The 132272-nt window shown below is 38.5% G+C and overlaps 3 protein-coding genes across 4 annotated transcripts; all 3 read left to right on the forward strand.

Annotated features, from left to right (window-relative positions):
• The first annotated feature begins 43885 nt into the window (after positions 1–43885).
• On the forward strand, positions 43886–68557 carry LOC113534115 (lysophosphatidylcholine acyltransferase 1). 2 transcript variants are annotated; one of them, XM_053236889.1, is made up of 15 exons: positions 43886–44275; positions 51837–51976; positions 52876–53090; positions 53565–53677; positions 53834–53894; positions 55048–55106; positions 55414–55448; positions 55771–55825; positions 55948–56030; positions 57692–57817; positions 58691–58838; positions 61053–61151; positions 61324–61465; positions 62272–62471; positions 65918–68557. In XM_053236889.1, exons 1-14 carry the CDS (start codon positions 44150–44152, stop codon positions 62430–62432), a joined length of 1563 nt encoding a protein of 520 aa, XP_053092864.1. In that variant the 5' UTR covers positions 43886–44149; the 3' UTR covers positions 62433–62471; positions 65918–68557. The 2 variants fall into 2 exon arrangements, with proteins under 2 accessions (XP_053092864.1, XP_034162960.1); XM_034307069.2 differs by lacking the exon at positions 65918–68557 and having other exon boundaries at positions 62272–62561.
• A 5444-nt stretch (positions 68558–74001) lies between these two features.
• On the forward strand, positions 74002–82041 carry LOC113534103 (mannan-binding lectin serine protease 2). The gene is made up of 11 exons (XM_026926702.3): positions 74002–74132; positions 74405–74603; positions 75022–75202; positions 75400–75522; positions 77033–77217; positions 77779–77926; positions 78040–78155; positions 79563–79629; positions 79731–79856; positions 80344–80427; positions 81083–82041. Exons 1-11 carry the CDS (start codon positions 74092–74094, stop codon positions 81817–81819), a joined length of 2007 nt encoding a protein of 668 aa, XP_026782503.2. The 5' UTR covers positions 74002–74091; the 3' UTR covers positions 81820–82041.
• A 13274-nt stretch (positions 82042–95315) lies between these two features.
• On the forward strand, positions 95316–114936 carry slc6a3 (solute carrier family 6 member 3). The gene is made up of 15 exons (XM_026925963.3): positions 95316–95581; positions 96361–96658; positions 97870–98001; positions 101863–102076; positions 102796–102934; positions 103056–103190; positions 103568–103671; positions 107067–107191; positions 108797–108909; positions 109273–109401; positions 109595–109694; positions 111143–111243; positions 112307–112474; positions 112789–112860; positions 113669–114936. The coding sequence occupies exons 2-15, from the start codon at positions 96370–96372 to the stop codon at positions 113690–113692; spliced, it is 1845 nt and encodes a 614-aa protein (XP_026781764.1). The 5' UTR covers positions 95316–95581; positions 96361–96369; the 3' UTR covers positions 113693–114936.
• Positions 114937–132272: the final 17336 nt, after the last annotated feature.

The following is a 132272-nucleotide window of genomic DNA, read 5'->3' on the forward strand; positions in this document are numbered from 1 at the left end:
GAGCAAATAAAAGTGTAATCAGCGGCGCGTTACTTTTCATTAAGCCGCTCTGACAGCAGCATATTCGGGCCGGACGAAAAATAAAACCCGAGAGAAAATAAAAAGCGGGTCGGCGCGGGTCCGCCAGATAATTCCTAAAGCTCCATTAATGACGCTTAGCCTGCAGGAAATAGGCTCTGAACACCAAATCTAAGAGCTTTATCGACCTGAGGGTTTCTTTTCTTTTATTATTTCTTTTCTCTTGAACATGGAGACACCGGTGTACAGGAAAGACTTCGATGAGAAACGTAAAACTGAGAGGACGAGTAAAAAAGGTTTTTTTAATGTATACACCTGAAAATATATTTATATTATTAATTATACTACAGAAATTTATAAGCATAGGTCTATAAAATGCCTCGTTGTCTATAAAAATGAATATGATGCACCAATTTCCATATAAAATGAGCATCTCATGTATATAATATAATGCTCCAGTATACATTATTAGCTCATAGAAATGGCTATTAAATACTGATCATTCATAAATGTATCAGTTTAACAACATAAAAATGACTATGTGTTAACAAATGCCTAAATATTTAAAGCTATAGAAATAAATCCTAGGTCTTTCTATCAGTTCAGTAATATGAATACAGTCCACAAGTGCACACGTGCACAACTTTGAAGTTTGTTAAAGAAGTAAATAATATTACTTTGGAGAACCTTAATATATAATTTTTTAAATAAAATTATATATATATATATATATATATATATATATATATATGTATATATATATATGTAGTCCAAGTGTGAAAACACACCAACACATACACACACAGTGTTCTCACAATCGTGTGCACAAACATCAAATATATATATATAGTCCAAGTGTGAAAACACACCCCCACACACACAGTGTTCTCACAATCGTGTGCACAAATATAAAATATATATGTATATATATATACATATTTGATGTTTGTGCAGACGATTGAGAGAACACTGTGTGTGGGTGTGTTTTCACGCTTGGACTCACAGCAGCATTTCATCTGTAATTAATCTGAAAAAAAAAAAAATTATTAAAAAGCAATTACCTCCGAGCAAGAAACGCTGACTCAGCAATTTCCTCCATCATTATCATCATCATCATCATCATCAACATCAGTTAATGACAACACAACACACACACACTCTCTTTCTCTGTGTTTGCGTCCAAACTAAGAGTAAACAAGTACGTAAGCAATAAATGTTACATGCTCTAGAATGTTGTGTGGTTAGCTAGCTAAGATATTTACAGACATTTACACAGTTATTTAGTGAATTAATGGCTAGTCAGTTAGTTAGCTAGTTCTGTTTTCTAAAAGTAAACAAGTATTTAAACAAGTAAATGTTATCTATACTAGAATGTTTAACATTTAACTAGTTGTTTAGTGAATTGCTGGCTAGTCAGGACATTTGCTAGCTATGTTTGCATCCAAACTAAGAGTCAACAAGCAGATCAGTCACATGGACGGTGCACATATCTTTTTAAAACACAATATTGTGATATCATAATAGCATGGACAGTTATCGTGATATAAAACTTTAATATTGACACACACCTCCCACACAGGTAGCGATATCAGCTGCCGTTAAAATAATTCTCTCTGTGACATTTTCAGTAGGTCAGAATGTAAATAAGTTGCTAACATGCTAATGCATCTATATGAAACCCAGAGTGTGACCCTTTTCCCTCAGTATCACAGCACTTTCAGTAACACATATATACATAAGAGCAAAGTAAATGATGTGTTTATGTCGAGGCGCCGCCGCTGTGCCAGTCGATAATAATAATCACAAAGCAAATGACATGCAAAAAGCCACTCGTGTTCCAGCGACGGCTGCAAAATTGCATTTAAATGCCATTAAAGTTCAGCGGATCTGCGAGCGTAATGCAAAGCAGCGAGGTCAGCATGACATCATCGGCCTGCTCCAGAGGAATGAAGGAGAGATACGGGATATAAGAGAGTACTTTAAACACACTTCCTAGTGCTAAAGTGCACACTTTAAAGTGGCCTAAGATCATGGTAGGGTGTCAAAAAGCTCAAGATGTCAGCACCAAGCAAATGGGTGAAGAGCATGGAACTGTGTGTGAGATAAATGAGACAGAGCCGCATTTCACCCTCCTGAGTTCACTCACTCAGAAAAGGCGGCGTGGCCACAGTGGCTGTCCAGTGAAGAACTCAGTGCAGATCTGTGCAGATATCAGTTTCAGTGAAGGAGGCGTGGCCTTTGTGTATATCAGTTACAGTGAAGGAGGTGTGGCCTGTGTGTATCAGTTACAGTGAAGGAGGCATGGCCTGTGTGTATCAGTTACAGTGAAGGAGGTGTGGCCTTTGTGTATATCAGTTACAGTGAAGGAGGTGTGGCCTGTGTGTATCAGTTACAGTGAAGACTGCGTGGCCTGTGTGTATCACTTAAAGTGAAGAAGGCACGGCCTGTGTGTATCAGTTACAGTGAAGAAGGCGTGGCCTGTGTGTATCAGTTACAGTGAAGAAGGCGTGGCCTGTGTGTATCAGTTACAGTGAAGGAGGCACGGCCTGTGTGTATCAGTTACAGTGAAGGAGGCATGGCCTGTGTGTATCAGTTACAGTGAAGGAGGCGCGGCATGTGTGTATCAGTTACAGTGAAGGAGGCGTGGCCTGTGTGTATCAGTTACAGTGAAGGAGGCGTGGCTGTGTGTATATCAGTTACAGTGAAGGAGGCGCAGCCTGTGTGTATCAGTTACAGTGAAGGAGGCGTGGCTGTGTGTATCAGTTACAGTGAAGGAGGCGTGGCTGTGTGTATATCAGTTACAGTGAAGGAGGCATGGCCTGTGTGTCTATCAGTTACAGTGAAGGAGGCACAGCCTGTGTGTATCAGTTACAGTGAAGGAGGCGTGGCTGTGTGTATCAGTTACAGTGAAGGAGGCGTGGCTGTGTGTATATCAGTTACAGTGAAGGAGGCGTGGCCTGTGTGTATCAGTTTCAGTGAAGGAGGTGTGGCTGTGTGTATCAGTTACAGTGAAGGAGGTGTGGCTGTGTGGCTGTGTGTATCAGTTACAGCGAAGGAGGTGTGGCTGTGTGTATCAGTTACAGTGAAGGAGGCACAGCCTGTGTGTATCAGTTACAGTGAAGGAGGCGTGGCTGTGTGTATCAGTTACAGTGAAGGAGGCGTGGCTGTGTGTATATCAGTTACAGTGAAGGAGGCGTGGCCTGTGTGTATATCAGTTTCAGTGAAGGAGGTGTGGCTGTGTGTATATCAGTTTCAGTGAAGGAGGTGTGGCTGTGTGTATCAGTTACAGTGAAGATTGCGTGGCCTGTGTGTATCAGTTACAGTGAAGGAGGCACAGCCTGTGTGTATCAGTTACAGTGAAGGAGGCGTGGCCTGTGTGTATCAGTTACAGTGAAGGAGGCATGGCCTGTGTGTATCAGTTACAGTGAAGGAGGCGCAGCCCGTGTGTATCAGTTACAGTGAAGGAGGTGTGGCTGTGTGTATATCAGTTACAGTGAAGGAGGCATGGCCTGTGTGTATCAGTTACAGTGAAGGAGGTTTGGCTGTGTGTATCAGTTACAGTGAAGGAGGCATGGCCTGTGTGTATCAGTTACAGTGAAGGAGGCGCAGCCCGTGTGTATATCAGTTACAGTGAAGGAGGCACGGCCTGTGTGTATCAGTTACAGTGAAGGAGGTGTGGCTGTGTGTATATCAGTTACAGTGAAGGAGGCGCAGCCCATGTGTATAACAGTTACAGTGAAGGAGGCGTGGCCTGTGTGTATCAGTTACAGTGAAGGAGGCGTGGCCTGTGTGTATCAGTTACAGTGAAGAAGGCGTAGCCTGTGTGTATCAGTTACAGTGAAGGGGGTGTGGCTGTGTGTATATCAGTTACAGTGAAGGAGGCGCAGCCTGTGTGTATATCAGTTACAGTGAAGGAGGCATGGCCTGTGTGTATATCAGTTACAGTGAAGGAGGCACAGCCTGTGTGTATCAGTTACAGTGAAGGAGGCACAGCCTGTGTGTATCAGTTACAGTGAAGGAGGTGTGGCTGTGTGTATCAGTTACAGTGAAGGAGGCGCAGCCTGTGTGTATCAGTTACAGTGAAGGAGGTGTGGCTGTGTGTATATCAGTTACAGTGAAGGAGGCATGGCCTGTGTGTGTCAGTTACAGTGAAGGAGACGCAGCCTGTGTGTCTATCAGTTACAGTGAAGGAGGCGTGGCCTGTGTGTATCAGTTTCAGTGAAGGAGGCATGGCCTGTGTGTATCAGTTACAGTGAAGGAGGTGTGGCTGTGTGTATATCAGTTACAGTGAAGGAGGCGCAGCCTGTGTGTATATCAGTTACAGTGAAGGAGGCGTGGCCTGTGTGTATCAGTTACAGTGAAGGAGGCGCAGCCTGTGTGTATCAATTACAGTGAAGGAGGCACAGCCTGTGTGTATCAGTTACAGTGAAGGAGGTGTGGCTGTGTGTATCAGTTACAGTGGAGGAGGCACGGCCTGTGTGTATCAGTTACAGTGAAGGAGGCGCAGCCTGTGTGTATATCAGTTACAGTGAAGGAGGCGCAGCCTGTGTGTATCAATTACAGTGAAGGAGGCACGGCCTGTGTGTATCAGTTACAGTGAAGGAGGCATGGCCTGTGTGTATCAGTTACAGTGAAGGAGGTGTGGCTGTGTGTATCAGTTACAGTGGAGGAGGCATGGCCTGTGTGTATCAGTTACAGTGAAGGAGGCGCAGCCTGTGTGTATATCAGTTACAGTGAAGGAGGCGCAGCCTGTGTGTATCAATTACAGTGAAGGAGGCACGGCCTGTGTGTATCAGTTACAGTGAAGGAGGCATGGCCTGTGTGTATATCAGTTACAGTGAAGGAGGCGCAGCCTGTGTGTATCAGTTACAGTGAAGGAGGCGCAGCCTGTGTGTATATCAGTTACAGTGAAGGAGGCACGGCCTGTGTGTATCAGTTACAGTGGAGGAGGCATGGCCTGTGTGTATCAGTTACAGTGAAGGAGGCATGGCCTGTGTGTATCAGTTACAGTGAAGGAGGCGCAGCCTGTGTGTATATCAGTTACAGTGAAGGAGGCACAGCCTGTGTGTATCAGTTACAGTGAAGGAGGCATGGCCTGTGTGTATATCAGTTACAGTGAAGGAGGCGCAGCCTGTGTGTATCAGTTACAGTGAAGGAGGCATGGCCTGTGTGTATATCAGTTACAGTGAAGGAGGCACGGCCTGTGTGTATCAGTTACAGTGAAGGAGGCATGGCCTGTGTGTATCAGTTACAGTGAAGGAGGCACAGCCTGTGTGTATCAGTTACAGTGAAGGAGGCATGGCCTGTGTGTATATCAGTTACAGTGAAGGAGGTGTGGCTGTGTGTATCAGTTACAGTGAAGGAGGCACGGCCTGTGTGTATCAGTTACAGTGAAGGAGGCGCAGCCTGTGTGTCTATCAGTTACAGTGAAGGAGGCGCAGCCTGTGTGTATATTGGTTACAGTGAATCCCAGGTGACTTACAGAAATGCTTTGAAGACTCTATCTATAAATACTGTACATGCATACACATGCTGGTTCACTAGGTCAGGAACTAAGACTACCATCAGTCTAAAAACCCTGTTGGGGAGGTTAATATAGTATGAAAAACACACAAGTCAACACAAGAATTTATTTTATTTTTTAATAACAAAGTGCTAATTTAAGTGACTGGTGAAGAGTTCTGTCTTCAGATGTCCTTTGAAGATGTCCAGCTACAAGAAGCCATGGGGAGGTTGGGGAGAACTTAGGAAGGTTGAAAACAAGTCAGGCAGCTGCCTTGTGGATCAGTTTCAGGGATCAAATAGTGTATACAGGTACACATGCCAGGAGCAGTCTAGTCTCAAAATGACAAGGGACTGAACAAGCACCTGAGTGGCCTGTGTGGATAGAAATGGACGAATCCTTCTAATGTTGTAAAGGAGAAATCAGCATGTGCGTGACAGATTAGCAATGTGAGGAGAGAAGGACAGTTGATTGTCCATGGTTACCCCAAGGTTCTGTGCAGTGACTAAAGGTGAGATCTGAGAGTTGTCCAGGGAGATCACAAGATCCTGACATGGGGTGAATCACCTGGGATGAACAGAAGTTTTGCTGGGAGTAAGTTTCAGCTGCCATCCATGATGAGATTCATTTCTGCCAGACATGCTGAGATCTGAGCAGAAACATGTGTGTCTCGGGGAGAAAAGGTGAGGATAATTTGAGTGTATAGCAGTGGTTTGAAAACCCATGTGAGGATATGACCTCACTAAGAGATCGAGTATGGAGAGAGAACAGAAGAGAACCAAGTACTGAGCATTGTGGGACACCAGTGCAGAGACTGCGTGGAGCAGATGTGGATCCCCTCCATGTCACCTGATATGACCGACCTTCCAGCCATTCAGTGAAGGTGTGGTCTGTGTATATCAATTAAAATGAAGGAGACATGACCTCTGTGTATATCAGTTTACAGTGAATGAGGTGTGGCCTCTGTTTACTAGTTTGAGTGAAGGGGGCGTCCAGGGAAGAAGGTGTGGTATCCCGTATATCGGTTACATTGAAGGAGGCACGGCCACTGTGTCTCTTCAGGGTGTGGTCTCCCTGTACATCATTTACATTGAAGGAGACGTGGCCTCTGTGTCTCTTCAGGGAAGAAGGTGTGGTCTCCTTGTATATCAGTTACATTGAAGGGGGCACGGCCTCTGTGTGGCCACTGAGTCTGTCTGTTAAGTGATGTAGGCGTGACCTCTGTGTCAGTCCATCTCAGTGAAGTAGGTGGGGCCTCAGTGTCTGTCTGTTACCCATGGCATGACTTCTGTGTCTGTAAGTTAAGAGAAGAAGCATGGTTTCTGTGTTTGTTCAGTGAAATGGGCGTGGCCTCTGTGTCTTTTCAGTGGGGTGGGCATGGCATCTAAAGATACTGCTTTAAATGTATCTTTTATATATCAGATTATTGAGCATGCATCAACATGGAGAACATTGAGAACATAGAAAAATCAAGAACATTGAGTATACTGAGAACATAGAAAAATCAAGAACATTGAGTACACTGAGAACATTGAGATAGAGTTTGTATCCTATCAACACACACCTCTAACACAAACACGATTTTCCCCTTTGAATGGTGTCAGTTGTGTGTCAGGGATATCAAAGCAAATTAACATGAACGGGGCCTGTCACAGGGGTGTCGACTTCACACACACACACACACATACACACACACACTAATCCACAGCTGAACCCATGCCTCTTTACACACACACCCTGTCTTCCCCATCTTGCCCTCACTATTCTCCAGAACATGCAATCAGCGCCCGAGCGAAAGGTCACATTTGCAATGCAGGTGACTGTACAGCAGGAAAAACGCAGGTAATTGGCTCTAATACCTTTCGGCGTGATACTGTGATGGATGTGGAGCGTTTTTGGAGGGCAATTAAACATTTCCGAGGTCTGAGAAAGTCGGCACACGCCGACCTGACAGCCGCCACCTTATTATCCGATCTGGAGGAAAAAAACCCAGCCGAATCAAAACGCTTTTCATCAAAGTCGGGCTTGTTTGGCTTTTTCTTCAGGATTTTCCTGTTCACTGAGATGAGATGCTAATTAAAGCACGTCAGTGTTTCCTTCACTGGATCCAAACCACGAGCGCAGTGTACCATCTCACGCTAGCTCATTCAGTGTCAAACCCACAACGCAGTATGAGTAGCTTCCTCGAAATCCTCACACAAGCTCTCTCACAGCAAAAGTTTTCCTTGACTAACAAATTTTCCCCTATCGTTTAAGTTAGCACCTTCACTTTAAACACTTCAGCCAGCTAGCTAACTTGGCTAACTAACACAAAAATAAACACCAATGAAATCTGTAGAACATTACTTACATTACACTTATAACATTACTTGATTAAAGTGAACATTCCTACATTTGATAATAAAAAAAAGATGTCATTTGTCATTTAACTGTAGTGTTCACAATATTTCCCAGAATACAGCAAAATGGTCATTTCCAGACAAAATGTCCAGGGTTTTCGCCTCACATCACGCAAATTATTTAACGCTGAACACTTGTGGGTGTGTACTGTCTTTGGTTTAGTGTTGTAGCACTAGGTGCAAGGTCCACACTAACTAGCTACAGAATATATATAAAACCACATGTTTGACTCACAAGTCAGTTGTCTTCTTATTGAAAATGAAATGTGTGTAAATAAGGTGTGTGAGTGTAAAATAATGTTTCACTTTTTAACTTATGGTGCGAGTAGGAACACATACATTGTCTTTTTCACAGAAACAAACAAACATGCCCCTCAATGCTATATGGAGTCAGCTTATCTGCTTTGCTTCCCTTTTGCATAAAATGAAATTTAGCTCAACTTTGTTGTGTCCCTTGTCCCGCCCACTCTGTGGCGCTATTGGTTACTTTGTCACCTGGCACCAGAAAGTCAGTCTGAGACTCCGTTTCATCACACCACTTCGCCGTTGATTGTTTTCCTATAACCGCACTACACAGAGGGTTTTATTTCTTATACACTAATCACATTTTACCTTGCTAGCCATGTTAATGCATAGAAATCATTTTCTTCTCAACTGCGTGCACTCTAAACGGCGAGTTTTAGTTAATCTTAAAGGATAAATCAGAAATCAGTGTGATTTTGTTTTCTGTGTGTCTCTGCTGTCCTCTCCAGCCCTCCATGTCCTCCATTGTTCCCCTTCGGTTCCTACATTAATAATAGAAGAGGCCTGCATTCTATGCAGCCATTTTTTCCCCCTTTTTTTCACGCTCAGTTTCACAAAAAAATGGAGCCGCAACTAGCAGCAGGTTCAGCAGCTGGCTCGGACGCCTTAAAGCCAACAATCCCCCACTCCAATACAATTTGCTTTCGGTGAATGCTATTGATCTTTTCTTCCCTCCTTTCAATTACAGCCGGTGAAGTCAAGCACACGAGTGTTTGTAGTCATTAGAGTGGCTCTTTGTTGTGTCACCGCTAGCAATTATGTCAGGCCGATGGGACTCTTTCCTGAAAACCTCCATGTGGAACCATTAGAATTACTTTGGAGAACCGGAGGCCCGGCTGTGTTCCTGCTTGGACGACTCCGCCACTGTGGAGCGTGCTACTTTGTAAAACAAAAAAGAGAGAGAGAGAGGAGCTTTCAAAACGTCCTTCAGTTTGCATTAGATTTATTACCAGTAGGACCAAAATGCACAGATGCACACTAGAGACATGATCAAATATTACTTAACAGTATCACTGTGGACCCTGAAAGTTCACCAGAATTTACATTTTTATAAAAAGTACCCTTAACGACCGTATCCGAGTTACAGTGAAAGGCTAGCTCTTAAAGTTTCCGTAGTAAAGAATTCCTTTTTTAAAGGATCATAGCACACGTTACAGATCCGTTTTTAAATAAAATCCACATTACGTCATGTTTGTTCACTCGGGCTATTAATATGTAACTCACAGTCCAACACCAAAATTATTGGCACCCTTCAGCAGGTTTAGTAAAAATGATTGCATGACGTAAACAGTGGCCATTATTCATTAGAATCTGATTGTAAAAAATAAAAGCCCGTACGCAAATTCCACAGACAGTTTCCTGATTCAGCAGTGTTGTGTCTTCCGTGTCCGTATGATCGCACTCATATCTAGTCAGAGTGTGTAATTTAGAGCGTAATATTTACAACAAATTTTTGGAACCAGGCCATTTTAACTGTAAAATAAATTCCACAGAAATTCCCCTCGTACAGACTTATTTTACGAACATAATCCAACTACTGAAATATTAAATATTTGCTGAAGTTTTTTGTTATTCCTGAATTTACCGCTCACAAAAAACATTAGGTCCATGTTGACATTATTTATAGACATATTTTTGAGGGATTTTTTTGAGGTTTGAATTAAATTGAACTGAATTCAAGATGCCAGTCAAACAGGCAAATAGAACTCATTACATACAATAATTTGATAATAGAGGATTGTGTTTCTACCGCTGCAACAAAATAAAAATGAAAAAAAAAAAATCCCAGACCCCATAGCTCTGCTAAAAAAACCTTTGGGAGAAGTAATTCCAATAAATATAAATAAAAATGTTTTCTTTTTTTTGGAAACTTGAAAAATGAGGACATGGATTTGAATCAGTTATACTTTGGGTCTGTTTTGAGGCTCTTAGGAGGACTGATAGTATTTTGAATTCTGATTGCAGGATATTTCACACAAAACTTGGTTGCCTCTGCCAGGAGGTTAAGCCTTGACCATAGATAGCGCTTTCAACAAGATGATCATCCAAACATTCTTCCAAATCAACACGTTTTACATCTCAGTGACTAACTATCTCAGTGTCTGGAATTGAATGCTACTGAAAAATTGCACTGTTTATTAAAACGATCTAAAATGTGTGATATTACAATGCAATATTAGACCGCATGGTCTCTGCAAACCACACGAGTGATTTATATATTCTGTATACGTTTAACTATGAAAAATGATTTTGAATATGATAAAGCTTCATGACATTCCATGTAACAAAACTGAGAAAAAGTTCATAACAGCATCCGTATCCGTGTCCACGCCGTCCATCGCTTGTGTCCACAGCTCTGTTTGTTCATCCTCACCACAGAAATGACTTTCATATTGACTGAACAGATTTGAACACTGGCGTCTGAGCGAATTTGTTTTCTTTTTCTTTTTTTCCCCTGCGTTCAGGATTGTGGCAGCAGTTCAGAAAAACACCAAACAGCACTGGCTGTGGTTTTAATCCTCACTGTGATCTGCTCTCATAATAACATTTCATTATTAGTGTTTGAACGCATGTATTCATAAGGAATACAAAAAAAAAAAAAAAAACATGCCAGATCTAATTTAATTTATTTTAATTTTCAGTAGATTCACAAATCACAACTATCACAACTCACAACTATCACACACAAGTCATGATACCTAATACCAAGATATATACACTAGAATAGGATAAAATGTGACATTATTTTAAATTTGAGAGAATTTATCATGTCTGGACATAACATGAAGTGAGCCAGTTGACAGCGGGATTGACTTTATTCTTTAAAGAAAGCAGGTTTGAGCCAGACTCTATTGCATTAATTAGCATTAACAAGGGTTAATTTAGCATTAACAAACTCTTATTAACACGTTTATTAGACTAACTTGACATTTGTTGAAAGAAAATACACCAGCATTACCTGGTTTCAATCCACAACTAGAAAGAAGTTCACAAAAATTGTGAATTTGAAAAGAATTGTGGAATTCATTTTACTCAGTGATGAGATGAACACTGGTTAATGCAGGTTAATCTGTCTTATTCAAAAAAATTTTAACTTATTATTAAGAAACATCAATTAATACAAGTGCTAATATTATTGTTATTGACAGAGTATTAAAGCTTAAGTTCACGTGTTAAATAATATCAGTTACAGGAACCATAATGGAACCCATTATTGTCCCTTAAAGAACCTTTAAAGAACCCTTAAAGAACCCTTCTTTCCACACCAAATATTCCTGGGATAGGCTTCGCATCCACTGCCACATTGACCAGGATAAAGCGCTTACTGATGATGAATGAATGAATGAATGAATAATTGAAATTAAAACTGAAAATCGGTCAACTCGGACAGTCAAGTTGTTGAATCAGACACTCCAAAAGAGTCGACTCAGTAAAGTGAATCTTGAGAAGATTTAATCTTGAAACATGAGAAATAATGAAACAAAACACAGTCAATAAATAGATAAATAAGTAAATAAAATAGTAAAAAGTCAGATAATAATAATGCATTAAATAATAGCAGCAACATAAAGAATTACATAAATTAATTATATAAATTTAAAAAATACAAAAGTGTGTAGACATAGAATAAAAGTACAATAGTTCATGTAAAAGTAAGGCAAATAATAAAATCTAGTTAAGAGCTAAAGTGAAAAATACACATTTTTAGCTGTTTTTAATTAGATAGCTGGAGCTTGATGAATGTTTGTGGTGCCTAAAAACAAAAGGCTGCTTTCCTATGTGGAATATGGAGAAGGCTAACACTAGATGATCTGAAGGCATGATTTGGCAAGTTAGCAGTGACGTAGCTATGGTTTGTTGTTAATTTGAGTCGAATCTTTATGAGTAAACACGCCAATACACTATCAGGTTCCACATGAAGAAAGTCAAGAACTTTACTTGGAATACAGTCCCCAAACTTTCAAACTGTAATACCAATAACTCCCACATACAGCTCCCGAAATCTTCTGTCCTAAACTACAACTCCCTAGCCTAAGCTTACAGCCCCAAAACTCCTGAGCAGAGTCCCAAACTCTCAAACACAGGCAGGAGCTAATAGTTTAGTAACATAACAGCAAAAAAAAAAAAGTTGTGATACAGTCTGAGGTGTGATCTGGAGAGTCAGGGATTTTTCTTAATAATGACATGAGCTCTGTGTGTGGGTGACAAAGTGAGCGAGTGCGACTCGAGTACTTCACTCTCCCATCTATCAAGCCGTGTTCTTTTAGTAATTACACGCCAAAATGAGTTAAAACCCTCGGCGCGAGCTACACGCCGGCGCAGGAGCTTTAATGACACGCCACTTTCACCTCCAGGAGTTCCACACGTCCTGTAGCAACTAATTACAACCTCTCATAAACCCCGCCATCTCCCCCATACACACACACACACACAAAACCTCAACTCCTTTATTCGAACCAAACAAGTTTTCATGCAAGAACGAGAGAAACAGAGAAAGTGCGAGAACATTCATCCACCATTCAACTCTGACGATAATTAGCTTTAGCGCTAGTGAGACGCCACATTCACCACAAGGTCCATGCTGTTTGTGTTGTGCTTTTGAGTTTAAGAGTTTTGAAATGTCCTTGTTGGTAAAAAAAAATAAGAAGAAGAAGAATTTAAGTGTTCAGTCTTTGGCTTCATTATGGAGTGGAAATGCAGTGTTAAGAAAGGCTGCTTTGAAAATCAAAAAATCAGTCTCAAGTAAATCAAGTAAAAATCAAGTAAAAAACCTCAAAAGACACAGTTTACCTCAGTAATATGATTTATACATAAACACTTTCATTAACTAGATGAATTATTTTATCATCCAAACCACGTAGCTGCTAAGTGAAGACAGGAACTAACTCCGTTTCACAACGTGAAGTGTAAACAGATTAAAGTATGAATGATGTGTCATTCTTTAATAAATAAAACATTGTTTTATTAACTGGTGAATTGCTGTGGAGCAAGAAGAATAAATTACTTTATTTTGTTTATATTCAGACATATCGCCATTTTAAGTTTTTTTTAAATAGTTCTACATCTGAGAAGTAAACTGCTGTGTTCCCTTGAGGTCAGGTGCTGTGATTAGCTCTCTGACCCTAATTACCCTGCTGAAAAAACACTAGAACCACTCATAGAATTTGTAATGGTTTTAATGGTTATAATGGGAATTGTGTTGGTTTTAATGGTTATAATGGTCCCTGTGGGTCTCTACTGGTAATTTGTTACCTTCGATTGGTGGGATGTTTTGTCTAGTGGATACCATTAAGGACCAGTAATGGTAATGGTTTTAAACAGTTGATGGTATTTGTAGTGGAAACCATTAGAATTTATGTGATGGTTTATGTTGTTTTTTTTTTTTTCAGCAGGGTAAAAGCAAAACTTTGGCAAGCTGCTCATTGAAACTCATTAGTGTGAATATTATACCACTTCTTCTTTCAGGTGAGCGAGTTATTTTGAAGTTATTTTCTTTTAGATGAAATACAGTATTCTGATAAATCCCTGCTTTTCACCATGTTGTGCTTTATGCTAGCGATGGGGAAAACTAGCCGGCTTTTGAAGAACTTCACAGCTGTTTGTGTAAACTTTGCAAATGTGCTGTTAGTAAATACTCTCATTAATAAATCTATATTATATGTTTGTCGTAAGATCTAATTTGACCATTATGCTTAACAATTGTAATGTTACTAGTGTGTAAAGCTTTGCGTATTTTTTTGGAGTAGCGTCAAGAGGGAGAACTCTCCTGAGAACTGCAATGAAGCCGTGTGTGTGTGTGTGTGTGTGTGTGTGTGGTGCTGTTATAGGAAAATAATCAACGACGAGGTAGTGTGATGAAGTGTCCTCACTGTTACCACTCCAAAGCTGATTATTTTCCTATAAATAAATGGAATTAATTGTTACTATACAAACAATATCATATTATTATTAGAAATGATAATATATTCTTGTGAGGTTCATGTAAATTTCAGCGAATTGTGATCCAACTCTTGTTGAAGCTTTAAAACAAAAAAACAATAATAATAATAATAATAATGATAATAATAATAATAATAATAATAATAATAATAATATCCATTAAAAAGTTACTGCTGCTTCTCAGTGTGTATTTTGGGTGAGGTGAGTAAGCCACTGTGTACCCATCCTTTTTTTTTTTTTTTTTTTCTTCGAACCTAGGACACCGCCTAATTTCATGGTTAGTGATCCTAGACACTGTAGATTAATTTTCAATTTAAACTGTTTTGGGCTTAAACAGTCATCTACTAAACACTGCTAGTTGATACCGACTATTTCTTTATGTAGAAGTACAGAACAAACTGCACACAGTACAATTAAAAATAAAAACGAGCATAATACTCCTAAAAGCCAATGAATAAAAAATTATTCTTTTAAAAGTGCTTATAATTTTGTTACTAATTTTATAACAGACACAGAGACAGCACCAGAATCCTGCACTTCTTCTTTACTAAATCAACAGTGACCTCTTTCTTTAAACGTAGGAACAGCAGTAGTGACTCTTTTCAGTGAGTCAAATCATTTGACTCGACTCACCACTAAAAGTCGACTCAAACGATTCACTCCCATATTTGTTCTAAAATCAGACAGAGTTTGTGATATTTTGTGGCTTGAGTTGCTTCATGAAATGATGCTCTACTTTGTCATAAATAGAATTACATTGAATTGCATTTTACAAAATATATTTAAATCATTCTTTTGAAGCAAGTGAACATCTCACAATTCACGCTAACAAACAGTTTCAGTGGTGAACAATGATTTAAAACATGGAAACATTTTTGGTTAAATTAAACTAGCAGAATAGTGGAATTGTCTGTATCTATATCTACAAAAAAAAAAGAAAAAAAATTTTCTATGGGAGTCGACTCTCAAAAAGAGTCGACTCAAAGAGTCGACTCATTCACAAAAGACACAGAAAGACTATTAACTTACACTACTCCCTTCATAAAAGTGAGAGCAGCTCTGGCAAATCAAAATGTCATTTAAAAAAAATCGCACACAGGACATTATAGGAGCGCTCAAATAAATAAATAAATAAATAAATAAATAAATAAATAAATAAATAAGCAAGCATGTTGTCCTAATGTGATGTTGCACACTGCACTGCAACACGCAAGAATGATGCAACGTGACTAATATGGAGAAAATTCCACAACAACAAAATGCCAGCAAAACAGGATAAGATTGATAAAAAGCTCAAGGAAAATGTTTGTACTGTTTATTTTTTACAGTTACATAAAATAAATTATTTGACCAGGAACAAAGTAAACACAGAAAAAATAACATGTCCAAAGCATCCCATATCACAAAAATTCTGAATATTTGTACTGTTAAAAAATTCATATACATGTTGAAATTACATGATCAACACATGATTTAAAAAAAAAAAAAATCAGTATTTCCCACATGCATTCCATGACTTAATTTTTTTGTCTAAATAAAGTAGCATAAAGTCATGTTTATTATTATACAACTATACAGTTTTCCTCAATATTAACTGATAACATTGTTTAATTATCAAATGTTAGCTAGCATGGTTACACAATTAATATTTTCATAACTATTAGCTACAGCAAACTAATTTACCTTAGACTAGCTAGCTAGTCAACTTTAGCTAGCTTCTGTGAGTTCTTAAGTACACAATAAAAAGGTATTTATAAGTATAATGCATTGTATTGCATTAGCTAAATGACTTAAGTCAAAAAATTGAATCGCGACATCACCAATTTATCTTCATGCAGCGCTTAGCATAACAATACTAGTTATAATCACACTACATAGTTACCTTTAGTTTGTTAGTAAACCTGGCTATTAATTTTAATTACACAATAAAATATTCTACATAAAATTAGCTTGTTCATTAGCTAGCTATGTGAGCAATATTTGACCATGTGACATTATGACTAGATTCACTTATTTGAGTTGATGTGCTACTTAGCATCATGAAACTGGCTTTAAAAAACTAGCGCAATAACATATTTTAGTGATATCAGCTAATAAACAAAATAATGGCTAATGTAATGTTAGAGCTAAAAGTTGAAGATGAATGTTAAGATTAGAGTTATGTTAATCCAACCACTTCATTCTCTCTTGTTGTATTTTTATATGTTTTACAAATATCTAATCATGTCAGGTTGTGTCAACTTAAATGACAAAGTATTGACACTCCCACTTTACTAAACTAGCCAGTTTGTTAGTTTTAATGGTGAAAATATCTCATGTTAACCTCACATTAGCTAGTTATATAATGTTCGACAGGTAACGTTAACAAGCTAAATAAGTCAACTTGGCTAGCTCTGGTAATGTTTCTAATCTATTATACTGTGTAATTAAAATCTGGTTTTTTTTGCTAGTCATGTGTTGTTTATAGCACTAATTTGTTCTCAGGATCATTCCAGGATTGAAATTTTCAGCAAAACAGAATACAAGAAGGCAGAATGAAGGAGCATGTTAGCATGTTCATGCTAGGTCTCTGCACCCCTCAGGCCTACAAGCTACGCTAACACTACTTTTTTTTTTTACTATATTTTTTTATGTTATTTCTTTTGCTAATCTAAATAACATAAGATTAAAAAAAAAGTTTTTAGTGGGCACAGACGTGCCAACCTCTACAAAATCATTTCTGATTTTTGACCTCTTGCTACGAGGCTACGGGAGCTGAAGCAGCTAAATTGGTGGGAAAAGGAGGCAGCATGTGCGTAGCTTCGTTGACTAAAACAAAATACAGAGGCGGTGCTAATTATTAAGTTGCGTCACACTAATCTTTCACCTCGCTGTTTTCTTTTCTTATTGTTGCATCTGAAAAAAAATTAGCCATCTTGTAGGGGTGTTTGATATGACAAAAATATCACATGACGATTATCAAAAACGTTTCTATGATACATGATATGTTTCCCAGTAAGTTAACGTTTGCTAACAAATTGCTAGCAAAACTGTTGTGTCGCATTAAAAAAAACAAAAAAAAAACAGACCCATGATGCTTTTACGTAATTTTACGTCAAGAAAAATAAATTAATTTTTATTTTTAATATTCATTTTTGTATGTTTAAAAATAATATTTATACACAGGAAAAAAAAACTTTAACACATAAAAAAACATAAAAATCTGTATAAATGTTATATAAAAAGATTAAAATCTGCAAAAAAAGAAATTTAACATTTATTTTACAATTAGCAATTAGCTGCTAATTGCAATACATTTAACAATTAGTTGCTTCTAGTTTTAATTATTTAAAAAAATAAAATGTAACAAATTAAAAACAAAATCATGATATCTCAGAAAAGTGTATTGTGACTTAATTTATCATGATATGGATGTGATATCGTCATATCGCCCAGCGCTAATCTCTCGTCCACCGAGGTAGACTCAGCTTTTCGTACCTGCATTCTAAATTTCAGGAAGGCAAAATGAAGAAGTGTGTTCATGCTAGTTACCCAGAGGAGCGTCCGGCACCCCTCAGGCCGCCGAGTGTGACCGGTCCGGCCGAGTGAACGACTGAAGCCTCCTGATGGGACCTGAGCTACAAGCTACAAGCAAGCGTGTTGTAGAGCGCGGGCACCCTGGCATGACGGCTCGGCTCGGCCTGGCACGGAAACGGCAGGATGGAGCAGCTTCCTGTCAGCATTCATCATCTCGCTCCCTACTGAGGGGGAAAAAGTTTTTGGGGCTGTGAGAGAACGAGCTCCTGACAGCATGTCACGGACTCCAGTTACATGGCACCGCGATACGTGTTTATATTTGTTGCTGTTGTTGTTGTTTTTTTTCCGTCCTCCTGAAAAAATCAGGAGGTACGTCAGGAAACCGGTGTCGGGGATCTCGGACATGCGAGGAAAACAAAAGCGAGAGGAGAAAAGACAAAGTGAAGACAGCTGTGTTTTCAGCGTTTAAGACTCCAGATAAAAGCAGCGATGAGGAAAAGTGGGCAAAGAAAACCACTGCTGTGGATTCACAGCATGTCATGTAACATTAGATAGCCCTGTCCATAAAGTCTCACACACACACACACACATACACTCACACACATGCTGTGCAACAAATAAATAATTTGTGTCACTTTTTAAAGGAATAGCTTGGTTAAGAAAAATATCAGAATCTAATTAAAATTTTTTAGTTCCAAGCTAACAGTAGTGCTATTTATTACATGGACTGGCAAACTACCATAACTCCTAGAGTAGCAGGGCTACCGTAAATACACTCACAAACACACATATTGCAATTAGGTTATAAATAAAAAGTTATAAATTATATGTATGTATGAAACAATATTTGATACACAATACTGAGCAGGCAAACACCGGTTTTCACTGACAGGGAAAGGACGCGGGACACGAAAGACGCATTTGCACTTAGTTTTGCTTTGTGAAGTTTTTTTGTCTAAGTGAACCTTGACCTGTGAATTCATGAGCCTTGGTCTTAAGAGCCAATAGAAAACAAGATGGTGGGACTGTGGCCTCTTACCGTATGTTTACTGACATACACTAGGAATTTTTGTGGTAAAATTCAGGTTTTTTTTTTTCTTGTTAGCGATGTTGGCACCTCGGCAGTCAGTAACCTCCCCAAGTCACAGTAGACAAAAATCAACAAAAAAAAATTACATAATTTATTGAGCGTGTTTACAAAGAAGATAAAAGTTAGGAAGGTTAAGTTGTTAAGAGGTGAGGTTAGCGTTCGTACTCGAGTTACTTCTTTTGTATGAAATCGCACAAAATCCAACAACACTGCCCTCTCTCATTTATTTTCTTTTTCTTTTTTTTTTTACAAATGTCTCTCTATAAGGTTGTTTACTTAATTTAAAAACTAGCAACACTCTCGCTTTGCTACTGGAAAACATAGTTAGATAAACTAAATACAAAGCTATACTCCTGATTCTAATATAACCACAGGTAGCTTGACTAAACACTTGGTGTTGAAAAAAATCCAATTTTTCTGCTTTATCTAAAAGATTTTCGCTGTATTATGTTAGCGCCAAACTAACGGATGTGTTAATAACCACATGGAATAGCCAAACACCCTAATTCCTGGAGTAGCAGAGCTCCTGTAAAGACTCTAACAACTGCACATATTAAAATTAGGCCAAATAGTGATAAATACTATTTACATCTGAAAGAATACTTAGTATGCAATTTTGTGCAGGCTACTTTAAAAAAATAGTTAGCTATAGCTAGCTAGGTACACTAAAAGCTGAAGTTGTTTTATGTCAGTTCTTGTGAAAAAGCTGCTCTCGTCATCACAATTTCCTTACAGTGGTGTCCAAAAAATCCTAATGAGAGATCTAAACCTTAGGTACTCCTCTTATTCGGATTCCTGGACACTTATGAATGGGAAAAGGGTGTTAATCATAAAAGTTTGGAGGACAAAATCATCTTTTTGCATCGTCACGTCTGATAAACCTCTGGGAGTCTGGGAGATTAGCATTAAGTGATGACGAACTTTGAGAGATTCTGGAGAATTCCGATTCACAGTGTCCAAAAGTGCTCTGTTTGTGGATTTGCAGCCTGATTATTGTCACTTTTGGAAAAATAATCTGGATCTGATCATGAGGGGAAAGTCAGCTAGCATGGCCATCTTTGTTAGCTCAATGTCCCCTGATTGGTTTTTATTGTTCCGTCTAGCTTTGTGCTCAAATAATAGAGCCAATTTTCTAAATTCCATCAGTGGGAACGTGTTGTGTAGCCTGGATTCACACACACAAACACACACACACATTTCCACATGGCCCACGTCACCGTGTTAAGCTGTTTATGTTCCACATCCAGCATGTAAACACAGCAGCCGCTTTTTAATTGCGCTGATGAATTAACACTCTCTCTACAGATTATCGCTGGATCGGCTTAAACTTTGCTCAGCGAGCGTGGCGGCATGCGATAACGCTCTGGCTGTGTGTTTGGCTGTGTGTGGACTGACTTCCTCAGCCTGGCACAGAGGAACAGAGGAACGGAGCCCGTTAAGGTCATGTGATCACAACGATTTCAGTTTGATTCTGATGGAAGTAGGTTTGGGATAAAACGGTTCCCTCAGCTGGAAGAGAAAGATTCTGGAAGTGATTAAGATGAAGATTAGATTAAGGCTAGAGTTTTGTGGAAGTGGATTTGGGATTAAACTTGTTTCTTAAAGGAATAGATCGATTTTGGAAGTAGATTTTAATAAAAGTAGACTTTATTTCCTGATTAGATACATGACAGACGTTAGATAATAAACTTCTTCCTAGTGGAAGAGACAGATGATGAAAGTGGAGCTTTCAGGAATTGAAATTTGATGGGAGTTAGATTTTGTAGGAAGTGAATTCCGATTAAGGGAATGGATGTTGACGACGGTAAAACTTGCAGGAAGAGAATTCCGATTGAAGTAGATTTTACTTGAAGTGGAGTGTAACTGAAATAGATTTAGCAGGAATTGAATTCTGATAAATGGCAAATTTGCAGGAAGTAGTTTTAGTTTCAAGATAAAATTAGCAGGAAGTAGATTCTGAGAGAAGTAAAATTTTGCAGGAAGTAGATTTTTAATGGGATTTGATTTTGCAGGAAATGGATATGAAAAGAAATAAGCTTTGCAGGAAGTGGAATTTAATGGAAGTGGATTTTCCTGGAAGTGGATTTCAGTTAAGTTAAATTTGCAGGAAGGGACTCTGATAAAATTAGATTTTGACTGAAGTCAGTTTTTCCAGAAGTGGATTTGGATTTGCTTTGAGGAACGCAAATGCACAAAATAGTTTCCTTTTCAGAAAAGGTTGCATGTAAAACACTTTTAGAAAGTTAGGACTGTTAACCATTCTGAAGAACTATTAATCTTTTTTCTCCACCGAAGTTTGCCGTGTGTGTGTGTGCATAGTGTATTTTATATTTCTTTTCTGTTTTTCTTCTTTTCTGTTTTTTTTTTTGCTTTTTTGCAGTGTCTTATTTCCTCATAACTGAGATCTCACTCGGCCAGCTGAACCGATTTTGAGCCGTTCCTCCCCTCTCTTAACCCTTCACCGCCCAGCTGCGGCTCCTGACATTCAAATCCAGCCTCATTATGTCACGCCTAACAGCTGTTCCCTTCCTTTTGAATATCGCGATGGGGCAATTAAACGTCCGTCTCCTTCACTTCCTGTCACTTCCTAAACACTCAGCAGGGTTAATGAGAGCCTGCTCGGGCCATTTTCACTCCCTCCTCCTCCTCCTCCTCAAGCCTTCAGCTTCACCGTCCTCGGATCCTCCGGGCCGGGACGCTCCGTATGCTTATGTCATGTTGTCGTATCCCTGAACGCATGGAGAAAGGCCATTACAATATTCATGAGAAGTCTCCTTATTCCTCCTTCTCTCTCACTCTCGTTACACTCGCAGCACGAATGCCAAAGGTCGCGACCTCTCGCTTGTCGGTTTTGGCAGGCCTCGACTCGGAGAAAAGGGTATCTGCACTATTAAAGGCCTCTGAGAAGAACAGAAGAGGAAAAAGGATGCTTTTGTGCTTGTTTAAATTTTTAAATCACCAGTGTCCAAACCAATTAAAGACCAGCTGAGCGATCTGCGTTAAATATGCATAAGGGTTCTTAGGAACTTTCTTTTAATCAGTGGCATCCAACTAGCATATTCATGAAGTATTGTGGATTTTAATCAAAGTAGATTTAGCAGGAAGTAGATTTTACAGGAAATTAATTGTGCAGGAAATGGATTTTAATGGAAGTAGATTTTGCAGGAAGTAGATTTAACAGTATTTAGATTTTGCAGGAAATGAATTGTACATTGGAAGTGGATTTTAATCAAAGTAGATTTATTTTTAGGAAGTGGATTTTAATGAAAGTAGTTTTTTAGGAAGTGGATTTTAGTGGAAGTAGATTTTCTGTAGGAAGTACATGTTAATGACAATAGACTATGCAGGAAGTGGGTTTTATTGGAAATAAATTGTGCAGGAAGTGGCTTTTTATTGAGTTAAATTTTCAGGAAGGGACTCTGATGAAAGTAGATTTTTCATCAGATTGGCTTTGTTGATTAGAATCTGGAAGTAGATTTGGTGCAAATTGTAGTTTGTCTCTTGTGGCTATCGAGAATTAATAAAAGAGTTATGAGTGATAAATGTAACATTCATAACTTCTGAACAGCTGAAAAGCCCCGTGTGGAAACTGTTTTCACTTCCTGTGTTTTACACAATACAGAAGGTGATGGTAACATAAAATTAAAATCACACTAATTTTATACATAATTAATATTCTAATGTATTCAAATACTGGGAGCTGTTTTTTGTGAGTCTTGCTAGCACCTGGCGAAGTTGCCGGTGTTTTCCGTGAGCGCTAGCGGCTAAAACAAGCCACAGTTATTTTCACATTGATTTACTCCAATTAATCCATCATGGCTGAGGAGCGAGTTTTCACTCTCAACCTCATAAAAGCAGATTCACCTTCTCAAAGACTTCACGATTTGACACGTTGACATTTTTTTTCCTCCTGTGATATCTCCGTGCTGGAGAAGCCTAAAGGTTGCTGTCTGTAAGAATGGCGAGATTAGCCATGCTCCTCTTGTCAGGTGTGTATGACGAGCCGTGCCGTAGCTGTTGAACCGTGAGATGCTCTGGTGTGATGTGGAACTCTCTGCAGTGTTCTAGTGGAGATAAAGCAGCTGTATTTCAAGAACTCTCAGAGATAGACCAGGTTAGCCAGCTGAGATTGCACTGTGCTAGCGATTGATGCCTAGCATGCTGTTGGACGACGTCTTTGTCGTGTTGCTAAATTGCTTTGTTTCATTTGTTTAATATTTCACTGAAGTGTGTGTATTTTTTTAAAATAAACATGACAAATTGACATGGTCGTGGCCAACTGGAGACTTATAGCTGCTTGCAATGTGGCTAGTTTGCATGTTTTCATAAAAACAAGGAACTGCAAATCCTCTTTCCTCTCCATTAATAGAACATATATTTGAATTGGGTTTTATGGAACTTCATTACGCTAGCTAATTAGCATGCTAGTTATTAGGGTGCATTAGTATTGGCACCCCAATTGCATTAGCACAAAAGAAAGCAAATAGCCTCTGGGAAAAAAAAAACACGTAAATAAAATAATCCCAATTTTTTTGCGGGGAATGGAATTACATCATATTGTTCGTGAAAGCCAGCAGAAAGTCGTCTCTGCACGGAGTATGCCGAGGCACACTTTTGACGTATCACTTTTTTCTAAACAGTTGATTGGTGATTAAAAATCTAGAAGTCCAAAACAGCTCTAGGTAACATAATTTAAAATAAAGTAAAAAAAAAAAAAAAAAACACAAATCCAGGAAGTAACAAATGATTGGTTTCCACATGAGTTTCTCAAATTCAGAGTGAAACAAAACCATCAATTATTTTTGGAGAATCTTTACTTTTTCCTCAGACTGAGCTGAGATTCCTGAAGCATGTCCATGACTTTGACAATAAAAGTCAGATTTCGAAAAAAAAAATTCCCCTCAGAGGGGGAAAAAAAACACGACGAGGTGATGAAACCGAATGCAAATGGAGTAGGCGAGGTGAGGAAAAGGGAAAAGTAGACTCTCTCTGTCTCTCTCTCGCTGTCTTCGTTCAAAACTCGGCGAAAAAACCTGCAGCTCTTGTGACAAGCCGCTGTCACAGAGACAGGAGAGCGCCGGCAAATTAGACGGCCATGGATCCGGAGAGAGCGAGAGAGGGGGAAAAAGTTGGCGCTAATGCGAATAATTCTCACTTTTCAGACACAGCGACGGTACGGACCGAAGACAAACACCTGACAGACTGCTTGTCAGCGTGTTGGGTAACTAAAGGAGGATAAAATCAACTTGACAGCCACAAACCCTGAGTGCGTGCGCCCACCGTGGACAGACACGCAACATTTTACAGTAAGACAGTCCCAGGCTGAGTGACACCCTCCCTAACCTTCCAGGTTACACTAACACACATCAAGGCAACCAATCAAGAAAGAAAGAAAAAAACGGGGAGAAATTTCCGCTCGGCCGTTTTCGACTGACAACCACTTTAAAAAGACCTGTCAGTCCAACACGAGGCGCAACGTGACCTCCGGGGGCCTAGTCGTGGAAATTCCCCCCTCCAAAAAAAAAAAAAAATTAATGTAAATGTACACGGAGTCATTCTCCTGTGAAGCCTCGGCCCTTCCAAAAATGAAATATTCATTTCAGTAAGAGTTAATATCCGAGAAGTGGAAAGAGGTACATGCATGCCGGCTTGTGTTTTGAATTTTTTTTTTTATCCCGAATATATTTCATCCTTTCCTGATCTACTTAAAAAAAATCAATGAATTATTCAAATGGTATTTAAAAAAGATCTGGTCTTTAATCGCAGAGAGAGAGGATAATAGGTCACGAGGGGACGTGCCGGGGCATGACGGTGTGATGTTCACGCGCTGGTTTTGGTTTATTATCAAAAATAGCATGGTTCATGAGAGCAGCCTAAGCAGAGCGCTGATCTGGGACCTATGTTTTAGATCTTTATAACTGGATGAATAAAAATAATGTTAAAAAATCGTCTCTTTGCTCCTCCAACTGAACTAATCAGCGAGCGAATCTGAATGAATCATTTAAATGTACAGATTCAAATGACTTGTCACTCAAAAGAGTCAAAAATTTCTCTTGTGTTCCAATTATGGAGGTGTGGCCTTTGTGCTTGTCACAGCAAAGAAGGTGTGGCCTTTGTGCCTGTCACAGTGAAGGAGGCGTGGCCTTTGCGCCTTAGTCACAGTGAAGGAGGCGTGGCCTTTGTGCCTTAGTCACAGTGAAGAAGGCGTGGCCTTTGTGCCTTAGTCACAGTGAAGAAAGCATGGCCTTTGTGCCTGTCACAGTGAAGGAGGCGTGGCCTTTGTGCCTTAGTCACAGTGAAGGAGGTGTGGCCTTTGTGCCTGTCACAATGAAGAAGGCGTGGCCTTTGTGCCTGTCACAGTGAGGAAGATGTGGCCTTTGTGACTGTCACAGTGAAGGAGGTGTGGCCTTTGTGCCTGTTACAATGAAGGAGGTGCTGTCTTTGTTCTTTAGTGTCAGTGAAGGTGGCATGGCATCTTTGGATCAGTGAAGGGGGCGTGGCCACTGTACCTGTCCGTCACAGTGAAGGAGATGTCTCACTGTGTTATTTAGCATTAGGTCCTGCTTTTTATTACCTAGTGTAACAGTTTAGTAACATTATTGAAGTTAGCCCGCTTCCTGTTTATCGCTCACACAAACCCGAGGCAGATCTCGCCTAAATCCACAGGCTCCAGCATCCTGCCGTTTCCAACTTCTCAGGATGAATAAAACAAGAAATGAATGAATTTTGGATGAATGCGTCACACAGCGAGTCGGCACGCTTCATTAAGAGCTTTATTGTTGATCACAGGAAACCTCATCGCTAAAACTCTTCAGAAAAATGCTAATTACTTGTAGGACAGTGACATGTTGGTGCTGCTAAACGAGCAGATTTTAAACCAATCAGCTTGGCCGGCTGACGCCGAAATGAATAACATTAATATGCAGAACACTTGTCTGGCCTGATTAATGCTCAACGATGTTTCAATGTGAAAGGTCATGCAAAATACAACAGGAAGCAAGACGGAGCCAGGAGTGTTTCAGGAGTTAGTTGGTTTTAAAGGTTCATAGGACCTCATACAATTACACCAAGAATAACGAGAATATTAACAAGAATAATTAAAAGTAGAAAACTTATGATGGTTAAATAAAACTTATAATATTCAAAAGTTCTATTTTCAATAGAGGAGGGGTGGCCTTTGTGTCTTAGCCACAATGAAGGAGACATTGCCTTTTTGTCAGTGACAATTAAGAAGGTGTGGCCTTTGTGTCTTAAACATATCGAAGGAGTTGTAGCCTTAGTCACAGTGATGTAGGCGGTGTGGCCTTTCTGTCTTAGTCACAATGGAGTAGGCGTGGCTTTTGTGTCTTAATCATTGAAGGAGTTGTGGCCTTTGTGTCTTAGTCACAGTGGAGGAGGTGTGGCCTTTGTATCTTAATCACAATGGAGGAGGCGTGGTCTTTGTGTCTTAATTACAATGGTGGAGGCATGGCCTTTGTGTCTTAATCACAGTGAAGGAGGTGTGGCCTCTGTGTCTTAGTCACAATGAAGAAGGTGTGGCCTCTGTGTCTTAGTCAAAATTGAGGAGGCGTGGCCTTTGTGCCTTAGTCACAATAGAGGAGGCGTGGCTTTTGTGTCTTAGTCACAATGTAGGAGGCGTGGCCTTTGTTTCTTAATCATTGAAAGAGGTGTGGCCTTTGTTCCTTAATCATTGAAAGAGGCATGACCTTTGTGTCTTAATCATTGTGTATCATTAATCATTTGTGTATGTCTTGACTGGGTAAGTGTGCGGTACTCCAGATTATTGGTCATTTTCTCCTTGGACACCGAACTTGGAAACTTCTTGAACTTGGAAACTGGTGGTCTTAGAAAAAGGGTTCTTTAAGTGTTCTTTAGATAATTAAGGGTTCTTAGCCTCCATCAGATTAACATATTTATCCCAAGTGAATTACAGATCAGACCCAAAGTGGAATAAGATTCATAGCAGCTTTACACCAGCTTAATTATCTGAAGAACCCTAGAAGATTCCTAATACTGTAATTAATATTAAACATACAAGTTATTATCCAATAAACCCTTAAAGAACACCAAAGTATCAGTCCTTATTTTCTTTTTAATACCTAGATCCTGTCAGGCTTTTAACAGTTTGCTAAACTGTCTTGGCACATGGTTCTTTACAGGTTCTTTAGGGTTCCTTGGGTTCTTAGATTCCAAAAAAGAGTTCTACTTGGAATCCTCTCTAAAAGGGAAGCATGCCGTTGTAGTGTTAGACGTAGAATCTTTTAGGGTTCCAACCAACGTTCTAAGTTCACAAGTAAAAACAGAAACATAGCATGAAAATGTAGGAAAATTAACCCGAGCTCTTTTTGTCGTTAGCTGGTTCTCCGTTCTTTTGGACACATGATCCAGCATTTCAGAAGCACCTTCAACATCTTTCCACGTTGTTTTCTTCCAGATGCCTGTTTTGTTTTCCTGCGGAACAGCTTGCCATGAAAGATTTAGCAGACACCGAGCAGCTAATGCGTTTTCTCCGTCTCGGATAAAAGCGATGAAAAATTAACAATGGAAATAATTAACTCTGATCGGTATCGTCTTTAATCATTTATTCATGTGCATGCAGATGCATCCACAATCACGCTGTTGTATAAATTCTGTAAGACTTTGAACTTATGTTCCAGTGTGTAGTGATTAAAGCATGCTAAAACTTTCATCGTTTTTATTCAGAGAAGTTCTTCTGGTGTGTTTTATACGTCTGTATGTGAAGATGAACAAACTCTACTAACAGAGAGTCACTTTGTAGCTATTAATCCTGACTTTTCTCCACATTTTTGGTGACTTTTATTTACTCAAACCTCCTCACAGGAGAGAAGAGAAAGGAGGTGAAGATTAGCCGCTAGTTCTGCTAGCTAGTTCTCCAAACATTTTATCGCTAATCCTGATGCTAAATATTTATAAAAATTCTGAAAATTCTGAGAAATGAAGGAAACCATTTCTCACAGAAAGCGCATAAATTAGGAATGCGACTAACTTGCTAGCAGATAAAAATCTTAGCTAGTGAGTGAATTAAATTAATATTTAGATTTTCTTACTTTAGCATAAAAATAATTTGCTTTTTCTGTAAAATAAACAACAAAAAATAAACACAAATTATTCTCTGGTACACTATGAGGTAACATTATACAAGTGCTACCATGCTAACAAAGTTATCAAATATGCTAACGGTAATGCTGAAAAACAGCTAGCAAGGTTCAATTAACATTATGGTAATTAAATATAATAGCATTATAGCTAATATTGTACTATTGAATGAATGTTAGTAAGCTAGTCCTGCTGTATATTATTTAATTAGTTATCATCAAAATAGTGGTTGGAAAGCCATTTTTCTACAGCACTGAGGTAAAAAAAAAAAAAAAAAAAAACGTGCTGGATTGTTGAGCTCGGCAATGTCCGAGAATCAGAGCGTTTTCTGATAGAAGCAGATTCCTGCTGCAGTTTTGCGCTGATAACCTCCAGCACGGCCTCACTCGGGAACGAGCAGCATTCTCCAGCCCGGGCCCAATCTGATCCTTGTCAAATGATGAAAGAGGCTGTAAGAGGTCCTGACAGCGTGTGTGTGAGTGTGTGAGCGTGTGTGAGTGTGTGAGAGACTGAACGTGTGCTACAGAAGAGGAGCGACGTGATAAACGTTAGCCGTAGCATCGCCCTGCTTTCACTCCTGTCTGTCAGGGTCAGGGTCGATTTGTGTTTAAGTTGGGGGCTGTGTGTGTATGTGTGTGCGTGTGTGAGACAGTCCTGAGGAGTGTGTGACTGACAGCACCTACTGTATTTGAGCACACACACTGCTTGGCCTCTATAAAATGGGGTCAGTCTCAGGTCTCACAGCGAACAAAATTTTAACTGAGGTAAAATATATATATATATATATATTTTTTTAAAAAGGCACTTTAAGCTATCACTTTTCTGGACAGAAGAAATCCTAACCAGAAAACTTTTCTGTTCTCAATGATAAATTTAAATACAACTTTCGACTTCTCTTTTTGTGCTATCAAAGCTAACACAGTAATATTGTACATAAGGGCTAGTTAGCATCACTCAAGCAGTATTGTGTTAACTGGTTTCCACTCACATTTATTTACTGTTGTTAGCATTAAATAACCGAACATTGATGCTAACATGATAGTAAGGACAAGCCAAACAAGTTCCTGTGAATGAGCTGTTGCTATAGAAATGATAACGAAGGAGCATGTGAATATAAATCTGTGATGGTGAACTATCAGGAAATTAATCAACACCTTCTGACCAATCAGAACTCAAATGGCAAGTCATATAGCAGTAGACATGTAGGACAATTGTCTCTCTCTCTCTCTCTCTCTCTCTCTCTTGTACTCCATTTGTTTTGTACAAAGACATCCATGTTTTCGAATGCCACACTTTTCTACCTGTTTTTTTTTTTCTTTAAATTGATGCATGATCCATACACACACACACATACACACACACACTTTTTAAAGATGGCGTCCCTGGTGGACGAGATGTCACCGCCTCACTGAGCATCACATTGCTGTTGAATAAAATATAATAAGGGAGGAAGATAATTACACTGGCAGCGTCGGATGAAATGTATTTTCTCTGTCCTCTTCGTTTCAGTTTACTTTCCTCGGTGAGGAACAACGGCGTCCCAGCAGAGCCCAACACAAAGGCCCGTTACAAACACCGATTTATATTTCATACACACCGAAATGTTTGGCGCTAGCTACAAATGGAGGCCTGTTGAAGTATTTATGCTTTAGTTTAAATAGAAAACCATCAAAGTTTTTAGATTATTTAAAAAAAAAATATTTGGCTTTCGTCATATTGATGAGTAGAGTTGGGCGATATGGCAAAAATATTATATCATGATACTTTTAAGACGTTTCTACAATACACAATGTGTGTCACAATATATGGTTTGCTATGTATTTATTTGTTTGTTTGTTTATTAGTAGTTTTATTTATTAGCACATTTTGGTGCCCTGTGCGAGGAACAGCACCTGAGGCGCATATTTATGCTTACTATTGCAAGTTGTAAACAGTTATGTATGTTGGTATGCATTTGGAGCATAGCTATAAATAATGGCCAGTTGTCATGGCAACTGAAGGTTACAGTGATAGTACAGTGATACAGTAGTCAGGGCACTGATCAGATAGTTGGCCATCTTTAGGGCTGTCTCAATCACAAAATCCTTCCAGTGCATTGGAACTTTCACTCCCTAAAAAAAAATCCCACAACGCACCGTTAAAAAACAGGGAGTATCAATATGCTCAGTATGTTCCCTTACTGGAAATGACGTCATATTAAACGCAAATGAAGTCTCAGACACCTACTTCTACAAACAGAAGTAGCTTGTTATCATTATGGTAGCTTTCAAATGATTACTTACGTTAGAGATTTTTAACTTTATTTGACATTCTATATACGGTTTGTTTGACTCTAACAACTTTTAAGTGTTTAATGATTTTTAAAAAAATCCACTAGCTACCTACGATCCTGCTTGTGTGATTAAGCTAACAAATTTATACGACATATCAGAAAGATATTGGTCCTGCCTGTTGGTGATAAATGCCAGTGGTGACGTTTTTCAACTCGAGTACGTAGTCATGATGCTGGAAATTGAGTCATCGGTGTCCCAGTGCGTAGTGATCCAGGGTCTTTACCAGCGCCCAAACTCACGTACACGATATACTGATTCACCAACTAGAGACTCACCCACGGAGATGCTGGATATTGTCCCATTAAGACATACGTTGCGTGTAGTATGTGATTTGGGACGTGACTGTACCTGCTTAAGGTGTCGAGTCATGATGTAAAGTCAAGGAAGGCTAATAACACACATTAGTTGTACTATTGGTCACGTGACTCGGCCCAACCAATAAGAATACATGGAGTAGAAAGTTTGAGTTGGTGCTCAGATGAACAGTTTTGGGAACAAATGTTTCAACAAGACACTGAACAACTCCACAAAGCTAGTTGAGGAGACATCACATGCTAAACTGGAGGCTATAAATATACCTTATTTGTTAGCTACATTAGCATTGCAGCTTCTACGTTTGGGGTAAAGAGGGATTTTTTGTTTTTTGTACAACTGAAATAACATCATCAAAGTTAGCTTTATTTTACAGATTGTACATTATTAATGAGGTGAACGAGGTCGTTCTTTTTTACTCCTGTCCGGCTGATTTATGCTGCTGTGATGTTATGAAACATTAGATCCATGAGGAGAAGCTTGTGAGGGACAGTGCCACGTTCACTTAAAGACAGATGTGTTGCTAATGGCCGAGGAGCCGCAGCGGAAGTGGCACTGCTGAAAGGTTAATGCGTCTGAGAGGGAATATTATATGGCAGCGATGGCAATCTCTTCATAACACACTCATCACTGAGAGAGACTTAATCACTTTACACACCCGCTGTGACGGTCGACTTTAGTCCGGTTCGTTGAGCTTTAATCGTGTTTGATGAGTTAATCGCCTGATAGCATGTTAATTGAGGGAACTGAAGCAGCCTGAGTGCACAGACGGACGGAAAGGCATTAAAAATGAAGCAATCTTGCTTGAAAGAGGCAATTTATAGACTGTTAGGGCAATAATGACGAATTTTTCATTTGGCCTGCTTTAATAATAAAAATAATAATAATATTACTACTACTAACAATAATAATAATAACATTACTACTACTACTACTACTAATAATAATAATATTACTATTATAATAATAATAATTATGTTGTCATGTTGATTGTCATGTTAGCGAGAAACCGCAAACAAGCGTAAACTCCTCTGTCCTGAAGATGTCGGAAAACGTAAAGTTACAGCTTTACCTCTGTTACAAAGCGCTGACACTGGAGACTCCTTCCATGAATGTTACATAAACATCTTACAGAAAACCTCACGGTATCAATGATTCTTTTTTTAAAAAATCTTTTGCTTTTTTGGCTCTCTTAGACAAATATGCAACTGGAAGATTTTTGTTATTTATTGTCTCCAGGGATACGATTCAATGAATGCAGATTTAGACTCAGTCAGTTGGAGGCTGTAATAACGGCTATCCATTAAACAGAGCTTGTAGCTAACGAGGTTCGCGCCTTTATGCAAAACACAGTTACAATCCGATAGTGAAATGGAAACGGATGTTTTTTTTTTTTCCCCTCCATCTGCATTCTGTACGGTAATTAACTATGCACAGGTGAGAGGCTCTGATACAGACGCTCTTCCTGAACAAATCCAATAGCCAGGCATGATAGCGATCTTCTCTTTCTTCCCGTTTTCACTCGCCCGTGTCCTGTGGTTATCAAATAATCAACAAAATTTGTCCAAGAAACCAGGAGGAAGACGTTAATTACACCTCGTCCCGTGGCAGGTCATTAATAAACCCTAGTTATCTTCAGTCCAGAGATGAGGGAAGCCCCTTTTTTCTTCTTATCCTCTTCATCTTTTTTTTTTTTTTTAAATTTAAGAGGAAATTCCATGAAAATAATTCAAGATCATATCAGTGCAGTGTGAAGTGGTGATGATATTCACGGTACGTGTGTGTGTGTGTGTGTGTGTGTTCTACAAGGTCCTGCTTCGAGAACATTGATGGATCTTACCAACCTGCGAATGCAGATAAGGAGCTAAATGTTTATTTAAAGGGCCTTAGGTTACATATGCATTACGTATCACTTCGTACACATGCATCAATGCCAAAGCGGAGAAAAATGAACATTGGTACAGTGTATCATACATGGAACAGGGTGTAGTGTCTTCGTTTTCCTCGCTTGTGACCCTAAACAGAGATACGCAGACTGGTCCTGTAGCGTGTCACCGCGCCGGACACAAAAACATCCAAATTACACCGAGTTTACGAGTAGTGCACTGACTCACACGCACAATTGGCGGGATTGTTGGGGATTAGTGCTAGCGTCATGTTAGTGTTGTGATGTCATCATTTCACACAGGATTTTACTCCAATCAGGGTGCCACGTTGTTACAATTCTCTTGAATAAGTAAAGACGCAAGCAGTAGGGTGACATTTTGGATGAGTTCAAAAATCGAATTGAATCTAAATCTTTGGATCTGATCAGAGTTTAAATAATCTCTAATAATTATATTATTTATTCTCTAACTTTTTAATTATTTAATTTATAAAATATTTAAATGTAACAAACTCAAAGAGGACAAAACGGCTAGAGTTTGTTTTATTCAGTTTGGTTAAATTCAAATTCAGATTTTGAATTTCTCTAATAATTTAATAATTGAAACGCTAATGTTTTAATGATTTCATTTCAAATGTATTATTAAAAATTATTTAAAATTTAATACATTCAAACAGGACAAAACTCAAGGCTTGAGGGGTTTTTTTTGTTTTAATTTAGCTTGATTAAAGGTGTAGTCAGCGATTGTGACAGAACTTAGCCCCTCCCTTCAGTGTTCCCTCCAAAGCCATGCCTCCAACACCCCCCCCCATGTTAAACAAAAACACACTGCATATAATTTATAAATAAGACACAGTTTTTCATTTCTTTTTGTAGTGGTGCTCATTTTTGCAATATTTTAGACTTTTTTAAGTCTCCTAAGAAGATGATAATAAAAATACTTTTTCTCATACGTTTAAATGAAAATCAATATTTAAGTGATTAAGCTTCACATTTTGAAACGATGCAGCGCTACGCACTGTTGGTGGCTCTGATTTGTAATTTGTCGTCTGTCTAGAAACAAATAACAGCTGTTGCTGAGCACCCTGGTTTCAGCAACAAATACGGAAATTCATGGTACAGTCATGTAAGATATTTTGTTACAAGTTTTAGTCTTAGTGAACTGTTTTCCATTCATTAGCTATTAAAATGTAAACCTGTTGCTTATTAGCATCCTACAAATTCACCACATATTCACGACATAATTCATTAGCGTAGCTCACGTTTGACTAGCATGTTTCCTGTGTTTACATAAACCTTGGGAGATTTTGAAGTTACGTCCATCTGGTGTCTTTTATCTGGCTAGCTGTCGTTCTTTCAGCACAGGAAGACATGGAGAGGAGAGAGAAGAGAGAGTCTCTATCCGTTCACTCAAAGGACATTCATTCTCGCGGCTCTCTGAAACTCTGGCGCTCTCGGCTTGGCTGGAAATCAAAGAACCAGATACGGAATATTCGACTGGATATCAGGTATAAAAGCCATCGTTTGCTGAAAACGTCCTTTCATAAGCGTGACGCGAGGCTCTGAGGAGGAGCAGGTGTTCAGGGTTGAGTGGAGCTGCAACCTGAAGCCCTTCGTGATAAGCAGAACCAGGTGGTGTCCGTGACAGATGATTAGCCGCTGTTGCTAGCTTTGGCGATACGTCGGCCATGTTGGAAAAGAACAGATTTGGATGTATGACAGTCTAAAGAGAGATGCAGCTCTAACGTGATAAAATCAGCTGTAACTCATGTTACAGTCATCCGATTTGAACAAAACACACTTTGTCACAGACATCATCGAATTCTGCTCGTAAATTCACATACATGCAGCTCTACGGGATAAAAATACCAGTCTACTGACGCTTATTAAATATGTACGGAATAAAAGGCTCCGCTTCATGCTTTCCTGAACGTGCTGTAAAATGTAACGTTACTGCGCTGACACTGGAGACTCCTTCCTTTAATATACGTTTAAATAAACGGTGCTGATCAAGAAAAAAATATTTCGGATCAGAGACGCTCCCGTTATATATTTTTTATATTTGTGTTCCTAAACATCGTGATTATACGTTTTACAACGAATTAAAACAAACAAGTGAACCTGTGATGTGTCACAGTTAAACACCCAGCCTCGTTTATTTCTTCTTGTATCAAAACAGCTACAGAAAATAGATCAGACTCTGAGATCAGAATGCTCACAGAAAAAAGACTGCTCTCTCTCTCTCTCTCATTTTCTGTCTCCATCTCGCTGTCTCTCTCTTTCTGCCAGTGAAGTTTTATTTAAAGCCAAGTCTCTGTCTCTCTTTCTCTCTTATTGTCTCCTTCTGTCTCTCTCTCTCTCTCTCTCTCATTGTCTCCTTCTGTCTCCCTCTCTTGCTCTCTTTCCTTCTCTATCTGTCCTTCTCTCTCTCTCTCTCTCTCTCTCTCTCTCCAGCTGAATGAACATCACTAGAGCTCCCCCAGCTGGATGTTGGTGGAACTGAACCTCCCTCAGAGGTGAAAAAAATTACTTTTTTCAATCATATTTTTACATGATATAATTTCTTGTAGAAAAAAAGAAATGAAAGAACCCTAACAAATGTCCATAAGCGATTTTTCAGACTTCGTGTATCTTACACATATTTACATTGTGAATATTTTCTACGTTATTATTATAACTTGTCGTAACAGTGGGAAACGCCCACAGTGTCACTATAACCCTGGCTGATTGTTTATGATGCTTACACCAAGCTCACGAAGTTTCAGACGGGCATCATACCCACGCGCTGGATTAAAATTAATTTTCAATTGTAAAAATAAAGAGTAAAAGCTAGACTAGCTAGTGTTACAACGAGCAGCTGTCATTGGACCATTAGCTAAATGTTTATTCACTCATCTTTGTTAGCTAACCATTAATTATCTAATAGTGCTATAAATAGATGAATATAAATAGCTGAAAGGGCTCATGAGATATACTTTTTAATTAAAGTATGAAATAAAATAAAGTACTAAGTTAAAATTGTGTTGAGGATCTTTTGTACAGTCACTGAACATTCACTACAGAGTTAGCTTAACACTGATAAGTTTCTAACAGCTAACACACACTGACAGTGAGTTACTAGCCAGCTGGCGTTAGCATGTTTCAGCCATGTTGAACCTGTGTGTGTGTGTGTGTGTGTGACATTTTGCCCTGATGCTTTTCAGGCTGGAAAGACACTTGTTCACACTCGAGCTCTGACTAACAGGAGCGTTTTTGTTCTTCTCGTCAGTCAGAAACCCGAGCTGATATAGTTTTTTTCCTCCTCACTTTGATTCGGCCGTCATCAGCGCAGATGCTCGGCCAAATTCTGTCCTGCTTCGAGCGTCTCCACGTGCTGCTGTCCGTTTGTCACAGCGCTGAAAGACATGGCAGGCTAGAGGACGAGGTGAAGGTCACTGTGTTAGTGTGTACGTCCTGTATTACACCGGTCCGGGGTTAGCATGTTGTAGCTGTGCTAATGTACGCTTCTGGTTTGGAGAGTTCTTTTCGCTAAATGGCTAATATCTATAAATAAATAAGTAAAGTTGTAAATTAAATACAAATAAATAAGAAAATTTAAAAAAAAAGAAAAAGAAAGAAAAAAAATACACATTATAAATAAATGTAAGAAAATTAAAAATAAAAAATGTTTGCAAATAAACAAATAAATAAATAATAGCTCTTCATAAATAAATATGTACTATAAAATAATAAAGGGATCATTGTGATCTTTAAAAAAAAAACTCTTCGATAAGCTGAGTAACTGAGGGCTTGGGTTTGGATTATCTTTCTTTCTTTCAAAATCATTCACTTCACAAATTATTCACTGCACTTCCTGGAGTGAATTAGGGCATTAACTCTGCTCTGCCATTTATTTATTTATTCATTCATTCATTTATAATTCACTTTGTTTTGCTAGCTGAATTTCTTCGGCTACGTTGGACACTGATAACTGTAAAATTACTGTTAGTGAGTAAGAAGGAAAGATTTATTAGGAAATAAAATATATAATTATGCTCCGTACTCGTCACAGTGTGTGCGCTAACACACTAATATGCTAGTTAGCTAATGTTGCAAACACAGATTAGCGTGAATCCCTCAACAGTTCGTGTCTGTGGAAAAAAGTCGACAAAATAATTGAATAAAGAGAAGAATATCATAGAAAGAAAGAAAGAAAGAAAATAAATCTGCTCCTGAGGTGGATTGTGACACTGAGGACACTTCAGCTAGCAAAAGAAATGGCGATGTCAAGAATTAGCAAAACATCTATCAAATGCTATTTGTTTTATTTCCCATACTTTTTTTTAACGCAGTCATAAATTTCTCCTAATAAATGCTAAGTAAAAACACATTTTTTATTCATACCATGACTAGAGTTTACGTAAAGCTAACAGAGGTAATGGCTGTGTCTCAAATGCTAATCTTTGTGAGTAATAGCTTGTTGAGAAAAAAGTGGTTTTGTTCGACATTCACAGATATTACATCACAAAGCATTTAATAGAAAGCTAGCTAAAAGTCTGCTAGCCAGTGCGTTAATTGTTGATTAGCACATCTTGAGATTAGCGCTGTACATAAATTAGCACACTCTAGCTGTAGATCACTTAGGTGCTTTTTTATGAATGCACTGTGCTGCTCACAGTGCATTGTGGGTAATCTGGACGCTACCCCAGTATGAAAAAAAAAGCTCACAAATCACTATAAAGTGAAGCGCTTTCTTGTTTTGTTTTTTTTTTCAAATGGTCATTAGCTAGCCAGATGAATGCTCGAGTGTGTGAGGTGAACGTAGATGAACATGCCGCAGTTTTCGTCCCCGCTCGAGTCGGATAACCTTAAATTAAGAAATGAGGCAGAGGTCAAGGACGCTGTGGCTCTTATCTCTACTCGCTCACAGGAGAAAATCAGCTCCCACTCAGCGAACACTCAGGTCTGTCGATACCGGATGAGTGTAAGATGTTTCCTCTTCCTCCACATCCTCCACTCGCATTCCATACTCATGAACCAATGAGATAAAAAAAATCTCAGCTTCAGTGTTGGGAATGAGGCCCACAATGAATTCTGGGATGTAGGAATGTCACGGGAGAAGCGTGGTGTAAATAAAATATTTCATATAAATGATGAGCGTCGCATTATCGCTGTTTGTTCTGGCGCTCTTTGATGACATCATCATGTCCCTCCATAAGAGCAGTTACAACTGTTTACATTTGCTCTCATTTCTATGAAGCATTTTTTTGTACAATATAAACTTTTTTTTGTAATACTTCAATATTAATTATTAATATAAATACTTTTACATCATTTATTTTTTATATACACCAACAGCTAATCTTTTAATACTTTTATCACAATTCCATTAATTACACAAAGCATACATACACAAATTGGTATTTTTAAATCTCTTCATACTGAGTAATGTATTTTAGTCAAAATGTATAAACTAAAACAAAATGTATAAAGTATAAACATTTACTCAGATAACATAATTATTTGTGCTGAAAGATTCACTGTTTCCTGTTGGTTATTAACATTCTGTATATTTATTTACATGTTTATTTGTTTATTTATTTATATATTTTACTTTCTTCCTTTTTTTCAGCTTCTACCTTAACCTACTAATTTTTTTAAAATATTTTTTAGCAAGTAAAATATTTTTTAATGCCTTAAAGCCATGTTTTCATTAATTTTTTTATAACATTATTTTAAAGCCATATTTTTTATTATTTATTTTTGTATATTTTAAAGGCATATTCTTGTTGTTTATTTTCTCAATACATTGTAAAGCCAATTTTTTAAAATTCATATATTCACTTTTTTAAAATATTGTCAATAATAACCATAATTTGCCAAACTGTTAGATGAGGATACTTTATTTATTTATTTTAATCATATTTGTGAGTGTGATGTCACAAAACAAGCATCACAGCTTTGGACCACTCACGTCTAAGATTAGAGACTGACAGAGTGGCACCTGGAAACTTTTAGCTGTGTGCTACGCTAGGTTAGATAGCATTAACAATAAGTAGGTGGTGGTTGTCATGGTAACAATATATTTTGGCTATTATATTATAACATTAAAAGTTCTGGACTACTTTAGTAACCGCAATATAATCATTGGGCTCTCAGTGTCTAGATTAGCATTCATAATGTGATAGAAACTTTTTTTAGCATAAGGTTATATATTTTGGCTATTATATTATAACATTAAAAGTTCTGGACTACTTTAGTAGACGCTAGCGTTGGCTAGGTAAATAAGCTACTGTTAGTGATGTCAGGCTGTTAGGGATGGCAGGAGGACGTGGGGGCGTTTCCTAATTTGCATATTCATGTATATTCATATTAATGCATTTTTAATGAGGTAAAGGTGTAAAGATGTTCATTAGATATTACTTGATATTTTTGTTTATTTTTAACATTTCTAGTTCATATTCTTTTTATTTTTATGCTAAAATTTTTATTTTTATGTTAACCTTATGCTAAAAAAAGTTTCTATCACATTATGAATGCTAATCTAGACACTGAGAGCCCAATGATTATATTGCGGTTTTGCGTCTTGTGATTATAAAACGCTGCATCATGGGAAGCTGCCTGTACTTCCTGTGTGTACTTCCTGTGTGTGTACACTTGCTGTAAACTCTTGCTCTGGTTTATTGATGTGGAAAAACATGTGCCTATATTGAGTTATAATATCATACATCCTCTCATACAACTCCGTGGTCACACTCCTGTGCCTCCGCCTGATTGGACGCCATTTTGAGGAAGGAAAGTGTCGCTCTCCGAGTTTCCTGAGTGCGCCTCAGGTCGTGCCATTTGCATACACCGAGGCTGCTGGGAAAAAAATAGAGGGAGGAAAGACAGAAAAAAAACGGGATTGTGTGGAAATTAAAGCGGAAGAAATGCAATTTAAAGACATGAAGTAAACAACGTGTTCTCGGCACCGATACAATTTCTCAGGCCGTGTTCAATTTGGGAGCGTAGCCCGAGGGCCGGCGGCGGCTTTACACGCCGTTCTACACCGATGATTAGAATTGTAATTCAGCTGTAAAAATCAATCCCGATGACATTTGGCGAGAATGAGACGTGGCGGTTTATACACACACCGTTTCCCTACGGAGAGGAAAAGAGAGAAGTGTGGAAAAGACGAGTGGTTTACTGTGAGAGCACCGTGGACATGTGGACGTGTCCCAGACCACACACCCTGTTCACTATATAGGCCACATAAACACCATTATCAGTCCAATGTCGACATGTCCCAAACCACATGTTTTATTCACCATATATAGGCCACATAAACACCATCATCTGTACACTGTGGATGTGTCCCAAACCACACACCCTTTTCACTATATCGGTCACGTAAACACCATCATCTGTCCACTGTGGACGTGTCCCAAACCACACACCCTTTTCACTATATAGGTCACATAAACACCATCATCTGTACACTGTGGACATGTCCCAAACCACACACCCTTTTCACTATATAGGTCACATAAACACCATCATCTGTACACTGTGGACGTGTCCCAAACTCACCCTTTTCACTATATAGGTCACATAAACACCATCATCTGTCCACTGTGGACACGTCCCAAACTACACACCCTTTTCACTATATAGGTCACATAAACACCATCATCTGTCCACTGTGGACGTGTCCCAAACTACATACCCTAGTCTCTAGTATACAAGCCACATAAACACCATCATCTGTCCACTGTGGACATGTCCCAAACCACACACCCTGTTCACTATATAGGCCACATAAACACCATCATCTATCTACTGTGGATGTGTCCCAAACCACATGTTTTATTCACAATATATAGGCCACATAAACACCATCAGCTGTCCACTGTGGATGTATCCCAAACCACACACCCTGTCCACAATATAGGTCACATAAACACCATCATCTGTCCACTGTGGACGTGTCCCAAACCACACACCCTAGTCACTTTATAGGCCACGTAAACACCATCATCTGTACACTGTGGACGTTTCCCAAACCACACACCCTAGTCTCTAGTATATAGGTCAAATAAACACCATAATCCGTCCACTGTGGACGTGTCCCAAACCACACACAGTGTTCACTATATAGGCCACATAAACACCATCGTAGGTCCACTGTGGACGTTTCCCAAACCACACACAGTGTTCACTGTATAGGCCACATAAACACCATCATCTGTCCACTGTGGACGTGTCCCAAACCACACACAGTGTTCACTATATAGGCCACATAAACACCATCATCTGTCCACTGTGGACGTGTCCCAAACCACACACAGTGTTCACTATATAGGCCACATAAACACCATCATCTGTCCACTGTGGACGTGTCCCAAACCACACACAGTGTTCACTATATAGGCCACATAAACACCATCGTAGGTCCACTGTGGACGTTTCCCAAACCACACACAGTGTTCACTGTATAGGCCACATAAACACCATCATCTGTCCACTGTGGACGTGTCCCAAACCACACACAGTGTTCACTATATAGGCAACATAAACACCATCATCTGTCCACTGTGGACGTGTCCCAAACCACACACAGTGTTCACTATATAGGCCACATAAACACCATCGTAGGTCCACTGTGGACGTTTCCCAAACCACACACAGTGTTCACTGTATAGGCCACATAGACACCATCATCTGTCCACTGTGGACGTTTCCCAAACCACACACAGTGTTCACTATATAGGCCACATAAACACCATCGTAGGTCCACTGTGGACGTTTCCCAAACCACACACAGTGTTCACTGTATAGGCCACATAAACACCATCATCTGTCCACTGTGGACGTGTCCCAAACCACACACAGTGTTCACTGTATAGGCCACATAAACACCATCATCTGTCCACTGTGGACGTTTCCCAAACCACACACAGTGTTCACTATATAGGCCACATAAACACCATCGTAGGTCCACTGTGGACATGTCCCAAACCAGATGCCCTATTCACTACATAGGGCCGCATAATGATGATCTTTATGTGGCCTGTGTAGTGAATAGGACCTGTGGTTTGGGACACGTCCAGAGTGGGGGTTTATGTGCTCTGTAACTCTGCTGCATCACCGGGTGATGGTGATGTGTCGTTCAGTGAATCGACTCTTTGATCTGACTCTATTAGCTGATATCGAGAGTCGACACTCATATATATTTTTATTAGATTTAGGTAATATTGTAACTCTTGCATTTGTATTTATCTGTTCAAAATGATTCTATGGAAATGTTTTTTTAAACATCTGAGCTGTTTCTGTGACTTTTTCATCCTGGTCAGAGTCGCGGTGATTGAATCATTTCTGTGTCCCCTTCGGCCATTTTTATGTTTAGATATAACAATTAATCATGGGACTCACTCCTTATTTCATGACCTATTCGGAATATCCATTCAAACTGAAGACGAACAAACAAAAAGAAGAAGAAACTAAAGAAAAAACGCAAAAATGTGTCCATTTAACCTCAAATCGCGATGAGCCGTTTGCGTGCCGAAAGAGTCGGCTCTTTTCGGTGAGCTGAGTCAAATGATCCGACTCACTAGTAGATGCCAGTTCAGCTATTCGCCACTAGAGGGCAGAAAATCTAAATCACCCCCCTAATTCAACCCCCCCCCCCCCCCCCCCACAATTGCGTGTAAATGTGTTTATCCACCACCAGATGGCAGCACAGGCACATGCTCTCACACGCACAAGCTCAATCAACAAGATGTGCATATTTAAAAGCGCAAATCAGTGTTTATTTAACGTTTAAACATATATAGAAAAAGGTTAATCTCGTCATTGAAGTATATAAATAAATAAATATGAATGATACCTTAAAAACCTTTTTCTGAGCTGAAGTACTACACTGTTTAACACTCCTGTAAAACTTTACTCATTTTCAGCTAGGAGCCATTTTTGAAAATAAAAGGTTTGTACCTGAAATTTACAGCTAATGTTCCATATCCATACCTGTGGAATCCAGACCCATGCCATTGGAAATTTTAATTTAAATGCAAAAATCTGAATTAGAATGAATGTTATTTTTCCTGAAATTGTATCTGAAGTTGAAATTCATGGTTTGCAAAAGAAAAAAAAAATCTACAATCTGAAACTGAAATCTGAAATTTCACGCTTAAGCGTGTGACTGAAAGTTTGAAAATTCGTATTTTTAGATTTGATTATAAAATAAAATCTGAGTAACTTGCAAGCAAGTCGAGTAAAGATCACACTGTTTAAAGCCAGCTTAATACTCCCGTGAAATGTCTTTAGAACCGCGGTTTGATTCCGTATGTTGACGTACTTCCTTTTGAAACAGGAAGTCAGTGTGACGCGTGTCAATGTGACTAATTTACACAACAGCCAATAGCATTCAAGATGAGCCACACCCCTACCCGATCTAAACAAACCTGACAGTAGTTTAGTGAACTAGCTAAATACAGAGAAGAGTTTATAACTAGAGTTTTTTTTCAGCTTTGGAGGATTTCTCACCGCCGCCTTCACCCAGACCTGCCCGCTTTAACCAGGACAATGTCCATGATTTTGAGATCCTCTGTGTGTCTGAGTGGTGTACATAACGATATAATAGACTCTTGCTGATAGAGACGGCATATAAAGGCAGAATTGTCCATCATCACTCAGGAAGCACAAACACCTCTCTCTTCCAAATGAATAAACGCCAAACATTTATTTCCAGCTAAGCCATGGTCGGAAAAGGGAACAGTGTGCAGGAAGGCACAGAGCCAAAAACACACCAACAAACCATGATTATTGCAAAGGAGTTGCTACTGTAGAGTAAGACACGCCCCCTGGGGGTGGGACATGTACAATCTACAGAGAATTTAATTGGATGTAAATAACAACTAGTACAGGATGAGTCATCCTTTATTTTCTTCTACCATATTGATATCCATAAAAGCTAAAGTCCTTTTCATGCTTGGCCCGAATTCTTGAGGACTCACACCCATTCTGGGATCATAAATTATTTTTTCATATATTATTACATGTGGAGGGGGCCATGGTGGCTTAGCGGTTTGCACGTTTGTCTCGCACCTCCGGCATTGGGGGTTTGAACCCTGCCTCCACCCTGTGTGTGAGGAGTTTGCATGTTCTTGGGGGTTTCCTCCAGGAACTCTGGTTTCCTCCCCCAGTCCAAAGACATGTGTTGTAGGCTGATTGGCATTTCCAAATTGTGAGAGTGTGTGTGTGATTGCGCCCTGCGATGGGTTGGTACCTCGTCCAGGATGTCCTGACCGCTACTCTGTGTAGGATAAGCAGTACAGAGGATGGATGGATGGATGGATGGATGGATTACATGCAGATCGTAGCGGAGTTTTGCGGACGTGAACACCAAAGGAGCAGGAATCACAAAAAGTTTAGAAGCACCAACTTTAAGATGGTGGCAGGGCAAAAGGTAAGGGCAAGTCCACAAGGGCGCGTTAAAAACAGTGTCACAAAATGGCTTCGATTTGAGACGCACCCAGAAGATGCCGGCGCATGCGCAGTAGAGTTGCTTTCCCCCAGGCCAGAGCCTGTGCGCGTCTGTGTGTCTGATAATCCAGCGGGATTTTAGTGACTGTTGCGCACAAGAAACACATGATCCGATTAAGATCAGACTCTCCCTCACCTGCAAGGCCACTCAGATAAACCCCCGGCGCGGAAAAGACGCTCATTTCACGAATCCCGGTGTAATTTGGGCTGTTTGTGTTGTTCTGCTGTGTGAAGATGAGGCTGCCGGACTGCAGAAAGCGATGCGGGATGGATGGAGAGGATGGAGAAAAGGAGCTGGCTCTCCCTTTCAAAAACCCTTTTGTACACGAGTTGAGGTTTACACCGCTTCAGAAACTCAAGGTGAGCACTTCATGCTGTTTGTTGAGCTCTTCTGATCATGCATTTTCATGCAAAAGATGTGCAAAGCTGTGCATGCTGCTACATCACATCCATATTAGCCTGCAATACTACCTCATGCACGTGCACACAGCAACCTCTCTCTCTCTCTCTCTCTCTCTCTCTCTCTAGATAAAAAAAAATACATATTATAAATGTATCTTTTTAAAACTAGTGTTTTGTTTGCTTCACTTTCATTTATGTATTTGTTAAACTCCATACGCATTGGCACTGGTTTGCAATGTACACTTTTAATTCATGCGTTTTTATTTCTAGGTACGAAAAAAAAAATCAAGATTTTAGATTAAATAACGTTTACAACTAAAATAAAAAAGATGAGTTGCATTTGAGTTTATATAGCTACCTGAACGCTACAGGCACCGTTAAACAGGAGTTATAATAAGTTAATACTCTGTAAAAATGCTCCACGTTAATTTAGATGTGTATTTACATAAATGCAGTATATTGTTTAAAGCCAATATAAAATTATCCCATTATAACTAGATAAACTAGTTGCGTTTTAAACGCAACAGGTTTTTATTTTTATTGCTCTTCAGCTCTTTAGACTCGATGCTAACATCCACATTCTGGCTAATCTTAAGCTAAATGAAGTTAGCCAGTGTTCGCGAGTTCTTCCTTATAATCTCATTTTAATACATATCTGGTTTTTTTTAAGCGTTAAATCCTGCTTTAATGTCGTTGTAGAAAGTTTTTTACTGATTATATATTGTGTATTCCCCCCTCCCCCTCAGCTTTTTATTTCTGGTTACCGGTTTGACTCGGGGCCTTTTCTCACCGCCTCGGTTAGCTTACTGCTCTGCTAGCTAACGTTTGACTCTCTTTAAGCTCTTTAAGAGGATTTAACAGATAAAAAAATTCTGACTTCTTGCCAAAACAGGAACTTAAGGAAACGGGAAATGGAATTGTAGTCGGTTTGTTGTTCTGCTTTTAGGCTGAGGTTTTTGTTTGAGAAGGCGGGGATGGTGTTAGCTTTGCACAAATAACTAGCATCTCTGTGGATGTTGGGATGTTGGACTTCAAACATAACTAGAAAGACTGAATGGATGGAGAAACGGATGCTTTGTGGATGGAGAGACCGGTGGATGGCTTTGAAGTTGAAGAGATGGGCAGATGGAAGACCGAGGATGGAGAGATTGGTGGATAGATAGATTTGAGGATAGAGGGACGGGTAGGTAAGTGACGTTGAGGATGGAGAGATGGGCAGATGGATAGATTTGAGGATGGAGAGATCGGTGGATAGATTTGAGGATGGAGAGATTGGCGGATGGATAGCTGGGTGGATGGAGAGATTGGCGGATAGATTTGAGGATGGGATGGAGAGATTGGTGGATAGATTTGAGGATGGAGAGATTGGTGGATAGATTTGAGGATGGATAGCTGGGTGGATGGAGAGATTGGCGGATAGATTTGAGGATGGAGAGATTGGCGGATAGATTTGAGGATGGAGAGATTGGCGGATAGATTTGAGGATGGAGAGATTGGTGGATAGATTTGAGGATGGATAGCTGGGTGGATGGAGAGATTGGTGGATAGATTTGAGGATGGATAGATTGGCGGATGGATAGCTGGGTGGATGGAGAGATTGGTGGATAGATTTGAGGATGGAGAGATTGGTGGATAGATTTGAGGATGGATAGCTGGGTGGATGGAGAGATTGGCGGATAGATTTGAGGATGGAGAGATTGGCGGATAGATTTGAGGATGGAGAGATTGGTGGATAGATTTGAGGATGGATAGCTGGTTGGATGGAGAGATTGGTGGATAGATTTGAGGATGGATAGCTGGGTGGATGGAGAGATTGGTGGATAGCTTTGAGGATGGGTGGATAAGTGGCTTTGAGGATGGAGAGATTTGACGATGGAGAGATGAGCAGATGGATGATTTAGCTTTGAGGATGGTTAGTGTGACAGTTTTCTTCTTTCCTTCAATCTTTTCAGCTTTTTATTCTCCCCATCCTTCGTGCCACGTAAAGCCGTGTTTCATGTGGTGACGCAACGCAGCTTTTCATTCACGTCTCGCACATTACAGCAAACACAAAAGATCGAGGGCAGAGACAAAGCGAGGGATCAGCTTTCTAGGAACCTTTAATATTTCCGTCATGGGAAAGAAAGACGAGCTATTCATTTTAAAAAAAAAAAACAAAAAAAAAACAAGACTTCTGAAGCTTCACAGGAAAGTGTAAATACTCGTCTAAACACGCAGTGACGAAGAGTTAATTGCGAACGCTGGAGTCGGCTGAGTGGGGTGGAGCGATATGACAGAAATATCACGTCTCGATACGATACATGATGTATCACGATACATATACCTAGGTTTATTAACTAACTAAATAAATGAAATTTAAAAAAACTATGAAAAACTTTAATTTCTACAAAAATAAATTAAACAATTTTTAAATTGAAATTTTTAATAAATGCTAAAATATGTTAAAAAAAATTGCAACTTTTTATCAAACGATCTGCTTCAAATCAGAGTTTTTCGTTGCTATTAAAAAAAAGTTTGAGAAAGATTTTGCGATACCTGCGACATCTCAAAAGTGTATCGTGACGTAAATTATCACGTTGTTGTATCGTCATGCTGTCCAGCGCTGCAGCTGAATTCTGATTGGTCGGAAGGTTGTTGATTCATTTTCTAGAACAGCAGCTCTGAGAGTAGTACAGCTGCAAATCACAGATTGATCTTAACACGTTATCGTTTCTATAGCAACAGCTCATTCACAGGGACTCGTATGCATTTAAAGGATCGTTGATGTGGTGACGTTTTCTATGAAGAGATGTTTACTTAACGTTTATGGAAGGAGTCTCCAGTGTCAGCAAACAAGCTGTGTTTTTCTTATCATCTTATTAACTTGAAAAGGCTGGTGAGGGATAGCTGATTATAGCTGCGATAAGAAATTAAAACATTAAGCGTAACTATAAATGGGTAAAAATGCAACACTACTGTTTTGTTGGGAATTTATTAGCAAACCCAGGCTATATATTGTTTATAAGTTTTGTGATGTAATGTTTTTGAAGTATTGCCAACCCCTATTGTATATCCAGTGATGCGTTGTGATAGTGATCATACAACATTATGCAACACCGTCTGTAGCTTCAGGAGGAGTTTTTGTCCGTTTAGTGTTGCCAGATAGACAGAATCACTTTCACGAAAAGGTGATTCTGCTCACCGGAAATGGAGACATGTGAAAATCACCATGTCTCTTTGATGGAGGAGTCATTATTAAAGAAGTTATTGTGATTATATTGTGCTTTTAATATGGATTTGTGTCTGAAACCTGCCTCTGTCCACTCTGGAGCTGTGATTAGCTCTTAACAGACGGCTATCAGTAAGCTAGCAGCGTTATCTCCCAGATAAACATTGACTCAAGATAACGGCATGCCTTTAATGGTGCTTTAGTGATAAGCGTTTTAAATAAACACAGAGCTGTATTTAATAGAGAGACAAGCGTTTAGATTGGACTTGACTTTATTTTCCTATGTTCATTTTCTTTTCTTTTTTTTTTTTTGATTTTTAGTAAATTCTAAAAAAAGTTGTTTTTTTTTTTAATAATAACATTTTGTGGAAATTTTCCATCACTAGTGTGTTGTCGTTTCTCTGCTTTTCTTTTTTATTCTTTCCTTTTTTCTTTCATCCTCTCTTTTTTAAACAAATAATCATTATTATATATATATATCTTCTTTTCCTTGCTTTTCTTTTATGCTTCCTTCTTGTTCATCTTCTTTTACTTTTCGTTCTTTTTTTTAAATTTACTTATTCCTTATTTAATTATTCTTCTTTGCCATGGTTTTCTTTTCTTTTTTTTTTTTTTTTGCCAGTACTCTTTTTCTTCCCCTCTTTTTGTTTCATTCTTATAATGTATTTTATCATCTTTTCCCTGCTTTTCTTTTTTTGTTTTCTGTTCCTTTTGTTTTACTTTTTTCCTTTACCTTTTATTAAATTTTTACGTACTGTATTTGTATCTTTTCCATATGTTTTTTCTTATACATTTCTCTCTTTTTGTGTTCCATTAAATTACTTTTATAATCTATTCTGTATCTACTCTTTTCTTTTTTCTCTTTTCTTCTTTTCTTCCACCATTATTGTGTGAAAAGTGGGGAAATCTTTGCTCCTTATTTGCGTACGCTAGCTATTGGTTTAATATTTTGAGAAAAATCAGCTGAGTAATAATTTAACAAAACACTGAAGGACTTTCAGTCTGAAATGTTTCCTCAATTTTTTAGTTTTTCTACTGGCATTTTTTTTTTTTTAAAAAAGCAAACCTATATATTGTGGTGATATTTCCTAGAAATGTCTTTGAGAGTCATCATATTTATGTCGTTTTAAGACCTTAAGCATTCGCTTATTCACGCTTCAGCAGTAAGCTTGCCGAAGACCCACCTACTTCCTCAGCAAAGTGCAGTTTGGCAGTCACGTCACATGACCCGCCACAGACTTTTTCCTGCAGCCTTAAAGGTCTTGAAGACTGTGGCCAGAAAAGTGTCCAAAGGATATCTGATGCTTTGGGGCCTGGGGGCGGAGCCTCAGTGTCAGGAGACAGCCAGTAATAGTATTTCTGTTCATTTGTGATGCGTTTGTGCATCATTTGGGAGGTTTCGGGGGGGTTTTGAGATGTTTTGATGGGATTTTGAGATTTTTTGCTGTGATTTAGGGATTTGGGGACTTGGCTGTCTTTTGGGGCTTGGTGAATTTTGATATGTAGGTGAATCCACCTCAAATCAACAGATTTTAAAGAATGTTCCAGACTGACCATCACAGATTTTCTTCATACTTTTTGGAAATAATGTCACTATTCACAATAAATAGTGTGCCCAAAAAAAGCTTTAAAAAAGGGGTGTGGCCCTAATTTACTGTAAAAACAAGTGCCATAGAGAAAGATCTGTAACATTTATGCTCAATAATAGAAATTTTCAGGGATTGTTGTCTAGTGTAAGATGTTTTACCTTATAAAACAGAAGGCCCAGTGCTGCATATTTGCCAAATGTATGACCTGCTCAGGAAAAAAATACCACATTTCCCTGATTTGGCCCTCTACATCTCCAAACTAAAACCATCAGATCTTTCACATTTTTATATCTAGTACTCATGTTAGGGGTGTTTCTTTTTTTTTTTTTTTTTTTTTTTTTTTTTTTTTTTAAGGTGTATGTCTGAAAGAAATCAAACTTTCTGGATCACTCACACACATATTTTAAATGTATTGCTCGTGTATGACAAAATCTACCGTTCTTTAAACTTTTTCTAAAAATGTATTTGCAAAGTTGGTTTTAGTCGCAAATGCACAAAATATGAAGTTGGTACCTATATATAAATAATGTATAAATAATGAATTCAAAAGTAGTGTGTTGTACACTTTTATTTTAAAAGTACTGCTATATGAACAAAAGTGCATTAACATTTGGTTTGCAAACACTTTAAACAGATAAGATGCTTTTTACAGCAGTATTCTCTTTACATAGTAGCAGTTAAAAATTTGAATTTAAAATATTTCTTGTAAATCTCAACTTAAACATTAATGTAATCAAATTAAATATAAAACCAAAGCTATCTGCCACTGCCAGGGCATTAACATTTAGTCTAACGTTAAGAAAAACAAGTTACACTCAGAGCCCAGAGCCCCAATCATAACATTATAACACCTTCAGAGCAACAGCAAGTTAACATTTATAAATGAACATGTTCTGAACATGTCAGGGAAGAGATTTAAACTGAAAATGTCCATGTAAAAGTTCAGTACCTTTCTCCATTTTTCTGTTCCGGTTTTCCTGGTTCATGTGCGCGCTTCAGCAGTCTTAGGCCCACCCCAAATGCTCTCATTGGTTGAGATGCGTGATGACGCCCATCCCAAGCCAGTACTGATCAACATCCCACCCCTCTTGTGACCCATTGTTTGTCTGTATGTGTATTCAGAGCCAGTGAGCAACGGACTTTCGAAATAAAGTAGTAATTTAAAAAACTGCGTTAATGCACAATAAAATAATTGTCGGCGTTAATTAATTAGTGCGTTAACGCAATAATAACGCGTTAACTTGCCCAGCCCTTTATATATATATATATATATATATATATATATATATATATATATACACACTATATTACCAAAAGTATTCGGTCACCTGCCTTGACTCACATATGAACTTAAGTGCCATCCCATTCCTAACCCATAGGGTTCAATATGATGTCGGTCCACCTTTTGCAGCTATTACAGCTTCAACTCTTCTGGGAAGGCTGTCCACAAGGTTGAGGAGTGTGTTTTTATAGGAATTTTTGACCATTCTTCCAAAAGCGCATTGGTGAGGTCTCACACCGATGTTGGTCGAGAAGGCCTGGCTCTCAGTCTCCGCTCTAATTCATCCCAAAGGTGTTCTATCGGGTTCTGGTCAGGACTCTGTGCAGGTCAGTCAAGTTCCTCCACACCAGACTCTGTCATCCATGTCTTTATGGACCTTGCTTTGTGCACTGGTGCACAGTCATGTTGGAAGAGGAAGGGCCCGCCCCAAACTGTTCCCACAAGGTTGGGAGCATGGAATTGTCCAAATTGTTTTGGTATCCTGAAGCATTCAAAGTTCCTTTCACTGGAACTAAGGGGCCAAGCCCAACTCCTGAAAAACAACCCCACACCATAATTCCTCCTCCACCAAATTTCACACTCGGCACAATGCAGTCCGAAATGTACCGTTCTCCTGGCAACCTCCAAACCCAGACTCGTCCATCAGATTGCCAGATGGAAAAGCGTGATTCATCACTCCAGAGAACGCGTCTCCACTGCTCTAGAGTCCAGTGGCGGCGTGCTTTACACCACTGCATCCGACGCTTTGCATTGCACTTGGTGATGTGTGGCTTGGATGCAGCTGCTCGGCCACGGAAACCCATTCCATGAAGCTCTCTGCGTACTGTACTTGGGCTAATCTGAAGGTCACATGAAGTTTCGAGCTCTGTAGCAATTGACTGTGAAGAAAGTCGACGACCTCTTTGCACTATGCGCTTCAGCATCCGCTGACCCCTCTCCGTCAGTTTACGTGGCCTACCACTTCGTGGCTGAGTTGCTGTTGTTCCCAAACTCTTCCATTTTGTTATGATAAAGCTGACAGTTGACTGTGGAATATTTAGGAGCGAGGAAATTTCACGACTGGATTTGTTGCACAGGTGGCATCCTATGACAGTTCCACGCTGGAATTCACTAAGCTCCTGAGAGCGGCCCATTCTTTCACAAATGTTTGTAAAAACAGTCTGCATGCCTAAGTGCTTGATTTTATACACCTGTGGCCAGGCCAAGTGATTAGGACACCTGATTCTGATCATTTGGATGGGTGACCGAATACTTTTGGTAATATAGTGTATATATATATATATATATATATATATATATGAAAACATATATGAGCGTGTGTGTGTATATATATATGTATAGCAATTTCGGATGACTTAATGAGCCTACACACATTCATTACATGCCCAACTGATTGTGAATATTGGTGTGATGTAATAACGTGTGTGTATGTGTATACAGCTGGGCGTGATGACGTTGACCCTGTTCCCAGTGCGCCTCTTCTTCGCTGCGTTCATGATGCTGTTGGCGTGGCCCTTCGCCTTCATCGCCACCGTAGGACGCAATGAGACCAGCGTAGAGCATCAGTGCTTCTGGAGGAGGTGAACACACACACATGCGCGTGTATACAGTAACACGTACACGTACACATTGATTTCTACACCCATACACCCATACATCCATGACAATGACATCATACTCATTAAACATCAACATCTAAGACCTTTTTTCTTTTTATCACTTTATCTCGATTATTCTCTGGAATTCTCTGCTGCTGCTTTCACACTAGTTTTCTCTTTTTCCCCCCCTCCTTTTTCTGTTCTTTATTTTTTTTCTTATCAATTTTTCTTCCATCTTTATTCTGTGGATATCTGTTGCTGTGGTTATGCAATTTATTTATTTATTTTCCAGCCCCTTTTCTATGTTTTTGCTTTTAGTTTTTTTTTTTTTTTTTTTTTTTTTTTTTTTTTTTTTTTTTAAAACTTCCCCTTTTTCATTTTTTCTTTTTCAATCATCGTTCTGCCTACTGCTCTTGTCACACTAGCTTTCCTTCTTTCCTTTTTTCTTTTTGTTTCCTTTCATTGTCTTTTCTTTTTTGCCAGTTCCATTTTTTTTCTGTGTACACCTGGAGAGCAGGCGAGGGAACTGAACGAACATGAACATCCAGAGTAATTTGCATAAATGAAGTTAAAATTGTAGCCTAGAGCTGGACTTCATAACATTTTTTGACTTGCTGCGTATGTGTTAAGCGTGCTTTAGAAGTGTGTGTGGTTCATTGTTAAAGATTTAGATCTGCTGAACTTGCACTGAATTTGCATTTTGCACATGTGCACGTAGACACACACACACACACACACACACACACACACACACAGCATACTCATTAGCATTAGAGTCCCTCACGCATCTACAATAAGAATGCTCATCTCCATCCATGTTGTCTAGGCTCCATGCAGGTCACATGACACACACTCGTGTGACAGTTTTTTGTCCTCCTCAGGTTGGTGGATGTTGTCCTGCGCCTCATCATGCGGGCCATGTGGTTCGCAGGCGGCTTCCACTGGATCAGGGTCAAAGGTCGCCGTGCACTGCCCGCCCAGGCGCCCATCCTCACCCTCGCCCCACACTCGTCCTATTTCGACGCCATGCCTGTTACCATGACGATGGCCTCCATAGTCATGAAGGCTGAGAGCAAGGACATACCGCTGTGGGGGAGTGAGTATACACACACACACACACACACACACGTTGTAGTAAGAAGTATGTGAGACTCCTCTCTTCTATATAACCTGATGTAGATATGAGCTCACCTTATGATGTCACTAAATGCTTGAACCAATCACGTCTGATATGCAAATTAGAGGATGACAGAGTGTTAGATGGAAAGTTTTAGCCACAGAATCTGCGAACTTGGCTAATGTTATTGATGATCAGGTGGTTGTCATGGTTACGCTATATATGTGTTTCAGCAGCTTTGGTTGCTGTTATAAATAAATCAGTGAGAACATTTCTAATTTGCATATTCGTGTATATTCATATTATTGCATTTTAATGAGGGTGATGGTGTAGAGATGTTGCTCTGCTGTTTTTAGTCAGTTTTTGAGTCTCAAAAGGTGTGTATGATGTAACTGTGTGATTTAATTTTTTATTTTATCTTTTTCCCTCATTCTGTTTTGTTGTTTCCTTCAGCTCTGATTAAATACATCCGGCCAGTGTTCGTGTCGAGGTCGGATCAGGACTCGCGCCGCAAAACCGTAGAGGAGATCAAACGCAGGGCTCAGTCCGGAGGGGTGTGGCCTCAGGTAGAGTGACAGGTCTTTCACCCAGCCCACTTAAAGCATTAAATGTTCTTTTGCACACAGGCAGGATTTGTTAAATGTGATGGAGTATGAATTAAAAAAAAAAAAAGTAAATTGGTGTTTAATCTTCATTTTTGATTTTCTGATGGTCTTATGCAGATAATGATCTTTCCTGAGGGGACATGCACCAACAGGTCCTGTCTGATCACATTTAAACCAGGTGCGTGTGTGTGTGTGTGTGTGTGTGTGTGTGTGTGTGTGTGTGTGTGTGTGTTCATGTGTGTGCGTGCGTGTTTGCACTTCAGCTCATATACAACACATGCACACTTCCTTCCTCCTTTAACTGTAGGCTCTCCATTGACTTTCAAAACAAGCCACAAACACTGTTCACATAATGAAGATCAGCTTTTTTTTTTTTTTTTTTTTAAAGCAAGTGTCTGAGAATAGTGTACAATAGTACAATGTACAATAGTGTATATTAAGCTTAGTTTGGTGCTAACATATAAATACTGAGTGTTTGGCTGAAGTATGGTGACAAGGCAAAAGAAGAGAAATAAAAACTACAAAAACAAGTCATCGGGATGCCTCTGCCACCAACAAGTCTAGTCCTTCGTTTTCTTACTAATTGGTATGCCAGAAATACCCTTAAAATACACTTCAGACATAAAGGAAGCCATTGAGGAAAAGCTGTCTGATGACCTTGCTGTGACCTTGACCCTGTTTGGAGCGATTCCAAAATCAGGTCACTTCATCTGCTGGTTATGATCATGATTCCTTATAAATCCTACAAACATTCAACCACTTGTTCATGAGATATTGTGCTAATGAGAATCTCAGAGGGATGGCTGTACGGACAGAGGGACAACCAGAAACATAATTAAAATTGCTGACATAATTGCTTTGTTGGTGTGAGTTGGTTTAATTATAAGTTAGATGCGTAACACATTGTAGAAAAAAATATTGCTTTAAAGGATGGAATAAAGACTATACAGTGTCAACAAAAAAAAAAATATTTAGCTTCGCATTGATGAGCTGTTGGAGTATGTGAACAAAACAAATAGCTAACTAGCTTTAACATCAGGTAATAGACGTCACTGTCTGGCTTGTTTTGCACCAACAAAATTGTCATTGATATAAGCAAATTAGTAGCTTAATATTAAGCTAGCTTGGTATATGCAGTTACTTAGCTATTACAATATAAAGTAAATTATTAAATGTAATATTAAATAGTATTAATAGTAACGCACTGAAAACTACAGCAACGCTACAGGGACAATGTGTAAAATAGAAATAGCTGTTATTTTACTGTGGAGTATACACATATTGATGTTTTTATCGATATATATTTTTTTTGTTTTTCTTTTCTTCCACAGGTGCTTTTATTCCAGCAGTGCCTGTACAGCCGGTTGTTATTCGCTACCCCAATCCACTGGTAAAAAAAAAAAAACATTTTTAAAGCTATCACTTCTGCTGAGAACTTTGTGTTTTTTGTGACCTTTAGGGGTCCAATCACCAAAATAAATATAGATTAGAAATCAGAGAGCTGGAAAATTTTTTTTTTTTTAAACTGTATACTTATGTACTATTTGCTCAATTTTTTTTTAAATTCTTAAATTCAATGTACTGTACTTACATACTATTTTTCTTGAATGTACCTTGTACATACTATGTATGCTTCATACCCTGTTAGTACACACTCTTGCTTTGTTGATGAGAATTATGGATGTTTATCTCTTCAGGACACAATCACTTGGACTTGGCAAGGTCCCGGAGCGTGAGTACTGACTTTGTTTTATATATTAGCTGTTTAAAAATCGCTCCTGAACTCTAGTGTGTTTGTTTACTTGTTGCACGCTAATTCCAATTATATAGATTTGGGTGTTTGGGTCAAATTTTGTTCTCACACTGCAAAAGTCACATCTTTTCATTTAAAGTAAATATTTCTTACTGTGTCTATTTAAGACTGATTTTGGTGGGTGGGCATGGCTACGTGTGAGATGTAGCTGAGATCGTAGACGTCTACATGTTGGGCTCTTGAACACTAATCATTCTGCCGTGTTTCTTCTGCTTCTTCTTTTTTTTTTTTTTAATCTCAGGTTTACGATCCTGTGGCTCACCCTGTGCCAGCTCCATAATGATTTTGAGATTGAGGTGAGGATATACACACACACACACACACACACACACAGATGTTCTGATACTGCATAGTGTATGTGCGTTTTATCTGTTGAAAATTTGTGAATGTCGATCATGCTGTGGTGGTGGTGTTTCAGTTCCTCCCGATCTACACCCCCAGCGAGGAGGAGACGAGGAACCCACAGCTGTTTGCTCAGAATGTGCGCCGCATCATGGCCAAGTAAGACTTCCTGTGAGTGTATGAGTGTGTGAATGTGTGAGAGAGACAGATAAACAGTTCTACTAAATATAGTCACATGTGCAGGGCTCACATGGTTCTGTGTGTGTACTCAGAGTCTTGGAAGTATTTTTAGGTTCATTGACACTTTTTCCGTCCTCAGTGTGTGAGAGGTGAAGTGTGTTTTGTGTACTCTAAAAGGAAGTGTGCCTGACTGTGTTTGTATGTAAAGCTTGCGAGACACAATCTGGCAACCCCTGTAGGAATGCAGCGCAGTGGAGCGTGTACTGGTGCAGCACGCCACAGTTATAACCTTCAGAAAACACAAAGCAAACATGTACACTAAGATCTGTAGATTTACTTTAATAATGTAAAAAATGCAGGCATGATACCAAAGGTTAACTAGAAACATGTTTGTTCCTGTTCTTAGTTACGTTTTAACAGTTGTTCCCTCACTAGACTCTCTCTTTTCCCATCTATCTTGAAGTGAATAAGTTACCGAGAAACCTCAGTGTTAATTCCTCTGTCCTCAAGATGTCAGAAAACTTAGTTTTGTTTTTGTGCAGCAACATTTTTGACTATTCTCAATATAGAAATTCAGTCTGTGGTAGATTCTAAGTATACTGGGGTGTAAATGTAATGTGTGTGTGAACACATCTGAGGGAAATATTTATATTCCCTATTATTCTGTCTTATTTCCACGTTCTCCATATAAAAGCCCTAATGACTGCTAGCTAAAATGTTAGCTTCAGTGATTTTTTATTTTTTTTTTGGATGTTTCATAATGTCCCTGAACCCGTAACCCATGAATGTTAGGTTAGGAAGTGATGCTAAGCATATTTTTCAATCATACAGAGTATTTTCTTATTATTTTACCCACTCATCTGAGGTAAATGTTGTCTCGTTTCCACTGTCACTGTAGCCTTATATTGACCGCTGCTGTGATAAGATCAGCTCTAACTAGCTAAATTGTTAGCTTCAGTCATTAGCTAGCTCATCCTACTTGCCTAGCAACAGTGTCCTCACAGCCTAAGTGGGTGATTTTTTTTAATGTCAGAACATGTGACAGTTAGCAGTCGATGCTAAGTGTAATTACAGTGTAGAGTCTTATTTTAATAATTTGTCAACACATCTGAGGTAAATGTTCATGATTTTATCAAACACCTAACAACTCTTGATGTACATAGCTAAATCATTATGGTTAGTCTTTTTGCTAGCTTTAGCTTGACTTATTTTTCCACTTGTGACACAGTGTTTGGTAAGCGTTCATGCTAAATCTGTTTTCTTATCATTTTACCGACAAACCAGAGGTAAATGTTTAAGTTCTGGATGGTTCTGTGTTATTTGTAGCATTACTGTGCCTTCAGGTTATCTGTATATCTGAGTGCAAGCTAGCTACATTATGGCTTTATTAGTGAGTGATCAACACAATGTTGAAGTTCTGGATGGTTCTGTGTCTTTTTTTTTTTTTTTTTTTTTTTTTTTTTTTTAAACTGTTAATCTGCCTTCACATTGCATTAGATTTGATAGCTAACTAAATTATTAGCCTCAGTCATTTCCTGGGGGTGTTGCCTTCTTTTTTTTTTTTTTGCTACTTGTATGCTGTGTGTTTGAATTCCTGTGTGTGTGTGTGTGTGTGTGTGTGTGTGTGTGTGTGTTTGTAGGGCGCTGCAGGTCCCCGTGACTGATTACTCATTTGAGGATTGTCAGTTGGCCATGGCGGAGGGACAGCTCAGACTGCCAGTGGACACAAGTCTGCTCGAGTTTGCCCGACTCGTCCGGAGACTGGGGTGAGACACACACTCATTCTCACTCTCTCTCTCTCACAGACACACACACACACACACACACACACACACACACACACACCATCATCATCATCATCACTGACTCATGAGTCCAATTTGTTTAGGGAATTAAACACTCGGTGTTGTGGAAGTTCATATGACTGAGTGGTGTAATGAAGCAGAGTTAATTTACAACCCAATAACCCAATGTCCCGAAGTGTTGTATTCCTCTTATACCACCCCATTTTGCCACACAACGTACATGTTCATCCGTATATTGTTGCAGTTTATGTTGTGGAAAATCCATGAAACAAGTTAGTTCCTTTTGTGTGCTTGCATTATAGCAACTATAAACAGTCGTTCCCTCACCAGCCTCTTTTTTTCCCCCTCTCAAAAAGAAAACAAAAAGCACAAACTTGTCCTTTTGTTCCGGAGAAACCCCAAAGCGTAAACTCCTCTCTCCTGAAGATGTCGGAAAACTGAGTCACAGCTTTACCTGTAACTCTTTCCATAGATGTTAAATAAACATTGTCTCACAGAAAACCTTACCGTACCAACGATTTTTGTAATGCGTTAATGTGGGGCGTCTGCCATACACGTCCCTGTGAAGGAGCTGTTGCTATAGAAACGATAACGTATCAGAATGAGCGCATTAATATAAACATCAGATAGAGTACACTATAAAGGGTAGAATTTATGTAGTAAACTATATTCTTACAGAAAATTCTAATAAGTTACTGTTAATTCATGCTTTTTAATGTTTATTTAAAATTTTGGTACATAATGTTTAAAAAACATGGGAAGTTAAATAATTTGGAGTAAGTCTCCAAAACACTGCTCTACCTGGTACACTGATCCGTGTGTGTGTGTGTTCAGGCTGAAGCGGGAGAACGGTGAGATTGAGGATTATAGTCGGAGGGCGAGGGAGCTGCAGGGAATAAAGCAGAACGCAGAGCAGTTCGCTCACTTCCTGGCTCAGCCGCTGTCCGATGTGCTGCAGGACATGTTCGCCCTGTTCGACGAGGTGGGGACCTTCATTATTCACTCTTTTCATCTGCATTTAGTCATCTGTGTGTTATAATAGCGTTCATTTCAGCGACGTCTCAGTCGTCTGCTGTCACTGGGTGAACAGCAATCTAGTTCAGATCTGTTCAAGACAAAATGGCGTCGAGATGTTCATGCATCGGTAAATGCTAATCTTTCTGTCGTTTTGTTTATATAACAAAAAGTGCTACTTATTTTTATTTCAACAAACGTGCGATTTATTTTACTTATATAAAAAGCAATTCTCTATTTGTATTTATATTATATTCATTTAAATAAAACATGCTTTAAATTTCATTACATTAAACAAAAGTGCTATTTTTTAATTTACACAAATAAAAACACTTTATTTCTGTCTACAAATACAAGCTTTTTCTTGTATACAAACATGCTGTTTTATTTTGTTTGTATACAAATAACACACCTTTTGTTATTAATGCAAGTAACATGAGATTTTATAAAACTTTTATACAAATAGGATGTGCTATATATGTGTATATATGTGTGTATCTATAATCACTTTATTTTATTAAAATAAATTTAAGCTGTACTTATTTAATTTATCCAAATAAAAGGCAGTATTCATTTTTATTAATGCAAATAAAAAATGCTGAACAAGAAATCACGCAAAACATTTATGTAAACAAATAAAAAAAGGACTTTATTTTGTTTACAAATACATTTTTAGATAGATAGATAGATAGATATACTTTATTGATCCCATGAGGGAAATTCTTGTGTTACAGCAGCATGGTCAGTAGCAAGATACAACACATACACACACAAAATATAATATATAAAATACAACAAGTTAAATTAAATATAGTAGTGCAGATATGGAACACCGTTGTAGATTTAACCAGATTTACATCAGTATTTACATAAGTACACTTGTGAAAACTGGTAGTGAATAATGATGAATCTGAAGAACCTTGAGAATGTAGAATATAATGACAGCTTTCTAAATGATAGCTTTCTTGTAGTAGTGTAATGTGGAAGTGTTATCATCTGTCACACACAGGTGAGCTGTTGTACAATGTTATCGCGAATGGTAAGAATGAACTCCTGTAACGTTCTCTGTGACAACGAATTTGAATGAGTCTTTTGGAGAATGAGCTCCGCTGACTCTGTAGTGTGTTGTAGAGTGGATGAGACGGATTGTCCATGATGGAGAGCAGTTTGTTCAGTGACCTCCTGTTCCTCACTGACTCAGATGTCTCCAGTTTGTGTCCAATGATAGATCCAGCCTTGCGAATAAGCTTGTTAATCCTGCTGGTATCCCTGGCACTGATGCTGCCCCCCCAGCAGAAAATGGCACTCGCCACCACAGACTGGTAGAAGATCTCCAGCATCTTGTTGCATACATTGAAATCAGAAAATAGTGACTGCTCATTCCCTTCTTGTACACAGCATCAGTGTTGGTCCTCCAGTCCAGTCTGTCATTTAAGTGTACACCCAAATACTTGTAGTTAACAATTCTAACATCCTCACCCATGATGGTTAAGGGCTTAGTCAAAGTTTTAGTCCTCCTAAAGTCCACCACCATCTCCTTGGTCTTTAATTTGCATTTTATTATGTATACAAACATGCATGCGTGCATTTTTTTTATTTATACAAAAAACATGCAAAGTGTATCATATACATATAAGTGCAGTTTATTTTTTAATGCAAATTAAAACACTGTTTATTTATACGACTAAAAAGCAGTAATTGTTTTTAACACAAAAAAAGTGCTATACAAATGAACCATGTTTGTATTCATACAGTGTTTGTTATGAATTATATAAATTAAATGCACAAATATTTCTAATCACTAATGATGTAGTGAGAAATAGTAGACTTTTAGTAGACTTCCTGTCAGATCTCCATCCTACTAACCTTTAAATAAAATAAAATGAATTTCATAACAGTGCATTTGGTAACGTTTTTGCCGTCGCTCCCCCTCTTTGGATTTATTAAACAGACATGAGGGCTGTTTTTTTCTCCCAGCTCTCAGAATAAGATCAAAGTGATGGACAGTATTGTTTTCTGCTTTTGCCTCATTGCATATAAAAGAGAGTTTTCAAGCATGTTCATTTATTTTCAGAGACCGTTTTGAAAATAACCAGGCAGTGTATTTTGGTGCGCTGTTTGCACAGTGTAATTTTCCATGTGTTTCTTTGTTGATTTTTAACGTCATGTTTTTGTCTCGCAGCATGATGAGGGTTTGATGGATGTGCGCGAGTTTGTCATTGCCTTCTCCGTAGTGTGCAGGCCCGCCAAAACGCTGGAGACTATCAAGCTTGCCTTCACGGTGTGTTAGGTTTTCCTGCTACATTTTCTCAACATGCAGTTGATAACAATAGTAGCATTGTGATTATAAAGAAATTGTATAGTCAACTGTATACACATTTTGGCCAGACAGGCCATGCCCACTAGAGACAAAATATAGTGACATCATTTCCCCTTGTTGATTTCGGGCCCAGATGTTCCAGACGGAGCAGGAGGGAGGAGTAACGGAGGAAGAGCTGGAGTGTATCCTGCACACCGCTCTGGGTGTGACGGAGCTCCGGGTGTCGCGACTCTTCCGCGCCATCGACGTGGCAAACAGAGGAAAAGTGACGTTCGGTAAGAAAACAGGAGGCGTCATGGCTTCAGTTTCAGCCGTGTGTATTGCCTGTAATGTGAGATGTGTATTTTTGCAGGGGCTGTAACTTTGCAAGTTAGTGCCAAATCTAAGTGGGCAGAGCTAAAATGTCCTAATTGAGAGTTTATACAGATTCGTGCCAATTTGCTAGCTAGCGTGCTGAATAGCTAGGTTTATATAGTAATGAAATTGAGTCAGCCATCAAATAGAAATGAAAGAAATGCTACAAAAAACAATTAAATTGCGATAACGTGGTTATTTTGTAGCTGTGCTACTCCTGGTATTACAGTCAAGTTTTAAGACGGTACACAATCATAACTATTATAAAACCTTTGGGTGGAAATTAGCATTAAATGCTAATTTAGAAATAAATGCTGTTTGGAGTCTTGAAGATTCTCAGTATACATGCAGCTATAATATTTGATCAACGTTAATTCAAGTTGTAGTAAAATAACATTGTTTTTCTTTTTTTCACATAAATGAAGATCAACGAACTTTTGGATTAATTATAGCATGTGTCTTGTGTTTTTGCCAGTGATAATTATATAAATAGAAAAATGCATAACCTACCAAATGTTGAACCATGTTTTTCTTTTAAATGCAGCGCTTATTAGCATAAAATAGCTGGAAAAAAAAGTTTTTCCTTTTGCCAAATTGTGCTCTATTACCCCTTATAACCAACCATACCTTTACAAATAAAGCTCTAAACAGTAGAACGGTTACTTAAAAACATTTAGAAGTATAATATTTGCGATTTTTTTTTTTTTCCCCGTTAAAACTTTGACAGAGATGTTCAGGAGTTTTGCCGAGCAGCAGCCTGATTTCGCTGAGGAGTTTCTGTACGCCGAGAACACGGGCTTCTTCAGCAACTTCCTGTCCTCTGGCGTCGTCTCGAACGGCTTCTGCCCCGACTTCTCCCCCAGCGAGCGCCAGAAGAAGGTCAACTGAAGAATGTCGGGTCCTGGACAGAAAGACGAAAAAGAGCCAGTGCGTGAAAACACAACGTTTACTCATGACACTTACATTCTTTTATTACTAATTCTTCCTGATTCCTTTCCACCCCCCCCCCCCCCCCCCCCCCCCAATTCTCCCCTTTTTCACTTATCCAAACCTCTTCTGATGGAAGGATTACGATTTTTTTATGTCAGACAACCAATGAAAAGGTTGAGGCGGGATTTGAGACAACAAGTTCTCTTAAGAATTAAAACGTGTTGAAATTTAGAAAAGATCCAGGAACAGAGAAATATCAAAAATTAAATATATTCATTTTTTAGCCAGTAGCTAAAATTTTTGTAGTAAACGCATTTTGATGTTAATTATCACAATTATGTATTGTTAAATTTTTTTGAGAACTTTTGTAGCTAGCATTTTAGCTAGTTCTTGCAAGCAACAAATCCAAATCCTTTCTGCCTTGAGAAGAGCTTTGGTTTTTTTTTATTTGTTTGTTTATTAAAACTCTTCCATGAGCTTCTCTTTCCTCTTTTTTTTTTTTTGTTTTGATCTGTTTGTTTGTTTTAAAGCAAAAGGGACCGTGTTTCTGAGAGCCGAGCGATGCTGATTTCCAATCACAATTTACTTGAAATCCAAGCACTTGTTTAGTTTTCACGTTTGAAATGCTGGAACTGAGAATAGAACAAAAAATTCTAGGTAGAAAAGTCAAATCACACATTTTTAAAAAATATATATGGAACTGTAGATGCCTTTCTTTAGTGTGCATGAGTTTAATGCTTGCTGTCACAGTATTATCACAGACTGTTTTTTTTTCTCTCGGGTCTGAAAGCACCGGTGATTAAAATCTGATTTTTATCAGATCTGAGGTGCAAAATGATCCGACTGGTCTGATTTCAAATGAGCCTGTCTGATTTTTACTGTTATTTCTAGATTAAATTTGTTTTTGAAGCTCAGGGTTTTGGTCCGAGGTTCAGATTTGTGGGCGTGTCCCTTGCACATCTCCAAATGACGAATTTTTGACTATGAACTTGTGTGAACATTAGTTTCATATCACGATGATATCTAATATTGTCACGATGTTGTACTAAAAACAGATGCATGTTCTCATTGTCACTGTTTTCTCAGTTGAGTACAGAATAGCGGTAATATTAATAAGCGTCTAATCACATATCAGCACATACCTACCTAAGAACTATTGAAAATAACCCACAACCAATAATAACCAACAAATACCAAAAAAAGCTATCTAGGTTATCAGCTCTTTTTACAAATTAATGGTGAAAAAGTGTAAAACTATAATATAGCGCCTCAAAAGTTTACTGTATTAAATTTCCCGATGATTCGATAATTTTAGCCTCTTTTGTTTTTGTTTAAGCGATGTTCAATTTTCACCTGTCTTTTATTTTTATTGTATGTTGTATATAAAAAAATAAACAGATGAATATTAGAATATTACGTAAATTTAGTAAATGAATAAATGTATACATTAGCTAGCCTGTTTTTCAAGGCTTTTTTTACTTACTATATTTTTGGCTATGTAAAGACGCTGACAGCCATGAGACAAACATCTGCATAGGTTTCCTTTAATTCTCCTAGTTTATATATATATATATATATATATATATATATATATATATATATATATATATATATATTACACACACACATATATTGACTGAAAATGTCGTAACGGGAGAGTTTATCACGATACGCAGCAGCATGAGCTGTACCAGTATTGTAGCCTTTAAATACAAGATCGTGATAATATCATGAAACCGTGATAAATTATCGTGATAGGAAAGTAAAATATTGGCACACATCTTCATGTTGCAGTGTGTGTGAGTGGGACCGGAAAAACGTACACAAATCGTAATTTGTTTTTGTTGTAATGTCAGAGTCCACTGTTCAACCTTTTTGTGGTAAAGTTGGAGACCAAAAAACATTTCACATTAGGTGTTTTTATTTTTATTTTGTTTATTTATTTATTTTTTGACTTTGTGGAAAGCAAATTTAACCCAGAAATGCTGCGTGCCTCTGGAACAATATTCAGAAGTTTTGATTTATGATTTGAAACACAGGGGCTACTAGCAAATTGAGCTAAAGCTAATGCTTAAACTCCCTTTCAGAGCTAACTTTCTTTTAATCATGCTTTATTATAACAATAATAATAATAATAATAATAATAATAATAATAATAATAATAATAATAATAATTACAATATCATCTCAAGAATTCACGTAAAGATTCCTCCCCGCCCAATAAAAACACTAACTTGAAAACATTTAATTAAGAAATAAACAATCTATGACACAATTATCATTACAGAATTATTATTTTATTTAATTTTTTTTTATTAAAGATAAATTGTCCATGATTATCTGAGTGTGAGTTTAGTTTTCATTCACAGCTGCTACATTTTTGGTCTTTTTACTGCTAATTTTTGGTGCTTTAAAAAAAAAATTAGAAAGTGATGAACAATGTGAATTTTAATCCTGAGCAGCATAACTGCCCAAAAATCACCACGTTCTCTCTCTCTGTCCATTTCTGCTCAGTTTTTTGCTTCCCCCTTTTTTTTATTTTTTTTTTATTTTTAAAAAGGCATGCGAATGCTGTTGTGTTTTGTTTTTTGGACCAGGAACTTCAAAGAATAGACTAGTTCTGACTTTCTCACAATGTGAAATTAAATGGGGGTTATTTTATACTTTTTTTTTTGTTTCGTTTTGTTTAAAGTGCTGCATTATTGTAAAAGGTGTCCTGTTGTCACTGTTGCTGTGTTTTTCTGAAGGGAACATTACAGATCTGTACGTTTTTATAGATTTGAACAATCATACTGTATTTGTTTATTTTGCTATTGAAACAAAGTGGCTAAAATGATAGTATACCTTTTTATGTCACTGAAGTGATGTTTCTTAGAGGTTTTTTTTTTTTTTTTTCCGGACCATATAAACCTTTTGTTTTATACAAATTTGCCATTGCGCATGAATTAAAGTAGGAATGCGTGCTGATAATTGATCATGCGATGTACCACAGCGCTCAACTCCAACTTTTTATAGACAACCGCGTCAGGGCGGCTTTTTCTATTTGAGTCCGTTATTTGGGACAAATTTCAAGATGGCAATCGGATCATTTATTTCAGAAAAAGAAAGAACTCTCACTCAGACTGAGGAATTATTTATAAATGTACAGCAACTTAAGGTTTTTTTTTTTTTTTTTTTCAAACATGTTATTGTGATGTAACTCACAATCTAAATATTGAATAAAAGTTATGGTTTTAATTATTATTATTATTATTATTACTTGGAAATTTTATGATGACTGATTCACATCAAAGCTTAAATATCCATTTGAAGGAGGAGGTTGCCTATGTAGGCAATATTTTTGAGCAAATTTTGCTTCTCTGAGATAAAAGTTCCTCCTATTTTTAACTATATTGTGATTATATACATTTTCTTATTATATATTTTTTTAATTTTACTTCTAGAAACCACCCTGCTGGAGAGCAGGATTATGAGATTGCCTTCGTGGAAATGTCCCAGCATGAGGATCGCTATATCTGCCTTATTACTTTTCTCCCTTTTTTCACGATAACGATATTGTGCAGGTGTGAATATCGCAATATATCGTATAAATAATTATTGATAAACACTTTTGTGAAATTTGGAAGTTTATTTCTACTGCCATGGAGATGTGAGATCTGATTGTACCACTGATGGAAGTTGTGTTTTATTCCTTAATAATGCAGACAATGATTTATTATTATTATTATTATTATTATTATTATTATTATTCCTACTACTATACGATTGTGGTTATTTTTAGTCAAATCAGGTACCACAAGCATCGGTTTCTTTTTTTCCCCAGTAATAAAGTGAATGTATAGACAATCCGTCACTCCAGTTCGTCCTCGACGTGTTTTTTTTTTTCTCTTCCAAACGTATGACAGGACGGAAACTTAGCTTGCGGAAAACTGACGCTCGTCATTGACCCTCGTCATTCTTTTGTGCACTTTAGACTTTTTAACTTTGTTTCTTTTTGTTCTCTTCATTCCTCTGACTGGAAAGAAGTGTGTGATAGTGTGTGTTGAAGGTTGCCAGTGTGAAGACCGTGGTAATCCCCCACTCCCCTTACAAGAGGATGTTATGATTTTGAGTTAGCTACATCCCGTATCGTATTTTTACCGTATTTTATTTAATACTCCATTTTATAGAGTGATGGAAGCTAACAGTAGGTTCATCTCTTGGCGGAATTACTGTAATTATGAATTTCTGACTTGGGCAAAGATATGACTGCTTTTAACAAGTCGGAAATTTGTTTTTGCATTTTTGTCAATCTCTTATTTTTCTGAAAGATTCATGACATCACTTTACAATCAATCAAACCAAAAAGCCGGAAGTAACATGGAAGTGTGTAACGTATAAAACGTGACATTTAACTTGTATTAAAACATGCGTAAATAAAATAGTGAGTTTAGCTTACTATATAAGTTAGTTAAACATATTGTGGGGTTGTACTTTTCTATGGTAACGTACAACCCCACAACATCTTTCTGAATCGAGTCTGCAAGACGGTCTTATAATAACCATAATTCCGGTGCAACGTGAAATATGTAGCTGCTTCTATGGCGTTCATTTTTATGTTAATGTTTAATAGTCAGTTATTTTTAATTGCTGCCATTTTTTCCACATTTACCAAAAGATGATTGAATAAATCAACAAAATTACTAAGAAATAGAAATAAAACATTGTAGATTTGTCTGTGGTGCTGTTGGCTAGCTATCTGCATTTAGCCGACTGCATAAGCCAGCCAGTTTATTTGATTGCACGATGATAAAAAAATAGCGAGTTTAAAATGTGGTATAATGTTTTGGGAATCGCCACCGTCCTCACACGGCTACCTGTAAAGCATAGAATGAGATTTTGTACAGTTTTCTGAACATATTTGTGGAATGTTTTACAAATATTACAAAATCGTCTTCACTGCCAATTTTGTCATGTGACAGATGAACAGATTATCGCTGTAGAAACCGATCAAAGTCCATGAGATGATCAGGGCCCGGAGCCCTGAGGGACACGCACTGCCTGTTTTTTTTTTTACTCTTGTGAACTCCAGACTGAGAGTTCCGAGTGGCTTCCGTCCAATCATTTCTGTAGTTTCCTGAGAGCTGAAGACGAGGGACAGACCCTGTCTCTCTGATGGCTCCGACTTACTTTTTTTTTTTTTTTTTAAAAAGTGAAATGTTTCCACGTGTCTTGTTTTGACTGCCATGTAATGACTTATCATTCCAACCCTTAAATAAAAAAAAGTTCACAACAAAGGTTGTCTGGCTTCTTGTTTATGAAGGAAAGCATGTGTGATGCTGGTTTAAAAAAAAAAAAGAATTAACTGTCATTATACACTTGATTGGGAACAAGCAGATAAGAACCCCTTGTACTCACTTCTTCGTGGTGTGGATTCCACAAGGTGTTAGGAGAGATTCTGGTCCATGTTGACATGACTGCAATGCAACATTGCTGCATGAAACCATTTTGAGAAGACTTTGTGACCAGGCACATTATCATCCTAGAAGTAGACGTTAGAAGATGGGTAAATTTTGGCCATGCAGGGATGAATGTGTTCAGCAACGATACTCAGATAAACTGTGGGATTCAAACGATCATCGATTGGTATTAAGGGTTTGTGAAGACAACATTCCCACACAATTCCCCACACTATCTCCACCAGCCTGAATTATTGACACCAAAATCTGACGCTGTCATCTGCATGTAGCAGTACAAATCGTGACTGGAACCTGATGAGGGCTTGGGTTGTAAGCCATCTGCCTAAGCATTTGGTGTGTTGTGCATTCTGAGATGCTCTTCTGTGCACCATGGGTGTAAAGAGTGGTTATTTGAATTACTGTATAATTCCTGACAGCTTGAACTACACTGGCCATTCTCAACAACAAGGTGCCCACAGAACTGCCACTCATCATTCTTGTCTGGCACCAACAACCATGCCATGGTCAAAGTCACCAAGATCATGGAATTTTTTTTTTTTTTTTTTTCCCTGATGTTTGATGTGAGCATTATCTGATGCTCTTGACCTGCATGATTTAATGCATTTTTCTGCTCCTGTCACGTGATTGGCTGATTGGATTACTGCCTGAATGAGCAGTGTTCTGTATGGCTGGTAAGTGTGTTTGTAATAAACACGACTACTCTTAGTGCATCCCTGTAGAACCCCTCAAAGGGTTCTTTATTTTCTCCTTTTGGGTTTATTTTTTCCTTTTGAAAATTTTCTCCTTTTCCCTTTCAGGAAAGGTCTGAAGCAGAACCCCTTTTGACACAGAACTTTCAGCCATTGAAAGAACATTTTTCTAAGAGTGTAAGTATACATCAGACCAATGGTGCCATCTGCTGTTGAGGAGGTGTGTGTTAGACATTAACTTTGCTTTGAGGATGGTGCTTGTATGCTGAGACCCAGTCAATATGCACAGCGTTAACTGGAGACATCTTCACTTTGACTTGGACTTCGCTCTGGAACAGGAGTTTGCCAAGGTCCTGGAGGGGGAAGCGGTGAAGACAGGAAGTGTCAGGTGGGAGTGCACGTCAGCATACAGCTGCATTTAGAACACAGCCACTTGCGCACTTTTCACATCAAGTCGGAATTACATCCTCTACAAACTTCTGACTTGTTTTAAAAAAAAAAAAATCATGTCATAATTACAGCAGTTATGAATTTGTAAAATCTTGTAAAATTTGGAAAATAAAAGCCTGTAAAAGCTAGTCAGTTGTGTCAGAATTATGGCAATTAGAATTTTTTGCCTTGTAAAAAATTATTTGTGTGTTTGTGCGTGTGTGTCTGTGTGTGTTTTATAGGCCACAGTGGACACACTACTCCACTTGGTAAAAATGATTAAATAATAAATAATTTAATAATAATACAATTAATATATATTGAATATCATCCAAAACCCGAAAACTTTTTAAAAGCTATAATAAATAAATGTATTTTTTAAGTACGTTTTACTAAAATGTGTGTAGAAATAAAATGTTTTGGGTTATATATATATATATATATATATATATATATATATATATATATATATATATATATATATATATATATATATACACTGCCTGGCCAAAAAAAAGGTCGCTGTTTGGGTTTAAATAAGCAAATGCTTAAGAGCCTATGACTGGATCATTACTGCAGTGATTAATATGTTTCAGCTGGCAACAGTTCTTTTAACCTTAACTGATGCAGTGTGTAGCTTCTCATTTCTTACACAACCATGGCAGATTACGTATCCCATGGTAGTGGAAAAGATGTTACTGAAGGGGAAAATTGTGCGGCAATAAAATGAAGTCAGCTGAGCACCTGAATGTACTGAATGACCAGGTTATCCCGTCAATGGACTTTTTCTTCCCTGACGGCACAGGCATATTCCAGGATGAAAATGCTAAGATTCATCAGGCTTAACTTGTGAAAGAGTCATTCAGGGAGCATGAGGAATCATTTTCACACATGAATTGGCCACCACAGAGTGGTGACCTGACCTTAAACCCATTGAAAGTCTTTGGGATGTGCTGGAGAAGACTTTACAGAGTGGTTAGACTCTCCTGTCCTCAATGCAAAATCTAAATCCAAAAATTAATGCGACTCTGGATGGAAATAAATGTTGTGAAGTAGCATAAGGTTGTTGAAACAATGCCAGGACGAATGCGTGCCGTAATCAAAACTAAATGCAGTGCAACAAAATATTAGTGTGCGTGACAGCAGTGTGTGTGTGTGTGTGTGTATATATATAAATAATAAAATAATAAAATGTTACTTTCCAAACAGGCTATTAGTAAAATTAAAGTGAAATTAAGTGTAGAAAGAAACACTTAAAACATTTAAAATAAACATTTTAAAATTCTTAGCTTAAAAATAGCTGAGTGTCTGCCCCCTAGTGGCCGAACATGGAAACGTAACATGGAAATGTGAATAAAAATATTAAATATTTTACACAGTTACACCCTCATGAGCAATGTGATGATTTTATATTTTTTCAGAATCAAATTGTAACACTTTTTTTTTATATTTATATTTAATAACAAAAATAGTTTATTATATATATAATATACATATATTTGCAGAAAATAACATTAAATGAATAAAGGGAGATTAATAACAGTGTCAATAGAATATAAACAGTTGGGTTAAATAAAAATATATATTAAAGTCATACAGTTGCATCATGTAAATAAAATCAATTAAAGTTTTGTCTCTTTCTCTCTCTCTCTCTCTCTCTCTCTCTCTCTCTCTCTCTAGGTACTGCACATGAATAGCATCAAAGCCTTTAAGAAAGCAGAAGGAACAGAAGCAGTTGGTGCCTGGGGGCAATGAATGCAAAGAATTGTGGGAAATCTGGCAGCACCAATCAGCACACAACTGATCATGTCACTCCATATTAAACTGCCATCACTTTAGCTTTTTCCTTCTTCTCTAGCTGCCTGGGAAGATAAAACTGCAGTGATTATGCTAATATGCTCATGTGATTTTTATTTTATTTTATTTATTTATTTTTTTAACTAGAGTTGTATTTTATGTAAATGCTGTGGGTTTGTTATCATGCTCCAGTTTCCAAAACGGTATTTTGTATTATCTTATCATGAAATGTTTATTAGTGTAAATTGTTTTATGTTCCATTATGAATGTAAGCTTTGACACATAATGTACTGACAGTGTAAACTGATGTGATGCTAATGTCCTTTAAATGGCACATGAGACTTGGATAAAGATCCAGCAGTCATATATATAGTGATAGATATAGATAGATATCTTTTATATACAGTTAAGTCCGGAAGTATTTGGACAATGACAGAGTTTTTGTGATTTTGCCTTTATATTTTGCCTTTATATTTTGCCACAATGGATTTTATATAAACAGTCAAGATGTGATCGAAGTGTAGACTTTCAGCTTTAATTTAAGAGGTTCCACAAAAATATGACATTTACCCTTTACAGCCATTTTCAACAAAGTACCTCAAAGGTTTTTGGGCAATTGACTGACAAGAAGATAATTGACCAGGTGCGGTCCATTCCCTCGTTACTTCAAGACAAATGACGCAGGTCTGGAGTTGATATCGGGTATTGAGTTGGCATTTGGCAGCTGTTCGACTGGAGCTACCAATATGAAGTCCAAGGAGATCTCAATGCAAGTGAAGGAGGCCATCATTAGGCTGAAAAAACAACATAAATCTATAAGAGAGATAGCAAAAACCTTAGGTGTAGCCAAATCACATTTCATCACAGTTCAGCATTCAACACAATCATTCCTCAGCACCTGATTGGTAAGCTGAACCTGCTGGGCCTGAACATCTCCCTCTGCAACTGGATCCTGGACTTCCTGACTGGGAGACCTCAGGGATCGGGAACAGCATCTCCAACACCACCACACTGAGCACTGGGGCCCCACAGGGCTGTGTGCTCAGTCCACTGCTGTTCAGTCTGCTGACTCATGACTGTGTAGCAATACACAGCTCGAATCACATCATCAAGTTCGCCGATGACATGACCGTGGTGGGTCTTATCAGCAAGAACGATGAGTCAGCATACAGAGAGGAGGTGCAACGGCTAACGGACTGGTGCAGAGCCAACAACTAGTCTCTAAACATGGACAAAACTAAAGAGATGGTTGTTGACTTCAGAAGACCACAGAATGACCACTCTCCGCTGAACATCGGCAGCTCCTCCATGGAGATCGTCAAGAGCACCAAATTTCTTGTTCACCTGGGGGAGAACCTCACCTGGTCGCTCAACACCAGTTCCATAATGAAGAAAGCCCAGCAGCGCCTGTACTTTCTGAGAAAACTGAGGAAAGCACATCTCCCACCCCCCATCCTCACCATGTTCTACAGCGGGACTATCGAGCGCATCCTGAGCAGCTGCATCACTGCCTAGTTTGGGAATTGCACCGTCTCGGAACGCAAGACCCTTCAGCGGATAGTGAGGACAGCTGAGAAGATCATCGGGGTCTCTCTTCCCTCCATCACGGACATTTACACCTCACGCTGCATCCGCAAAGCCACCAGCATTGTGGATGACTCCACACACCCCTCTCACACAATCTTCACCCTCCTGAAATCTGGTAAACGGTTCCGAAGCATTCGGGCCCTCACAACCAGACTGTGCAATAGTTTCTTCCCCCAAGCCATTAGACTCCTCAACACTCAGGAACTGAACTGAACACACACACATACATATATACACACACAACTGAGCTTCCACCATCTTCTTTGCAATTTTTTTGGTTCACTTTTAAACAGAACTGTGTACTGGTCGGCGCTGCACTGGGACTTACTGTGCCCATTGTCTGTCCCAGTAGTCATTGTACTGTCTTGTACTGTCTTGTGCTGTCTGCACATGTTTGCACTTGTGCACTTTATGTATAAATTATTTAATTCTATGTTGTTCTGTTTGTCTTATGTAGCACCTTGGTCCTGGAGAAACGTTGTTTTGTTTCACTATGTACTTGTGTATGGTTGAAATGACAATAAACTCCACTTGACTTGAAATCAACAGTTGGGTACATTCTAAAAAAGAAAGAAAGCACTGGTGAGCTCAACAACATCAAAAGGCCTGGAAGACCACGGAAGACAACTACACAACATCAACAGAAGTCAAGAATACTCTGGAGAAGGTAGGCGTATCACTGTCAAAATCTAGACGCCTTCATGAATGTGAATACAGAGGGTTTACAACAAGGTGCAAACCACTGGTAACATTCAAGAAAGCCAGATTAGACTTTGCCAGAAACATCTAAAAAAGCCTCCCATGTTCTGGAATAAGATTCTTTGTATGTAATGTATGTATAAAAAACAGAAGCCACATTGTTGAGGTAGGTCTTGAACCACTGCCATAACACACACCATCATGCCCACATCAAGCTGCTAACTTGTGGTTTCGTTCTTGTGTTTATATTTTGTGCACACCATCACAATTCAAAGACACAATTCATATCTTACTTTTTCCATAGATAAGCACAATGGTGTATTGGTAAAATTGTTGACTCACTGCTTCCAGAGTCCTAGTTCAAATCTTCCCTTGGTTTAATGTGTGTGTTGAAGTGTATAAATAAAGCAGCAGTATGGGTGAAATAATAAAAATAAACCTGTGTACAAATGCAATCCTTACAAAAATATGACCATATGGGGTAATTAATGTGTGTGAATGTGTCAGTAGAAGATGCTCTGGATAAGGATATCTAGTAAATGCTGTAACTGTAAGTAAAACATCAATAGAAGAGTATGCCACTATGATCAATGATAGTATGCCTCTTATAAAAGTATATGGATGGTAATGTGTGTGGAGAGATCACTAGAAGCACAACAGCAGTAGGAGAGTATGAGTAACATATAATCTAATTAGCTAACCTACACATTGGAGACAACTTTCTGAGCACCATGAAGCAATTTTTTTTTTTCTAAATTTATTTCCAATTTTAGGGCTGAAGATGAGTTAAGGATTATGTAGCTGCAGCATTACACTCACCCCACAATGATCAAATTACAAATCTGAGTGAGAGTGTGTGTGTGTGTGTGTGTGTGTGTGGATGCGTGTGTGTGCGTGTGTGTGTGTGTGTGTGTGTGTTAAACAAATAAAGGAACATAGCAGCAACAGCAGCAGCACATGCAGGCAGACATCGTTAGTTCCACCATGCTCATTTTCTGGTAAGTAGAATCGCACTTTTGAACATTATATTTGTAATATTTTGGTATAATTTGATACAAAATAGAATTTAATTAAAACTACAGCTAAAAACTTCGTCAGAAAGTTTTTTTAAAATTGTGTTTTAGATGTTGGTGAATTCATTAAACAAAACCAAAAGCAATCTGAACATCCTGTCTGTCTGTTTATCTATCTTTCTATCCATCCACCTTATCTGAACTATCTATCTATCTATCTATCTATCTATCTATCTATCTATCTATCTATCTATCAGTGTGTGTGCATTGTTGGTGAGTGTGTGTCAGTCTCTCCCTATCGTCGGGTGGATTCAGTCTCCTGGTTATCCACATGGATATGGTTCAGACATATCAGAAACGTGGAAACGCTGTGCACCACCGGGTCACGTCCTCTCACTCAGACTGCTGCACCTGGACCTGGAGGAAAGCTACGAGTGTGAGAACGATGTCCTGAAGGTAGAGGATGGGAAGCAGCTCACATTTTATCTTCTCTTAACTCCACTGTCTTGCTTGTATTTCCCTCATTTTTTCCTTCCCAGCATTTGTTTTAACTGCCTTTTAATTAATTTTTGCTTTTCATTCTTGCTTTTTAAAAAAATATATATTCCTGCTTTTCTTTGATTTGCATAGTTTTTCATTATTTTCTGTGTGATCTATTGTTTCTTTTCATTTTTTCCTTTCCAATTCACTCCTTTTCCTTCTTGTTTTTAGTTGCAGGTTCTTTTCTCCCATTCATCTTTGCCTGCTTTTCTTTACTGTTTTTTTTGTTGTTCTGTATGTGGTTTTTCTATTCATTTACTTGTTTTTTCTTTAGTCTTTGCTTTATTTTTATTCTTGTAAAACTTTAATTTCTATTTCCTGCTTTTCTTCACAGATTTCTGAGGATCACAATCTCCTTGCTAACTTGTGCGGCAGAATGACCCTGGAGGAGCTGCAGTCGTCTGTTAATCCCTCGCTCCGGTCATCCTCCGGAGGCTGTCTCTCTCTCACCTTCCAGTCTGATTACTCCAACACGGAGAGACATGCAGGATTCAAGGCTTTTTACACGACACAAGGTAAAATAACAAGGATATGTTTTTGTTGAAAACTCTTAAAAGTAGAGTTTTGGGTTGGATCTCTCAGTCACACTCCCTCACATTTGTGTGTGTTCTAGTGTTTGAGACGGGATCTTAAAAATATCTGTGTTTTAATAAGAACACCAAACAGGCATGAAGTCTTATGTTGAGGGATGACCTTTGACCTCTTCCCACAGATGTTGATGAGTGCTGGGAGAATGATGTGGTGTGTTCTCATTTCTGCCATAATTACATCGGAGGATATAGCTGCAGCTGTAAACCGGGTTACTACCTTGATGAAGATCAACATGAATGCCGTGGTATGTACACACACACGTATGCGCGCACACACACCAATTGCACTCTCCCAGCTCTGGTTAAGTGTTATCCCAGAGTGTGTAAGGAGAATGTCTCAGCTTGATCAAATAGTTTTGACTTTTTTAAAATTGCTTTTGCTATTTTTGCTATTACTTTTATTTAAAATTATTTTTATTTTATTCCTATTAATTTTAATCTAGCCTTTTTACTTGCTAAATTTTTGATTCCCACTTTTCTCTTAATTCCCCCTGTTCTTTTTGTGGTTTTTTTGTTCTTGTTTTCTTTCTTTCTCATCATTCTATTCTCCTTTCTTTTGTTCTCATTTTTGTTCTTTCACACACGTTCGTTCTTCAAAAAAAACCCAAAAAAAACCAACTAATTTTAGATGGATACACCCAGGTTCTTGTAGACCACTGCTAAGTGTCACCAGAATAGGAATTGTGTTCTTGCTCGCATTGGAAAGTTTTGACAGGTCTTCCAAGACCTGCAGGAAGTTCCTCTTTCAGTTCTCTCTTTACTTCCTGTGGTGCTCGGAGAGGGCGGTAGTGAAATCACTACTGTGGACAGTTTCACATCCACTCTGCAGGCCAATTTTACTGACTCAGCAGAAGGGGAAAGGGATAGTTATAAGCCTATCCAAAGCTAAACTGTGTTAAAATGGAGGTTATGGTGTGTTCTCTTATGCAACGTTGTACTACTGGCCGCTGAAATTCCTTTATTTCACGGTTTGGTTTTTGCAGAACCGATAAAAGATCCACTTTGGTTTAGGAGTTGCTTCGGCACTACTACTCCCGTCTCAGTGGTTCTCGGTCCTCAGAATGTAATTCCTCCAGCCCTGAACTCCAGGAGACGCACCTTCTGGTCCATCTCTTTCTCCTCTATCTGCTGTTTTTACTTAAACCCCCTGCTGCTCATTCACCTCCTGGACTTGGTCTAAAAACTGCACCCACTGATCGAGCACTGCCCACGGCTCCGTCTCTAGCTTCGTCTCCTAGCATCATCTTGTCATTCTGATGGAAGGAACTTATTTAACTTCTCTCTCTCTCTCTGTTCCTCACCTCAATCCTTCTTAAAAAAACTTTCTCTCAAGAGAATTCTACAGTCTGTTCTTCATAATCTGACCCTAGCTTGATAGTCTTCATGCTTTAGGTGCCTTATGAATTACATTTCGACTCCTGCCCCTAAATTTCCACTCCCCAATTGTGCCAATGTTAAGGCTTGTTTGGTAAGCCCAATCCTGCCCACTCTTGCAAAAACTCTGACCAATCCCAACAACAAACTTAGGTGGTTCTGTTTTCCAAAATATAAACAACTTCGCTTCACATCGGACTGTCTGTTTCCACCTTCACGAGATTAAAAACCACCAGATCCCACAACAGTCCCCATGTACCCCTTTACTCTGCTTCTCCTACAGTAATGCTCATCTTTCCTGTCTCGATCATGACTGTCATACTTTTGGTGAAGAGGATTTTTAAATCTGCCTTTGTGTTTCTTTTTTTCCCTCTCTTTTAGCCAACTGCACAGAGGAGCGTTATGGAGCAGGAGTGTTAAAGCCTCCTGGAAGTCCCGGGCCGTACTTTGAGAATGCTGACTGTTTATTCAGTCTCTCTGTGGATGAAGGGAACCAACTTGAATTAAAATTCACTGGAGTGTTTGATGTGGAAAGCAGAGACGGACGATGCGTTGACTTCTTAAAAGTATGTCCCACAGTTAACTGGTGGACCACGGTCATAAGTGCATAAGTGTATTTAGCAGATCAAACTGAACTAAAAAAAAAGGGGTGTTGAACGATTTTGGCCTATTATTTAGCCAAAGGCAGCTTATTTAGAAAAGGAATTTCAGACATTCATAATTTTTTCACCATATCAGGAAGACATGTTGGGGGAGGGACTGGAAGATGGTAATGAAAACAGAATAATAAACTACTCTATCCATTCCTTTTTAAACATTCTAACATTAAAAATTAATCAAGTTTAAAACAGGCATCTCATCTGTGTGCCACTAGTTAAAAAAAGCCTTGTGAACTAAAGACTGTAGTTGTGAACTACAGACTAATGTCTGATCTTTACCTACTTGAGTGTTTAGCTGACTCTTTCACAAGCTTTTGTCTTTTTAATGTTTTATCCATTATCAAGGTTGTGTAGAAAAATTATTTTTTTTCAGTTGAGAAACAGGAAGACATTTGTGCGGAACTTCTGTGGCGGTCAATACTGGTCTGTCATCTCTCCTAGCAACTGTTTTGCCTTTGTTTCTATCAGATTAAGACAGACACTGAGACCTTTGGGCCATTTTGTGGGAAAAACAGACCTGCTGACATCCTCACCGCAGCCCAACACGTTAAAGTCATCTTCCACTCGGACCTGGAGGGAACAAATCAAGGCTTCTCTCTCGAGTACAAACCTAAAGGCAGGATTTTAAAAGAACTATTAGTAGTGCATTGTTAACACTTGCATCGTGTATCATTTCACTTGATCTTGTCAGTTCTCCCACTATTGATGATTTGTTATCTTCCCTTGTAGGAATGGAATGTTCTGGAAAAGTGACGCCCGACTCCACTGTGTCTCCTGTGAGAGATCGGTATCAAGTGGGCGAGACGGTCACTGTGCGCTGTGTGACTGGATACGTTTTAATTGATGTGAGTATTGAGAGTGAAATGAAATTGTCGGGGGGAAAAACACTTGGTGTTTGTAAGTGTGACTCGGAATCTCTCGTTTCCACACAACTGACTTGGAATGACTTGAGTTTCTGTTTTTATTTGTTAAAAAAACGACACGTCATACATTTTACATTTAACTTCCACAAAACAACTTTGTTCCTGTTCAAAATAATAGCACCAGAGTCTCTTTTTCTCACTCGTTAAGTTAATAAGACAAGAAAGTGTAGCTTGATAGGTTACCAAGAAAACGCAAAGTGTAAAATCCTGTCTAAATGACCTCTGTCTGGTACAAAGCACTGACACTGGAGACTCTTTCCATACATCCTTCCAAACTTTACCAATTACACACATTTTTTAATCCATTTATGTTGAGCATCCGCTATACAAGACTCTGTGAAAGAGCTGTTACTATAGAAACGATAATGTGTTACTATAAAACTGTAAATTAATCAACACCTTCTGACCAATCAGAATCCAACAGCACTATAGAAGAAATACTCTTAAGGTTTCACCCATCATGGGTATGAATTCTGTTCATGTCAATCATCCCTGCTTCATCTGTCTTTTGTTGATTAGAGTGATGTTAGCCAATCATAACATAGGGGTCTGTTGTTCACGTATCGTCTTGTAAACCATACCTCTACCTCTGGCTTGTATGTGTAGTCAGTCCAAGAACCTCATATTTTCACAGGAAAGCCATTGTAATTGCAACAGAGTTATCCTGGGAGTATAAACATGTTTACTAGAATTTTGTCTTAAATCGCATACAAATGTACTATTCTAGACATTTATGGAGTACTAACACTGTTTTATAAGTTACTGCTAATGTTTGAATTAAAAAAAAAAAAAAATCTCATGTAGCCTTCAAATCTACTAAAAGGTCTGTTTTGTGGGCCAGGTTTCTTGATTTTCCAGAATAGTAAATGGTTTTGAATGCAAAGTCAGAGTTTTCAATGTGAGACCTAGCTCATGACAACAATCACAGCAACAGGGGAAAGTTTGGACTGAAACAGAGCTCATCACTGTGCGTGAAATTGCTGAATATTTCAACAAATGTTGTCAGCTCTGACATGCCATATAGTAGATGTCACTTGTAATCCTCCAGAGGTGCATAAAGAGAAGTACGTGTGCAAACCACTCACGTTGCCACGTCATGCGTCGAGTATAAACCAGGCCTAAGACATGCTGTGGGTCGTGGGCGGAGTCTCTGAGGCTAGTATCCAAAAAAAAAAAAAAAAAGGACAGGTGGCAAGTTCAGCTGCCCACTGAAATTCAACAAAATCTTTTCACTTGAGTGAAATCATGTTAGTGCTTTGCTAGCTGTAGTGCAACAGAGTGCCATCAGCTAAAGCGACTAAAATCTTCTTCCTTCTTTTCTGTGCACAGTCCACTGAAACTTTTACATCCACATGTCAGTTAAATGGGAGGTGGAGTCCCATATACAGCTGTGAATGTGAGTGAAAATATTAAAGTGCAGACAATGCAATAATATTCATAGAATATCACATGAAAATGTCACAAACCTATTATTATTTCTGTATCTCTTTTTCCCAGCGGTGAATTGTGGGCATCCTGAGCTTCCAGATTTGATGGACCTGACAGAGGACAACCCACAAACCTTATATGAGCACACCATCAGTGTTAAGTGCTCTTCAGAGTACTACAAACTGGATGGAAATGGTAAATCTGTGCATGTGCGTGTGTGTGTGTGTGTGTGTGTGTGTGTGTGTGTGTATGCGTGTATGCGTGTGTACAAATACTGGCCCAAATTTAGTTGGAAAAGACCTCAAGCACTAGGATCCAGGAGCAGTACAAAATGTTTATTAAGTCAAAATCAAAAATTTGAAACTTTATCTTGGTACGGGAGCAAAGTTCAAAATGCAGAGCTGGTTTGATATCCAGAGCAAATAAATAGACATTACTATTTAAACAAGAGACAAAACAACATTGTGACAGGGTGATACTACACCTTCTGACCAATCAGAATCCATAATCCAACAGCGCTGTTGTACAAGTATAAAATGCATTTCATTTTCAACCCAACAACTAAATACAATAAACTGGAACATTAGCAAGCTAATATGACTCCTGTACAATTTAAGTAAATAATCTGAGCTGGTGAGTGATATTACCTTCATTCCTTTGTTTTCCTCTTCTCTTGTTTCAGCTAACTTCACCTGTGATGCTACAGGAGAATGGGTGGCTGAAAACAGACAGACATTTTCACAACACACACCGCAGTGTGTCCCAGGTATACTGACTCAAATAATAATGAATTCAGTGACTTATTTATTTTAAATCCTATACACAACAGTCCTTTTTCTGTTTTCCTGAACCTTTTATTAGCATTATTAGTCAATTTGTTAGTAAAACAGTAGTTTAACTAACAGAGAGATGTCCATCATTTGAAATAATGCAGACTTTTCTGTATAATGTTTAAATAAACAAAAATATTTCAAAATTCATATTCATATGGTGGGTTAATGAACAGCAATTCATTTTAAAATGGTGAACACTGTTTGTTTTGTAGCAGTTTTGGGGAATTTGTGGGCAAAAAAACTCCATAAATAAATAAATTAATTAATTAATAAATCAGAAATAGTAAATAAATATTTTAATTTTTGCTTGCAGTTGCTTTAGTGTTAGAAAGTCAGAGAAAGAAAAAACACAAGACACTCGCAGCTGTATTCTACATTAAATAGAGAAATTTTGATAAAGGTGTTCTACTGAAAATTGTTTTTATTAATTAGCCAGTCTGCTTTAATGTATTCCAATATAAAATGGGAACTTTGAGTTGCTTTTTAAAAACAGCAGCATTTCAGGGTCCATGTACAAGTTTTGATTTTTGTGCAGAATTTCAGTACAACTGACCTTCAAACTCTTTCTCCATCTTACTATTTTTTTAGTATGTGGCATAACTACAGAATCTGCTAGAAAAAGGATTTTTGGGGGAGAAAACGCCACCCTGGGGCAAATTCCCTGGCAGCTCCTGGTTAAAGAACCTCATCGAGGAGGTGCGTCTCTAATTAATGACCGTTGGGCCATTACAGCTGCTCACGTGGTAGAAAACCAGAGATCACTGATTTTTGCTGGAGGGATGGTCAACGCTAGGGCCAAGGAGAAGGTTGAAATGCAAACAGAGAAGATCATAATTCACCCCGGCTATAAAAAACCAAACTTCGATAACGACATCGCCTTGGTGAAAATGTCTTCTCGGGTCCCTCTCAGTGAAAATCTCATACCGGTTTGTCTTCCGGAGAAAAAAACTAATGGACCAACGATGGAGGGAAAGATGGGGACAGTCTCAGGGTTTGGAGCGACAGATAAGAGGATAAAAAGTCCATTTCTGCAATATGGTCACGTGAAAGAATACCCAGGTTTTTGTTTTCAAAGTAATCTGAAGGTCACTGATAACATGTTTTGTGCTGGAGACGCTGATGGAGGTGTGGACAGCTGTAAAGGAGACAGTGGGGGTCCACTCGTCATTCCCTTGTTGGGGTTTGGATCTCTCAACACACCTTACCGCCTCAAGGGGATTGTGTCATGGGGTCCTCCTGTGTGTGGAAATAGAGATTATAAAGGTTATTATACCAAAGTGGAGAATTACCTGGACTGGATTAGAGAAATGATGGAGAAAAATTAGCATGCGACTAAAACGGCTCGAACCGTCCATCAGCCTTCATCCAATAAATACGTCAGGATGTGATCTGTGGTTGATTTTTCAAATTCATGCTAAGGTGATTTTACGTTATCTACACACAAATGTGCAGGTTTAAGAGTGAGTTTGTAGCCTTCATTTCAAATCAAATACCTGTTGCTTGTAAATCTGATGAGTTCAGGATTATTAAAATCATTTTAAACAATATTCATGTGTCTTGTCTTTATTTCCACCACATTAGCATACACACATTCCCACTGTACACACATTCCCTATTTAACCCTGTTTTACAGAACACGTCAATGCCAGAACGAGATCTGCCATCTTGTGCGATATTCTGTGCTGAAAAAAATAAAAGGCGTCTTTAACACAATTAGTACTGAAGTTTTATAATAATAGAAAAATATATCTTAAATATATAGCTTTCATCAACAGAAAGCCTTCCCTGGACAGCGAAGGCAAGGGGCAGAGAATCTGGAGTGTGCTTTAGGGACTAACCAAGGAATTCTGACCCTCATTCTCTCCCCTTAAGCAAAAAAAGAGAGTATGTGCATGCCACTTAATGTCCGAGTACTGTTTCATCTTGGCTTGTTTCTTTGTCACAAAGTCACGGACAGATGAATTTGACATAATACAGGGAGGAATGGGTAAAATGTCCAATCTGGTTCTCATTTTATGTCTGTAAAGCAGTTCATATTGTGAGGTTGAGCCAGCGGCATGAGGTGTGGCACGGTACACTTGAAGCTAGTTGGTCACAGTGTCCTTCCAAGGCTATGACTGCAGGACGGCTGTTTGTATGCAGCCTTTCAGAGCATGGTGGAACCTCTCATTAGCTCCATTTGCTGCAGGGTAGTACACGGATGTCCTGTTGACGTAAACTGCATCTCATAATAAGTGACTATGGTGTATGGATTGCCATGACTGCTGAAAACGGTGGTCAGGAACTCTATGTCACCGTCAGTCATGGCAGACAGTCAAAAGGCAAGTTCAGGCCATTTTGAATAGTAGTCGGTCAATGTCACAGCATACCAACAAGCAGGGATAGCAGTCCCAAATGGCCCAACAATATAAATATGAAGGCCCAATTTCTTCCAGGGACCATCAGGGAGCACAACAGGCCATAGAGGTGCTTGGTAAGTGAGAGCTGTTTTTCGTTAGACTGGTAAGGGGCACAGCAGATATGCAGGTCTGAACCTGAGAGTTCATACAAGGCCACCAGTAAAGGTCATGCAGTCGCTGTTTAGTGCATACAATCCCTTGGTGACTTTCATGGTCCAGGGTGATCAGTGTATGTTGCAAGGAAACAGGCACTACTAATCTGGAGCCACGGAAGATGTAATGACCCTGAACTGAGAGATCATCCCTTATTTTGTAGTAGGGCAATAGATTCTGGGCAACAGCCCATATAGAAGGAGGCAAGCCACGGCTGATCTGTTCACGAAGGGCTACCATTTCAGAGCATGAAGAACAAGTACCCTCAAAGTCTGAGACTGGAAGGGAACTAAGTGTGGAAGAAATCAGTGCTACCAGCTCAGAATCCACATCTGTAGAGGGGTCAGGGTCAGCTGACACACGCAGAGGGGGCCGTGAAAGGCAGTCTGCTGCATAGTTTTGCGAGCCTGGCTTATAGACAACATCATAGTCAAAACAAAGCAGACACGCTGATGCACAGAGAGCAATGCACAACCCGGCCCTACTCATTCCCTCAGTAGTAAGCAAAGTTGTAAGTGCTTGGTGGTCTGTGTGCAAAGTAAAGCCCCACAAATACGTGTGCCACTTTTCTGTAGCCCATACACATGCAAGCGCCTCTTTTTTCACAATTGAGTATTTACACTCTGCAGCCGTAAGTGTACGGGATGCAAAAGCTACCAGTTTCTCATTGCTGAATTTGGGTAAACACAGCTCACAGTCCATAGTCACAGGCATCAGTTGAGATCACTGAGTGGAGGGAGGGGTCATACAGTACTAGGGTAGAGCTGGTCACTAAGCGCTGCTTGACATCATCAAAACTGGTCTGGGCAGCCTCACACCATGGGAAGGTCCCTTTGTCCTTGGCACATTCGCATATCTGAGCTACCATCATTGCAAAGTTTGGAATAAACTTTGAATACCAAGAGGCAAGACCCAAAAAGGATTGCAAGACAGCAGTGTCAGACTGTGGTGGAGCTTTAAGGATCACATCAACATGCTCTTGGTCAGGCAAAATACCATCTGCTGTAATGACATGGCCGAAGAAATGCAGTGTGGTCTTTCTGAAGTGGCACTTTTCGTTGTTTAGAACCAGTAGAGCCTCTTTCAGTTTTAGCAGGACAGTATTGAGAATCCAATTGCGCTCATCGGCAGTGGCACCATACACAATTAGGTTCTGGACACCAGGTACCCCTACCAGAATGGTTGCCATCATTTTTTGAAAAGCCGAAGGGGCTGATGCTAGGGTATATGGGACCCGGCAAAATCTAAATATGCTCTTGTGAGTAATAAGGGCTGTAATGTCTCTACTGTCCTTGTGGAGAGGCATCTGGTAGTATGCATTGGCCAAGTTGATAGTAGAGAATATTTTGGCTGGAGAGGCTGGAGAGGAACTCATCTACATGTGGTAAGGGGTAGCAGTCTGTGACCACAGCCTTGTTTGCTTCGCGAAGGTTGGCGGACATCCGAATGCCTCCAATTACTTCTACCAGCCAGCAAGCAGTTGATGCAATTTCTGGCACACAGGTTGGACTGTAGGATCATTTCTGACCATGTGTATAAACTGTTTCACACACTCTATTTCAGGTAAAGGGGTAACTAGAGGTGTAACACTAGCTGTGGTCAGGATGGAAGTAGTTGGAGTTCTATCTGGGGTGGTAACAGTGTCAGCATTAACAGAGAGATGCAAGGTGCTAATTAAGTCCATATCTAGTAATACTGTACCTTCCTCTCCTACAAAGAACGTGGCTGGAGCATACGAATTTGCTATACACACCTGGGCATGAAGGCATCCAGTACTGGAATGTGCGTTTGTGTGCAGGTCACTAGCCTAGCAGAAGATAGAGACAAGGGGATGCAGCTGAAATTATTTGTAGACATGGCGCGGCAGTATGGAGAGAGCAGAACTCGTATCTACAATGAGTCATATCTCCTTGGTAGTTGAGACGGGTGTATGAATAGTGGCATTGCAAAACAGTCTCTTTGGGGCATGATCAGAGTTGTCCATATACAATATAGTCACATCAGGTAACTGCACATTATGTACTTTACTAGTTGGGACAGAATGATATAGACAAGCAAAATGGCCCCTTTTATTACAGACTTGCATTGGGCATTTGCAGCATGGCACTGAGTGGAGATGGCTAAATGCTTGTCAAAACAACACCTAAAGCAAGATCTACATGGAGAAGGGGTGGCAGAAACATGTGGCTTAGCTGGGCGGTGGTGCTGTTTGTTTGTAGTTTTGTGCAATTTAGAGTGCACAGTCTGCACTTGAATTCCTCTGTCTGAAACAATTTTTTTTGGTCGGCAGCAGTTTCCATCTTTGCTGCAGGAGTTACAGCTGTGTCCAGGGTTAGATCTGACTCCAATAACAACCTTTCTCTAATACTGTCACTCAACAAGCTTTGCAACAACTGATCATGTATCATCAAAGTCACAGGTGTCTGCAAGGGCACGCAAGGCAGCTACATATTGTGCTATGGTCTCGTGGAAATTCAGCTCGCTTTCTGAATGCATAGCGTTTGAAAACGATGTTGACTTTTGGAATAAAATGTTCCTCTAATGCGCCAACAGCCGAGGCATAAGTATCAACTGTTTCTGGTAGAGCATAAAAAAACAGCCGTCCCTGTTTTCCCAAGCAATGGAGTAACGTAGCTCTTTTGCGGGCATCCGGCCAAGCATCCCACGTCGCATTAATCACTAGTAAGTAGTCATTAAACATATGTAGACACATACCGAAAGGCATCTTCAGTTCTCCCGGGCAATGCAAAAACATCACCAGAGCAGAGACATTCACAGACATCCTGTAAGTAACAGCAAAACAAAACTACAGTGCGGGGTATCCTCGTTGCCAATTTGTAATGTTGTATGCTATAAAAGGACAAAAAAACAAGTGCTAAATCCAAACAACAAGCTTTTAATACATCAGAACATGAAACGGGTGACCTCCAACTCAACAACTAACTTCATGTCTCCCTCAGTGTCTCTGATTACTGTGGTTAGACTGCCATCTAGCGCTTATTCACAGAATCATAGTAATTCACAGAACACAACAACTGGGTTTACAAGGAGAATATAATTTTGTATTTTTAACGACTGTTACTACAGTTATTCTGCAATTGGGGAGATTGGATCTTGGTTCTTGGATCTTAGGTAGCACAGAATAACTTCTTCCCCTCCCTGGGCCACTAGTTAGCCTCTGCTCGCACCTCAAGAGTGCTGAGTGTGGGCTTAGCTTCCTCCAAATTATCAAGCATGAAATAATTACTTTCCAGATCCAAGGAAGCCAAGCACCAATTACTAATAATGCCTGCACCTCTTCCATCCACTCATCAACGCTAATTCCTGACGCTAATTGCAAGGGATATACAACAAACACTTAAATTACATAGTATTAAAAGCAAACTGAGAGGCAAGGGAAGAATTACCTTGGACATTCCATGTTGAGCAGACATGACTGCTTGTGTCTGCAAGGTATGTTTGTTATCTGCTTTTAGCTGAGGCACCAACACTTTCAGTTCCTGCACCTCGTCATTGATGGCTGTAATGCAGAGGTGAGGTCTCATCAGGCAGGGTACGCCGCTGTTGTCTGTCCAGGATCACGGAGCCGTCAATTTGCCAACAGCTGTTTTGTCTTTTGAATAAAAATATACATAAAACACACTAAATCAACAATAATGTTGACTAATCAGCTACAGTGTGATACGACTGTGTTGGTACTGACTGTCGGAAGTGCCCTAGGACAAAATTTACATGCCAAACTAACAAATATGGCCAACACACAGTAATATAAAGAAAGAATGGTATCACACATATACCACTACATGCATGTACCAACTCTTATTGACAAGGGAAACAGAAAAACAATTATCAATAATCTATATGCTAGCATGCAGTTGAAGCATACAAGGGAAGGCTGTAAGTGACACCACCTGGACCCCAGACCACCAACAGTCCTGAAAAAAAGAGAGACAGGAGAATAGTTCAGTGTCTAAAATGATTCAGCACCTACAATGGTTTTGTAGCACTTCATGTGGACATCAACTGGTGGGCTGAGCAAAGTATTTTTAGCAGTTACACGCTGAAGTCATCTTCTCACTCGGACCTGGAGGAAACAAATCAAGGCTTCAGTCTCGAGTACAAACCTGAAGTGTAATAATTGGTCGTTTGTCCGTGATTCTCTTCTCTTGCAGTAAGGGAATGCTCCAGAAAGGTGTCGTCTGACTTCGTTGTGTTTCCTGTGAGAGATCGGTATACAGTGGGTCGGTCACTGTGAGCTGTGTCCCTGGATATTCTATAGAAAACGTGAGTATTGAGAGTGGGGGAAAAAAGTGTTGATTAAAAAAATACCTCATCTACTGAGATATCACAAAGAGTAAACTCTTCCTTAGTAACAAAGCACTGAAACAGGAGAGTCCTTCCATAAGTATTAAATAAATATATCCTTACTTAAGTTGATTAGAGTGACATTAGCCAATCATAGGCATCTGTCAGGTCACAGCAGTCTCGCAAAAAGACCTCTCGAAAGACCTCTAGCTTGTATGTTTATTCACTAAACGTGTCAATATTTTTAAGCAACGGTGCTAATGTGTTTCTGTGCGTATAAATGTTTACTCACCAATTACTTTATCAAACTTAACTTTTAAACATGTAGTGCTGTGCCGTGAACTAACCTTCTACTAACTGCTTGTGGCCAGAAAAGTGTACAAACAGTCTAAGGCTTGCTCTGGGGTTTAGGCAGAGCCTCTGAAGATGAGAGTTGTTTTATGTGAATGGCATATGTATAGGAAGTGTTAAGTGACCTAACTAGTGAGTGAGTTAAAATCAAGCAAAAAAAATTTCCAGATGCTTTGTTTGAAAGTTGTTTTCATGTTCTTTCTTCTTCTTTTTTCAGCACAGTCCACTGAAAACACATTTCAGTCCAAGTGTCAGTTATATAGGATATGTACAAGTGTGAATGTGAGTCAAAATATTAACGTGAAGGCAATCCTCTAACGTTTCGTTTACTGGACAGATGGAAATAGAGTGTGTGTGTGAAAATATTGCAAACTATGATAAAAGATTAAGCAATTATATGAGAATATAATATTGGCACACACCATTTTTTCCCCCTATATCACCTTTTTCCAGAGATGAATTGTGAGCTTCCAGATCTGATGGTCCTGACAGAGGAAAATTCACTGACCTCAGATGAGCAGTGTTAATTGCTCTTCATATTACTACAAATGGTTGGAAATGGTAAATCTGTGTGTACAATTACTGGCCGAGAATTTGGCAGGATACACCTCAGGCACTAAGATCCAGGAGCAATTCACTTCATGTTTATTAAGGAAAAAAAAAACCAACCTAAAATCCAATTTGTCATCTACGTAGGAGAGCAAAGTTCAAAACTCAAAGCAGGTCTGATATCCAGAGCAAATAAACCCACATTACTATTTAAACAAGAGACAAAACAACATCCAAAATACATAACAAAAACGAAAGCTGAAATTCTTTAACATGCCCCAGTTCCATTACTTTATCTTTAGAACTGTTACCACCCCAAAGTTGATCATTTTCCTATAATAGCATCTCCCTCAAGTGTCGTATTCCTCTTATACGACAGAAAATTGGTAAAAGTCAATAACAAGTTTTTAATTTGTTAAAGAATGCTACTTTGATTCTAATCTAACATGGATAGGAAACAATTACTTTACTCAGCTAGTTAGGTAAAAAAAAACAAAAAAAAAACGGCTAGTTTGCATGGAAACCAGTACAAAGAAATACAAATACAGCTGCTTTAAAATATAAATAATGAAATATCAAACATAAAAACCAAACAGCCAAATGACTGAATAAAGTCACATATAAATTAATATTCATACAGTAGTTTAGTGAACAAAAGAAAAAAAAACAGTACAATTTGTCCATAAATAAATAAGCAAACAATAAACAAATAAAATAAACAAATAAACAAATAAATTTAAAGATCCTTGAAAACTGTAAACAGTATTTTCAAACTGTGTAATTGCTTTAATGTTAGAAAGTAAAAAAAAAATAAAATTTTTGAAAAATGACGTATTGACAAGCAGCAAGTGAGAACATACAGAACCAAAGTACGAAAAGTACAGAACTACAGTGCAGTAACCTTTAAACCTCTGCTCCATCTTTTTTCTTTACCATGTGGCGTAACTAAAGAATCTACTAACACATAAATTACGTACATTCCCACCACTTCCCATTGTGTATAAGGATTACTGTCCATACTCATGACTTGCTCCACTTTTATATACACAACATTATCTGCACTTTGTGTTTATCTCCTCTTACACTGTCCTACTCTTGCACATTTACTAAATATGGACATGTGTCTCCCTCTAGAGGACAAATTTGTAGACACACATCAGAAAAGACCTCAACCTACCATTTTGCTTTAAACAATTTAACACTTACTGACCTTCACATCTTAATCAAGTAAATCTTTATTATAGTAACAATTATTTAAAATGTTAAATATTTTTTAAAATGTTAATTCTCTGCATTGATTAAGCAAGGACTTTTTCAAAAAATGTACCTAATTTAATTTTTTTAGTTTATTATAGGCCTAAGTGTATTGCATTGTATTTTATTTGTAGCCTAATCAAATGCAGTTTTATGATATCAAATATACTATTTAAGTTTTAAATATATTTGTATATTTGTATTTTTTTGTTGTTGTTGCATTTGATTTTTTAAATTTATTAATTGAAGTGATTTTGATTATTTGATTTTTTTCCTCATTTCATTATTTTATTGTATATTCCATTTCATTTTTTAAAATTTTTATTCTGGATATTAGCAGTGATAAGACTAAAGGTAAATTTAACTTCCATTATGAAATCATGAATGCAAATGTGTTGGGCCGCTGACTGATGATGCAGTAGTACAGAAACCAGAGCCAAGAAGCAAAGCAGGCCTGAAGCAAACGTGCTCATGTGTTTGGAGTGAGAAGCAGTGAGATGAGTGAGATGTCGAGACGGCAGTATCGATTTGCTCAGCAGATGTGTTCAGTCGTCAGCCATGTGAAATGTGAGGTGAAAGTGAGATGTGAAAATCATGACACACTTGTTAACATATAAAATGTGTTACCTAAAAAAAAAATAAAAAAAAAATGCTGAAATCTCCAGTGTGGATCTTCCAGTCGTCAATATTTATATCGGATGTGTCATAAATGTTCAATATCCAGGCTGCATTTGAGGAAGAAATGCTTCTGGTTATACAGTCATGTCTGAAATGATTCTCTATCTAGCTGATTTTTTGAGTTAGCCTCCATGTGGCTCTTAAGTGCGAAACATTAGCAAACCAAAAAAATGCAACAGCAAAAACACAACAGCAAAACTAAAAACATAACCCTAAAACCAAAAACAGTAAAACCAACTACATCAGGAACATAGAAATGTTTGGAAACATGGAAACAGGAACATCAGGAACAGGACAGGAAATTCCCGAACATGAGAGCAAAATCAAAAAACAACATTCAGAAATGCAAGAGCAAATTCAAAATCACCATAGCAAATTCAGAAACATGACAAAAAACACAACCGTAAACATGACACCAAAGAAACATGGCAGCAAATTCGTAAGCATGACAGCACATTATGAAGCATGACAGCAATTTCATAACCATGACAGCACATTAGGAAACATGACAGCAAATTCATAACCATGACAACACATTCGGAAGCACGACAGCAAATTTGGAAGCAGGACAGCACATTAGGCAACATGACAGCACATTAGGAAGCATGACAGCACATTAGGAAGCATTTTGTCCAAAAAAAAAACAAAAAAAAAAGCAGCCAGCAGCAGCCAAACTGAATGGCACGGAAGTGCAGCGGGTAGCGTTGGGATCGGTTCCAGATCCACCGCGACATTGAACAACATAAAGCAGTTACTGAAGACGAATGAATGAAAAACTGCAGCAAATTCGGAAACACAAATTTGGAAAATATGACAGAAAATACCAAAAAAACACCACAGCATATCTAAAAACATGACAGCAAATTCAGAAAATGTGACAGGAAATTAAAAAACACCACAGCAAATTGGTAAACATAAATAAAAACACAAAATTAAATTCAAAAACATTATAGCAAATTCTGAAACGCCACAGCAAATTCATGAATCCCGACCACAAATATCGGAAAACATAACAGAAAATTCAAAAACCATGACAGCATAATCAAACACAACAGCAAATTTGGAAACACGAGCGCAAATTTGGAAAACATCACAGCAAATTCGGAAACACGAGAGCAAATTCGGAAAACATCACAGCAAATTCGGAAACACGAGAGCAAATTCGGAAAACATCACCGCAAATTCGGAAACACAAGAGCAAATTGAGAAATGCAAAAGAAAATTCTGAAACACGACAGCAAATTGGGAAACATGAGAGCAAATTCAAAAACACCACAGCAAATTCAGAAACACAAAAACAAACCGGGAAACACGACAGCAATCAAGAATAAACCCCAAAGCAAATACAAAGAAATAGCAGCAATTTTGTAACCATGACTGCAAATTCAAAAACGCAACATAAAATGTGGCAACATTTGGAAATATGATGGTAAATTAGGAACCACAACAGCAGTACAGCTCCAGGGTCCTCAGTTTGATCCTGTGAATTCAGAAATTCAGCAAGATGGAAACCCAAAAACACAAATCACAAACACAAAAGCAAATTCAGCAAATCCAGAAAACATGACGGCAAATTAAAAAACACTGCAGCAAACTCAGAAATACAAAAGCAAAGCCAGCAAATTCGAAAACATGACTGTGAATTCAGAAAGAACCGCAAATTCAGCCACCTAACAAAATTCTATGAGCCATCTAAGATACAGAAGCCATTCTGTAAAATAAATAAATAAATTTTTGCTCTATAGAAACCAACTGAAACCACATTTCCACGTCTATAGACTATAGATTATAATAAAAATGGCATCAGGTCAGACAAGAGCATTAGATTTCCAGCTGGCTTCGACATTGACACGATGCATTTTTCGTAAATATTTTCTGCCCAAACACAACGCTGACACACACAACGCTGTCCAAAATGCTGTATGATTCATTGTGTGATGCTGTTCATTTTTTTTTTTTCATATTTTTGTTCATATTTATCACATTATGAGTGAAGTCTGAGTCTCATCCTTTTAGGTGTTGATCTTAAACCATCTCTCATTAATTTCTTAGCCTGTGGATGGATTACAGCTGCATGAGTCGCTCCCAGAACCGGGTATGTTTGTGATATTCTGTAAAGGCTACGATGATAACCTGCCGTTTGATCTGAGATTCGCCGGGTTTGATCCCGAGTGCTTTCTCAGTGCAACAGATGTCTGCTTCAGATGATTAATTGCTCGCCTCGGGGGGAAGCTCAGCGCAGATCCACCACTGAGCCACAAAATGCCAAATCACTGCTGTGGAGAAATAAGCAGGGACGAGCGAGAAACAAAATATCCTCGTAGTAAAAATGGCTCTCAGTCAGCCTGATTATTATTATTACTTGTACTACTACAGTATTACAGAATATTAATTATACATTTTTGTTTTTAAATCTATTACCAAGCCTTTGTTTAAAAGGCTGATTATTGTTATTATTTTTATCCTTTTTATTCCAGGTTAAACATTTTTTTTTTACTTCTTTATTTATTTATATCAGAACTCTGAATATTAGCTGATACTTGACTCTGATCTGTTACAGACATCCTCTTCAAGTCCTATAAATGTTTTGTTGCTGTAAATATTTAATAAAATTTTTAAATCTTTTCTTCATTTTTTTTGGTTGTATTTTTGTTCGTGTTTTTTGTTAATGCTACACTGAAAATATTTTTATAAATGTTATTTTTGTTGGCACTTTGTTGTAAATAAAGTAAAATTATAAAAAAAAATGAGAGAAGAAAAAATAGTGTAAAATGTTGATTTAGTCTTCAGTGTAAATATTTCATGTTCTTTTAGCTTTTCATTGTAAATTTGATAGAAATGTGTTTTTTTTTCATAATAAATTTGTTGCTATTTAGATTAATATTTTCGCTATAAAAATATTTTAAAAACTTTGCTTTCTAAAGTAAACTTTACGTTTTTTATGTTGCAAATACATTTATAACAAAACGGCATTTCTGGTCATGTATATTTGTTATATCTCATGCTAGTGCTTGTTAATGAATTTTATGTGGGACAAAAGTTGGCAAACTGCAAGCAGCCACATTTACTGTTTTCATGGAATTCTGAATTTTGTGCAAAAACAAAGAGTCAGAAATGCAACCAAGATCAATATTTAAATTTCGGTGCAAAATTGTGGGTTGTAAATTCTGATCTAGATGTGGTCAGGGGTGAGAAAATTTGCTCAAGTGAAATGACTAACGTTTGTCCATTATCTGAACATGCCGTGAAAAAGTCTGTATATAGCTAGTGATGTGTTAAGCCACTAATAAACCACTGTGTGTCGTGCATTTATACTAAAGTAATCAGTGACAGGGTGGTGTGATGAAGTGTTTGATGAAGTGTTTTATTCCTCTTCTACCACAGCCATTTTCAATTATAATTTTTTTTTTAATTTAAGAACAATATGTTGTACTTTTTGTCTACTTATAGTTATATTTTGAGGTTTTAGTTAGATACCAGATATTGAACCATTTGATTCAATGGTTATGTATTATTCTGATGTTTTGGATTAGAGATTAAAGGTTTGATATGATTTTACAGTCAAATGTTTGATTAGAGCTTAATGTTTAGTTTTGCAGTTTTTGATTAGACAGTTCAAAAGTAGGGTTTTATTTTGATGTAGTTGTCAATAATTTAGCTACAAATAGTTTTCGGTTGTAAATATTTTTGTTTATTTTTAAATTGTTTTGATTTTCAAATTTGTACACATTTATTTTTTTTTTACAGCATTTAGACATACTAATGTAATGTTAATTTTTAATTGTATGCCTAATCTTTGTTAATTCAAAGCAATTTCAAAAATAGCAAACATTTAAGACAATACAATTTAGAAAATGAAATGGAAAATGCATGGCTAGCAAGTTATTTTGAAGTTAATTTGAATTAAAATGTCTTATTTTCTGCCTAGCGTTTTGATTTCGTGTTTTTGATGAAAGGGAAAAGTTTTATTTTGAGGTTTTAATTGGATTATTAATGTGTTTTCTATTCGATGATAAAGTATTATTTGATTAAAGACTAAATATTTGATTAGAGTTTAATTCTGAGGTTTTTGATTAGATAGTAAGATTTTCGGGTTTTATTCTGAGGCTGTTGTCCATATTTTAGTTACAAATGTTAGGTTTTGGTTGTAAACATTTTGTTTCTAACCATTCTAATCTAATGCTTAATTTTCAAAGACAAATATTAATAGCCATATTGAATTTATTTCAAAATAAATTTATTTCAGCCAGTTATTTTGAGGTTCAAATTTGAGGCTAAGGTCTTATTTTAAGCTTAGCGTTTTGATTTCATGTTCTTGATGAAGGCATGTTGAGGTTTTAATTAGATATTAATCTGTTTTTGATTTGATGGTAAAGTATTATTTTGATGTTTTGGATTAGAAACTAAAGTTTTGACTTGAATTTAACATTTCGTTTTGAGGTTTTAAGCTATTGATTTGTGTTTAAGGTTATATTTTGAAGTCATAAGTTGTGGTAGTTTTGATTATAATTTAAGGTGATATTTTGAGGTCACCGTTCAATGATCAGAGTTTATAATTTTATTTTATGGTTATGTTTTTCCCACCACCACCAACTTTGGCCCTGTCTTTTGTGTCCCATTGAAACTTATTAAAACGATTAATTTTAAGTGTAATATTTTATTCATGAGAACTGGACACTGGAAGGAAACTGAGATCAGAGCACAGTATTATCTAATCTAGAAGACCTTAGAATTTACAAAGCTCCTGGAGAAATGTTTCTACTAATACAAAACATTTCACAATGAACTCAATGACCAATAAAACCACTGAATTAGCTTATGAACTTTAAGTTCTTAGATGTAGCATCTATTTCAATCTTGTTCAGAACTTCAAGAAAACAAGCATCCTTCAAATCCAGATTGGTTTGTAAATGACACTGATTGGAAGAGAGATTAAAAAAGCAAACACAAGTGTCTTCTGTCTCACATTTGCTACAATAATGTTTACATTTGCCTGTGTGATATCTCAGTTTAACAGAATGGATGTACCGCGATCACCTCGGAGATGGAGGAGATGAAATAACCGAGGAAGAGAGAGAGAGAGAGAGAGAGAGAGAGAGGAGGGGGACAGGGATAGAGTGAGAGAGAAAGGAGGGGAGGGATTGTGGGAAGGCACTTGTCTCTCATATTCCTAGTGGCCCCACACACACTCTCAGCTGGACCACAAACATCTAACAAACATAATCTTCTTATCCATATCTTCCTTCATCTTTTTTTTCTCCAGAGTTTAGTTCTAGTTTTACACCAATGGCGAGTTTTAACTTGCAGCATTTATACATGGACAATTAATTTTTTTTTCCTTTTTGCTCCTCTCATTTTTACCCCTCTCAGAAGCAATTCCTTTTGAACTCGGCTGAAGGTAAGACTTTAACGTTTTATTCTGATCAAGAGTTGCTTTCAAGACTCAACAGGTGTTTGTTTCTACACCACAGTACTCTGTTATTATAGTTTTAAACCTGTGATTGAGCCCTCAATCTATTTATTCATTTTAAAACTAAATGAAGGAAAATAAAATTATTTATGTATTTAATATTTTATTTTTATTTAACATTTTATATAACATTTTTCCCATTTGTTTATGTATTTAATACAAAAAAAAATGTGTTTAACAATATACATTTCCCCCATCTATTTTCTTTAATACTTCTCCACCATAAAATATCCACACTCTTAAAAACCACCATTCAGGCTTTAATTATAGGTTTAATTGAGCTTGTTGTGCTGATCATTATTAATCAAAGGCACAATTTTAGTACTTGCTTGGAAGCTCTAGATATATATTTATAATTTTTTATTTACAAGTATACCTCACTTATGTTTTATATTTTTAAAGTAGTTTTTAAAGATTTTTGCTTTTATTTCATGTTCCCTAATTTTGTCAATAACTGTAATATTTATCATAATATTAGAATTGATCAGAAAATTCCTATTATGAACTTCTAGTATCAGGCATCAATCAATATAACATGTTTCTCGAAATTTCTGGTTGTGATCCGTGAACAAACATGGCAGCCTGTCACGTCGGGACCGTTTTTCGGAGCGTTCCTGATTTGCAACATCGACATGGCCGTCTTGCTCCTCCCCTCCTTCCCCTTCTGTTATCCATTCCTTTTCTACATCTGCATTCTCTTCCCTCAGCAAAGCCCCATGCTCAGAGGCAGAGCTCCGGCCGCACTCATGTCCTCCGTCATCGCTCCCTCCAATCCCTCTGGCTCCACAGGACCCAAAGAGGTGGAGTTGATCCTGGTGAAAGAGCAGAACGGCGTTCAGTTCACCACTGCCGCCCTCGTTGCACCGACCGGCCAGACTCATCCATCTGGAGAGGAGCGAGAAACCTGGGCCAAGAAAATCGACTTCCTGCTGTCGGTCATCGGCTTCGCAGTGGACCTCGCTAACGTCTGGAGGTTCCCATACCTGTGCTACAAGAATGGAGGAGGTAAGAGGAGAAAATTTAGAAGATTTTTATTTCATTTTTTTGGTAAACTTTTTAAAAAAAAGATTACCAGAGTAAGCCAGAGAAAGTCACCATTTAGCAGAAGCTGTTCAGATACCTGGAGAAATGTCTCCAAGATAGGGTGCAAATCAGTTCCAAATTAACTGAGACAATTTTGTGTAAGAAACCTGATTTTCCTGAACTGAGCTGCTTGGAGAAGCTCTTGGCTATTCTTGGCAAACCTAGCGTTTATTAGCACCTAGAAATGCATTAACCAGCCACTCGATCTCAGAAGATGCATTTCTCCTCTCCAGACATCAAGCAGACAATACAGCTATGGAATTGTCAAGCCTGCTTACCCTGTTAATCCAAGGCATTCTGGAGACCCAACTGGAACCATTTTAAAATAAACAGTTCTGAGCCATTATACAATTATATTATTATTACACATGCCCAGGGTGCAAATAAACCTGTACAATCCAAAGCTTTTTTTTAAATCAATTATTAATTTTGTTAGCAGCAAAATCCTAGTGGTTGTGGCACTCAAGAGCCATTCTAGATATATTTGAGAGACATATATACGTATTCAGATATAGGAGATGAACATCAGGTCCAATCTGTAAACACAAAATGTCTGGCCTCAATAATTCTACATAATTACATAAATATGTACATGTCTGTCTTATCTGATGTCTATGTCCATCATAGACTGTATGTATGTCTGATCTCATTATTTGTTTTTTCTTTTTCCTCATCATTGTAAGGTCTGATCTGTGAAGAAAAAATGTCTGATCTCAGCCTTAGCTTCTAGTTTATTTACATAAAGAATTCTTCATTTGTTTTTGATGGACACACAGTTATACGTTGTTTCATGCTTAACACTGACAAATGGTCATTTTTGAAGTCATGTCTGGTAAAAGGTGCTTGCTTTTAGATCACACTTATCTGAGGTTCTTATTATTTTCCCGTAAAATAATTTTTTCATAGCATAGTATTTTTAAAAATTAATTATTAAATTAATTTTAAAATAAATTAATCTTTACTAAAGTTTATTTATTTATATTAAGATTTTTAATATCCATTTTTAATTATTTGTAATTTTTTTTCTTTATTGTTATTTATTTAAAGAAATGAGTAATAAAATACACAAAATGTCCAATCTCCTGTCCAAATCTGATCTCAATAATAACTTTTGTTTCCTATTCCCCACCAAGGCGCCTTTCTCGTCCCCTACTTGTTCTTCATGGTGATTGCCGGAATGCCACTCTTCTATATGGAATTAGCATTGGGACAGTACAACCGTGAAGGAGCTGCAGGAGTATGGAAGATTTGTCCGATATTTAAAGGTAACACCATGACTCTGATTTATTTGTCGTTATCTGATGTGATATGCGGTAAACTAAGAAGTGTGCACTGTTCCAATCTTATAACACATTGATGTTATTCAATATGGCAGAACTGACAGTTGCTCAATTAGCTGTCGATTCAAAGTTAAGTACAATCACAGCATTAGTTTAGTTTACAAAATTGCTTCTTAGTAATTTACCAACACATCTGATGATAATGTTGAAATTCCAGGTGGTTTTGTCATGTTTACATCATCACTCTGCCTTTGCACTTATCTAAAAGCCGCCAGTGTAAAACACGCTAGTGTAAAAGAATCAGTACAATGTAAAACAGACTAGTGATTAGCTAGCTTGTGCAACTCATATTTTCCAGTTGCCTAGCAACAATATCACTACTCTAGCCATGTGGTCATGTGCTTTCCTTCTCAATTTGCATCAGTAGGTGCACAAAATTCAGCAATTTATTACTATTTTGTACTGAATAAGGAATCTATATTTAATGTCAAATAAAAAAAAACAACAATGAAAATATGATTAAAGGTTATTAAATATAAAATATGATAAAAGTGTAATACAGGTACATACCTGCTGTAGTGTCATATCGGTAATGAAGTCGGTATCAGGTGTTAGTCGTTTTCCGTGAACGCTGGGTGTTAGGTGTGGTGTACACGCAGTGCATCGCCTGGATGAAGAACAGAGAGGACATGTTCAGTCAGACACGAGACAGGTACCATTTATCTCTCAATAAAAACTCTGAAATGGAAGACAGTCAAATTGGCTTTTAGTCTCAAAACCCTAAAAGCATGTCGTGTTAACGTGAGTTGACTGGAGGGAGAGAATTAACACGCTTCAAGAGGCCTCAGATCTGTGTGACCTTCACTGCAGGTTTTTCCTAGAAATTCTACTTGTCATACATATACGTCATACATATACGTATGTACATACATATATATATTTTTATAATTTTCCTGATCTTTGGTGAACACTTAGCATATTTTTCATCCCCAAAATATGCACAGTATACATAGTAAGTAAGCGTTGCTTCACTGTATTACCCACAGTAATGTACCAGGCCTTTTTACTTTACATATACTTCAGCCAAAAATAAAAAGTATATCTCAAAGTGCGGAAAATACTTAATATCTAGAATATGGGAAAAGGAATTATACACCTTAGAAAATACATTTTTATGAATGAGAGAACCAAAAACAATACTTTAAGAGAAAAAAGAGGAGCTGCAAGTTCTTTTTTTACATTAATTGGAGGAGCCTAGCATGTAAAAATAAGCAGAAAAACTTGCCAAGTTACAATCACTAATAATGTCAACACAACTAATATACCAAAAGAAAGTTATGTATTGCTAGCTCAAGCTACCACAAGATGTTAGTTTAACTAGCCAAATTTACCACAGAATGTTATTCTAAATAGCTAAAATTACCACAGAATGATATTTAAACTAGCTAATGTTACCACCAGATATTACTCAAAACAATTAAATGTACCATATGTTGCTAGTCTAACCAGCAAAGTTTACCAGAGAAAATTATTCTAAATAAAGTGACCACAGGATGTAATTTCATTTAGCTAATATCACCAAAGCCTGCTATTCCAACTAAAGTTACCACATAACGTTATGTCTAGCTAGCTAAATTTACCGTGTGAGTTTATAGATATTAAAGCTAAAGTTAACATAGAATGATATATCTAGCTAGCCAATGCCACCACAGGAGGGTCTAGCTAGCAAAAATGATCACACATTTCCTTGCTAAAATGATCACAAGGTTATTTCCTTGCTAATGTTACCGCAAGATGATAATCTAACTAGCTAAAACACAAAATGTTATGTCTAGCAGGATAAATTTACCACACAAGGTTATAAATATGATTCAAACTTGCCATAGGACATTATTCAAATTAGCTAAACATACCACTGGTTGCTCATTTAAGTAGCTATGTTTACCACAGGACATTATCGCTACTTCAAATGTAGCGCAGGATGTTATTGTATCTAGCTAGATTTATGACAGGAGTTTTTGGACATTATTCATACTACCTAAAGGTACCGAAAGATGTTACCTTGACTACTCTGATTAGCCAGGTTCACCACAGAAGGTTACTGTACCTAGCTACATTTTAGTGCACAATGTTATTCGAACTAGTTACAACAGGACGTTGTATGCCTAGCTGGCTAAATTTACCACAGGTGGTCACGGAGGTCATTCAGAAAAACTAACACTCCTGTAGGATATTTTCCAAACTAGATAAAGCCAAGTTTGAGTAGCTAAATTTACCACAGGATGTTATTCAAACTAGCTTATTCATCAAGGGAGTAAGAACATGATTGTCTTTTCACAATGTGAAATTTCAAACAAGTCCAAACTTGCTGTGTGTGTGTGTGTAGAGCTACAGGTGTGTGATCAGATTTAGATTCACAACAGACCGAGCTGTCAGAATGAGGGAGACGAAGAAAGAGAAAGACAGACATCTTAATGACAAGCTCTGTTTTCTGTGCGCCTGCCACTCTGCGGGAGATTACTGTAATTACTGCTGATCAACACGTTCACTTCCTCGCGATCGATGCTCTCCAAAGCGCTGAAAATTGCACATCTCACACAATGAGATGACGTGAATGTGTCTCCTAGCAAACCCCCCTCCCTTTACACCTTAGTGACAGACATCCCTCTGATCCAGACAGTCTCTTTAGAGTTATTTTATCACAACGCAATTAGAGCAATTAGAAAATCCCCAATATTAAACCCCTTGTCAAGCTTAGGGATCCTCCTGATGAGGTGTAAAAATAACAGATGGAGAAAATCAGACAGCACCCTAACGCAGTTACAGTGCATTCCAGAATTATTGCCACCCCTCCAGAAAATGAGCAAATACAATCCTATGAATGGCATACCACACGCAACAAGTGATGTTTTGAGCTCAAGTATACTCAGACATGATCTAATTATTTAAAATTTTGTTTTTCGAACAATTTTTATGTAGTGCATTTTTTCTACAAAATGCTGGATTCAAAATGATCAGCACTTTTATCATTTATATTTGATAACACCTGCCATGAAGGGAGCTTACAGGATTTTACATGTGTACAACCTTTAATTTATATCTCATGGAAACAGGACATGTTTAAAAGTAATGATACAAACATCTTGGGGACTAACAGCAAATTTGAATGACAATTTAAAATATTCCTTAAAGGGTGTCAATAGTATATTTAAAGATTAAATGTCATTTAATTTAAAAAGTAGTTGTTTTTTGTTGGAACAAAGATAATATCTGGTTACTGAGAGCAAAGGACAATAAGTTTTTTCAAGAAATATTCCGTAGGGATGTCAATCATTTTTGCACATATATTTAGCCAAAATATAAGAGAAAACTTAATTTTTTTAAAGAACGAGACCATTGTTTGTGTGGAGAATTTGACTTATTGTGTTTAGTGCTTGTTCATTTTATGAAAGGTGCCAATAATTATGGCCGGCACTGTAAATTCATTGAAACAAACATGTTTTTAAAACTTTTCACATTCATTGTTACTGCTTCACATTCCCTGTCTGTGCTGAGGAAAAAATAATCGAGCTATTTTCCTCCTGGTTTGTGGCCCGAGGGATTTGATGATTTATTAACACTGCTTTGGGCTGTTGATGAAAAAAATACAAGAAGAAAAATGAGATGTCTTTTTGTGATGGTAAGTCAGAAACGATGAGATTTTAAAACTGCAGCTTGATCTAAAAGTCCACTAGCAGCAAGAACATTAGACTCTAGTCATCAAATTTAATTTCTCACTCAAGCTAGGAATCATGAAAACGTATTTTTGCTATCATTTGTAAGTACTGTACATTCCCCCGTCCTCAGGTGTTGGCTTCACGGTGATCCTCATCTCGCTGTATGTGGGTTTCTACTATAATGTCATCATTGCCTGGGCGCTGTTCTACCTGTTCTCGTCGTTCTCCGCCGAGCTGCCATGGGTCAACTGCAACAACACGTGGAACAGTGCAAACTGCTCCGACCTGAACGCCACCTTCCTGAATGACTCGCACAAAGCCACGCCCGCTTTGGAGTACTTCGAGTGCGTGCGTGTGTGTGCTATAAAACACAAAGTTAAAATTTAATCAGTAACACTAGCTAGCTATTAGCTCTGCAAGTTGACTATGTAAACGCAGCACTAGGCTAATATTAGCCAGATATTCACTAATGCTTACATTACTGCTGATGTTTCATAGCTAGCCAAACTTGCTAACAAGGTTTTTATCTAGCTTATAATATAAAAATTGTAATATAGCTATGATATTTTGTTGCTGGTTCTGAATATGGTTCCTGGTTTTATTTACACAATAGTTTTTTTAGCTATCTTGCTAGCAAATTTGACCAGAAGTAGCCTAATCATTACTAGCTTGACTTTGAAACTGCATTAGCTACTTATCAGAAAGCTACCGCTAAGCAAGTTTTGTCATGTTAGCTAAACTAACAAGTTAGCTGGATAATGTTGTGTAGCTATGTTCATCTAAACTATGACATTAGGTAGTAAAAAAAAAAACTATTTTATACTACATGCAGCTACAAATATGAAAAGTAAGGGTGATGTCACATTATAAAGATTTAACTTAAGCTCCTCTCTTTTTGACCTTCATGAAATTCTATCAACATTACATAAAGATAATGTTTAAGAAATGTTTCCAATGAGCTGCATCATCGCTAAGTAATGAACAGCGATATCCTGTAGGACTGAATGTTTATTATCTTGATCAATGTCGTTATTTGTCATTTATAAATGTGTTTTTTCTGCAGGCGTGGTGTACTGCACCTACAGGACAGTACGGGGATCGATAATCTCGGCCTGCCTCGCTGGCAGCTCACTTCCTGTCTCGCTGTCGTCATCGTCGTCCTTTACTTCAGTCTGTGGAAGGGAGTCAAGACCTCAGGCAAAGTAAGACAGTTCTTTCTATCAGAAGTGTGGAAACTTAAATGAATTACGGAATTATATATAAAAATACAGACAGTCACGACAATAATAAATTCTGTGTGTGTGTGTGTGTGTGTGTGTGTAGGTGGTGTGGATCACTGCCACGATGCCTTACGTAGTTCTGACGGTTCTCCTGCTGCGGGGTGTGACTCTGCCTGGAGCCATCGATGGCATTAAAGCCTACCTGAGTGTGGACTTCCTGCGCCTGTGTGATGCTCAGGTACACACACACACACACACACACACACACACGGATCATTATGTACAGAGCTGTTTACAGTGATAGGATGGGTAAGTTTATAACAGTGTAAACGTGGTCTAATCCGTATCTTTTCCTCGTGTATCATGGTGAAGAGTGTGAATTGCTGGATCGTTGTCCGTGTTTGTGATAAATTTCGCCATGTCTCGCTGGTCACTCGCTCAAACGGCCTCAAAGCTGCAGTTTGAGAATTAGATTAGACGCATACGAGCAGCGGCAATTTGCAAAATTACCCTGCATTCAACGAGTTCCTTTCATCTCTGAGCTCAATGAGTTCCTGCAATTATCCCTAATGATGGCACTGCGGCCGCTTTGTGTGTGTGTGTGTGTGTGTGTAGGTCTGGATTGAGGCGGCAACGCAAATCTGCTTCTCTTTAGGAGTCGGCTTCGGTGTTTTAATCGCCTTTTCCAGCTACAACAAATTCACCAACAATTGCTACAGGTACACACACACAGATTTAATTGCCTTCACCAGCTACAAAATCAACAAGAAATGCTACAGGTACACACTTTTCATACATACATACACTGTACACACAGTAGACTCACCTTTCACTCTCCTTACTCTCATTGAACTCACACACAGTATTCATGCACACTACACACTGCGCACACTGGAAACACACTGTACTCACAGTACATAAACCATACACACACTGAACTCACATTCACTGTACTCACACACACTACTCGCTATATACACACTGCGACACCACAGTGTAGTCACTGCACACACACTGTACACTCATACTCAAACCTCCTTCCCCAGATACAGCAAATTCACCAACTGCTACAGGTACACACATGCACACACTGACCATACACATTGTACACACACACTGTTTTAATCACCTTCTTCAGGTACAACAAATTTACCAACAACTGCTACAGGAACACATACTGTACACTCTGTACTATACATTGAACTCAGTGCTGATGCACACAACACACTGCACACAAACTATAAATTGCACTCAATCATACTACATACAATACACACAAACACTACTCACACTGTACCCTCACTGTATACATACAGAGAACATACGCAGAGAAAGTACACTCACTGTACACACACTAAACACACTAAATTCATACACACTAAACTATGCACACAGGCAGTACACACTGTACACACACACACAGTGTACACTTACCATACTCATACTTTCCACACACAATGTACAGACACACTAAATACACTGTACACGCACAGTACTCCTGCACATTACACACTGTATATATTATATTCAATCATACTACACATTGTATTCACACTGCATACGCACCACACATACAGCATAGCCAAAGTACACTCACTGTACACACACCAGATGCACACTCAACGTACACTCGTTATATACACACTGTACTCACACACACTCTACACAGGCACTCTATATTGTACAACAGTAGACATACACATACACTGTATAAATTGTACTTAATCATACTACACAGTGTACTCACACTGCACACACACCATAGACAAATTACACTCACTGTACACACACCATGTACTCACTCAACATACAACTGTACACACATGCACACTATAAAATGTACACACAGACAGTACACATGTACTCAATGTACATTCACTGTAGAGACACACTATACACACAGTACTCATGCACCCTACCCACTGTACACAAAATTAATCACACTGTACACCTACTGTATACACACTGCATATACACTGTAGACAAAATACTCACTGTACACACACACTGGATTAACTCATTGTACACATGCACACTGCACTCACTGTACACACACCTAACTCATACTGTACACAATGTACTGACTCAACTCACTGTGTAGACACATACATATCTTACTCACATACAGTGCTCACACAAACTACACACTGCACCCAGTGTACTCAGACAAAGTGAACGCACACACACAGTATACACTCATTTTACTCACATTGTATTCACTCAACGTGCACTCTGTACATTCACTATACACACACATGTGTACTCAATGCACACTACACCCACTTCATTCACACTGCAACACTATACATAGTAGTCACTGTACATGTAGTCACTGTAAACACACTGTACACATAGTATTCACACTGTGTACACAATCCAAATGCATGTTGGACACTGCAAGTCATACTGTAACTCACACTACAACACACATTGTACACACACTCCAAGCCATACTGTAACTCACACTACAACACACATTGTACACACACTGCAAGTCATACTGTAACTCACACTACAACACACATTGTACACACACTGCATGTCATACTGTAACTCACACTACAACACACACTGTACACACACTGCAAGTCATACTGGACACACTGCAACTCTCACACTATACACACTGCAAGTCATACTGTAACTCACACTACAACACACATTGTACACACACTGCAAGTCATACTGTAACTCACACTACAACACACATTGTACACACACTGCATGTCATACTGTAACTCACACTACAACACACATTGTACACACACTGCAAGTCATACTGGACACACTGCAACTCTCACACTATACACACTGCAAGTCATACTGGGCACACTGCAACTCACACTGTACACAGTGCAACTCTCACTGTACACACAATGTAAGTCATACTGGACACACAATGCACATTGTACACACACTGCAACTCACACATTGTACACACACTGCAACTCGCATTGTACACACCCACTGCAGTTCATACTGGACGCACTGCAACTCACATTTTACACACTGCAAGTCACAGACACACGCTGCAAGTCATACTAGACACACTGCAACTCGCACATTGTACACTCTGCAACTCACATTGTTCACACACTGCAACTCACACATTGCACACACACACACTGCAAGTCATACTGGACACACTGCAACTCACACATTGCACACACACTGCAAGTCACACATTGCACACACACTGCAAGCAACACATTGCTTTGTACACAACTCGCATTGTACACGCACTCCAAGTCATACTGGACACGCTGCAACTCACACATTCTACACACACTGCAACTCATACTGCAACTCACACATTGCACACACACTTCAAGTCACACATTGTCCACACACTGCAACTCACACACTGTAGACACACTGCAAGTCACACATTGTACACACACTGCAACTTGCATTGCGCACACACAGTGCAAGTCGTACTGGACACACTGCAACTCACACATTGTACACGCACTGCAACTTGCATTGCGCACACACAGTGCAAGTCATACTGGACACACTGCAACTCACACATTGTACACACACACTGCAAGTCATACTGGACACACTGCAACTCACATTGTTCACACACTGCAAGTCATACTGGACACACTGCAACTCACATTTTACACACACTGCAAGTCATACTGGACACATTGCAACTCACATTGTTCACACATTGTAACTCGCACATTGCACACACACTGCAAGTCATACTGGACACAGTGCAACTCACATTGTACACACACTGCACGTCACACATTGTACACACACTGCAAGTCACACATTGCACACACCCTGCAACTCACACATTGCATAAACACTGCAACTCACACATTGTACACACTCCAACTCACATTGTACACACACACTGCAAGTCATACTGGACACAGTGCAACACACAGGTACCCACACATACACAAAATTCACTCACATATACACACATGCATACAAACACTGTACACTATGTATTAACTTCCTATCAGACATTAATAGGTCTGTTGCTTATTGCAGTTGCCATTTTCAGATTTGACTCCACACATTACAAGAGTTAAATGTGCAAATCAGTGATACTCATCTAATCATCAGCTCAGGCCTGTTTACTGTGTGTTCACAGAGATGCCATCATCACCAGCTCCATCAACTCGCTGACCAGCTTCTTCTCCGGCTTTGTCATCTTCTCCTTCCTGGGCTACATGTCGCAGAAACACAATGTGGCCCTTGATAAAGTCGCCACTGATGGTGAGTGCGTGCTCTGTGAGGACAGGGAACTATACACAATACAATGATCTGCTGAAAACTGAGAGACTGGACTAGATGGATATCAGTAAGAGGAGGAAACAGTATTTAAATGAGTATGCTAATTTGTTCTTGATAGCAGTGTTGAGTTTTTCACAAATTTAATACCTGCTCTTCAGTTGTATTAATTTACACACTATCTCTGTTCCTGAAGTGACTTTCAGGTCACACCAAATCACAGTGCAGGTGATCTGTTCACATTGTCTCCACCCACTATTTTACATTTTTAGCTAGATACACCTTATATTCATCAGTAGTGTCATCAAATTTAAATATGGAGAATGTCTCATTGCACATGCCTTTGGTTTAGCCCATAGCTAAATGTATAATCTGAAATTCTTTATGTGATTTATCTTTTCTCACCTCCCGTGAGCTTCGTGTGTTGACATCCAAGATCTGATTAGATAGTTTAAAAATTGATTAAAAATCAATCACACAAGAATCAAGAGTGTTAAGGGGAAAAAAATAGGAAAAATGAGATAAAAGATGTGGTAGAACAGTCTGGAAGGAAGTGTTGAGAGTGACTTGGGCATGATGACCGAGTTACCAAGCTGTTTGTTATAACTGAGTGATGGGAAAAAAAAGGTTAAAAACAACTCAAAAAAATCATTTCTCTTGTAAAAACTGCCCATTTTCCTTCCCATTAGGATTAATTTTACAATCCCAATATCACAATTATTACATTAATTCCGTCCATATCCAGACATACATGTACATCATGCTTAATCACGAATGGCAGAAGAAAATGGAAATTGTAGAAAAGTTTAATGTTCTTTCTTGCATTATATTATTATTTTCTAACTTCATATTGCCAGATTATTTATTTGTCCATTTCAAAAAACCTTCAAGCTAAAAGTAGCTCTGAACTGGCAGACTGAGGAAATCTTTGAAAGAGAGACAGTGAAGGAGACAGACGCTTTGAAAACACATTTAAGGATGGACAGATTGAGAGAGCAAGACAGACAGACAGATAACTCAACAGAAAGACAGACAAGTCCTACAAGGATTAAGGACCTAAGGATGGATGGATAGGTGGATAGATGAGACAGACATATGGATGGATGGTTGGATGAGGCAGACCTATGGATGGATGGATGGATGAATGGATGAGAGACCTAAGGATGGATAGATAGTTGGATGAGGCAGACCTATGGATGATTTATGTATGTATGTATGTATGTATGTATGTATGCATGGATTGATGAATACAATACCCTTGGATGGGTTGATGGATGGATGAGATATGTGTGGATGGATGAAGGAGGCAAATCTGTGGACAGATGGATGAGGCAGACCCATAAACGTAATACTTTCGGATGGATGGAAGGATGGATAGAGAGAGACATATGGATAGACCTGGGGCTAGATGGATGGATGGATGGCCAGATTGACGAATAAATAGATGGAGACTGACAGATGGATGGACGAATGGATGGATGGATGAGGAGACAGACCGACCCTTACATGAATGAAGGAACAGATGGAGACAGACCTTTGGATGGAAAGACAGACATTAATAATGTAACATGTTTATCTCATGTCCTGCAGGTCCTGGTTTGGTGTTTATAATTTACCCAGAAGCCATTGCGACGTTGCCAGGCTCCTCCGTCTGGGCCGTGATCTTCTTCATCATGCTGCTCACGCTGGGCATCGACAGCGCTGTAAGAACCGCAAAAAATACAGAGCGCAATTAGGGTCAAAACATGTTTATTAAAACACCCAAAACACACTAATAACTAATAACATTTTAAAATCAATGAAACATACAAAACGTTTCCCAAGTAAGCCTTTTTTAAAGTTTCCTTCACAAGTGAACTGTGAACTACTATAGAAACGACAACGAGCGCATTACGTGTGATATGCAGCTGCACTACTGTCAGAGCTGCTGTTATAGAAATTTGGACACTTTGCCTCGTTGCATCAGTGTCCATGAGAACACCGGTTTATAACGGAGGTGAGAGGTGCATTGTGGGAATTGATTAATCTGTCCAATAATTATTCATGTTTTTTTTTATTATCTGCAGATGGGCGGGATGGAGTCAGTGATCACGGGCCTGATCGACGAATTCAAGTTCCTGCACAAACACAGAGAACTGTTCACACTCTTCATCGTGGTGTCCACCTTCCTCATCTCGCTCTTCTGCGTCACCAATGTGAGTGAGACACAGATATGGCCGCCTGGACAGGCTAGGACCAGAACTAAGACTAGATTTAAACTTGAGAGACAGAATTCATAGTTTTTTCTGATTGTTAAAATCTTTGATGTAAATACTGTGTGCTAAGACCATCTCTCCCTCTCTCTCTCTCTCTCTCTCTCTCTCCATCCATTCCATCCATTCCTTACAGGGAGGAATCTACGTGTTCACATTGTTGGACCATTTTGCGGCAGGGACATCGATCCTCTTCGGTGTGCTGATTGAAGCCATCGGCATCGCCTGGTTTTATGGTGTGTGTGTGTGTGTGTGTGTGTGTGTGTTCAGGAAAGCTGATTTTCCATTACAGCATTGACAGCCAATCAGGGATGAGAGAGGCTGGTTGTGTTCCAATTCATCTTTGCTTCATTAGACACACCTGAGTGATATCCCACTGGGCTCAGACATCATATGACCCTCGTATGAGAGCTACACATTTACCCGTAATCTAGTTCCTCTTTCAACCATTCACAGGATAAACTGGTCACCATTATTAGCTCAGTGTGGATGTGTCCCAAACCACACACACTACTCACTATATCAGATACAAACACCATTGGTCCATTGTGGATGTATCCCAAACCACACACCCTGTTCACTACATAGGCCACATGAGCACCATTACCAGTCCACTGTGAGCACGGCCCAAACATATACTTCACAACGCAGGCCAAATATTTCATTATTTGAAATATTCAAATTATTCTTTGAATATTTCATTATTTGAAAAGAGTGCAATAATTTCGCTTTTAATTTCACTGGTTAAAGGGGCGATCATGTGACCTGAGTTTTGTTTCAGGTTAAAATCCAAAAGAAGTTTCACCTTTTAACTCAGTGGAGCAAAAAAAAAAATTCTACAGATGAGTAAATCCTGCTGTTTTGTGTCTGAATGCTGAACTTTCCGAACATTCCCCGAGGCGAAACTCAGCTAAACGACTGACCTGAACTTCAAAAGACCAGCAGGGTCATCAGAGACCAATAGGAAGTGAACACTGATTGACCTTTGACCTGAAAGGTCACCGAGATCCAGGCTGTGACCTAAACACTTGGGCTTTTGTTCCAGAAAAAGCAAAATGAGTCGTGCCTGAGGAGCATCGTCACTGACAGTGACCTGCGGCAGGAAATGCGTGTCACTATTTATAGCTACAATGTCTCTCTGAATCTCTCTTTCCTCTTTGATTAGAGCATTTGGTCATGTATAAAAGGCAAAATGTGGACCAGAGAGAGCGTTCAGTTGTGATCACGAATTGGGTTATCATGATAAGTTTTACAGAAAAACATTTAGCAAAAATCACAAAATGGAAAGCAGTAAAACACTAATGGGTGTGGCCTAATATTTAAATGAGCATGTAGCAACCACCCAATTATAGTGTTACACAGTAGCTATGCTCACTAGATTAGCTTTCGGTCTCTAAGTTAGATGGCTTTCCAACGCCTTTCACTCACAAGGCTAGCTTTTGCTTGCTAGGTTGGTTTTTGCTCGCTGTTAGCTCAGACACTCTTCACTTGAAGACTGTTGTTTTAATAAATGTAGCATGGGTGGGACAAACAACATGAGCCTTGTGATTGGTCAGGGTGAAGCTTACGCAATGTTTTACCTGTGATTAGCCCCACCCACTTTACACTGAAAGGGAAGAAATTCTGATGGTTCCCCAGTTGTTGACAGTTCAAATAAACTGTGTGTGTGTGTGTGTGTGTGTAGGTGTGGATCGTTTCAGCGATGATATCCAGGAGATGATTGGGCAGCGACCAGGATTTTACTGGCGACTCTGCTGGAAATTCGTTAGTCCCTGTTTCCTGCTGGTACGTGCCACTTTTTTTTAATCACTTAACCATTTGGTGATGATGCAGCACTGGTTTTGAGCTGGAATTTACCCATGCTAAACCAGCGCTAGTAGCCAAACGGCTCCAAGTTCGAATCCCAGCACTGTCATAGCACCACTGTTGAACTCCTGAGTAAGACCCTTATGCTTAAGTTTTCACCTCTAAGTAGTAAAAACAAATGTTATTTCAACATGGCTGTTCCTGTAGATCAAAGTAATGATAATGATGATAAAGAAGTTCAGTCAGTGAAAAATAGGTTCATGCCTGCATACCTAGAGAGCTAGCTCCAAAATAACTAGCTTGTAAAGCAACAAACATAAGTATCTTGTCCTTAGCCAACATTATTAATAATTAAACTTACTAGCTAGAGACTGATCAAATAGCTGACTAGCTAGCATTTAACAAAAGCCATTACGTGGTAGCTACGTGCTTAATAATACCATTCGTCTGTACCACGTGAATAAAAATATCAAAAGGGTTTTTCCTTGCTCCAGCCATGCGTTCCACAAAATCATGACGAGAGAAATGAGTCACGTGATGAAAATTCAGGTTGTTGATTGGTTACTGAGACAAAACCTGTCAGCTAAAAGGCATTTACATTTTTACTACATACAGACATTACATTTTACTAATATGTAGGAAACTAGCTACCATTTTGTTTAATGGTAGCTAGTTTGTGGTGTAATATTTATATTTAATTAAGATTGTCAGATACCATTAAAAGTAAAAATATATTTATATATTTCTGTAAAGTTGCTTTGTGACAATGTCCATTGTTAAATGCACTATAAAAAATAAAATTGAATTAAAAAGTAAACCTGACAGATAGAACAAAGGTGGTGGTTTTATATCTTTGCACTGGACGGTGGTGTTTTCGAAAAAATAAATATCTTGACTAGGGAAATGAGTAAAATGCTAAAATTTTTGGTGTCTGATTGGTCAAGAGCTGAAAATTTCCCTCTAGATGGTGCCAACAATAATTTTTTTTTTGCCTGTTGTAAACTAATTACTGCATTTTCTCCCTTTTCCATCCTGTATCTAGTTCATGGTGGTGGTGAGCTTCGCGACCTTTAACCCCCCGAAATACGGCTCGTATTCATTCCCCACGTGGGCCAACATGCTCGGCTGGTGTCTGTCCATCTCCTCCATGATCTTGGTTCCCATCTATGCCATCTACAAGTTCTGCGTTCTGCCCGGAAGCTTCTGCACCGTACGTCCACCGCAGCATTTACGTGTACCTCTTAGCTACGTTCCATTTAAACCTCAACAACGTGGAAAAGACTGCATAATTACTAGCATACTGTTTCTTCCACAACACATCAAACCTGCTAGCTTCTTCTCTGGATAATAAAGTGTTCTTAGTTTCCTAAAGGATCCTGCATAAATCCTTTATGAGAGGAGATCACCTTGTTGTAGGGTTCCCTCAGAGGGACAACCAAAGTACCCTTAAGGGTTCTACATTTTTTTGTGTATAGTCAATTTACACACTAATTTGTTTTCTAAGAATTTGTTTTCTGGTTGTAGAAACTGGCGTATGCCATCACGCCGGAGACGGAGCATCACCTGGTGGAGCGCGGTGAAGTGCGACAGTTCACGGTACACTCAGATGAGACTTTTAATCTAAAGATTTTTTTAAATATGATTCAAGTTGTGCTGAAAATGTTTTCTAGTAGTAATAAGTCAGAGCAAGTGGACACTGATAAAACAAACTATTTTCAGTCCAAAACTAGAAAGTAAAGGTGTCTACCTGACTTTTATCAAATAATAAGATTTTATAATTATATTATTAATTATAAAACTTTCGTAGTTGACACTGCATCTTTTTTTAATTATTTCATTTTGTCCACTGCAAAAAAAAAAACAACTATCAGAGCATAATGCATCTTTCAAGCATTTACTGTGTGTGTGTGTATATATATATATATATATATATATATATATATATATATATATATATATATATATATATATATATATATATATATATAAATTATTTATTTATTTATTTATTATATTTATTTTTTTAAATATAAAAATAAAAACAATTTTTAGGATAATACTGTCTGAGATAAACATTATACTAATTAAAAGTTTGAATTTTTTTTTAAAATACAGTGTAAAAGTTTGCGTCCCTCAAAGTTTTTTGAAGGGAAAGGCAAAATGTTGGCATACAAGTTATAAAATAATATTTACATAACATTCAGAAAGGGTGTACATACTTTTAAAACAGACTTTTTAAAATATACACTAATCATTTTTGTTACACATTAAAAACATCTTGTTTCTATAAATTTCATTTCTTTTTCCCCATTTTGTTCTTAGGGGGTGCTAACTTTTGCACTTGAATGAACAAATCCTAATATCTGCATGTAATGTTCTGATTTGTTTTCTGTTTTCTTTTTAGCTTCATCACTGGCTGGTGGTGTGAACGTGGCAAAAAGAATTAAAAAAAAAAGTAAATTCCTCCAGCTCTGTAGGGGGCGCTGTGTGCCAAACAAGCCGTATGTCTCGTCCTTCTCTTTCTTGCATTTAAAAAAAATTTAAAAGTGTGGCAGTGATGTGGTTTTGATTACAACATGGTCGACATTCTGTCAGAAAAAAAATCTGGGCTGTATCCCAAACGCTAGTAGCTACCAGGAAACAATCAGCGAGAAACCTTGTTAATTAGTGGTTAGGAATGATTAATAAATTAGTGCTCGACATAACTTACAGATCACTTTTTTTTTAAGGATTTTATTTTGCGGCCATTTCCCAGTGCTAAAGCAACACGGAGAACACAGAGTTTCTCAGAAACTCAAACTAGCACCATGCTGAAATAAAAAAAAAAAAAAACACTGCAATTACGGTTATTACAATATCGCTAGAGTGGACTCTGTTTTAGTGATATTTTTTTCAAAATGGCGAACATTAAAGAAGCAAGCAGGCGTGAATTCTAGCGTTTGGGACATGGCCAAATTCTCGCTATACGATGACTGTTACGACGACTGTTTACTGTTTCTATATTTTTTTGTGATTAGAGTATAAACTGAGCCTTATTGATCAATGTGATTGAAGTGTCAAAAACTGTATACTGACTAAGAACCTAGAAACAAATAATGTTTAATATCTAGTGATATAGTAAAGTCTATACATATTATTTGTGTTTGAAATGAGAATAATGATGGACGTGCTGATCAGGTTTTTCGAGTTAATTAAGCCATATTTGTGCATCAGCTTTACTCCATTGTTTATATTTTCACAAATATTTAGCGTGATTTGTATTAGACATGAGCCAATAATTCATTATATGATATATATATGACATTCAGTGAAAAAATCTATACAAATTTGAATTTACGATTTATGAATTTCTTATTATTTTTTGTGAGAATATTGCAGAATATTTTACTTTCAAATAAAACTACAGTCAAACAAACCACTTGGTGAAAATGTACAAATTTAAGATGAGTAGCTTAAGTGCAAAACATGGTGGAACAGTGGAAAGTAAATTTCAATTTTTTTCAGCTGAATTGTTCTTTTAACAAGAATTGTTCTCTTAACAAAAAGCTGATAACAAAGAATAAATCAGATGTGCACATGTTTATTTATCACAATAGCATTGTTTCTTATCACGTATCGAAGTGAAATTTATCACCTGCTGTAAAAATATCAATAAAGAGCCTGTGGATGAAATGATTTGAGTGTGGTTTTGTTTTCCTGTTTACATTTACGTTATGTTTCCGGATTATTCATGTGTTACTGGCTTGTCCATGGGTATGTTTTTGCTATATAATTTTTATTGTATTTAAATAATTTTTTTTTTTTAATCCATTTTTTTCTTTACATCCATTTATTGATTTATGTTTGTTCATTTGTTTTTAGTTTATTATTTGTTTTTGAAATGTATTAATTTATAAAATGTATTGGCTTTTTATTTGCTTTAGAAATAAAATATACCTCATGAAAATTACAAAAGAATTACTAACAATGAAGTAATGTTTTACACGCAAACGTGGACGCTGTTTAATTTTACTTTATGCTCAGTATGCTTATGGCTCCAGTTATTGGCAAATTTCCTACAAACAGAATGCACTTACCATACTGTAAATACACTAAAACAGGAGGAAACTACCATAACTGCTGGAGTCACACAGCTACCGTAAATACACTAAAACGAGAGGAATCTACAGGAACTGCTGAAGTATTATATGATATTAGTGAAAATCAAAATTAAATTAATAATATAAACACTAAGAAAAAGTGGGGTCAATATTATCCATTATAAATCTAGCCAAAACTTTCCAAAGTTTCCTTACATAAGTCTCAGCATGATGTATGACAAAAACAACAATTCAAATTAAAACAACAATAATTAATCCTTTTTAGATTTAACAAGAAAATTATTTACTGGGTAGTATCTGTGTAAAATTTTAAAAGTAATTTCCTTCACTTTGTTTACCAATAAATATTTGTTCTGAGTCCAGATGGCCTTCCCATCTAAATCCTTAACCAGACTATTCCAGTAAACTACATGACTTGGAGTGGAGACAATATTGTTTTGAAATAAAGAATAAATAGTTTAATTAACATTAACCACTCCTGGGGGAAAACAAAGTTGTCCAACTGAGGTATCAAGTAAATCAGAAACAGAAGGAGGCGCAATACTCTTCTGGATGTTGGCTTTGAATCATGTCCTGACCGCTGTGGGACTTGCAGCCATAACAATAAAGAACTAATAAAGATAAAGATTTCTTTTTAAATAGTATATTATTGTTGTTCCAAATTAAATATCAAAGGGGGGTAAAGATATGTTCATAAAATAGAGACCAGGCCAGGATTAGTTTCTGAAAGCAAGAGGAATTTTTTTTCAATGTTGTAATTACAAATCAAGATGAGACCACCCAGTTTTGAGAAAACAAAATTGTTTCTAAAATTCCATAGAGAATTTGGATGTAGAATTGAGTGTGTAAGCCAGTTACTTTTAAAGCCATTATTTAGAGTACAGAAATCAAGAAAGTTCAATCCATCAGATTCATAAGTATTCATTACTACAGATTTCCTAATATAAAGTGTTTTGTTTCTCCAAATAACGTTAAATTGGTTTCACTTGCTTTACACATCTCCTGAGTGATGTGATCTCCTTGGTGACTCTTTCCTTCCTCTGCATTTCCTGACCGTTACATCATTTTCTTCCCTCGCTCCTCTTCCTCTCCTCCTCGGCCGCAGGTTCCCTCCGTTCTTGTGGATTTGGGATTTTGTGTTTTCAATGGATTGTAGATTTCCGCAGCGTGAAATCTGGGATTTGGGATTTTGTGTTTTCAATGGATTGTAGATTTCCGCAGCGTCTTTCTGGATGTATCCAACAGGAATTAGAAATGAAAGGTTTTAAGATTGAAGGTTTGCTGTTATTATAAATCTATTAACTTTATCACGCCGCCCTGTTGATCATTTTCTGTAACAGCATGTCATCCTTATCAGGCAGTGGCTAAGAAAACACCTTATTTTATCTGATTTTCACAGGAAATGGTAATAAACAAACAAACACAAACAAACAGTGTGGCTTTTAATTCTTTATTTACTTTTTCGTATTATTAATAATCAATTATTAATTCTATATTTAATTTATTATTATGTATTAATAAAGAATTATTTTAACTATTTTATGTTATCTATGTACTTATTTATGCACAAACTTTGTACAAACTCTTTTTTTTAAATTATGTTTATTTATGACCTTGGTATAATTTTTGACCTATGATGAACTTTTTTGTTTTATTATAAAAAAAAAAAATGCCCCAGCACTAGTTTCTGATGCCACTGAAAACACATTAGCTAAAATAAGAGAAATGTATCATTCTAGTTTTAGCTTCCTCTCACATGTTTCCTGTTCCAATTAACATGTCCATCCATCCAGCCTTTCAGAGGTACTGCAGCTTTGCTGACCTTCTGACCCCTGACACAAAGCGTGGATATCTAACAGCACTACAACAAACACCACACTAATCTTCAGCTCTTTAGCCTCATGCTAGTTTTGTTGATATTTAACTCTGTGCTTGTGCAGTAAAGCAATAAACCGGACATCTGCACAAACACGTGAGAGATAAACAGATAGATTTCTATGTTTACTGTTCACTGAGAGATACAAGAAGAATTTTGGTCTTTGATTTGATTTGTTTGTATTCCATTATTCTTAAATGTTGCTTTGTGCTAGCTTTGTCAGTTAATTTCAGTTTTATCACTGACGTGGGATCAGATCCAAACAAACAGCCCACACTCATCTGTCACACACTCATCCATCACACACCACGTTGTTTTCTACCTTTACTACTTTTTCTAACACTTTGCTAGAATTCATTCTGATAAACTTTCTACTGACACCTGATGACATCATAATAACCATTACAGCAGCTGACCAATCAGCAGCTTCCAAACATCTCACTACTCTTTCTCTTTTTCCCTTTTTTCTGTTGGCCTTTCATTTTTTTCATTTCTTTCTAGCTGCCTTTCATCTTTATTTCTTTTCTGTATTTCCCTTTTGTTTTTTTCCTTCTTTCCTTAGTCTTTTTGTCCCATTTTTTCTTTATGTGCCTTTTGTTTTTTTTTTCATCTCATTCTTTCATTCCTTCCCATTTTTTCATTTCTTTCTCCCATTTTTTCTTTTGCCTTTTATTTCATTTTTTTCATTCAGCCTTTGGATTTTTCCACTTCTTTCTCTATTTGTCTTTTTGTTTTTGTTTCTTTCTTTTTGCTTTTTCATTTTATTTCGTTTTTTTTTTATTTCCATTTCCTTTTTTCTCCATTTGTCTTTTGCTTTTTTAATTTATTTCATTCTACCTTTTTCTTTTGCCATTGAACTTCTCTTTCTTTCTATTTACCATTCATTGTTTCTTTAATTTTTTCTTTCTGCTTGCTTTTTTTCCCATTTGTTTATTTTTCCTTTCTCACTTCCAGTGAAGTGGGCATGGCTTCCCAGTCCGTAGAGCTAACATTTCATAAAAAAATAAATAAAATAAAATGTAATTATTTACACAGTTCAGAATGACACCATCATAAACCAGCTGTTCATCACCTCGTACTGAATCCAGCGTATGCTGAATCTTTAAAAGACTCGACTTTGGCTTTTAAAACTCATGTTAATTGCATGCTTTTGGCCAGTGCAGAAAGGAAGACATTCTGTGTGAGATGTTCTTCTTTACCTGTGATTTGTGCTTTGGCAGATGTTCTGACGTTCAGGAGTCAGGAGTGAACTGGGACCTGGGATGAAAGAGGTCTGAAAGTCCACTCCAAACAAGCGCTTCTGTTCCATCACTTATCAGTTATATTTATGTTAAATAACGTGCTCCTGAACCAACGAGCATCAGATGAATTAAAGTGTGTACGAGTGTTTGATGAGTAACGAAAGAGCTTTTGCTGCACAATTTCATTGGCATTTTCATATTGTCTATTCATATGCACACAAATCCAATACCGTTTCCTCGCCATCGCATCAATATCCAATCTGAGCAGCACCCAACATCAGCCACCCATGTCTCTTACATAACAACACACTCGGCACTTAATGAAAGGGAAAAGCAGATGGCCGAAGTGGCCTCATAAACGTCTGATTGTTTGGTGATGGTTCTCGTGCTGCTGAATCCTAGCGGCTGATTACGCAGACATGATGGACGGATTGTTGTATCTGAAACAGATATCTGCACCCGAGCAGCACCTGAGCACGGCAGGGTAAAGACATATTACCCCTGGAGCAGGGAAAACTACTCTATGTTGGATTGGGACACAGCCTGTTGTGTGAGAAAGATAATAAGGCTAATGTTCAAAAAGAATTCAAACCAATCAAGATATATAGTGAAGGAATAAAATAAAACACAGCGTGGGCTGCTGTTACAGGAAAATAATCAACTTCAGGGTGGTAATAGTAACTGCTTCATCACACCACAGCATCGGTGGTGATTATTTTACTATAATAGCTTTACACGGAGTGTTTTATTCCTTTTAAATACAACCAAAGTTTTAATTGAATAAACAAAATCGCAGTTAAGGCAAGTTTCCTGTTTCATAGCTGAACTTCTCTTTACTAAGCATTTTAATAAAGCATTTATCATCACGGTTGCACTGTGTATAGTTGTACAGTCACAAAAATAGATTTTTATCCATGATTCATAGTGTTGTTACAATGTCCATGACACTGAAATGAAGAGGTGTTTGTGTGTGTGTGTGTGTATATATATGAGTGTGTGTGTGTGTGGCGGATGAGGACCTGTTCCTGGTAGCTGTACGTGCTGACCCCATCATGGCGCCTCGTCCTTTCAGGAAGTGTGTGTTCAGCGCTCGTGTTGTCACTGCGCACCAATTATGAAGCACTTTAAGCTGCATGAGAGCGAAGTGTAAACTCTGTTATTACACAACAGCACTTAGGTGTAATTTACAGCCTCAAAATACCAAAAAAAGACAAAAGATACCAAGATCATGATCTCTATGTTTGTGTTTGTGTGTGTTGGCTCATGCATCCTTACTAGACTAATATTTACTAGTACAATTATACAATATAAATACTCATGTTATACTAATATAATCCACTACACATGCACACACACACACACACACACCCCTTGGTTACCACATGGGTACGTTTGCTGGGGTTTGTTCTCTCTTCCACAATGATTTTAGGTGTGGCTGCATCTAAAAGAAAGAAATCAAGCAGAAATCAATCATTATAATAATATACAAAGATTTTACATCAACAGTTTGGATACAAGACTATGAAAAATATAAATCTTGTACCTATTAGCTTTACAATTTTGGATACTGCCACCTCACCACCCTGCCAAGCCCTGAGAGATCAAAATCTGATTAGCTATGCCAGCTATAATTAAAATAATAATAAAGATTTATTTGGGGCGTACATGGTTCTTCTGTGTCGACATGTTTACACGGCATTATTTTGAGGTATTCACATATTTAGAAGTTGAGATTTTGCCACAGGGCTGACTGAGTTCATGAGTTATGCAAAGATGATGTTATTCAAAATGGCGTACGTAGAAAATAGCGTACAGTCAAATAGCAGCCAAAGCTAAGAATAATTAAAGTCTCATTTTAGTTGTATGGAGCCCTTTCTTATTAATTTAACAGCACATCTGAGGAAAATGTTGATATTCCTGATATTTTCACCCTTTTTAAATTTTTTAATTTAATTTTTTTACCAGCAACGTGCTATTAAAATTATAATTTAAATAATGGCTAATAGTAGTTGCGTCACACAGATATAAACGGAAACGCACAGTGACCATGGAACAAACCAAAAAATGTGGGGAACAGTAACATTTTCCTCAGATGTGCTGTTGAACGAATAAGAAAATGCTCCATATGACAAAAATTATGATTTCGCTCAACAGCATATAACCGTTAAGTCAAATTACAGTGCAACTGTAGTCGTATAAAGTCACAATTATTGTCGCATGGAGCTGTTTCTTATTATTTTACCAATGCATCTGAGAAAAACTATGATATTCCAGACATTTTTCTCTTTTTTGGGTCACAGGGAGTTTACATTTTTCTGTATAAAGTCCTACTAGCTACGTGCTTTTTATAAAAATAGCCATTTTAGTCATATGGAGCCTTAACAATTTACTGACACATCTGAGGAAAGTGCTACATTATATGCTGTTAAGATTACATGAAACCCCACAAAGCAGTTAAGTCTTTTATACAGATAAATGTAACTGTAACTGCACAGCAACTGTGAGGGCAAAAAAGACGAAAAATGGAATTTCTCCGATGTGTTGCTAAACTAATAAGAAAACGCTAAACACAATTAACAGTACAATTTCGCTAAATAGCATGTAGCTCTTAAGTCGAAAGATAGTGTGATTTTACTCATAATTTAACACCACATCTCAGAATAATGTTCCCGCCATGTCACTGTGCGTTTACACTGTCACGCATTTAAGACTTTACAGCTACATGCTATTACGCAAAATCATAATTTTAATCAAGTAGGGCCTTTTGGTAGCAATTTACCAAAGCATCTGAGGAAAATATTGATATTCCTGACGTTTTTGTCTTTTTTCCACCGTCACTGTGCGTTTGGATTTTCCCGTATAAAAGACTAAGCAGCTATTCGCTATTAAAATTACAATATCATTAAATAGCACTTAATATTGGGGATATAAACATTTTCCTCAGTTCATCACTTAATTAAAAAAAAACAAAAAAAAAACTATGACTAAAATTACACTGTCTTTGGCCTTAACAGCTACAAGCCATTTAGCAAAATCAATTTTAGTCATAAGGAGCGTTTTTTTAACTGACTACAATTTTGATTTCGCTAAATAGCTTGTAGCTGTTAAGTCCAAAGACAGTGTAATTTTAGGCATACAAAGTCATAATTTTAGTTGTATCGAGTTATTTCTTGTTTTTATTTTGCCTCTGAGGACTTGCAGCTATGTGCTATTTAGCAAAATTGTAATTTTAGTCATATGAAGCCTTTTATTATTAAATATATCTAAAATATGTCAATAATTTACATTATTAACACTAAATCTGAGGAAAATTATGTTCCTGACATTATTGTCTTTTTCTTTCTGCGTAAAAGAATTAATAGCCATTTGCTAGTTAGCATAATCATTATTTTAGTAATATGGAGCCTTTTCATATTAATATACAGACACATCTGAGGAAAATGACTATATTCCTGACATTTTTGTCTTTTTTTTTTTTTAAATTCCACCATCACTGTGCTTTCACATTGTCTTAATGGCTACTAGCTAGTGAGCTAAATGGTTAGCCTCTGTCATTAGCTTATGGTCAGCATTAAAATTTTGTATTTGCCCATCACAGATGTTTCCTTTACCTTAACCACTCGAACTAGAGCATATCATCTGTTCACATTCATGTCCCAATGCAAACTCACGAGATACTTTTGATGACTTAAAGACATTAGTGTGAATGAATTATGTTTAAATCTGATGTTTTGTGCCTCTTTATATTATGAGCAGTAGATTAACAGCTTGAAGGTTTTTTTAAGAATTTCAATTTAAAAATTCCATATGACATGTCAAATTTATTCATCTAAAATTGCAGAAATTTTTAACACTATATTCTGGAAAGTTATCCTCCTCTAACATATACAAATCCACGTGGACCCGATCCTTCCAGTGTCCCAGGGCTCAATTAATACTAAATAATAAAATTAATTTCTACTGTGCTAATGCTAATGGGGAAATCATTGAAGATGTGTTCAACCAGCACTTTGGCAAAAAAAAAAAAAAAAAAAAAAAAAAAAAATGTTTGGGCCTTCATTCATTCTATTCTTGAGTGATGATGCCATCTGGTGGCCAGTAACTGAAACACACAGGAGTTCAGAATGACCAGCTTCAGATGCTTCAACCTCTCTGGTGCTAAACTGGAGGCTATAAGCTTCTCTCACTTGTTAGCAACATTAGCCTTGATACTCCAGTGCAGAATTAAAAAAAAAAAATCGAACTTCAGCACTTTATTTTTTACTGAAACTATTCCTTAAAAACTTCAAACACTGTGTGTGTGTGTGTACGTGTTGCTGTTCTAATAAAATACTGGAGTGTTGGAGGGGTGTGATGAAGCGGAGATACCCTTACCACCCCGAAGTTTATATGCATGATGTCATGTTACCAAGAAACCACAAAGCATAAAACTCCTCCCACGGGGAAATGCGTACTGACTGTTACAAAGTTCTGACACTGGAGACTCCATTATATGGCGCGTATAATGAACTGTTACTATAAACAATAATGTATTAGAATGAGACCATTAATATAAGTCTGTGATTTAAATTACTCCGGATCTACTGTTTGAGCTGTTGTTATAGACAATTAAACACCTTCTGACCAATCAGAATCCAGAATTCAACAGCACTGTGGTGTAACCATTGCTTTGGACATGGATAGCAAGTTGTTACCTAACGACATACTGATCCGTTCTTTTAGTAAAGCAAAAAGTGTGGACTGAATGGATCCTCTTATAAGTAAAAGCACCAGAGGGGAACTTTGCTGCAGTCTGGAGCTTAAGAAGAATTTAACTAAATTAAACATCGATGTCGAAGAGCCAATCAGTGTACTTGTGGGTGGACTTAGACAAGTAACCCCGCCCCAAGCTTCAGAACGCAGCGAGGGTTAGTTGGATCTCCGAGGCATCATGCAGAACAACAATCTTATCGTTCGATATTATTAATACTCAGCAACTTGGCTGCAGGACACTGACTCCTCCACCAGCTCGTTGAAGTCGAGGAATTTTTTCAACTCCTCCTGCAGGAGCTTCTCTCTCTCTCCTCCAACAACTGGAGCAGAAACGCCATATGCTACGTCTCCCAGGATCCCGTCCAAGCCCATGTCATTTCCCTGAAGGGAATATACGGAGAATGGGATAATAAAAAAAAAAGTGTGCTTTATTTATTAAAGAATGACGCTTTTTATCTGTTTACAGTTACACTGAATGCCAACAAAACAAGCTAGTTTCTGTCATCATTTAGCAGCTGTAAAAAGTCGTTCCCTCACCAGTCTCTTTTTTCATCTCTTCAAGTTAATAAGAAAAAAAACATGCAACGAGTTGTGTGTATACAAAGTGTAAACGCTGTCCTGAAGATGTTGGAAAACGTAATGTCACAGCTTTACCTCGGACTGCTACAAAGCATCGACACTGGGGACTTCTTCCATAAATTTTACATTTAATAGAAAGCTTCACTGTATCAACTACAACACACTTTTTTAAAAATCTGTATTTGTCGAACGTCCCTACGTGTGAGCTGTTGCTATAGAAAAAATAACATCTGCAGAGTAGAATTGCTATCTGTTGCTGTGTTATCGATGAAGTAAAGGAATGTATGAAGATAAGAAAAATGTTTATGCACTTATAACACCATCTTGGAATGACATGTTAGACTCTACATGAGCACACACACACACACCTCAGTGACGCTATGCTTTTTTTCATCTTGTTATAGATTTTTTACTTATAATTAGCAGAACATTGAACTTGAAACACAACGAAACACAACGAATGCTATTGTCACTAATGGTAGGTGCAGCAATGTTAATGGGTTAATAATCTGTGTATTTTCTGTATTTTGGAGAATGATATTGTGCACATGCAGTGCACACGTGTGAGTGATGGAGGTTTTCCCAGAAGGCCTGAGTGTTGCTGCATCACAGGTGTAGTGTGTATTGCACAGCCATTAGAGACCAGCGTGGCCATGGAGCACTAACCAAACTCACTTCAGCAAAATTAATCTGGGTCAACGTGCCAGTTTAACAATTCCCCAGTGTACAGCGTCGAGGTCAGTCCTCCAGCTTTAACACATTTATTCCATCTGAAATATAATGTTCCAGTCTTGCTGGGATGGTCAGAGGTTGTGTTTCTACATGTAACAGTCACCTAATCATTCTCTTCTTTATTGTTGCGATGTTCTTATGTTTCTTATGTTGTTTCAGGTTATGTTTATATTACCTGTATGTCGTTATTGAGGTAATGTTTTTGTTAAGTTGTTTCATGTTATATTGTTGTATTTCTGTTGTCAGTTGTTTCTTGTGGTTTCTTATATCATTGTTATAATGTTTGTTATGATATTTCTTTTTTAATGTTGTTTACAGTTATGTTACATTTCTACATTGTTGTGTTATGTTATTGTTAAATTTTTAGCTATGTTTTTATATTGTTACATTGTTGTGTTATATTATTGTTACATTTTTAGCTGTTGTTACTTTGCTACATTGTTATGTTATTGTTATATTGTTACATTGTTGTATGATATTGTTGCCAATTTGTTTCTTGTAATATTGTTAGCGTTAAACTGTTTGTTGTTTCTTACATTATTGTTATATGGTTTGTTTCTTGGGTAGTTATATTGTAACATGGTTGTATTGCTTATATTAAGTAGTTTCTTGTTTGCTATATTATTTCTTGTTTCTTGTCTTATATATTTACATATTATATTTTATATAACATGTAATATGTAATGTTATATTATTACATTGTAATTATTGTTATGTTATTGTTATGTTTATGCCTGGTCATGTGATATTCTTAGGTTATTTGTTATATTGTTAAATTGCACTTTCATTTTTTTTTTAATTTATGTTGTTTCTGATAATGTTACACTGTTAAGCAGATAGTTTGTTTCTTATGTTAGCTTGTTATGCTATATTTTTATAATGTTGTGCTACATTCTGGTTGGATTGTTTCTTGTTATGTATATATGTTGTTATTTTATAGTTAAGCGCTGTGACAAGCGAGACCACAGAAAAGGCAGAACACAGACACCAGGAGGCAGGGATGTGGGGAACGTGCTCTTTATTTTAAAGTCTTGTACAGAAAAGCAGTGGAGGTGAAGGTGAGGGTGGATGGTGAGGTGGTGTGGTGTGGGCATCGTCCCGGAGCCAAGCACGGCAGGCTGCAGACAGTGGCAGGGCGGCGGGACAGTCATTAGACGGGTGGATAGCCTCACCTAGTCTATCTGAAGAGTGGCTGCTGGCTCCTTTTATAACTCTCCATCTCCTCCAGGAGGGTAGATTCATGCCGCTGTCATTAGTGGCTGCCATCCATGCCGAATTCCCTCACTCCGCCTTGCAGCCACGCGCACTCAGGCTGTTCAAAACAATGGGCTGGTTCAGCACCCCGCTGGCAGTTGTGTGAGGAGCATCGGGCTTCTTTTGTGCACGGGCTGCCAGCCCGCTGTCACAGTACACCCCCTCAGCCCTGAGCCTACTGCTAGTAAGCGATGGGCCCAGAGGGAGAAGCGCCGAGAGAGCCCATCTGCATTACCGTGCTGAGCCCCTGCTCAGTGTTGCACGGTGAAGTTGAAATCCTGCAGGGAGAGGAACCAGCAGGTTACCCATGTGTTGGTGTCTTTGGCTCTGGCCATCCACTGCAGAGGAGCATGGTCGGCGACCAGGGTGAAGTGTTGACCCGCCAGGTAGTACTTTAGCTCCTCGATGGCCCACTTGATGGCCAGGGCCTCCCTCTCCACAGCAGCGTATTTCTTCTCTGCGGGGGTCAGCTTTCGGCTCACAGCTTTCAGGACTGGGTGCTCCTCCTCTTCAAAGGTTTGTGATAGTACTGCCCCCAGTCCTGTCTCTGAAGGATTCATCTGTACGATGAAGGGAAGACTGAAATTGGGGTTTCTCAGGGTGAGCTTATCGATGCCTGTTTCAACTCCTCGAAAGATTCCTTGGTCTCCTGACTCCAGTGCACCTGGTCCGGCTGGCCTTTCCTGGTGAGATCTGAGAGGGGAGAAGCACAAAGCGACAATAGTATCCAGCCAACCCCAGGAAGGCATGTACCTGCTTGGGTCTTGGGTACACTTTAACTGCCTCCACTTTCTTTCCCTGCGGCATCAGAAGCTCTCGGCCGACTCGGTACCCCAGGTACTGTGCTTCCGTGAGCCCCAGGTGACATTTCTTGGGGTTGGCAGTCAGCCCAGATTTCAGACACTCACCCAGGACCTCCCTGAGGTGGTGGACGTGGTCGGCCCATGTTGTGGAGCGGATGGCGACGTTGTCAATGTAAGCAGCGGCGTACTGGTGGTGGGGCCACAGGACAATGTCCATCAACCGCTGGAACGTGGCTGGTGCTCTGTTCAGACAGAATGGGAGGACCCAGTACTGCCAGTGGCCCCTGGAGATAGAGAACGCCATCTTTGCCTTAGCCTCTGGACTCAGGGCCACCTGCCAACAGCCCTTATTCAAGTCGAGGATGGAGATAAAGTGGGCCCTCCCAAGTCACGCCACCAAGTCGTTGACCGTAGGGAGGGGTAACCCTCGAACTCTGATATCTGGTTGAGCCTCGGGTACGCTGTAGGGCTGTCGTCTGACCACAACTCCCGGTGGGGTCTTTATGTCATGGTGGACCAGATGCGTGAGCCTGGGGATGGACGAGAAGACATTGGCAAACCAGCTCAGACATCTCCTGGCTCTGGGCCGGCGTGAGCTCCTCTCCTCGGTGGACCAAGGTACGCTCCAACGGATCTGTGGGCAGACTTGTGAATGTGGACACCACAGGGACAGGCTCAGTCCACTTTTTCAGCAGGTTAATATGATATAACTGGGTGTCTGCATGCTTACCTGGTTGTTGCATGTGGTAGTTGACTGGGCTCATCTTCTCGAGGACGGTGAACGGGCATCGCCAGCGGGCCAGGAACTTGCAGGAGGCGACAGAAAGGAGGAGATAGACCTCATCTCCGGGTTGGAATTCTCCAGCTGGTTGTAGGCCCTCCTTTGGTCCTGTTGAGTTCCCACCAGGTGTTCTGGGAGTGGTAGGGGGAGGGCTGCTCTTCCCATGCCTCCTGGGCCACATCCAACAGCCCTTGAGGTCACTGTCCGAAGAGGAGTTTGAAGGGACTGAAGCCGATGGATGCCTGCGGTGCCTCTCAGACAGCGAAGAGGATGTTGGGGAGGAGAAGGTTCCAATTCCTCCCCTCCTCATCTACCACCCTCCGGAGTATCCTCTTCAGTGTCTGATTGAAACATTCTACCATCCTGTGGGTCTGGGGGTGGTAGACGGACATAATCAGGTGCTTCACCTGCAACAACCGACACAGATCCGCCATTAGTTTGGATATAAAAAGTGTATCTTGGTCAGTGAGGATGTCCTTTGATATTCCAACCTGGCTGACGAGGAGCAGGAGCTCACGGGCGATGTTCCAGGAGGTGGCGTTCCAAAGCAGAACTGTCTCGGGATATCGGGTGGCGTAGTCCACGATGACCAGTATATATTTGTGGCCCCAGGCAGACTTTGGCAGCAGCCCCATGAGGTCCCTGCCATCTGTTTGAAGGGGACACCAATAATGGGAAGAGGGATGAGGGGTGCAGGAGCTGGCTTGTAGGGGGTCATTCACTGACATTGGGGGCACTGCTGGCAGAATGCGCAGACCTCTGCGTCCATTCCCGGCCATAGGAAGTGGTCCTTCAGCTTCTCTAGGGTGTTGCGGGCCAGGTGAATCTGGGCCCAGGTCTGACTGCGATGAACCACCAGCAGTTCACATGATTGGCCTCGTTGCTTGGTTTCGAAGTAGAGGAGGCTTCCCCAAACCAAGAAATGTGCTGTTGTCAGTCACTGCTCGGGGTTCTGAAGGACCCCCTCTATAACCTGCACCTGGCTGCAGCAGTTCTTCATTCGAGCATCCTCTTTCTGCTCCTGGCCAAAGTTCCCTTCCCGGGGGACCTGGGAAAACACAGATGCAACAGGGTTAGTGTGTGTGGAGGGCTCAACTGCTGAGGTTGCCTCGGCATCTCCCTTGCCTTGGGCCAAGCAGGCCTGCCAGATGTATGGCTGCACTGCTCTGGTTTTCCTTCTTTGTGGTGCTTTGGGGGCCCTGGCTGTTGGGAATCACGGCCAGTCTCAACCCAGGAGCAAGGGCACTGGGAGCTCAGGGATAAGGCCCACAAGGAGCAGCCACTCCTTGGCTTGATGTTTCACCTTTACATGGGCTGCTGGCACTTTCCAGATGTCCCCATGCACAAAAGTGATGGTCAGGGAGCTATTGGCTTTGGGTGTAGGCAGAAGAGAGGGACAGGCCAAGGTGACGGTGCTCCCTGAGTCCAGGAGGGCTGAGACTAGCCTGCCGTTGACCTCTACTGGAATGGTGGGCAGGCTGGGAGGCATCCCCTTGTGGTGGGCATAGCTGGTGAGCCAGGGCTTGTCCGCATGTTGAGGGGCGGTGGGGTCTGGATCTGTAGGCATGGGCTCGTCCCTGGTACTCCCTCCCCGTGGGAGTACTGGTCTGGGTGCCTCACCAGAGGAGGTCAGGTGAACTCTCGCCTTTTGCTCCTGCCGATCTCCAGATGGCCACTGCTTGCTCCAATGCCTCTGGCATTTCCTGGGTTTTTTTTGCATGTCCTCCTCAGGCCAGGTTTCCTGATGGGTGACTCAATCGAAGGTGAGTAGATAGGCTTCGATGTCATCTTCATGCATGAGCTTAATAAGGAGGCGCTGGGCCTCTCAGCAGGGAACGGGGAGGGGGTCTGCAGTAGCGGTGGATCTCTTCCTCATTTCCAGGAGCTCTTGGGCGACTTGAAGGCCCCGGGCCAGCTCCTGGCTGACTGCCTGCTGCTGCAGGTTTGACTGAAGGAGTTGCTGGAACACTGCATCCATGTTGGCGTGGGGTCTGTGTTCATGCCCGCATCCTCCACCACTGTGACAAGCGAGACCACAGAAAAGGTGGAACACGGACACCAGGAGGCAGGGATGTGGGGAACGTGCTCTTTATTTTAAAGTCTTGCGCAGAAAAGCAGTGGAGGTGAAGGTGAGGGTGGATGGTGGTGGATGGGCATCGTCCTGGAGCCAAGCATGGCAGGCTGCAGACAGCGGCGGGGCGGTGGGAGGGAGGGTGCATGGCAGTCGCTCTCAATCCTGGCCAAGGTCGTCGTCAGGATCGCTTCTTCATCAGCGTCACTTCTTCGTCAGCGTCTGGAAAAAAAAAGAGAGACAGTCATTAGACAGGTGGATAGCCTCACCTTGTCGCTACGGAATTCGCGACGAAATCACAGTCTGGTTTGGAAACTTGTCTGTTCAACTGAAAAACAAATTGGCGCATATCCACAAAATAGCCATGAAAATCATAGGAATAAAACAGTATGAGCCCATACAGACTTTATATGAACAGGCAGTGATGACAAGAGCAATAAGTATCAGTACTGATTCCGAACATCCTCTCTTTAGCGAATACCAGCCGTTGCCATCGGGAAAGAGACTGAGAATGCCAATGTGTAAAACTAACAGACTGAAGCTTTCATTTGTTCCTGCCTCGATAAAACTGCTGAATTTTACCAAGAACAACACACCTATAGCATATTAGCACTTTACTGTGTTTTGCACTTTCCATATCTTGCATTTTATATTTATACACTGTTGTATGTTAATGTATGTTCTTAATTGTTTTATTTAATTTGTTTTATTTATTATTATTGTATGTTCAGAGCAACACTGTAGCACTTTGCCAAAGACAAATTTCCTTTCGGGGACAAATAAAGTTTATCCTTATCCTTAGTCTATATGAAGAATGGCCACTGGCTCCTTTTATATCCCTCCGTGTCCTCCAGGAGGGTAAATTCGCGCTGCTGTCATTAGTGACTGCCATCCGCGCCAAATTCCCTCGCTCCGCCTTGCAGCCACGTGCACTCAGGCTGTCCAAAACAATGGGGTGCTGAACCGGCGCTGTTCGTTCAGCACCCCACTGGCAGTCGTGTGAGGAGCATTGGGCTTCTTTTGTGCACAGGCTCCCAGCCCACCCTCACAGCAGCTTCTTTGTTTTATTGTTGCTATTGTATTATGTTTAGTTATTTCTTGTTATTTTTGTTGTTTTATGTTATATTGCTCTTATATTATTATGCTTGTTTCTTATGCTTATGTTGTTTATCGTTACGTAGTGTCTCGTTATATTGTCATGTTGTTTCTTATGATAAGTTGTTATTATTATGTTTTCAAGAAGTTTCTTGTTTTGCTGTAATTTTTTGCTATTGCTTTGTTATTAATATTTATTAGTGGTATAATTAATTGTAAACAGACGTTCATATTACCCCTGAAGATTTACATTTACATTTACATTTATGGCATTTGGCAGACGCCCTTATCCAGAGCGACTTACAATAGTGCTTTGAAGTCTATCAAAAATACATTCTGATATTGGCTCGGTAGGTCACAAACTAGGAATACCATCAGTCCAAAACTCTGTTGGGGAGGGTTTTTTTTTTTTTTTTTTTTTTTTTTTTGTGAAAGTGCTAATTTAAGTATTTTATGAAGAGGTAAGTCTTTAGTCGTCGTTTGAAGACTGCCAGTGACTCAGCTGTTCGGACATCTAGGGGAAGCTCATTCCACCACCTTGGTGCCAGAACAGAGAAGAGTCTCGATGCATGCCTTCCTTGTACCCTGAGAGATGGAGGGACCAGTCGAGCAGTGCTAGAGGATCGGAGGGAGCGTGGTGGCGCTCGAGGTGTGATAAGTGCTTTGAGATAAGTGGGTGCTGGTCCATTTTTGGCTTTGTAGGCGAGCATCAGTGTTTTAAATCTGATGCGGGCAGCTACAGGAAGCCAGTGGAGGGAGCGCAGCAATGGGGTGGTGTGGGAAGATTTCACTCATCAAGCTGCAAATCATCATCTGATCAATCAACAGAAATCAACAGCTGGAACCAAAAGAGGGGAATAATCCGGATCACTGTCTTCAGGTACAATGTCTTTCCAAAGTTTCTTCTCCTAAACGCTGTCTCTAATGTAATAATGCATCACGTCTCAACACCAGGATGGAGTTTTATTCTGCTGTTGTCAGGCTACACAATAAACAAACATGCCATATGTATGTGTGTTCTAGCTCCACAACACATTCCCTGTGTGTCCAATTAACTCCCCCCTTGCCAGGCAACACACACAACCACTGGAACACACATTTATACACAAGAGCTACATTATTAACACCACTATCAGGCTTACATTAATACAATATTACCACCATATGATCTATAATAATGCACTTATGACTTCAGGCTCGTGTATGAGAAATGAATACAGAAGACTCACCACTCACAGTACAGTGCTGCTGAATTCTGGATTCTGACTGGTTAAAAGGTGTTCATGACAGCAGTTTTCACAGTAAATCAAATGACATGTTTATATTTTAATGCGTTAATAGTTTATAATGCGTTTATAGTTTAATGCATTTCTATGGCAACAGCTCATTCACATTCAGGGACTTGAATGTATGGAGGACACGCCGCACAAAGCCTTCTCTAAGTGTAACATTTATGGAAGGAGTCTCCAGTACCAGTAACAGTCAGAGGTAAAGCTGTAACATTTACAGTTTACACTTTGTGGTTTCTCTTTAACGAAAAACAACAACATGCGTTGTTTTGTCTTCTTAACTTCGAGAGAGAGGTGAGGACTGTTTATAGCTGCTGCAATGTAAACGATAACAGGAACTAACTTGTTACAAGAACGTTCAACTATAAACAGATAAAAAGTACAACGCGTCATTGTTGATATTGCTGTGGTGTAAGAGGAATAAAACCTTACCAG

This window comes from Pangasianodon hypophthalmus, chromosome 1 (genome assembly GCF_027358585.1).
Source record: "Pangasianodon hypophthalmus isolate fPanHyp1 chromosome 1, fPanHyp1.pri, whole genome shotgun sequence".
NCBI lineage: Eukaryota > Metazoa > Chordata > Actinopteri > Siluriformes > Pangasiidae > Pangasianodon > Pangasianodon hypophthalmus.

What these genes read in the sequence shown, in the direction of transcription:
- slc6a3 (XM_026925963.3), top strand. Translation starts at nt 96,370, where the DNA reads ATGCTCAGAGGCAGAGCTCCGGCCGCACTCATGTCCTCCGTCATCGCT. An exon ending in CGCTCTTCTGCGTCACCAAT is followed by an intron (nt 109,402 to 109,594) that starts GTGAGTGAGACA and finishes CATTCCTTACAG; the next exon opens with GGAGGAATCTACGTGTTCAC. An exon ending in CGGCATCGCCTGGTTTTATG is followed by an intron (nt 109,695 to 111,142) that starts GTGTGTGTGTGT and finishes GTGTGTGTGTAG; the next exon opens with GTGTGGATCGTTTCAGCGAT.
- LOC113534115 (XM_053236889.1), top strand. Translation starts at nt 44,150, where the DNA reads ATGAGGCTGCCGGACTGCAGAAAGCGATGCGGGATGGATGGAGAGGAT. An exon ending in CATCAGTGCTTCTGGAGGAG is followed by an intron (nt 51,977 to 52,875) that starts GTGAACACACAC and finishes TGTCCTCCTCAG; the next exon opens with GTTGGTGGATGTTGTCCTGC. An exon ending in ACTTGGCAAGGTCCCGGAGC is followed by an intron (nt 55,449 to 55,770) that starts GTGAGTACTGAC and finishes TTTTAATCTCAG; the next exon opens with GTTTACGATCCTGTGGCTCA.
- LOC113534103 (XM_026926702.3), top strand. Translation starts at nt 74,092, where the DNA reads ATGCAGGCAGACATCGTTAGTTCCACCATGCTCATTTTCTG. An exon ending in TCCACCATGCTCATTTTCTG is followed by an intron (nt 74,133 to 74,404) that starts GTAAGTAGAATC and finishes TCTATCTATCAG; the next exon opens with TGTGTGTGCATTGTTGGTGA. An exon ending in GATGCGTTGACTTCTTAAAA is followed by an intron (nt 77,218 to 77,778) that starts GTATGTCCCACA and finishes TGTTTCTATCAG; the next exon opens with ATTAAGACAGACACTGAGAC.